This window comes from Haliotis asinina, chromosome 13, assembly GCF_037392515.1.
Source record: "Haliotis asinina isolate JCU_RB_2024 chromosome 13, JCU_Hal_asi_v2, whole genome shotgun sequence".
In the NCBI taxonomy this organism is placed as follows: domain Eukaryota; kingdom Metazoa; phylum Mollusca; class Gastropoda; order Lepetellida; family Haliotidae; genus Haliotis; species Haliotis asinina.
This window is the reverse complement of record NC_090292.1, coordinates 7087619-7231797: the sequence shown is the minus strand read 5'-3', so window position 1 is coordinate 7231797 and position 144179 is coordinate 7087619. Positions and strand designations below refer to the sequence as shown.

Below are 144179 nucleotides of genomic sequence, written 5' to 3'. Positions count from 1 at the left end.
TGTCATGAGAGAGTTACGGTCAAGCATATACTGCTTGACTGTGTTGAATTCTCCATCACAAGGGAGAAATAGTTAACTGTTAAAGATCTTTTTAACAGAGTTAGTTCTCATTTAATTATTGCATTTTTAAAGGAAATTGATTTATTAGTTGAATTCTGAACAATATGCTCTGTAGATAGATGTATTTTAATGTTTGGTAGCTAGACTAGGAAGTTGAGCTGTTTGTGGGTGTACCCTCGAAGGGGGTTGAAGTATTGTAAAATTATTGTCCTCCTGAGAGGGTACGTAAGTCCCACATCGTTCAAAGCCAGTGTAAACGTACCAGGAGTTTTAAATGTAGTATTCTTGTTCTTTTAATTTTGGCTAAAATTTCCTACAATCGCCATCAGCTGAAGGGATGATGTAAATCCAACTAGGGTCCACGCAGGTAGCAAAGGTACTGTAAGTCCCCTTGGTCTCTAGTGTGGTGATCTACCTTCCGTTGTTGGCGATCTATAGCCTATTTTTATATTGTGTTATCCCCTATCGCTAAATATTTTAGAATTCATTTCTAGTTTTACTTGTATATCTGTGATATTCTAGTGATTTTACTGTCCTTTGTTGACAGGATTATATAATCAATCTTTCATTATTGTTACTCTATATATTGTTTTAGTCACGATGTGGCTGAAATATTGCCAAAGTGACTTTAAATTTTAACTCACTCACTCACTGTTTATTCAGAAGTAAACAAGTCAACTCCATTAATCAGTTCCTAACACTTTGGAACTTGATGTTAAATTTCGTCCGGTATTTTTGGTATGATGTTAGGCTGCTTTTAGCACAACAATATTCCAGCAATATCACGGCTAGAGAAAGGGTTCCACACATTGTAGCCTTGCTGGGATTCAAACATAGGTTTTCAACATGACGAGCGAATGCTGTAACCATTAGGCTACCCCACTGCCTCCATTATTATGTTGGGGTTATCAAAGATTCACAGAGCTACCGAGCAAAGTTCAACTTAACTAGACTGACATCTTTTGTCAAACATCACAATTATCTTATTTTGGGTTGTCTTTTTAGAAGTGATGGCAAAAGTTACTCTTTGCTGACTTGGGTGAGAACAAACTGCTAGTATAATCACTAAGAACATGGTATATTACTGAAATGGTTTTGTCCGGGGTTAAAATAAAAAAAGAATTCGACAGACGATGAAATTTGGAGAAAGCAGTGTTTACATTCTGTCAACATGTCAGAGTATATTTTATTCGGTACTTACAGCAATGTTTGATGTTTTCTGAGTGCATTTAACGGCAATTTCCCGCAAATTCCTAATAGCGAATGTGATTTTCAGTTTATTCCGTTTATAACATAATATTATGTTTTTGACTTACGCATGCCATTAGCTTCTTTGTCACATAAAGTATAAAAGGTCTTGCCTGAAACCCTAGTTTCACTTACTTTTTACACTTATCTGTAGATATGTAAATGAGAAGATTATCTTATACACAGTAAAAGTGAACAAGCCAGGTCACATGCCATATGGATGTTTCACCATACTGTTGCAGACAGTTGATCACTGGATCGTCTGTTTCACATTACAGACCTCCGCCATTTAACTGGAATTATTTATGAGTGCAGTGTTGATCAACCAATACATTTAAAATGAAGTTTTCCTCAAAATTGAAAAAAGGCAGCATAAAGACAACCTGTTTATGTCCCAGGTGTAAACAACACTGCACTAAAGCCTTACAAACCCATAACAATATGAATATTTACGTGTTGTATGTCAGGGATGCACTGATTGGTGCACTCACACTGGCACCTGTGGCTGTGGCTGAAGCGACCTATGGCTGTGGCTGTTTTTAGTGATCAGGTCGGGCTTGCTGTTCTTACAGCTGAAGGTAGTTTAAAACTGGTGAAAATAGGGGTCGCCATTGCAGTAGTCACTACCGCCGACAACGATCCCGTCTATGTCCAGCGAGTACACAGACACGATCACATGTGGCCTGCAGATTGAAACAATGTGTTTTGTTGCTCTTATGTGTGTTGTGTTTTAATGTATTACAAAGTAATATATATGGAACGGTAATGAATACATCTACGTTCGCCTCAGCGACATTACTAACTAATGTATTCAGATGCAGAAAGAAACCCTCATCTTCTTGCACGTACACTTATCCCCGTCCCCAAGATGTCATTTTGAAGCAAATATAACATCAAAGTACACTTGTCTACACCCCTAACCCCAGCCACCACAAAAACAGATTTTTTTTTTCAATTTTGAGGGTCAAAAACTATTTTTTGTCAGCTTAGTATCCTGTTTTCGTGATCAGCACCCTTTAGATGGAGGGAGTAGCCTGGGTACTAAATCGTACTAAAAACGCCACATATTCTTTTATTTGAGCCTTTCTCCAGGCCTGAGGATCATGAAAGTGCCTTAAGTCTGAAAATTGCTTGGCACGAAATTTATCTTAAGTTTAGTAGTCTTTGCTTAACTAAGACTGGATCATGAAACGGTCTCGGCAAAATCTTAAGTGAGGCTAAGCTTAAGTCTGTCACCATGGCAATGCACGCTCTTCTGAGAATGCTATCAGCATGTCCAGGAGTTCTTTAGTGAAAGTTGACCACCGGGCACCTGCACGCACATGTCAATCCACGTTAACTAAATATAAAAAAATTGTGTAACATTTTTCTTTTTATTTTATTCATTCAACTCAGTAGACAGTTACACAAATAAATGATGCAACAGCACAAGTACACAATAAGACAAACGTTCATATGGATAAAAGTTATAGATACTGGATATATGGCAGCAGTGGTGACCATTTTCTGTCAAATGGTAACATTTTATTATTCTTAGTAGCAACAAACTTTTCAGTTTAGAAAAAATCACCCAGTATTTTTAGAAATGTGTCCAGTGATAACTTGGTGTTTTTAATACTTGATACATGAATGTATTTTTTACCAGCAAGAAGTATATGGTTCGTTTAGTCAGTATTATTTCCGCCAATTAAGGGTGAATTTTTTGTTGTTGTTTTATTGTCAATATATTATTTCAGTTTCAATCAGAATGTTTTCACACTCCAAATATATATGTATCATGGCATTACCGTGTCAAAGAGTTGTTGCCATTTTTCACATGTAGAAGGGAAATTTTCAGTACTTACAAGCTTAACGTAGAAATATCTTCACCTCTTTGGTGCTGCAAGTAAACATATCAGTGATGTGCTGAGATAGTGATTATGAACAGTCAATGAGTTATTTCTAATAGTATCTTTCCATTTTCTTGGAATATTTGAAAGAGCCTGGTAGTAATCAAGAACTGTGTCTTTGATTTTGTAAGTTTTCTTAAGTTCATTAAATGACAAAATACCTTGATCATTACACAAGTCTCTTATAGAGTGAATACCCTTAAAATACCAATGTCTTATAATAAAATTACTATTTTGGAATTGATGGTTGAACCAAAGGGGTTCAGATAAGATTTGATCAATATCTGTAACATCGGTTTTATGTGTTCTATAAAATATTCCCATGCTGCCAACACATCTTTCCAATAGGGATTCATTATTTTCACATAATTTTCAATGTTGCTCCAAGCAGAAATATATCCTTGAATGGAAAGGTACTAGGGCTAGTGTTTTCATTTCGGAGATATTTATTTAATACTGACAGTTTTAATGAGTTCAAGAATACCTCTACATTAACCATTCTGAGTCTCCCTTCTTCATATTTTCTAATAAGTGTTGTTCGCTTTATCTTATCGCGCTTATCATTCCAGATGAATATATCATTTAATTTATCAATGAATTCCTTTGGAGGATTTGGGAGTGAAGTGAATATATGCACTAATGATGAGAGTGCTAAAGTTTTAACAACCGCTATTTTCCCAATTAATGTCAAATTTCTTTTCCTCCAATTCCCTAGAGTTCTATTAATAATTTCTAGTCTTTTTCTTGTATTAATTACCCAGAGGTTACTCAAGTTAGGATTAAGATTTATTCCTAGTACATCAAAACCCCCACTGTGCCAATCAATTTTAAGATCCTGACATAACACCATGTTACTACATTACATTGAGTCTATCCATTATTGCTTTAGCCTTCTCTACGTTTATTCTTAAACCAGACATTTTGTAGAAATTATTTAGGGTGTCAATTGCTATGCTTAAGCTTTCTTCACATCCATCAAGAAATAATTCAGCATCATCTGCATATTGTCCAATTTTATGTTCAGTATCATTCAACATAATTCCTTTTATTGCACTGTTGTTGCGGATCATTATTCCTAAAATTTCTGCCACTGAAAGGAATATGTAGAGAGAGACTGGGTCACCTTGTCTACAGCCCCTTTCATTGTGAAAAAATTGAGATGAATGACCATTTTGTATAACACAAGATGTAGCATTATTGATTAATATTTTGATCCGTTTTTCCATATTAAGTCCAAAGCCAAATTTTCCTATTGTTAGAATTATAAATTCTTTAGAGACCGTGTCAAAAGCTTTTTCAAAGTCAGTAAGTAACAACCCTGTAATTTTGCTTCAAACATAATATCATATAACAGTCTAATGTTCTCACTAATACATCTTCCAGGGATAAACCCTGTCTGAGTTTCATGAATTGATGTATTCAAATTTTTTTTAAAAATGCTATTGGCTATACATGTACTGAACATTTTATACACAGAATTTAGTAAGGAAATTGGGAACCAGTTGTTTAACAACTCTATATTTGTTAGCTTTTGGAATGCACGTGATGACACCTCTTTTCATTGTTGTACGTAACATATTTTGCCTGAATGTTTCTGATATATATCTACAAACCCAAATATGGAGATCTTTCAAGAAAAAATTAAAGAATTCTATTGGGAAACCAGCTATTCCTGGGCTTTTGTTTTTTTCATTGATTTGACAGCCTGTGTTATTTCATCTATTTTAATGTCACCCTCAAGAGTTTCAGCTTCAACATTTGTTAGTTTTGGTGTAATAAAACTCATTAAAATATCTCAATGTATTTACTTGCTATTGTACCACCTGGTGTGTATAAATTTTCATAAAATTTTCTCTGGTCATATAAAATAGCCTTACCATCTGATATTACTTCTCCTTTATCATTAATGACACTATTCATAAGCTTACTGGTATAATTTCTGTTTTCGAGATGACAGAAATATTTGGTTGTTTTTTCTCCTTCCTCGTACCACTGAATTCTATTTCTTATTTGTATACCTCTTATTTCAGCTTCTTTTAATTTTTCAAATTCTAGTTTACATTTTGATAGTTCAACAAGTTTAGTTTTACACACTGTTTGGAAATTTTGTCTGATTTCTTCCACTGCAGAAATTGTTTTCTCTATTTTTTTTATTTTTTCAGTTTCGATTGTTTTAGGTAGGAACAGAATATGATGTTTTTTCCCCATCACTTTCATCAAAAATGTTTCTAACAACAATGTGTCACTTATTTCAAGTTGTAAGTTTGAGTCCTGGGTATGTATGGTAAGCGCGGAACTCTACAGCAAACGGAGACGCGAAAATTCAGTTGTTTGTAAACACACAGCGCCTTGCGATCACAGCTCGTGCCGATGAAAGCTCGTCTGCCTCAGGAAGTATGGACGGAACAAGTAAACGAAAAGTGAACTGGACAAGGGAAGAGGAGGTAATCCTAGCTGAAGAGGTAAATAAGAGGGAGGGTCTCCTCTTCGGCCGCTTAGACGGAAACCAGAGGAGCAGTATGAATACAAAGGAAGCCTGGGAAGAAATCACCAGCCTCATCAACTCGTAAGAATAAGCAAACCAGTTGGACTAAAGGTTTATAAATGCTCCCTTACCACAATGTGTTTTTGACATACATGGAAACCTAAACTTTTATGTGTTTATTTGTGCACGTATCATTTAGCAGTGTTGGCCATGATTTCTTATGAATACAGAGTGGATTAATATTTCTCACAAATGACTGTCATTAATCGAACATGGCTCATGAAACAGGTCTGTGAATATTGTATCATATAAACTAATTGCATAGATCAGAGAGAATAGGCTGAAAGAAGTTTGTAGGAGAAGGGATCGATCTGGAAAAAATATCAAAATATCAGACACGTGCAGTTTCACGAAACGCCGTATACATCATACGTTCACGTCCATACATAAAGGTCTATAAACATAACGTCAAGTACCGAGAATCATTTGAGCCATAATTACTCTACATTCTTAGATTCATACTTAAACAAAAACACTAATTATACGCATCATTGTTTGATGGAGGAAGGGTCGTATATTAACACTTAACTTAGGGCTAGCATATCGCTAGAGGGGAGGGACATTATAGACGTTAGGGCAGGACGTCTACCCGATATTTAATAAAGTCAACAGAAATAATACGGCCCTTCCCCATACAAGCGACAGAAGTCTTCCTAACATGTCGCATATTAGATACCTTGGCAGTTTTCGAATAACTTTCCGTAAATATGTATCAAACATGTGTAAATGGAACACATTTTAATAGGTCACTAATAGGGCGTGTGTACCTTACGTATTCGAGTGAGTGAGTGATAGAGGTCCGTTTTACTCCCCGGTGTTCAGCATATTCCAGGACTATCGAGACGGGCGGCACAAGAAATGGACATTACAAACTGGAATTCGAACCCTGATTTTCACCACCGATTTTATCCCTAGGCTTCGAACGTTATAGGAACTTCAGTCTCTATCCATGAAAATGTCGTGTCTGAAAGAAAACAACAAAACACAACTTTCCCATTTGGATAATAAGAACACAAAAAACACACAATGCACACCTATCCAACATCTAGAAATGAAGTTGTAGGTCTCATGGCATCTCAGAACCTGAAATGTACCGACCACAAACAATAATACTTACTACTACGGGTTTGTTTCCCCTCTCGCCTACTGCAGAGCGTCATAGTCAGTCTTTATGGATTCCGCTTTTTAGGCAACTTCTCATTTACATATCCACAATGGCCGACAGTCAAGGGGGGTATATGTTTCTAAACTTGTCAGAAATAAAATGAGTGTATTTTATTGGAGGTAAATCTTCCCCTTTAACGACGAATGTTTGGTTTACCAAAACGTGAAAATAAATCAGTCGATAGGCAGAGTTTACAGTCTTGATTTTGCCTTAAACTGTTCCGCTCAAATTTCTTGCGGAAAGGTGCGTCAAAGAAAATGCACTCGCCGTATAAACTCGATGTAGGCCTTGCTGGAATACGGGTTAATTCATATGAACTATGCAATGGCACGCTGATGGTCTGAAGATGTTGTCGTTTTTAAATTGTCAGTTCCAATCGACATTGCACTTCGAAGTTTCATTTTTCTGCATAACTCACAAAATATTACGTTCTTGTCATCATCATACTTAAGCCACTCACCAAATTTAGTATGCCAGGTGTTTTGAAATTTCAGTTTTGTAACTGTACTAGCATCACCACTGTCCCTTTCCGGGCATTCAGCTTGGTCAGTGTCAGTTATTTTATCGTGTTCACTTGTCTTTGAAAATTTTAGTATGGAATGAGACGGTTTGCCTAGCAGACGATTTTTTGGCAGCATGATGCAGACAAGAACTTCCGAAAGCGTACTCTGTGGAGCGTCGCACAGTGCATAACCAACACATGCCTGCGAGGTTCAGAGCTTATCACACTCCTTGCAACGCAGGCGTAAACTACATAGTACTGCGAAGTTCAGAGCCCACCATTCTCCTTGCAGCGCACCTCGTGTGTTTTTACAGCACTATATACCGATGTTCGAAGTTCCATACCGGAAGTTTTGTTGCGAAGATTGAAAAAGATACAAAGCGATGGGAATAACTTTGACAGAACAAAATAACGATAAAACCTTTCTCAGTCAAACAGATTTAAACACTTTATTATTTCTAATCGTACAGGTGAGCAGGATGCGATTTTAAATCGCTGCAGATCCATTTGCGAGCGATTTTACAGACATTTAATGAGACGATTTAAATGACACTTGATTTATTTCAATGTGGATTGGCACCATATTTTCTAATTAAATAAATAAATACTTTAACCGACTTGTTGAAAGTTTGGACCATATTAAGTGAAATTAGTGTATTATATTTTTTGTCTATGTTTCTGTATTGTTATAATCTGAGAACTGTCCCGTTGTTCTATGGGCATCTACAGTGTAACAAGTATTTTTCAGAACTTTGATACTTACTATTTTCAAAATTATGACAAAGCTTACTCTCTCTGAATATGCGTGCATCATGGCATGATCCAGGCCAGTTGGCCACGCAGTTGGTGATTTGAAACTTGGGGTCACAAACCATCTGAAGAAATTGCATTCTTTGTTTTGAAAAATATTTGGTCCTCTAAACAGGATTGATATATTTGAGGGGACTATACTGAGATAGAGATATTGCTCAATGTACTAAGTTTGTGCAAAATTATAGAATTGATAAAAACATGCACATACATTATATGCTCTAGTGAGTTTATAAATATATAAGCGTCCTTATCGTGAATTATGTTTGTTAAAATGATGATAATATTAATGCTTAGTTCTGACTGCTGGACGTAATACTTACCGGCAATTGCATGGAAAGCACGTTTCACGTCAAGAGATCTTTGGACAGTTGGATATGCGATGACTCGGGATGCGAGTCTAGAGAGTGAATCTGCCACTCTTCGGACACACCTCCCGGCTGTTGCCTTGCTTATAGAAAATGACTGGGTAACCAAAAGGTGAAAAGCACCAGTCGCAACAAACTGAAGGAATATCAGTAGTTCAATGATGAGAGACTGAGAGAACGCTGAGTGGGATGTGCAAGTTCATCGCCGATTAAATCAACAATGAAAACAATGGTAGAACGACGAAATCTGTATGGTTCCAATAGTTGATCGTCGTTGTACAATTCCACGGGGTAGAAACGATCCCTGAATGTCCTTTGAAAGTGTAGTCTCTTTCTCTTAGAACGAGGTCGGCGAACAAGTCGAATCACTTCAATCATATTTTTTGCTACAAATATTGTCGTAATTCTACTCAGGGGCAGTCTTAGGAGTTATGATCAAATTTGGTCTTAGACTTGAGATTTTCTTAAAGATTGAACTATGTGACCTACGATTTAAGACACAAATGAGGCTTCAGTCTAAATTTTACGAGTTAATAAAAAATATGGCCAAGTTTACACTTAATGTGTGCAGACGTGTTTTCAGGTACAGAGGCTGTGACGTCAGCATAGCCACATATGATGTCACGTCGGCGAGCCGCCCAAGGTGGCTGCGAGGTGACGTTTCGTCTGAAGTCCTGCATGGTGGGTTGGGCGTGATATAGCACGTATCTTTGTATGTTGATGTTCAGGCATTACGTCAGTGTAGACATCATGTCTCATGGCCATAACGGTCTGAAAATGTTTTGTTTATATGAAAAGTACAGCTGTGTCGTTTTAGAAAGCTTATATTTGTAACCAAACAGTCATAACGTCATGCCTGGATGGTTAAATTTTGTAAAATCTCTCTGGAACGACACGAAATCACCTGAATATGTTCAGAACAAAGTTGTGTATCTTCAAATGTTTTGGGTATGTTGTTTTTAAACATTTCAGGTATAGCGGCGTCCCATTCATTGTGTTGCTTTGAGTCCCTCTTCAGCAGAACTCTTCTTTTTCGGGAAAATGTCTTGGATAGGACTCAACCATACCTGCTGATGTTTGGAATCAAATGTTTAATCTTCAGCACCGTCACTGCATAAAATAAACCCTATTCTTTCTGATCTGTTAGGGTGGGGTTTGCCTGTAGGGGTCACCTCATCACAATATGAGATAGGGTACAGTTTGGTTAAACTAATTTTAATGTGTGTTAGTATGGGGAGGTGTCTGTGGTTCTAGTAAGGCTGGAGTCGGGCGACAGTTATGGCACTTATAGTGACGTTCCGTGGATTGGGGGCGACGTTCAACCACCACCCTGCCTCGTACATGTAGGGGAAAGAGTGAATGGTTGAACTTCATAACTCTTAGGGGTTGGATTTCTTTTTCAGACGCAAGGCAGCTCTTTGGCGGTAAACAACCAACCCTAATTCTGAACAATACAACCCAAAGAAGGTTTAGCCTCGCTTAAATCACTCACAATGTGCAATGTTCATATACATATATGGTTACATCGAAAATGAATTTCTCCACTAACTTGGGGAAACCAACTGCACGCTTTATGCAGATGAATTACGTGAGGATCATGCATCAAACTGCTAAAGAGCATGTGCAAATATCATAATGGCAGGGCAGGGCAGGGCAAATCGAACAGAGCTTGTATTTGATGGTGTCACTACAACCGCCATATCCTGGACGTCGCCCTCCGCCCACTCTTCACTTGATCCCAGGTCAGCGCCACGCCCTGTACAGCTCCCGTCACAGCCTACCCTCAGAATACCTCCTGTAAACAACCTGCATGGACGCAGTAGCATGTGTGAGTGAGGGAGGGGGGAAGATTTTACCTTAATTCCACCCCACCGTGATGAGGGTCGATAGGGGGCTGGGTTCTAGATCGTTGAATAGAGAGTGTAAATCTAATGCCTCCAGAAATGATGCATAAAACCCATCTCATTTTATATTATAAAACATGACATGGCCACGCCACGCCACGCCACGCCACGCCACGCCACGCCACGCCACGCCACGCCACGCCACAGGGGTAAATGCACAAATCCACTCTGGGAAATCAACGTTATGTTGTGCTACAACGTACGTTGTTTTCAAAACGTCGGCTGACAAAAACGGTGGTGATATGATCAATAACTGATCTGCTCTCTTCCTAAAAGGACACCTTCTGTAAATACATAAGTCTTGATACGACGGCAAGTATCTGCCGCTTTTGTAGCAAGACTAACCCTATCACCCTCTTACCAACTGGCATATTAATGCTATGCCTATTCGCTCAGCACATTACTGTTAGTATTAGAGCTTTTGTATAGTAAATCACTGCACATGTATTTCTGTAGCACTCTCCCTACCCAGACCTCCGTGCGGCCAGCCAGTATAGTTTTGCTAAGTCATAGTTGCACCGGAGTATGGAGGATGAACACACAGTGAGTGTAACACTAAATGTTACAGAGGCCATGACGTCAGCGCGAGCAGCTATGACGTCACATCGCCAACAGAGGCAATCTTGCCACTGTGTCAGATGGGAGAGAGGCGTTTCTCTTGGTGGCCTGCACTACCGAACGACGGGCATTGTATCTTGTAGCGTTTTGGGGGCATGTTTGTAGTTTGGTATCACTGGACTAAGATTATTTTGTCACAATGTTAGCCGAACGCTTTGATTTATGTTGCCTAAGGGAAACCATTTTATAACGTCATTTAAATGTTTGAACACACAATTGAAGAGAGAGAGAGTATGCTACAGTATATACAACGTCGTAAACAGATTGTATCGGGTTTGTCAGTAGGCCTGGCTGCCATATACATTTATCTGGAATATTGCGGCGTAAAATTAAACACACTCGGAGGCCTGGAAGCCTAGCAGACGAACGGGAGGACGGCAGTTGTGCATCCACTTCTGTTCTGATCTCCATCCATTGAATGAATGTGCAGATATTCTGCAGTAATATAGGTGAATAGAATGTGCAGATATTTAGCAGTGACACATAGAAATATAGGACTAAATCAGGGACATCCGCGCAGTGTCCAGCTGACGAACCTTAGAAAACACGTACCAGCTGACGGAGCTTAAGAACCGGGTGTTGTGTATTGTTATCTGTATCCACCAAGACACCTACAGTAGAAACATTGTGTATCTGTATCCACCATGACACCTAAAGTAGAGAAAGTGTGTGTATCTGTATCCACCATGACACATACAGTAGACACAGTGTATGTATTTATATCCGCCATGACACCCAAAGTAGAGACAGTGTATGTATCTGTATCCACCATGACACATAGAGTAGGGAAAGTGTGTGTATTTGTATCCACCATGACACCCAGGGTAGAGACAGTGTGTGTATCTGTATCCACCATGACACCTAAAGTAGAGACGGTGTATGTATCTGTATACATCATGACACCTAAAGTATAGACAGTGTATGTATCTGTATCCACCATGACACCCAAAGTATAGGCAGTGTATGTATCTGTATCCACCATGACACCTAAAGTGTAGACCGTGTACGTATCTGTGTCCACCATGACATAAAGAGTTGGGAAAGTGTGTGTATTTGTATCCACCATGACACTGAGGGTATAGACAGTGTATGTATCTCTATCCACCATGACACCCAGGGTATAGACAGTGTATGTATCTGTATCCACCATGACACCTAAACTATAGACAGTGTATGTATCTGTGTCCACCATGACACAAAGAGTAGGGAAAGTGTGTGTATTTGTATCCAACATGACACCGAGGGTATAGACAGTGTATGTATCTGTATCCACATGACACCTAAAGTATAGACAGTGTATGTATCTGTATCCACCATGACACCCAAAGTAGGGACAGTGTATGTATCTGTATCCAACATGGCACCCAAAGTAGGGACAGTGTATGTATCTGTATCCACCATGACACAAAGAGTAGGGAAAGTGTGTATTTATATCCACCATGACACCCATGGTATAGACAGTATATGTGTCTCTATCCACCATGACACCTAGGCTTTAGACAGTGTATGTATCTGTATCCACCATGACACCCAGGGTATAGACAGTGTATGTATCTGTATCCACCATGACACCCAAAGCAGAGACAGTGTATGTATCTGTATCCACCATGACACCCAGGCATGTACAGTGTATGTATCTGTATCCACCATGACACCTTAAGTAGAGACAGTGTATGTATCTGTATCCACCATGACACCTAAAGTAAAGACAGTGTGTGTATCTGTATCCACCATGACACATACAGTAGACACAGTGTATGTATCTGTATCCTCCATGACACCTAAAGTAGAGACAGTGTATGTATCTGTATCCACCATGACACCAAAAGTGGAGACTGTGTATGTATCTGTATCCACCATGACACCCAAAGTAGGGACAGTGTATGTGTCTGTATCCACCATGACACCGAGGGTATAGACAGTGTATGTATTTGTATCCACCATGACACCTAAAGTATAGACAGTGTATGTATCTGTGTCGACGATGACACAAAGAGTTGGGAAAGTGTATGTATTTGTATCCACCATGACACCCAGGGTATAGACAGTGTATGTATCTGTATCCACCATGACACCTAAAGTATAGACAGTGTATGTATCTGTGTCCACCATGGCACAAAGAGTAGGGAAAGTATGTGTATTTGTATCCACCATGACACCCAGGGTATAGACAGTGTATGTATCTGTATCCACCATGACACCCAGGCTTTAGACAGTGTATGTATCTGTATCCACCATGACACCTAAAGTATAGACAGTGTATGTATCTGTGTCCACCATGACACAAAGAGTAGGGAAAGTATGTGTATTTGTATCCACCATGTCACCCAGGGTATAGACAGTGTATGTATATGTATGCAAGATGACACCCAGGGTATAGACAATGTATGTATCTGTATCCACCATCACACCAAAAGTAGAGACAGTGTATGTATCTGTGTCCACGATGACACCCAGGGTATAGACAGTGTATGTATCTGTGTCCACCATGACACCCAGGGTATAGACAATGTATGTATCTGTATCCACCATGACACCTAAAGTAGAGACAGTGTATGTATCTGTATCCACCATGACACTTAGAGTAGGGAAAGTGTGTGTATTTGTATCCACCATGACACCCAGGGTATAGACAGTGTATGTATCTGTATCCACCATGACACCCAGGCTTTAGACAGTGTATGTATCTGTATCCACCATGACACCTAAAGTATAGACAGTGTATGTATCTGTATCCACCATGACACCCAGGGTATAGACAGTGTATGTATCTGTATCCACCATGGCAGATACAGTAGGGACACTGTGTGTATCTGTATCCACCATGACACATAGAGTAGGGAAAGTGTGTTTATTTGGATCCACCATGACACCCAGGGTAGAGATAGTGTATGTGTCTGTATCCACCGTGACACCTAAAGTAGAGACAGTGTATGTATCGATATCCACCATGACATCCATAGTAATGACAGTGTATATATCTGTATCCACTATCCACTATCCACGGTGTCACGCCCGTCCGCTGGGTGGGTGGGTGGGTGAGTGGTTGGCTGGCTGGCTGTTCAATGGGGTTGTTGTAGTCATAGGTACTACAGATATATACCCCGGGTACGTTTCTGTATGTGGGAATGTAAACTTGGTCATACCCGTGTCGACTTCAGTCCAAGCATGTAACTTAATTCACACACGATTATGCGACGTGAAGGTTGCAGGAGAGCATGGTGTTTTATTGTACAACAATTTCGAACTATTGTACGCACAACTTAGTGGATGTAATGTACATACACGTACGTTTACTTTAGCGAGTTTCCTCTAATCTTTTCAGGTACAGAAACACACCTGTGTTCTTGTGCGTACACTTATTCCCGTCCCCAAGTATAGAGTCGCGTGCAAAATACAGCCATACTCTCGATCGACGTCATTGCGATACAGTAGACTCACTTACTTGTAGCGTCAGTGAATTTTCTGAAGTAAGTTAAGAGATCCAGGATCTTTATCACATTTGAAATCATCTCTGTTCTGTGCACATAATTTTAGTTCAATTTTCCAGCCATTATTTAACTAGTGACACCACATTTATCAACTTAGGCATTGTTCAAAACTGTGCAAAATCCCATTGGCCGCCATGTTAACCCCCTGGATGCCGAGTTTTAAAAGATTTCCCGGCACTGAGCATATGTTAAATAACGCGTTGTCATTCGATAAATAAGCAACAGAAAAATAATCAGAAATTCTGTGATTGTATTTCACATGATGACTCAAAAATACGCAAAATTCCAATTACGTCTTACGGAAATTAAACTCATGAAAATGATTTATGCTACAGTACCATGGTGTAACGTGTTTTGGGGTTAATGACGCAGAATATGATTACATTATTGCGTATCAGTACATTATAAAAACTGTGATTCCGTAAATAAATATCACCTCACCTTTCATGAATTTATTGTTAGAATGTTCCGTCGTCCGCTGGTTTCCAATGCAACGTACATTTCGTGTCTCGCAAGCACGAACGCTAGAAGTGACGTACCATGTTTTCTGGTTACTCGTTATTGCGCGGGGTCACGCCCTTGTATTGGAAGCGCATGTGATGCATTCTTCTCCGCAGAAATCAACAAATAAAACGTATCATTATAATTAAAAAACAAGCAAACTGGTCATTATTTTCTCGATTATTTTAACGTTTTTTTGTTCTTGTTTTTTGTGAAATTTGTTAAAAATAAACATATTTACAGGTAATTGTTTTAATCATTTGCACATTCATTCTTCGTGTCTGCATGGCCCGCCATGGCAGGGACAATAAAACGTGTCATGTCATGTCATGTCATGTCATGTCATGTCTGTGCAGTATAGTATCATCGCAGTAGTATTTTAAATGAACACAGAGGTCACATGACTGGTAAGAATTCTGCACAAGAAAAAAATATATGTAAGAGATGACAACTTTATTTTATTACGTTGGCAACATTCCATTCGAGTCGCGTGCGCGTGATATTTATGTTTGGCTTTTCCCTCGAGCAGCCGATGTTCCGCTTCACAAGTTTCGAGCGTTGTTTCAAAAGTTATGATCACATTTACGAATGTTCCCAAAGTGCATTCCATTCTAGGGTAGAATTTTAGTACTTTAACAGAAATTAGTCCACAACTTCCGTGAAAGATGAACATTTCAAACATTTTGTGTTCCGAGTGCCACGGAAGTTTCTGCACACGAGACGGTGTTTACAGGTGGCACTGTCATCTCACTGTACGCAAGAAAATACGGGGAAAAGAAATACCCCGAAAACATGGTACGGCACGGTAAATTAAGATGTAAAAGTGTCAAAATAATTTTGTACGACTCAGTATATCTCTTTCAAGCCGAAGTAACAATAATATCCAGTTACAGACAGCTGTGCACAGTTGGAACTACACCAACCTCCCCTCTCTGCCTACCCCACCACCTGACATATTGCACCTTATTCTGGCTTACTGGCGCTGAGCTAACCGCACGGCGTCATGGCGAGGGTCACGTCACGTCACATAAAGAAGTGTTATTCAGAGAAGTACTGCAGTTTTTAGTAAAGTAAATCCTTCGGAATATTTCGGTGGCAGTATGCTCACACCGTCAAATACAGTAGACAATACTTGGTGTGCGGAAACTGGATGTCTGACGGACATCCCCTTTTCAGATGGGTAGCTTTTCCGAGCTCTTGTTTGTCAACATGAGATGTTACTTGTTGTCCACAAGCAACACTTACTGTGTGCAGACGTGGTGTTCTGGTACAAAGGTTATGACGTCAGCATCGCCGGGCGTGACGTCACCGGCCTGACCAACGTAGAGGTTAGGTGGCGGTGAGAGGTGATGTTTTGTTACTGACGGAATCCTGCGCTGGGGGTTGATCGTGGCATGACGCTCTTTGGATGTTGATATCCAGTCATCTGTCAATATCTCGTTATGATGTTTCCTGGTCACAACGGTCTGAAAATTATATTTTGTATAGATGACAAAACGCTAACAAAATATATGACAGAACGCTACTGAAATATGTTAAGTAGAAAGGTGAGGAAACATCATCAACATGTGTTGTCGCCATGTTATTAGAATATTTCGAGATCGTTTCTTAAGACGCCATAATAACATTCTGAAAAGATTTGCAAAAAAGATTCACGCCTATTCTATACCACCATGGAACCATATCAATTCACGTGAAAAAGTTGTAGAAGAAAACAACGTTTCGCGCAATGTTCAGTGCATGGTTATCTTTCAAAAACAGATGTCCGTTATAGCTGCTCCCCATTTCAGACGGAATTTCTTTAGGTCAAACTTGTATTGGACAGAATGTATTGGGCAGTATTTAACATGGCGGCCCGACATGGCTTGTTATCATTGTGAAAAAAACATGTTTGATATCAAATCTCAACTTCAGTTTCATCGTCACCAACGAATCGGATTCTTTCTTCTTCTGAATTTGCGTGTTTCTAGTATTTTGCCGCCTGTAAACGAAGTGCACATAGTTACAACATGAGATATGACGCAAGTTAGTCCAATTCAATTTAATGTGTGTAAAAAATCATGAGGTGAGGTGAGGTGAGGTGAGGTGAGGTGAGGTGAGGGGAAGGTGTATGTGGTGGTGGGGCAGGTACATGAGTGGTGGGGCAGGTACATGAGTGGTGGGTGGATGAGAATGAATGAATGAATGAATGAATGAGCGAGGTGGGTGGATGAGTAGGTGAGTGAGTAAGTTGTTTTGTGTACGGGTTGGTGGTGAGTGGGTTTGGTGGGTGGATGAGTGAGTTGAGTTGAGTTGAATGAGTGATGGATAGTATGAGAAGGTGTGAGATTGAATGAATGAATGAATGAGTGATTGAATGGATGGGTGGTTGATGGTTAGTTGATGGATGTGATGAGTGGGCGGATGATTGAATGAGTCATTAAATGGACGGGTGAGTGAGTTTGTGGAGGGATGGGTTGGTGGGAGGGAGGGTGGGTAAGTGATTGAACTGGAGGGTGGGTTGATGGGTGTAATGAGTGGATGAGGGATTGCGTTGTGGATGGAAGGGTGATTGAGTGAGTTGTTTGGTGGGCGAATGAGTGATTGATTGATTGAGTCTTTGGGTGGGTGGGTGGGTGGGTGAGTGAGTGATTGGAAGGTGAGTAAGTGAGTGAATGAGTGAGTGGCTATCACTCTATTATGTGAGAAAAGATGGTTGCCAATTACCACTGCATGGCTGGCCACTGAATCTTGGAACTGAGGGTAATATGACAGTAGTTAATGCCTCAGAAAGTGACACATGTATGTGAATAAACCCACCTGCTACGAATACCCCAAGCCCTCATAAAATTATTCTTATATATTGTATAACATGTCATATCACACGCTTATAGAGGGATGCGCGTAGAACACAAGTAGGGAAATATCAGGGTTGTGATAAGCAGAGCAATATTGTCAACACAACACAACACAACACAACACAGGCTCAGTTGACAATGGTGGAACAAGCGGGTCTGATCTCATCCAGCAATGTACGTCACCTTATAAATATACGTACTCCACCTTATAGATATAAGGACCCCATCAATATCCTAAAACGTGAAACACTATAGGATTTGCGCAGCCATTCTTTATTTATGGCGGCTCCACGTGCAGTCATGGAAGCCTTATGGAGAGCCAACGTTGCAGCCGGTTTGGAATATAAATATGTATTGTCATAAACTTTATTGTCGCAGTTGCAGAGGAATACTGGTGTAACGATGTAAATCACAACGAAAACCTCGCGGACTCGCGTCTCTTCTTATTTGTGAATGTGCGCGTTTGTTTACAAACAAGAGAAACGTCGGTTTTACGTGATATGCAAATGTGCGATCTTTTTGTTGCGTGGGGCGATAACTCTCCTTTTAAAATGATATAAGCGACGGTCCAACTTCTCGCTTCCGGTCTGGTTCCCGACTCAATGTGCGCTGCGACAATTTGTTACATGTAAAGACAGAACCCAGCTTACGCGTCGCCGTGTTCACATTCACCGAAAGAAACTATCGTTTACGACGAAAAGTCATTAACTGACACATGTTTTGCTTTGATATTTAGTTTAGATTAGATTAGCATCGTTGTAATTTCCAAGTGCAATACGAACTGACACGATATAAATAAAGAGGGAAAACGCAATGATAAAACAGTATATTTCCACGGCATTTTCTAGGACAGAACACGAGGCCGTGCAAGTCTTGGGTGTCGTAGCATCTGTGAAAATTCTTTTTACATGTTATCAACCCCTATGTTATTTCCATTGTTAATTCTTCAACTATATATTGGATATTGTTCCCATGATCGCAATGTGAAAAATCGGACATACACCTCCAACCAAATATCATTCCACGGAAGGTCTTTATCGCCAGTTTGTCATTCTTACACATGCCTGAAAATTGAAGAAAGTCTGTATAGAATGTAACACTTAGTTAGGAATATAGTAATTACGTTTTGAGCAGCAGCTCCTCATTCAATCAGTATGAACATATGTATTTTTTAAGTTATGTAATGAAAAAAAAAGAGAAATTTATTTTAAAAAGAAACCTTGTTAATTTATCCCTCTAATTCAGGATAATTAAAATGCAGTTGAAATTTGCATTTATCCACACAGTGATTTTATATTTCATGCATCACAAACCGTTACAGACATGAAAAAGTAGATTTTAGTTATGCCCACGTTTATCGTATTTCAACATTGCATGGTCACACGTAGCTGATGACTGACATAATTCGTCCGTTACTGTTATTTTACAATTACTTGACCATTGTTTCTCACCTCTCTGTGTACCTGCTAAATATTTGTGTTGTCAAAAATCTCAGTCCCATCTTGTATGCCCCGATGAAATTTACGTTGAGAAGACATTCAGTGTTTCACATTTCGCGCACAACACCAGCTCCTCGCCGCAGAGAAGTTCATGGATGCAGACAAATCGACCATAATAATTAAGCGATTTGAGTACATACACAATGAAAATACGCTGCAGTTTTAAATGTGTAGTATTTAGACAAAACGTCAACAAAACGACAAAACATGACAAACACGACAAAAACGATCTGTTGATTCGAAGTGCTAATTCTCGGTTCATTTGACATATAAGTAGTCATGACTATGGCGCACATCGCGCATACGACATGTCACTTTAAGGCTGGACCGTCCGGATCAGCGCATTTAACGGATTAGTGAAGTGAAGATAAATTCAAACAGATCGCCCATATTAGTCTAAGTCATTGCTGCGTTCGTCCGAAGAAGTAAAGAAGCTTTAGCACGTACACACAGACCATCGAAGCTGAATTACTGCTCACTCATGCTGCACAAATAGTATCAGAAAAATACACGCATTTCATGAAACGTAGTAGGTTCCATTCTGGGGCAGGGGGGGGGGGTGTCGGTAGGGAACAGTGTTCGTAACTATGACTGTTACTGTGACACTAACTGTGACTGTGACAGTGAAGGTAACTGTGACTGTGACTGTGACTGTGACTGTGATTGTCACTGAGATTGTCACTGAGACTATGATTGTGACTGTGCATGTGACTATGATTGTGCATGTGCATGTGACTGTGACTACTGAGACCACTGCTTAATTTGAATAGCGTGGCTATTGTGGCTACCATGACGACTGAGACTACAGTGGCTACTGTGGTTACTGAGGCTACTGTGATTATTGTGGTCGCCGTGACTACTGAGACTATTGTGGCTACTGTGGCTATTCTCACTGCTGTGGCTACTATGGCTACCATGACGACTGAGGCTACTGAGAGTACTGTGGCTACCATGACGACTAGGGCGACTGTGGCTACTGAGACTACTGTGGCTACCATGACGACTGGGGCGACTGGGGCTACTGAGACTACTGTGGCTACTGAGACTATTGAGACTATTGTGACTATTGTGACTACTGTGGCTACTAAGACTACTGTGACTATTGTGACTACTGTGACTACTGTGACTACTGAGACTACTGTCGCTACTGAGAATATTCTGACTACTGAGACTACTGTGCCTACTGTGAGTATTGTGACTACTGTGACGACTCAGACTACTGTGCCTACTGTGACTACTGAGACTACTGTGACAACTATGACTACTGTGACTACTGTGACTATTGTGACTATTGCGACAACTGTGACTACTGTGACTACTGAGACTACTGAGACTACTGTGACGACTCAGACTACTGTGCCTACTGTGACTACTGAGACTACTGTGACTACTATGACTACTATGACTACTGTGACTACTGTGACTATTGTGACTATTGCGACAACTGTGACTACTGTGACTACTGAGACTACTGAGACAACTGTGACTACTGTGACTACTGAGACAACTGTGACTACTGAGACAACTGTGACTACTGTGACTACTGTGACTACTGAGACAACTGTGACTACTGTGACTACTGAGACTACTGTGACTACTGAGACTATTGTGACTATTGCGACAACTGTGACTACTGAGACTACTGTGACTACTGTGACTACTGTGACTACTGTCACTATTGCGACAACTGTGACTACTGTGACTACTGTCACTATTGCGACAACTGTGACTACTGTGACTACTGTGACTACTGGGACTACTGAGACTACTGTGACTCCTGTGACTACTGTGACTACTGTGACTACTGTGACAACTGTGACTACTGTGACTACTGAGACTACTGTGACTACTGTGACTAATGTGACTACTGTGACCATTGCGACAACTGTGACTACTGTGACTATTGCGACAACTGTGACTACTGTGACTACTGTGGCTACTGAGACTACTGTGACTACTGTGACTACTGAGACTACTGTGACTACTGAGACTACTGTGACTACTGTGACTACTGTGACTACTGAGACTACTGAGACTACTGTGACTACTGTGACTACTGAGACTACTGTGACTACTGTGACTACTGTGACTACTGTGACTATTGCGACAACTGTGACTACTGAGACTACTGTGACTACTGACACTACTGTGACTACTGTGACTACTAAGACTACTGTGACTACTGTGACTACTGAGACAACTGTGACAACTGTGACTACTGTGACTACTGAGACAACTGTGACTACTGTGACTACTGTGACTATTGCAATAATGTGACTACTGTGGCTACTGTGACTACTGAGACTATTGTGACTACTGTGACTACTGTGACTACTGTGACTACTGAGACTACTGTGACTACTGTGACTACTGTGACTATTGCAACAACTGTGACTACTGTGGCTACTGTGACTACTGAGACTATTGTGACTACTGTGACTACTGTGACAACTGTGACTACTGAGACTACTGTGACTACTGTGACTAATGTGACTACTGTGGCTACTGGGACTACTGGGACTACTGAGACTACTGTGACTCCTGTGACTACTGTGGCTACTGTGACTACTGTGACTACTGAGACTACTGAGACAACTGTGACAACTGTGACTACTGAGACTACTGTGACTACTGTGACTACTGTGACTATTGCGACAACTGTGACTACTGTGACTACTGTCACTATTGCGACAACTGTGACTACTGTGACTACTGGGACTACTGGGACTACTGAGACTACTGTGACTCCTGTGACTACTGTGACTACTGTGACTACTGTGACTACTGAGACTATTGTGACTACTGTGACTACTGTGACAACTGTGACTACTGTGACTACTGAGACTACTGTGACTACTGTGACTAAGGTGACTACTGTGACCATTGCGACAACTGTGACTACTGTGACTACTGTGACTATTGCGACAACTGTGACTACTGTGACTACTGTGGCTACTGAGACTACTGTGACTACTGTGACTACTGAGACTACTGTGACTACTGAGACTACTGTGACTACTGTGACTACTGTGACTACTGACACTACTGTGACTACTGACACTACCGTGGCTACTGTGACTATTGTGACTACTGTGGGTACGTTGAATACCGTGGCTACTTTGGCTACTTCAGCTGTTGTGGTCACTCTGACTACTGGGACTATTGTGACTACAGTGATTGTGACTACTGTAATTATTGGTGTACTGTGGCTACTCTGACCTCTATGGGTATTAAGGCTACTGTGACCTCTATGGTTACCGTGACTACTGTAAACCGGGCTACCATGGTTAATGTGGCTACTGTGACTATTGTGATTATGACTACTGTGGCTACTTTGACGTCTGTGGCTACTCTGCCGACTGTGACTGTGATTGCGACTTTGATTGTCACTGTGACTGTGGGGTGTTGAGAAGTAATTTATGTTTTGTCGCTTTGGCCCTTATTGAGGTTGAGTATTTTGGATAGGTTTAAGTTCAGTGAGGCTTGGGTTGGGACTAGGGCTAGAGCAAGACTAGTGGTTATTGTTTTGGGGGGTTAAGGTTAACCTTATTGTTTAAGGGGTTTTGAGGCAGGGGTTATTTATTAGGGTTAAGGTTAGGGCTTACTGGTTATTGGTTTTTAGTTGTGTGATTGTTAGGATTATTGCTGGTGTTAATGGTTAAGAATAGGGTGATTGATAATGCGGTAGGATTTAACGGTTATCTGTTAGGGGATACTGATTACTGGTTACATGAGGGTTAGGGATATTGGTTAGGGTTAGAGTTGGTGATACATGTTTTTGGTTCGGGTTTTGGTTCAGGTTTTTGGTTAGAGATAAGGATTTGTTTGTTAGGGGATTGTATATGGTTAATATTTAGGATTACAATTAGGGTTAGGTGTTATGTTGAAGGTTATCGGTTAGTATTGGCGATAGGGTGAGGGTTAAGGCTTATTTGCTAGGGCTAGGGCTAGGGCTAGGGCTAGGGCTAGGGCTAGGGCTAGGGCTAGGGCTAGGGCTAGGGCTAGGGCTAGCTAGGGGGTTAGAGGTTTTAGTTATGTGCTATTTTTAGTGGGTATTGGTTAGGGATTAGGGGTAGGGGTAGGGGTAGGGGTAGGTAAACTCTGACCCCATAACCAATAACACCTAACCCTAACCCTAACTCTGTCTAAAAATATGTAAGCAATAACCACAATCCATACACTAACATAAACCTAACATATCGCTAACCCGATCTGATATCCCCTAACCCCTAATTCTAACCAATAAGCATATCTAGTATCCTGTGATCAATAACCGGTACCTATGACACCAACATAACCTAACATATCGCTAACCCTATCTGATATCCCCTAACCCCAAATTCTAACCAATAACCATATCTAGTATCCTGTGACCAATAACCGGTACCTATGACACCAACATAACCTAGCATAATGCTCACCTTATGTGATAACCCATATCCAATAACCCTCTAAGCATTAACCCCTAAACTCAACAAAGAGTGGTTAGGGGTTGGAGGGGGTATTGATATATGGCGGTCGAGGTGGAGGCAGAGGTCGAGATCTAGTTCTTGTTCTACAGTTAGGTCTGCGTCTAGAGTCTGGTCTAAGGTTAAGCCTTGGGGGTAAGGTCTAGGTGTAGGTCTTAGTTTAGGGTTCGGGTTGGGCGTAGGTCTAGGGTCTTGTGTCAAGGTTTAACTATATGGGTCGGTGTAGGTTTAAGGTTAGCCCCAAGGTTAGGACTAGGTTAGGGTTGGTGGTTAGGTCTAGGTTTACGTCTAAGTTTAGGTCTTGTGTTAGGTCTAGGTCTAGGTTTAGGGTTTAGTCTTGGTTCTAGGTTTAACTTTAACGGTTGATCTAGGTTTAGGGTAAGTGTTAGGTGTAGTGTTAGGTTTAGTTTTAGGGTTAGGTGTAGGGTTAGATGTAGGGTTAGGGTTAGGTTTAGTTTTAGGGTTAGGTGTAGGGTTAGATGTAGGTTTAGGTGTATTTTTAGGGTTAGGTGTAGGGTTAGGTATAGTTTTAGGGTTAGGTGTAGGGTTAGATGTAGGGTTAGATGTAGGGTTAGGGTTAGGTGTAGTTTTAGGGTTAGGGTTAGGTGTAGGTTTAGGTGGAGCTGCAGGTGCAGGTGCAGGTGCAGGTGCAGGTTGAGGTTTAGGTTTAGGTGTAGGACCCAGTCTAGGGTTACGGTTTAGGTCAGGGTTAGGGTTAGGGGGGTTAGGTTTAATTTGGATTAGGGTTTAGGTCTAGAATTAGGTTTAGGCTTAGGGCTGAGGGCTTAGGGTTTAGGGTAAAGGTCTAGGGTTAGGTTAGGGTTAGGTCTAGGGTTAGGTTAGGTTAGGTTAGGTTAGGTTAGGTTAGGTTAGGTTAGGTTAGGTTAGGTTAGGTTAGGTTAGGTTAGGTTAGGTTAGGGTTTAGGGTTAGGTTAGGGTTTAGGGTTAGGTGCAACATTTAGACAGATGGGATAGCTTAAAGCTGTACGGGCGGGGGGCGGCATTTATATCTACTGGTCAGCTGACAAGATGAGTAAAACTAGCTGATCTGGAGCATAGTAGGAGATTAGGAAACTTCTTGAAGCCATGAAATCCAACATTTACCCCACCATGAATCCTTATCAAGTGTATTTCCTATTCCTCGGCTTGTAAGCGCTTAATGAACTGCAAATACCAGTAGTACACCCTAACCTCGCTTGTCTCTCTTGGCTTCGACGCTATTTGTGCATTGTAATGAAAAGCAGTCACTGTGTACATCAACCTCTTCTGCTCAAATCAATGTACACCACCCTTGTCAGTGCGCAGCTAGTCGTATATATTCTCGTCGTTTCAACTCTTTGTATTACTTACTTGGTTCCCGCACTGGCACGCCACACGCATTGCAATAACGGCGTTGACTACTGATAGAACTTGCATAGCTTACTTTATCTTTACAACTGATACCTGTTCGGTGCGGCGTTTATCCACCCGACAGAGTTCATATTCTTTCTGCTTCCAGTGTCGCTGTCCAGAATTCGCCTCTCCTCGCTCGTGAAACTCAGTTCAGTCTGCCTCTCCATCTATCTGAAAATGTACTTTTCACTTTCCACAAAACGCATGGTAGTTCGTGCCAGTCATAGATGGCACCTTGTAGTTCATTGAGAGATATGGAATATTATTTACATAGTCCAATGGCATTACGTTTCCGTAGCACCAATACATCTTCTAAGAAATCTGTATTTGTTTCCAAATTCCAGCTGTATAAATTCCACCATAATCAGTTCACCACAGCTGCAGTAGCATCTCAAGCTGTAACTATATGTATAGCACGCCTTGTACCAGGCCAGTCAAAAGACACGATCCTTGTACGTTAATCCCGATCACAGTCCCAATGGGTGTCAGGAGGTACGTCAGAAACTCTAGTGGTGCCAGCTCACAGAACCAGCAGAAGAGCTGCTGTGCCGCTGTGTCGTTGTGCCGTTGTGCCGCTGTGAGGCGCTGGCTGACGGAGCTTAGAGAACGGATGTCATTCATTCATTCATTCATTCATTCATTCATTCATTCATTCAGGCAGACTAGACGTACTGTATGGCTGATGTGCCGGCAGAAGCACCTTACTGTCCGGGAAGTGTTTATTCACATTTGAGAAAGCATCCTTAATTACAGCTATGCCCTGTCACTTCATGGTATGCCCGCCAAAGCGTTTACCTGTATTCTGCTTTTGCCATGTCATGTTATGGTATGTCCACCAAACAAACAAATACACCAAGGTATACATTAAAGAGGGAGCGCAATTAAAACTCAAATATGGATAAAAATATCGCTCGCTCACACGCTCGCACGAACGCTCGCACGCACGCACGCACGCACGCACGCACGCACGCACGCACGCACGCACGCACGCACGCACGCACGCACGCACGCACGCACGCACGCACCTTTTTCTCCAAAAACATTAGCATAAATTCTAAGTATCCAGTTGTCGTATTTTCCCATATGGGATTTTTGACAAATCGACCATGCTAACGCGACTCGGACGTGTCTTGCTGTCACACTACTTTTAGCCCGCCGTACATATCATAAAGTCTCCAAATGCTTGTCGCAAGAGGTCACTGACGGGATCGGGTCATCAGCTCAGGTCAGGTGACCCATGTCATGGTGTCCCAATACATGAATGCCCCTGCAGTTGATCACTGCATTGTCTTTTCAAGACTCCACGATTGACAGTCTGCCGCCCTCGGACTACTGAAGTATAGCTGTAATGTTGCTTCTGAGGGCGGCGTTAGGAGTAATCATTGTAGAATGGGAGAGTTGCCCAGGTTGACTCTGAAAACTCCTTTCCCATACATTATGGCCATAGGGTGTCTGCAATTGTGACAGGCATCATATCTTGGCACACCAACTGATGCTAAGTTATCTATCTGAAATATCGTATTCAATGGTAACCTTTGTATCTTTTCATATTTCATATTGGTGTTTTGACAAAAACCTGATCACCGAAGGCACGTCCATGCGGCATTTGTTTAAGACCTTAGTCATGCTATACTGTGTATGATAAAGCTGTATTCACGCTTGTTACATGTATTGTCTGACATGAATCCATTTTACCGAAACATATAATGAAAACAAGAACACAAAGCCACCCAAATGCCCGCAACGGCAAAATACTCTTCATGAATATGTCTGCTAAGTATGATAACAGGGTGTCAATGTTTCGGGGTGGGTGCATATAGCAGAGAGGGAATGGAGCATTGTAAGGTTTCACAGTTCTGCTCGGGAAAAGAGCACTACTGCCAATTTCAATGAAACTAAAAAACAGAATTCACACACTCATGTAACTCCCAAAGGGCACATCTATCGATCACAATGAATGTGTACCAAGCTTCATTTCACAATGACTGTGTACCAAGCTTGATTAAGTTAAAGTTTGACAAATCTGCGACATCCTGAAAAGTCATAGACTACCTAAGCCATATTTCCATACAAACTGCAAAAATAGGTAAAGCCATATCTGGGTCTAACTCCCATCCCAAAAGGCACATCTTGGGAGGGATCATGCTTTACGTGTGTACCACGTTTGGTTAGATTATCACGAATAGTTTAGGAGATATGCTTGAAGCCTTTGCACAAAGTATGACGAACGGACGGACGCATGGACGTACAGACCCCGTTTCTAAACATCCAAAACACATTCTACTTTCAGGAAACAGCAGTACTTTTCACTTGCCATGCATTTCAGGCTTGCAATGGCAGTTGGGTATAATTGTGGCTGTCAAAAAGCTGTGGGCACCTGGTGGTGTAAGAGATCACGTGGCACAAGGACTTTCTTCTTAGGGGCCCACACGTGTTTTGGCCAGTGTTCGTAAAGTGCTATTGACAAGTAGAGGCCATGTCTATGAGATCTGTACTCGTGCTTAATAAAAACAAAACTACATTCAACTTAAAACGGTTTGCTTCATTTAACTAATTCACACACACTAAGCATTTTAAATTACAGATACGTAACATTGACCGTAATTTTAAGCCACATGAATTGCAATACATGTGCCATTATTGTGGTTTTCTCTCCTTTGATTTAAGTTGGTAGCATTTGCGCTTCAGACATACTCCTTGTTCATACGTAAGTGCGACGCAGATGTAGGTGACATCAGTTTCTCTCTTTGGCTGCTGAAACCCTTACTTCCCTCATTGTTATCATAGCACACTGCGAGTATAGGTTATGATTCGAAACACCCTCCTACCATCGTGCGCATTCGGATCAAAACTCAACTCTATTTTCACAAAAAAATAGTTTATGCAATTTGACTACTTAATATGTGTACATGTGAAATTTTAACTACATGTAAGCGAATTGCTTCGCCTTTTTCACTGATACTAATCTCAATATGTGTGCCATTATTGTGGTTCATGTCAACGTCTTGCACAGTCATGCTTATGTCATTCGCAACTGAAGGTATATAGAGAATGACCAAAGAAACAGATACGTCGTTTACACCTGCCTGTTGGTGGAAGGCCGCTGTGAACCAAGGAAACAACTGGAATGGCACATTTTTATTGCACTGAATCATATTTTGTGCGAAAAAAGACCAAAAACATTACAATGTGTTACTCAATTCTATATCTATCCACCACAGTGAGAGTGATTCATTCATTCATTCATTCATTCATCAAATTCACCCGGAAGCAGTCCTGTTTACCATCGATGCCATCGGGTGACTGCGCTTTCCCCTACCATATGTATGGCTAAAAAAAATTCCATAACCCGAAATCCTGGCCCAAACTCTTGGACGTAGCGCCAAATTGGCATCCACGAATTCAACCGTCCACCCTCGTCGCAGAGGGTGTCCAAACGGGTGCCATTTCGGGTGTTCTTGAAGGAACTCTCCCACCCCGATGCACACACACCCTTTCTTCTCGCCCTAGCTGGTCCTCAACCCACCAATCAAAACAAACCCATCCATCGCCTGAACCCAAACCTTGCGCAGCCTTTTCGCACAACACCATCTTCCAATTCTCTAGTCTTCCCATCCATCCATCCATCCACCCACCATAAACAACAACTATGTATATAGGTACCAATCGCACAAGGCTTCAAATTAAGCTTACGCAAATTCAAAAAAAAAGGTACCAAAAAAATCCGTGCTGGCCGGGGGTACTGTGCGGCTTTAATTCGTCTCCCATATATGGTCACGTACTTACTATCTACACCTCCATGCATGGACTCGCCAGCAACACTTGCTTTTACAACCTGTGCTTTAACAACCTTCGCTAACTAACTACAAACCAAACCTCTACGGGCAGGCATGTTTACATACACATATCTGCACAGGAGAATACTTGCATTTCCGTCTTTTATTAAAACCAGCTCTTTCTAGTCCTCTAGGGAGCTGGCTCACTTTCCCTCTCAGTGCTGGTGCTCAGTGAGAATAACAAGTGTATACACTCGATCGCTCCTCTGCCACGCCGGCCATTCTTACAAAACAAAACAAACGCCATCAGCCACAGTGCTGATTTCGTCTTTGCTCATTATTTACGCGCCTTATCGCGCCACCCTCATTCTTTTCACCAAACTGGATAGGGAGGGAGCTGTTTCGCTCGGGGACCGCAGTACCGACAGCTTTCCTTCCGGGTCACGTGGGCCCGCCATGCAGGTTGTGCTTTCAAACAGCGCGTGTGTGTTTTCGAGGATCGCGCGGACAGGTATGTCACCAAACTGTCTTGTATTTTACGTTTTAAAGCGCAAAGTACTCCAGCAAACCTTTCGCCGTTTGCTTGTGCAGCTGACACTGCCGTCCGACTCAGGCAATGCTTTGTTGACGTGGAGCTGGGAGACTGCCATTGTCTGCCTGTCATCGCAGCTTTCGCGGACAACCTTCCACCCAACAATGGCTCACGGTGCCTCCCCGCCCTGCAGTATTTTCTGGCTACACGTACGTGTGCGTCGTGTCGGGAGGGGAAGGGGAATGCACATGTCTACGGCCAAGATCACCTTCAGTGTTAGCCACATCGGATGGAACACTTGCACTTCGCCCATGGCCAGATATGAGCACAACTGCTCCATTTTACAATGCTTGGAAACACATCGGCTACTTTTTATCGTCAGAAAATGTAATGACGTGCCATTCACTACTTCGGCACTTCATGCAAGCCCACAAACATTTCGTTTTACGTACTTATTTATTTGTCGTTTTTGCCAGTGCAATTTAAGCTCTTGCTCCATACTTTGGGGTCACACTACTACTTGGGTGCTATGGATAATTAATGGCGAGGGTGTGTTTGTGGGGGAAGGGTGTGTATTCTTTTTTTCGGAAGTATCTGCAATGTGAGTGGGAATCCACACCCATCCAGGTCAAGCACCCTTTGTCATCTTTACAGTTTCTTGTCAGCCTCTATGGGGAAGCTCAGTGTTTTGACAAATTTAATCAGGGTCATTTAAGCAAACTCCATCATTACAAAGTTTCAGGCTACACCCAGAAAATTGTTTATATGTAGGGGCATATCTGTGTGTATAATTGGCGACTTAGGAAACAATGGGTTATTATTTATGGTATCACCAATCTTGCCTTGCTCGGGAGATGGCAGATCATATTGACTCATTCCGCCTCAACCTGCTTTACACTGCCAAAACCACTTCATTCGATCCATCCATCCATCCCTCCCTGCCTGCCTGCCTGCCTGCCTGACTGACTGTAACTTAGTGTAACGCTGTTGCAGATACCCAGTATGCACTCGGTCAAGTGCAGTACTCTGTTTTGGTATGTCAATGCCTTCAGCTGGGTGTGAATGTACATCATTTACTGTCTGCCATACATGGTATACTTTTCAAGTGTTGTTTTTTTTTTTTAATATATATTTGCTGGAGTTGCCGCACGTTTGAGTGTCTCCTTGTCAGAAGAAACTTTGTACAAGTAAATTTCCATTTTTACCATGTCACATGTTCAGTTAATCAAAGAAATTTGTTTTCTTCATTCCATTGATGCAGTTCAGGGACTACTTGAGCTGATGGTGATTCAGTTTCCCCTGCCTGCCACGGTCTGTCACAAGGTCTTACTGCTGATCACTTGGCCCCCATCCTACCCTCTACTCTTGATTGTTGCATTTGGTTGGCACATCCTGGCTGCTCGGGAATAAGTTTACTGTATCGTCAACATTTCATTGTCCTGTATTCCCCCCCCCCCCTCTGTTGTTTTCTTTCATAACGTAAATCTATTACCATGTTCTTACATGTCTTAATTATATGTTCTTCAAATTAAAGTCATATCATTTGTAAGCACTAACCCCTTTCAGTATCACAATAATGTTCTTTTAAGTGTTACATTCAGCCCCTTGTACTATCAGCCAAATCTTGTGCACTTATTAAACAGCCATTGTTGCAGTTTTCACAACCATCATGGCTGGAGCTAGACTACTCCAAAGTGTGGAGCCAAGCTCCGTCACCAGTGGCTCCAATATCATCCTTGAGGACACTCATGACTGATGGCAGGCTGATAAGACAGGTAAGTTTGTTTCAGTGAATACACACCTGCAGTCTGTGTCACACGTTCCCGCCGAGAGGATGCTTTTACGTCTCTGCTTACAGTTACAGCTTCCTGTCACCATGGAATTTGTCAGAAGGGTTTATGATGTTATTATGGTTAGGTAGGACTGTATCAATGTCAGGGCCTGGCAGGGACTCCGAAGGCTTTCAGTGTTGTCCCAGTGAATGTTTACATCATATTATGACTGTCACAGGCAGCTGTAATCCTTTGCAGATGGGATATCTCCTTATCACTAAAGCTCGTATAGATTTTGGTAGAAATGAACCAAATTAATTCCTGTTTGACATAAATCTACTCCCTTGTTGGAAATTGGAGTGAAAGCTTCTCAATATTTTGTGGTGAATATTGACTTTGCTCGAGAATGTAAGGGCTTGATGACGTTCTCAAAGCCACAATTTGGCTGTCAATTTTACTGATGCGTTCCTCATCTGGTTTCTCCAGTTTATTCCGTTTGTTCCAGGCTGACTGAGAATAGGGGAAATCATGTCCTGGCTTCCGCCTTTTCCCCAAGTGGACACTTTGCTGTCTGTGACAAACAGAAACAGCTCCATCTGTACGAGAGACAGTGGACAGGAGTTAATGCTGGTCAGTACAAGGTGAGGCAGTATAATATATGTTTGTGTTTACAGAGGAATTCTGCTGCAAGGAATTTCTGCTGTATGAGGATAAGAAAAATTAGACTCACTCACTTACTCAACAGCACATAGTATGTCTGTGTGGTGATCACTGAGGACACAGGTGATGACTGGTAATCAGGGGTGTAACAACTAATGTGTTTTGATCGATGCATGTGCAGTTTCAGTCCCGCTTAAAATTAATAAAGAAAAATATACACATCTGCTTTGTCTTTCACATAGATTTTCTGTCAGAAGTTTTATAAAAAAAAGGTTAACTTGCTATGCATTTTTGTACTTTGAATTTTCAAAATTTTCAGTATTTTTTTCTTAAGGAATCTCATTACTTTTTTGGAAAACTTATTTTAAAAGCAATGCTTTTGAAAAAAATGTGGTTATCCTAATTACCTATCAATGTCAAGTGTGTGATACAGTTCTCCAGTACGGGATAGAAAGGCGATATAAAACATTCACAGTTGACGTTGAGAGATAGATAAGAAAATTCACTCTTTTCTTTCAAGAAAAGGGAAATTACATTATAGGTGTGTTAGGCTCTCTTAGCAATTGAATTTAGGTAACACACTTACAAAGGGTAGTGTGTCAAAACGATTACAAGTACACATTAGCATTGGTCCCTTGAGAGCCAGTTCACCAGTTTCCACATCCGCGAAAGGAGAGAGTAGAAAAGCTGAACAGTTTACAGATGTTCAGGTGATGAAAGTTCACTGTAATCAAAATAATTTTCCAAAGATATTTATCTTTTTGATTGTTCGACAGTACAGAAGTTTCATAAAACAATACCTACTCACTCAAGTTGAAACTTCAGTTTGGTTTGGTTGGACCTGCCAGGTGGATATATTTTGTTTTTAATTTGCAATCTTGGGCTCAATTCCCAATAATGTGTCACTGATAACAGGTTGTGATACTTACATTTGTATGTGATAAGTGCATTTAATATTATGTATAAATTGTCCTTTTCACAGTTGCACTGAAATATTGCCAATGTGACATAAAATTTCAGAGAATTAATGATCATTTGATTGGCTGGTAAGGTAATTTTTCATGAATTTCTTCATGAATCAAACGAAATTTGGGCAATGATAGGCCTGTTGTTTGCTTGGCTTGAGACAGAATGAGCATGGCCTGTGTTGTTCATAATTATACTAAATGTTGTCAGTGGCTCACTGTTGACTGCACAGAATAAGTTGTCATGATAATAGTACTGCCACTGAGCATTCAGTTCTTCAAATTAGTCAGTGTGGATGTGATACGGCTGATTACCATGTTTTATTGGGTAACACAACTTGAAAACTAAAACATAAGCCACCGCGTTAGAGGTTTGTTTGGATGTTGACTGGATATTGATGATGACTGGGTAACACAACTTGAAAACTAAAACATAAGCCACCGCATCAGAGGTGTGTTTGGATGATGACTGGGTATTGATGATGACTGGGTAACGCAACTTCAAAACTAAAACATAAGCCACCGCGTTAGAGGTATGTTTGGACGATGACTGGATATCGACCATTGGAATCTCTTATCTTAAAATTTACAATTGTGGACGACTAATTTGTTTGGACTTGCCTTGCTTCTGTCATTACTGTGACTGTATGTAATCCTTGGCCAGACTTGGTAATGATGTTCATGATACAGGACTAGTAAGCATTGTCATAATAATCTTCATCCATTTTGTCAAGGAAATTTGCAGACGTACCATCAGTCATCACATCAGAGAAAAACATGCTATGAAATCATCTTTTATCTGAAATTAAATCCAAAAAAAATAACTCTGTAATCATGACATGCAGTAGTTGTTTCAAGATTCTTGTGTTTGAAATCTCAGGAAAAGATATCAAGTCAAACTTTGATCAACATGAAAGCTGAAATTTCTACACATCAAATATTTCAACTTTTCAAAATGAAATGATTATCCATCTGTCAGAAATCCTATATTTCCAATCTGTAGATTAAGAAAATTATTTTTGTCTGTAATGTAAAAAAATCCTGATTTTTTTCCCACTGATTTCACATTATTTGAGAGTGAAAGAATTCTACAAACTCTAATAACTGTCATTAAACTGTTTCCCTGGTAACCAGAGGTAGTCTCTGCGCCATTACGGTCTCTCGTCTTTATTCAATAAAATTTCGATCCCTCTGTTGCAGTGATTCAATTAGCTTTTCTTGACTGCAGGTTGATTTTGTGTAAGTCTAAAATGCCCTGCTCTAAGCTTTGTGATCAGAGTTTAAAGTGTCACTTGTTTTATATAAATAACAATCTCAAAAGTGTAAGTTTGTTGTTTTTTTTTTGTAATTTTGTTTTTGGTGAAAGAAATGTGTTGACTTCCTGTCTGTAGGCTCCTGTAACTGTGGCAGTGCATTTTAATGCCTTGTTGTGCCGCGACTATGATTATGATATTAATCAACATCTGGCAATGCTCAAGTTTTTCATCAGGATGATTTACTACTAAGTCTTGTTGTGTTGATTAGATGGACAAAAGGGCTGAAGAAAATCAATAATTAATCCAAATCCCCAATGGAATTTTGACTTTGCTGTCATAGTAATGTGGGCTCCCATTACATCTCCATTCCAGAAAACCAGACCTGTGTTCACATTTCAAAATTTATTTCCACAATAAAAGAAGCAAAATAGGTTTGTGCTTCGACACCACCCTTGAAATGAAGGTTTTGGGGTTCAATGTCTCCATGCTGTTTTGTATTGTTTGTCAACTCCATCTTGCCACATCCAGATTATTTCAATCTTCCTTGATATATTATCTGACAATCACAAGCTTATTATATTTATTATTACTCTTCGATAAGCTTCTATTTCCAGTTTTCATAATTTCACTTCAACTGGCCTTTTCCCAAGAACTGGACATGAGAGATATCAGCTAATTTGCTGTGTATGGATAGACAATATTGGTTTCAGATGGAATGACAGTCAAACATGTTTAGACTGACAAAATAGTTTTTTTCACTCTTTGAGTTTTTGTAATTTGTGTCCGCATTTTCATGTGACTGATGAAAACTATTTTCCTATGAACTGTTTGCCAGTTTTCACTTGGGTGACAAATCTGTCCGGAAATGGTTTTACAAAATCAAAAGAATATTTGTGTATATTCATCTTTGAGTGTCATTTGGAAGGGATTTCATCTCATGGTTCACATCTTTGTAATATCTAAATCAGAACGTAGCAATCAACTGATGGCCTATCAGATGTTACATTCTAAATCTCGATGTGTTTTCTGGGTAAAAAGCGACAAACGTGCATGAAGGATGGGACTTAAGTTGTAAATGTTGAAGCAAGGCCATATTTTCCTTTTGTTCAGGATGAAAGAATTGTCAAATGGAAAAAGTTGGTGCTTGGGTTTAAGTCCAAATTGCGCCACGGTCGTGTCTGGTTCGTGTCACGTCAAGAGCAATCACTCTAGTGATTACCTGGGTGTTTCTGTGCCTGCAGGTGTGTGTCTTGATTGACAGCTTGTCTACCTGTGTGACTGAAGGTCTCCATGGACATTGATTACTCTGTGTTTCTCATTGATGGAGTAATGAGCAGTCTTGTAGGAGCTATGGAACTACTCCATTAACTTGGCCAGGGACTGAGGACAGGCTTTTACCGTGTTTAAAATCAATCTCTCTTGGAATTGAACTTCATCAAAAGATTAAGAGGAACAGTTTACTTGTTTCCCCTTGGACTGCTTTGTCGGTGCGGAGGTTGACGTTGATGTGGATGTGGAATCAAAGTTTCCGACGAGAGATGGTTACAATCAAAGTTTGATAAGACGAGTAATAGGCTGACTGTGTTGTCGAGATTACCTTCACGGAGTCGGTGAAGTTTGTTGATTGCGCTGTTTACCTCTGGTTTTGTTCTGTAAATGATTCCATGTAGTTGCAAACTGAGAAAGATATGGGCAACATCAGTGTATTGCTCGTGGGTATGACTGTAGTGTGTTGAGTTGTCATATACTATATGCAAGCTGCAGTGCAGAGTTGGCTCCCTTTAGCATGCCAGAAGTGTGGAATTAGATAGATTGCTCAAAGCAGCCATAAACCTCACTGCTTCTCGCTCGCTCGCTCACTCACTCACTCACTCACTCACTCACTCGGGTTAAGATGGACAAATGGCTGTCATCAGCATAATCTGTGTACACATTAAAAGATCACTTTTTGAAAATGTATTGGTGCACTGTTTGTACCTCTTACGATTTGGAAACAGAAATATGGAACCCAGCATTTCCCAGAGGCCGCCTTACCTATGATGTTTAGTTTTTTAGAGATTATTAGGCATCCAATATATGTAAGTTTGGACTTTGCAACATCTGAATTCATCAAAGCATCAAGTTTGATTGATCTCAACTTTACATCAACATTCTCATCAAGTTCCAAATTAATTGCTCCAGCACAAACTTTCATGGTGTATCTGAACGTACAGCATCATCGTAATGGATGCTCCCCCAGTCTCAAGAATCGGTTACTGGCTTGTTTATCCAAAAAGCTTTCTGGGAAACAAAGGGCTCTTTTGTTGATCAAGTCTAACAAGTATCTCCTCTGATAACACATATGTGATGGATGTTCTCATGGCATGAGGACAGGTCGAGCTGGTTTGCAAATGACATTCTTGTGTAAGCTGTGTAGGGCATGACTGGCTCGATGGTTACAACAGCTTTGATAGTGATTTTTTACAATGAATTTTTTTTCCTGGTAGTTTGGATTTATCGGTATTTGCTTTATGTTCAGCATTCTGATATCGCAGGAGTAATGACTGACTTTAACTTGTTTGAGTAGCATTTTAGAAGTTGAGACGTACAATATATGACAAACTTCATGCATAATAACCTATTTATTTCCTGAATGCAACATTTTTATACAGATTCTTGTACCATTGTGAAGCTTGGGAATGGTACAAGAATCTGTATTGAAACATCTCACTTGCAAAAGATAAAGTTGTCATCCATAAAGTTTGTTCTATATCATCATCTCTCGGTTGATGGTGGCCTTGAATGTACATTTTTATGATGATGGTGATGATGATGGTGGTGACGAATGTGATGGTTCTGTGACTATGACAGAAAACTGAGGACAAATTTGACCAAAACAGTGATAATGACCTTTGTTGGTGGTGATGATGTTGATAATAAACGTCACATAATAATGTCATATGACAACGTCGCATAACAACAATTGTGGACGAAACGAGTAAATGAACATGACTGCAATGCTGTTGAAAAAAAGCAAGATAATAACAAAAGGAAACGTTATGACCGTAGCCTGATGGCAACGCTTATTATTTAAAACATTTCACATAGACATGGTTTCAACATGGACAACAGCGTCAGTGAAAGATGAGGCTGGGAGATTCCACCAGTGTTCTGTAGACGTATCAACAGACTCTACGTAATGACCTTTGCAGCGTCTGTCACAGTGTGGATGCCGTGTCCTGAGTCAGGGGACAAGGAAGATGTTGTTGCCTTATAAGACAAACACTTGACTGGTTTCACGTCACCTCACCTTAGGCAACATGTTGGAATGATGATTGTCACGAAAAACGTATTTCCAAACCTGTGCTACAAGTTATAAAGTTGAAGTGAAGTAAATACCTGGGGATCTTGAGATTCGTACAAAGGCTTCACTGTGACAGCGGGGAGGGAGTACTATTTGACAAATATGTCAGTCAGATAGTCATCCTTCATCATTCTTCAGGAATGGTTGGATGGTGGGGATGGTGGTCTTTGGGGGAGGGGTGGTGGGGTAGCCCAGTGGTTAAGCATTTCCTCGTCACGCCAATGACCAAGATAGGATTCCCCACACTGGTACAATGTATGAAACCCATTTCAGGTGTCCACCACTGTGATGTGACTGGAATGTTGATAAAGGCAGCATGAAACTGATCTCACTGAGTCGATCTTCTCTGTCTCTGCCACTCTTTACAGTTATCAGAGATTTAAACATTGTTTATTTTTCTGACATCATCTGTATCGATATACATTTCTTTATATGTAGCTGCTGGTTGAAGGTACCATATTCTATTTCATAATCTGATAGCCAACTGGTAGAAACAGTGCAGCATGTATTTCCATCACTGGAAATAAGAAGCTTGGTGACCCAAAGGCCGGTCTATTGACAAACACTGCATGTTTTGTTTGCCCAATCCATCACCGCCATCCCATCTGACGGCATGCCTCGCTAACTATATGGCACATATATGCAACAGCACTTAGCAGAACCAGCAATGACGACATCAATGTCACAGATGCAGTTTTAATAAAATTTTTGTGAAAATTTAATAATAAGACATGTGCTGCCTTGCGGTCGAGGAAGCACTGTGTGCCGTGTCGATGAAATATGTTGTCCTTGTCATCACCAATATGTGGGAAGTCATGCAAAACCATTATTCAGTCATCCAGGATGTAATTTGACTTGGGAACACAAAGGATAGACTAATGCTTGTTATCTGAAAATATATAATTTTGTGAGAGAACACTCCATTTAATGGACCGTCTGGAAGGTGGGTGATTCAGAATCTTTGAAAAATCTAGACTTGCTACATCTGGGGCTTTAGCATTGCAGAAAGTGATGGGTGGAAGGACAAAAATATGGTTCTGGGTCTGAGAGATGGCACCCATTGCTAGACAAGGGTGACAGTGTTTGTGTCACTGTCGGATAATGGATTTGGTCGACAAATACTTCCTGATGGACTTGATATGTGTGAAGCTCTTAATTTATGGGAAGTTGTTTGCTAAAAAAGTGGATTCTCTTCCACTGGAGTCCAGACCAATATTTTTTCTTTCCTTTTACCGAATTCTTTGATTGTGATTTAAAATTTATTGCTTTGATTCAAACTGGTTCGTTATACCTATAAAATATTTACATTGATAATTACAATTACGTGAACCACAAAGTCATTTTAACTTCACATTTAACAGTAATAATCAGCATTTGTCAAACACCTAATCCTACATGCATCCTGTGACGAGTTGGCTTACAATCACAATATCATTTGCAGAGACAGTCAGCAAACATGTAGATTTATGATCATGTAACATACTGATGCATGCCATCCGTCATAGCGCCAAGTGAAGGCCCTGTCTGCCAACACAGGAATTTTAACCCTGTAAGGAGTTGTGAACAGAATGAGACTCTATCTGAGTTTAATCAAACACAGTTATTGCTTGACAAACTGTATTTTCTATACATCACATCAGGGGGAAAGATCAAATATAAAATTCTGTCCTTTGGCCGTTAGTCTTGAACATCAAGGCCTGTATTGTGAACGGTAAACTGGAAATGCATTCCCTGGCTGGGGTTGTGCAAACACTGGGCCTGTTTTGCCGCAAGTCTGGTGTTGTTTGGAGGGAGCATTGTTTGGTTTGAGTTAAGAGAAGAAGTAAGAGCTAGCGATGTAAAATGGTTACATGTTTTCTGCAAATGGAGGTTGAGCTTACTTCATTGGTACTGAAACAACCTATCATAAGGAGTGGTGCAGTTGTGTTGTGTGAGGGAGAGTTTTGCACAGGTTGTGTGGCACAACATAGTGGGAGACGTTTACTGTGTAGGGAACCTCGATGGTGAATACTCGCGTCTTATTGATCACAGAATGTCAATACTACGCGACATGGTTTTGTCTTGATCTTTTGAGAGCAAGTTATAGATTGAAACTTAATCGAAAGTCAGCAAAAACTACCTTAGTGCCTCCAATAATTCACCTGGGACGTTACGGCTATATCGGCCAGGCTGAAGTTCATAGTTCCTGAAATATTTTTCTTGCTTGATCAGCATTTTTTACTTTTTATCAAGAAGTGACCCAATAGCCGGTGTGCAGTGACTCCAGTGGTGTTTGACACATGCCAGGACACATGGTCTGGTGTTCATTCTATCAGCCTCCCTGTGTCTGAGTAAGCCTTGAACATGGATCGTTGTTCATGTTATTGACCATCAGGTGTCTGAGTGTGCCTTTCACTCTCACTCTCTCTTTGTCTTTCTCTCTCTCACACATGTGCACTCACTCGCATACACAGACGTGAACTTACTCACATACACACACATGAACTCATTCTTGCTGTTCATGCTTTCACCCATTAGTCCGCCTCTATGTCACTCAACGTTTTACAGGTTCACATATTTCTGAATGTGAAAACACATGCTTTCTCAAATAAGTGACAAATTAGAATCTCGCTGATTTTACTGAGGTTCAGTTAATTTGGAAAACAAACCCCAAAACAGTGATGTTCCCAGCACAATGCATGGCTGTGTTATGACGGGTATACTTCAGAAACCAAAACAACAGCAGTGTCTATAGTTTGTTTGTGTATTTGCTCCGATCGGCAGTGATACCTGGGTGGCTTGGGTCACGTGATTGCTACCTATGGACCAATTATTTCCATTTTGCCTTTGTATGACAACATGGGTCATACATCAGCATAGAGAGGAGGCCTGGCCAAAATGAAGGTTTGTTGACAAAAGTCTGGAACAACAAGATAAATACACGTCCTGTTGTTCCACATGTTGAATTAGTGGGCACAAAAGAGTTGTCTGTCCGTTAGACTTTGAGATAGGGGTACTATTTTGGGAAGATTTACAGTCCTCTGTCGTGGAGTGACAGTACACAATCACAATCCCTGGGAGGGGCACACGGACCCCCAACATACAATATTTGCACTGTTTTGTTCAGTCTGTGTCCCCAGTTCTCTGAAAATAGACCGGGTGCTTTGCTTGTCAGGTAAATTGACAAAATGTCTGTATAGATATTGATTATAGAAAGCGGCTTTCATTATTGCAGTAGGGACTGCCTAGTGGTTAAAGTGTTCTCTTGGCATGCCGAAGTTCTGGGTTCAATTTCCCCAAGTTTCTGGCATTCCCCAGCATGATGTTACTAGAATATTGCTAAAAGTGGCATAAAACTAATCTCACTCACTGTTATGGAGTGAGAAAAGTTAACCTACTCATGTATTTTTAATCTTTTTAATAGTTATAAATTTAAGTTTTTACATTAATTAGCAAATTAAATGAAAGAAATTGATAAATAGAACTTATCAGTTGCTAGAAAGTAATAAAGTCACCTGTCAAGTCTGTTTGAATATTTGACTTGTGTCGTATACATTTTAACGATTTTGATGAGTCAAGATGACTCAGTTTGTTGGTTGTCATATGGCGGCAGCCTATGTACATGTATTGAAGAAAGCGGTGTTTGTATTTGCATAGCTTGAAGATAGAATGATGTTGTACATGTCATGTGTTATGTCCGACAGTCGACGATACTGAGAGGAGACCTTTGGGTGCGAGCAAATATATTTTAATTTGATTAAGTGTTGCTGAAAATCAAATTCATCTACAGTAATAATTTTATATTATGCCCTCGACCTAAATTGTGAAAGGCTGGAAATGAGCTATGATGACTCAGCAGGTTTTTTTTAACCATGTGGGTATGGTTTGTATTCTGAAGTTGAAAATAAAGTGGGGTTGAACTCAGATTGTCTTAACAGAATGGAAAGTTGACAACATGGACAATTTGAAAAGTGTTGAAATGCAGAAGATATCAATGATACATATTCAGTTTGATACATCAACCCTTGTCATTTAAGACAACACCTTCAATAATCAATAATTACTTTCACTGTGGAGAGAATGTAAGTTGGTATTCTGTTCGTGTGAAGCAGTTGAAGCATTTTGCATGTCCAAACAGGACATGGAATTCGATCATTGTTGGTGCCAAACATGAGAGACAAGGTAATTTCATCATGCTGGAAACCAGAACCTGTTGTGATATAGAGAAACTACAATGCCGAGTGATAAACACAGGTTATGATCCATTGTGTCGCTGAACACAATTGTTGTGTTACAACACAAATGCAGCATTGTGTGGACATATTGCTTTTGGCCTTTTGAACAATTGCAAGACTGAAGTGACTCTATTGCTATCATTAAGTAAAATTGCCAAGTTTGTGACCTTTAGAAAGGTCAGAGGTTGTGGGTTAAATCTGAAACATAATATAACAGTTTTGTGTCAACAGTGTTTGTAGCCATTCAATCAAATCCACAGGACATTACCATAATTATTTCATGTTGACTATGCCCGCATATTCGGCATATAAATGACGTCAACGTCATTGGGTAAATTAGGGGGAACCCAGTCCGATACTGACGATACTGACCCACATTTGTCGTGGAATGCTGTGGGTTTGATATAAATGTTTAGTAAAAGGAATTGATTTGTTTACATTGATTTTGCTCTGTGTTCCCTGGACTGGTATATCTCGTTTATTCCGATATTGACGACCCTGGTCATTGTACATTGTGACATTAGCATGCGTGTGTGGCTTCTGAGTACATTGGAGTCTACAGAGGATTAGTGGAATGTACGCGGGCTTTAAGCTGGATGACTCAAATGGACGAAATGTCCAGTCAATTAGTAATGTGTGGAGCGTGAGATGTAGGTACAGGATCAGCAACTCTGAAAAAAAACCATGTAGACGTTTATTTTGGAGTCTCTTATGTTTTAGAACCATATTGACCCTTCTTTTTGTGGGCCATACAGACCTTCTTTTTGTGGGCCATACAGACCCTTCTTTTTGTGGGCCATACAGACCCTTCTTTTGGAAACCAATGTAGACTCTCTTTTGGAAGGCAGTTTAGACCCTTCTTTTAGAGACCCCTGTCAAGACTCCATGTAAAACTCTTCTTTTGAACACCCATATAGCTCATCTTTTGAAGACCCTTCTAGACCCATATCGAGACTCCATGCAACCTCTTCTCTTAGTCACCCGTGTAGCTCATCTTTTGAAGACCCTGGCCTGTCTGGGCTGGTGTAGCATCAGACCTGTGGCATGTTCATAGTCGGCTGGTTCTCTAGCTCCAGGATTAGCTGACATCAGAAATATTGCTGATTCATCATATCGGCCCATCAGTCAGTTGTGTATTAAGTATTCATGTCACAAGTGTTTTCCATTTAACAGTTACGGTGAAATAGCTCCACTTCCAGGCAACAAGTCCCCCATGCCACAGCCTTAATATACCATATTATAGCTCAAGTGGTGGGAATTGAGAACGTGGAGTTGTTGCCATTCCTGTAATCTGCTATCTCCGGCTGTAGGCAGATGACTGGTGGACAGTATCTAGTGTCATGTAAACAATCGTGTTTTCTGCTTGGTGTTGTTTTTATTTCATTGTTAGTACATATTTTCACAAGGGATATTTCATTGCAGTGATCAGAAATGTTTATAGCTAGTGAAAGTGTTTTGAGTTCCAGTTTCTCTTTGTCAAGATATTCTCAAGGGTTTAAATCTCTACAGAATTTATGGTACTTACATTATGGTGCCCCCCTTTTACCTGTGCCCCCAGCCATTCAAACTGTATGTTTTTGCGGGAACTGACCACAATGGGGACTACTGGATGGTTCAGATCATTATATTTTATCTTCTGGTGATCATGGACTCGTGTGACCAAATCACATGACCACATCCACACAGCACTATATGTAATGAAAACTATCAAAATATAACTAAAAGGTTTATGTAGAAATGATGTGGCAAGCGATGGTGATGTTACTGGGTATGTTACTATGAAATTAATAAAACAGGAAAATAACAGCTCTGTCAGAAAAATTTATAAATTTGTGAAGTTGGATGATGACGACAGAGATCACAATAATTTTTATGATGATATTGAAGATGACAATGTTGATGCCAATGATGGTGGCGATAATGACGATGCTGATTACACCATGATGATTATTATGACGATGATGATGTGTCACACAGTTGTACTTGTTCTGTTCAAGTGAGTGAGTGAGTGCGCTTGGTTTATGCCCCTTTCAGCAATATTCCAGCAATATCACAATTGGGGACACGAGAAATTCTCTCTGACACATGCTCACACTCACTCACTCACTGTGACACACTGACTCACTTTGTAGATAATGACGTCCTGGCACGTGAGGATGTAAACACACTGATCAGTGCTGCGATCCTAATAAATGGCCTGTGACTGGAACCCTGCAGCACATTTAGTTGATTACAGTATACGAATAACCACAGAGAAACTACATTTTTGTAGCACTGAAACTAAAGCTACAAGTCGACAGAATACAAGCCAGCTCAGACAATGAAGGGACAGCTCAGAGCTGACAGCTCCAATTTCAGACAGTTGTCTTTTGACATCCAAACCCCTGCTATCAACAAATGTCAATTGACAATGAACGACAGATGAAATAGCAAAGAACAGCGAGTCAAAGGGAAAGCACAACATTTGGTTTGCCTTGTGAGAGAGGTATCACCTTCAACGACTCCCCTCCTGTAGCCTCTGAAAGGGGCCAGGGAAGTTAATACTCGCAACACGTAAAGGTCATCGCTGGGGTCACCTTAGGCGACAAGGCCTCGGCACAAAGATAACTGTCGCACATTTCTTGTTATCAGTGACAAACTCATGTACTGACAGGTGTAATCAACAAATTGTCTCCTCGGTGGTTGTAAATTTAAGTTTTTCATACTTCCACATACGTTTATGAGTTCTGCGACTGGGGAAGGAGATGTTTTAATGACAGGGCTTTTACAGACAAGGCTTTGATGTACTTGCTAGGGGAAGAAAGCAAGGATCTTCTGTGATGATGCAATGAATCGCTTCATATGGAATATATTTTACATTAGGATGTAGATACTATCTACCAGATAATAATAAAACTAATAATCACCACATTTTGTTGCTGAAAATTTAGTTTCACCTTTCTGCACAATTTCTCACTTGTAGAACTTTCAGGGAACCAACAAATATAGCATTGAAAGACTCTAGATAGTAATAATAAAACTAATAATCATGATGGTGGGTTCCTGAAAGTTTAGTTCCACCTTTTCTGTGTAATTTCTCGAGTGTAAAACTTTCCAGGACATGAGGGAGTTTCTGACAAGATTAGATGTACCTCGAGATAGTATTGAGAAATGAGCCTGGAAAGGGAAGTTGAGCGTTAATGAGACTAATTAGTGGAGGCTGGTCTTGGCTCCCATCTTGTCCGTCTCTCTCTGTGTCGCATCTCGGCGGTATCGGAGCATCCATGTTTGATACTGGAATATCAATATTGGTGCACAACCAGAGATATAACGCTCATTAACGATGACAGGAATGATTAATTCTGCTCCTGTTTCATATACTCTGGTGATAAATCTCATGTTACTTTGATCAGATTCATCTGAGGTCTAGACTAGAATTCACTTCAGTATCATTAGTTCTGAGGAAGATATGACATATGGATTTGTAAGGGATATTGAGTGTCTCAATATCTTCTTCCTACCTGTGCTTGTTTTTGGAGCATCTTTACATAGTGAATAATGATCAGTAGCACTTAATCATAACATCACCATTAAACATTACTGCACGTGATGCTTATGAAAGAAAACATTGACATTTTGGTGTTATGATTATCTTCCAGGAGTGTCAATTTAACATATAAAAATAAACTTTCCGAATTTGACCATGACATGCTCTCCTCTAATAAGTGTCCAAATTCAAGACCAATCTTTTGGCCTTAGTAAATTTTATTGCACTCATATTTTTCAGGTTTTCCACAAATATTTTGCAGAAAGTTACACACAACAGTTTTATATTTTTTATAGGAAATTTAAATTTTCATTGGCTTTTGATAACAAATACTCATATGATTAATTCTAGACACACCTCTTTTTCAGTTTTCTTTACACCTTGTAAATGCAGTCATTTAAGCAGATTATGTTTGATCCCAGTCTCCAGAAGTGTTGGCTGTTGTCCAATGGTTTGTGCAGTAGGTTGTGTTACCAAGGATTGAGGTTGAATCCTGGCAAATTTTGTATTACATCTCATGGTAGATAGCTTAATGTTTGAATCCCATATAGGTTGGTTCGGGTTTTGATTCCCATATTGATTTTGAAGGGTTTGAATCCCATCGTGTTTGGTTCAGGGTTTCACTCCCATATTGGTAGGTTCAGGGTTTGAATCCTATTTTGGTTGGTTCAGGGTTTCACTCCTATATTGGTAGGTTCAGGGTTTGAATCCTATTTTGGTTGGTTCAGAGTTTTAATCCCATATTCGCTAGGTAAGGGTTTGAATCACATATTGTTTGATTTATTGTTTTAATCCCATATTCATCGGTTAAGGGTTTGAATCCCATATTGTTTGGTTTCAGGGTTTGAATCCCAATATAGTTGATGTGTGTGTAAAGCCAAAATGTTTTCCTTCACAGTTGGAATTCCTTGTATTGGGCAGCAGACAATGGCATAATGAGAAAACATAATGTCATTGTTTCAAAACATCACCTCCATTACCAATACCCCGTGACAACACTAAATACATGAATCCAGAGATGAATGTATGTCCTACAAATACATGTGAAAAACACATGGAAAATGATAGAGAACTTGAACAAGCTTTTGGACAGAATCATTCATGAAATAAACATGATGATTTAGAAATTGAAAAGGGTATGATCAATCTCCTCAGACGGGAAGGGTCACAGAGGCTGACTGATATTGAAACAGTATTCACTGAGTTTGAAGATGGGTCCCTAGCTGATGGTTCTAGGAACAGAAGTTGATTGTCTTTTATTTCCGTGGCAACGGCAGGGACCATGGCATGACATTGAGTTACGGACAATATTGATAGCTAGGATAAAACATGTATCAAATAAAATATTGTGTTATTGATTGTGTTTTTCTTCTCGTTGGTATTTAATAATTTGAAAGGGACCCATAACATTTTTGTGAGGGTTATGTGTTTCCGTTAAATGTATTGCCCAGTGTATGAGTCACTTATGGAGATTGTTGAACAGTGCCATCTGACGCAATATTTACCATCTTGTTCTTTGTTTCAGGTAAGTGTCTAATGCATATGGATAATACATGGTGAAGTGGGAGTGGTACGTGCTGGTAAGGTAGGGAACTCATGTGGAATCATCAGAGTCAAATATCGTCACCAACAAACTGAAGCATCTTTAACCATCTGGTAGCTTTCTTGTCCCTCATTTTTTATCCATCCATACATCTGTACATCCATAGGTTAAGTGCAGCTCTCACTCCTTTCTTCATCCAGTTCAAAGTTTTATTGAGATGTATTTATCTTCTTCCTCCCATCCATCTATCCATCCACCCATCTGTTAATCCATCCTTCAACCCATGCTCGGTTCTCACCCAGTCCCTTCTTTGAAACATCCTTCCCACTTTCCCAGTCAAGAACCAAGCAATCCGTGGCCGTTAAAGTTTGACCTGAAAACGCTGTCAACCATTCCCAGAGACCTGGCCATGTTTGGTATAGTGAAGAGTCGTCCAATGTGAGGTAACGAACTGATGGGGAACTGAGGCGACCATGTTGCCATGTGATTGTCTAAGATCCTGAATCAATAGTGAAATGTGATCCAGCAGAAGAACATGACCTGCTGTGCCCTGGAGGACATCAGATGACCTGATTGTACTACAGCTGTCGACCCAACAATTAAACCCAGATACATCATGTAGTACTATTTCGAGGGATTTCACAAAGCAGTCTTAATATAGACACTGGCATAATCCTATGCCTTTTCATTAAAATCGGAACTACATCAGCCTTAGAGGTATGATTGCTGGTTGTGCAAGTCAACCGCTTTGGACAAGATAGACAGTTCATATGCCATGTTGCATTTCACTGCAGATCCCTCAGTGGCCAAGACATTACTCAGATGGGCTGTCCTCAGAAAACACTTTCACTGTCCGACTTTTCAATGTCGTCAACTTACTCAATCTACACACATTTAGAAGTGATGACAGCAACATGTGACCTTCACATCGCCCAACAACATTTGACCTTCACATCGCCCAGCAACATTTAACATTTACAGTGGCCATCAAAACTCAACCCTTATCTTACCCTGCTCGTAGAGACCTTGACCTTACATTGCAAGTAGTGACCATTGCCATCCCATGATGGCTTTAGCTTCTGCTGCTGTTTGTTGGTGGACTGTCAAGAGAGAGCAGTTGGGGAGTTACGAAAAGTATTAGCCAGCTAATGTTATTGACAGTTTTCCTCATATTCTCGTGGTGAATAACTGGAAATATGGCAGAATCATTCAGGCATGGAAATTGTTTACCCAGTGTGTTTCACTTGGGTGTGCAATAAAACGATCAGCCACAACTTTTCCACTTTGTTATTCGTGGGAAATATGGAGTTGCAATTTAATTTGTCATTTCATTGTAAATGGTTTGAAGTAAGTTGAAAAGATGCATGGAAACACCTTTTCCCTTCAATTTATCAATATTAATATTTCACTGTACCAAGGAACAGATGGATGAAGGTCAGAGGTCAGATCCGAATCTTATCTATCACTGTGCAGTGCATGGAAAAACAATCAGGAACAATAAGATGCTTTAAAAAAAGAAATTGTTTCAGGAAATGAATTTCGAAAAAATTTGCAAGATTTGGATCTCAGAGAGTTTTTCTGGCTTGGAATTATTGCACTAACATTCTATACCTGTTACAAATAAAAAAAATCAAATTTCATTTTACCAGGAAAATTCGATATATTTTCTGCTTCTAACAAGAGTTGGATGGACATGAATTATTTGTTTAGAAAAGGCTTGTTCACTACACATTTAAGACAGACAAGGAACTTGGCAGCCATTGTACAGCATGAACGATTAAGGGATCTGGCCACGTGTGATAAGGCCGTGGATCCTCTGTATTAAGTCTGCTAATAGTATCAGATTCTCTTTACATGAAAGAAGAAATCAAGTGGAAAATCTCCTTGTTTCGAGCATCTATTACGACCACTGGACACTGTTAGGCAGCCCGAGTCTCTCGGTGACACGCTTAATTATTGTCTTTGATCGATGGATCATGAGAAGAGACAGGCTTGCGACTTATGATTACACTGCCATAATCCAATTTATGATGCAGCTTGATAGATCTAAATCCTCACAGTGCATGACTCTCTCCTTAAGTGGCCATCTCTGTCTGCAGTGTGACCTCTTCATTACCACAACTGCACTCGGTCTTTTTATGTAAAACTGTACTTTCCTCAAATAATTTAATCAATGGCCTATTATGTGTGGCTATTCTCTTGAAAGGTATTTTTTGCTCTTTAAGATGAATATACATTTGCAGGAATTTTGGAAAAGAAGTTATTGGGAAATGTTTTCTAATGTAATTTTCCCCAGTCATGATGAATGATTGTCTGTTCACCATTTTTATCACACAGCGACTAAGAATTGTCTTCTTTTTCTATAAGAAACATGTCCCAAAATATTGAAATTTCTGACGATAGAATCAAGAGCTTTCAGTTGTATCAAGTCAGGGCTGCTGATGTAGATTCGCGACTGAAACTGTGCAATAGTGAATAGTTCCAACTGTCTCCAATTCACAACAATCTATCTGAGTTGAATTTGGACAAAGACAACATAGCAGGTCTTCAGGTAAATACAGGAGACAAAACAGATGAATGGATTCAGAAGATGGGCCTAATAATTGATGATCATCAAGCACCTGCCATGGTTCATGGTGAAACCTACAGATGTCTGCTCCCTCTGTGCACAGGCTGGACATTGTGGTCTCTAGATGCTGACCAAATCAATTTGGTCATTCATGGGCCCACTTTTCCAGTGCTATTTACCTAACGTGTTTGAAGCAGAAGAGATGTAGATTTCATTTGCAGAAAGGTTTCTGTGTTGCAGGGCCAATCGATGTTGCGGTACTTTGTAAGTGAGACTGCAGGATTATGATAGAGCAGAGTTAGGTATTGATTCGGCTCAACTTTAATGTGGGTTGTTTCGTTTGAACAATGATAAACACTACAATATCTAAATTAGTGAATTTTTTTATGATTCAAAGTGAATGTATGCAATGATGGAAATTACAGTTTCTGAATGCCTGAAAATAACTTTACGATGACAAGATTATAACATATGTCATATTTGGGATGAAGCTTTCTTAGTAAAGTACAAATTCTAGTACTTTTTGGTTGAGTCCCATCTGGGATTCGAGCCCGCACTCACAGAGTCAGGGACCTAATGGCCAGCACACAAAGACAGACACCTAACCTGCTCAGCCACCGTGACTTCCACGATAATGGACGAGACTGCGAACTTTGTGTACCCCTCTCATAAGTGTAAATCAGAGGTGTGAGTTGGAACTCAACCTATTGTGTAATCCTGGTAAGATTAGTACAGAAAAGAGAGCTATATCACACAATAGCATGCTTCTAGCTGAACTGATGTTGGCTATATATACACTGGGTAAATGGTATGTTTATAAAAGTCACGACAATGATGATTATGGTAGCAAGATTACTGATGACAATGGAGAAATATGATTCAATAGCTCCCCATGTCCCTGAAGTAGCATAAAATTTATACACCAGTCAAAGGAATTTTCCATATTGAAAATGACAATGATAATAACGAGAATGGTGATGCTTGCGACATAATGATGACAGCTGACAATCATAAAGACAGTAAGTATGACAATGATAATTATTATTCCAATAAAATTTACCACTTTCTGTCCAGTTGTAATCCTGGTGTTGAAGAGGTGATACAGAAAGTTCTTAACTTTGAAAAACACGACTTTAATGTCTTGCCAGTTTATTTCAAGTGAGCTTCAAGTTATAATCCATATTTGTCAAGATGAAGTTGCCAAAATTTGGAAAAAAAAACAGTTCCGACTTTTAAGAAGAGAAAAAAACCAACTCAAGGGGAGACTAAAGTTTTTGAAGGCGTTAAACATTGAATAATGGATTGGTTGCCATGCCGGACATGTTACTTTCAGTCCTCTCCAGTTTTGTCGGCCAAGTAGAAAGTATTCTCGTGGCTTAGCCTGCAACACGGAAACTTGAAGCTAGGAAGAATTAACCACTATTAATTCAGGCCAGAAAATCGCCCTCAAATTACGAATTATTTACCCGAGCTACATCAAGCTCTATTGACTCTGCAGCTATAGAAGGACACTTTCCTCTTTGTACGGTCGCAAAATTACCCATCATGCATGTTTGGTCTTAGGAACACATAATACATGGCCAAACATTCTCAGAGTGCGGCAATTTCTCTAAATGGAGAGAAGCGTATTGCTGTGGTGCAGGGCGTCGAGCGGATTATACGACTCATGTTAGATAGGTGGAGAAATGCCTTGCAACGGTTTCTAATTGTGCAGAATGAAGAATTGATCGCACAAGTAGCCCCAGAGCAGGGCTTTCCCGTGGCTTTGCATTTTGTTCCCTACTTTACCATCCCAAGACCATTTCACAACTACACAGATATTCCTGTCCATGTCCGATGAGAGAGATCAGAGGCTCCACACAGGGTCAGTGCTGGCTCCACTCTGGCTCCACACCACTTTGCGGAAGTTGGATGCAGCTGGTGACGAACTGGGTCATTTCAGGCGACCTCATCGTCAGACGTCCATGTAAACGTTGTTAGTGTTCATCCAAAGACAAACATTCAATCCAATGGAATTCATTCATGTTGTGTTTTAGATAGCTGACAATATCCCGATTATCCGTGAAATGAATTCCAAGAGCAACTTGAAAGACACTAGCGCTAATTCAAGATAAAAGGTCTGAAATTCGCAATTCAAGTGCTTTAAGACGTGTAGCATGTCTGTCGCTAGGCAATGATAAAGTTATCATATGATACAGTTATCATTTAGATGATGTAGATCGTTGGTATATCTTTCAGTGTCTGGTGTACAGGCATGATGTACAATGAATAGTCATAAGACCCTCAGTCTTTGCTCACTGTTCATTTCTTTTAGAGTATGTCTTGTGATGGTGACATAAGTATACTGGCTACAACAAAGGTGATCCTTCTTGGCGACATGTGATCCTTCCTGTGGAGCTCTAGGAGATTCACATCAAGATAAGGGAATTACAAAACTGGTATAAACGTTTATCCTCGTGATTCTTCCTCCTTTTTTGTCTTGGGTTACTCAAGTCTGATCATAAGATAATCTTCCTCAGGGCAGATGTCTTTCTGATCACACAGTGTATAAATATATATGAAGTAGAGAATGATACACTTGGAAACCTATCACCAGTCTACATCATCAGCATTTATCTGAAATTGAAAAAGTTTTCTGTGCTGTCTGCAGACCTGGTTTATGAGACTGACTTAATAAGGAAATGAATCGAGTCGCTGAAAGGGAAAATGTAACTGTTTGGAGATAATTAAATATGGAGATGTAAAAACCTGAGTTTGTTGGCTGCCATTGATGAAATTGTGCCTCCGGAGACCAACGCCCCCTTCTTTGCGTTTGCTCTCCTCGATATAAAACACATTACATACTGCTGGGGTTTGCTGACTTGTCGACATGGTGGTTTGGTCAGTCTCATGCCACAGCTAACGTGTTTACTGGTGTTTATCTCCGGCATTGCTCATCCCGTGAGAGACACGGCCATGCTGTCACTCTTGATCTGCTGTTTTCTCTGCAAACTGCCCAACAACGAGAGACAGACAGAGGTCCAGTATTATCTCCGATGCTTATTGGCTTTGAGCACTTTCCCATTGGAACCAGCCATTTTATTGTATTGGGATCTGTTCACTGTTGTGTGATCAGATCTCTGGTGCCCATGGTGATATTGGGGTGATCATGGCTGCAGTCTACACCAGTATATCCTCAGTCCAGGAGTCGGTTTGCATCCCTCGATGAGAAAGTGAGGTTGAGGTCATCCTGAAGGTGTGTTGGGGTTGTATTGAAGTTGTACGGGATTGCATTGAGATTGTATTGCGGTTGTGATACTGTGATGGGGCTATATTGAAAGTTTATGGAGGCTTGATGAGAGATTGTCTCTCCTTGAGGTTGTATTGGAGTAGTTATGGGAGCATAGTGGTTTTAGTGAGGTTCCATTGAGATTAGATGGTTGTTTTCAGGTTGTGATGCTTGTAGTGAGGTTTTATTGTTGCACTGCGATTTCATGTCTGTAGTAAGTTTATACTGAGGTTTTATTCAGATTTAACATTTTTGCTGAATTTTTATGATTGTCTTAAGTTTGTGTGGAGGTTTAATGGTTGTATTGAGATTTTATCGAGTTAAATGTTTTTATTAGAGTTGTTTGAGGTTTAATGTTTATATTGAGATTTTATCGAGCTAAATTATTTTATTGGGGTTGTTTGAGGTTTAATGGTTGTATTGGGAATTTAGTGGGTTAAATTATTTTATTGGGGTTATTTGAGGTTTAATGGTTTTACTGGGGTTTAAATGGTTCTTTTGGTCTTTGGTTATACTGAAGTTTCTTACAATGGTATGAATAATTTCTCCGACTGTCACTATCTGCTTGTCTTGACCCATATTGCTGAAAGTGATGTATAAGTAAACTCGCTCACTCATTAACTATCCTGACCCAAGTAATATTCACAGTCAGTGTGGAAATGTGCTGATTTGGGCACAAAGCAACATTCACATTCTGAAATTTGTGATATCCTGCAAGTGATATATGTGTATGTGTTCAAAATTAGTTGTCATGCCATGATGTTCCAAGCAGGAAATTAATGACTTTAGATTATTGTGAGTGAAAATTTAATCCTTGAATCAGGAAGTGTCACAAAAAGTTTGTATGAATATAAACCCCCCAATCCAGTGTGAGATGGTAAGATCTTTCTAAGCCCTGTGAGTTGTTGTAGAAAGTTATGGAATATTCTCAAAGGTTAACTAAACGCTAAAGATGTACCGATTATTATCATCACGTCTACAGTTGATGCAGGAGACTCTTGTTGTGGTCATCTTGTGATGGCTGCCACACTCTGGTCAAAAGGTTTCATCAGATGAACTTTGTGGCTAAATAACTGGTCAGCTTCTTCAGTCAGATTGTCAGACCATGGTTTGTCAGAGCGCCTTTTCTACAGTGAAATGTTTACAGAGAGATTCCCATTCAAGAGAAGACTCTCCTGGCCGGTTGTCTATTCCCTCGGCAAGATGGGGCGCGTCATTAGACACAGCACTGGTAGACCAGAGAAGGACGTGAAATCCCCAGCGCTATCTTAATGCCAGTTCTAACGGCAATATGGAGCGGATTTTGATTAGACTAGCCCGGTGACAAGGGGAAAATTGAATATTTGCTGTGAAGAAAAAATGTCCACTTCTGAAATGAAAATGTTGCCATTCTTGACCCCAATATGAATTGTTGTTAGGAGAACGTTATCAGAATTTCCCCTAGACAGGAGTAGTTGTTTGGAAAGGGTTATGCTAATTTAGCAGGCATACAGAGCAGATAACAGTCTTCATGTGATGCTTTGCTCTGTTATTTTATGTTGTCAGTGGCTAAATGATAAGTGAAAGGTTTATTCTTTTTGTTGCTAATGTCACTATTTGTGGGTGTTATGTGTGCCAACATTTGTTTTGTAAGATAAGATATATTTTTTCAATCTAATAACTGAGGTTTTGGTTCACCATAATGGAATTTGGTATCTCTCATTTTTTTTTTTCAACAGAAATAAAAAAATCAAAATGATACATTTCTTGATAAATTTTCCTAACACCTACTCACTCACTCTTTACAATTAATCATGTTTCAGATGAACTAGTGAATACATTTATCCTAGAAATTGTCACTTTGAAATATGAGGCAGTTTTTTGTATATATATAGAGAGAGATCAAATTCAACAACCACCATTGAATTTGAAGACAAATGACTGATGACAGGAAACTCCTGGCATGGACAGCAAGCCATATGGTGAATTGAAGTTTACACACTGCCTACCCCTCGCCATGTTGGCTGTTGTATGTTATGGCAATCAGTGGCAGGTGTATACACAGCGTATACCACATGTAAACAAGAGCCATACATTCTTATACACTGGTGTTACATGCCAGGTTGAGGGTGGAGCATATTTGCATTATCCACTAGCAGCAGACGGTCCTCTTGGTGAGTGGATAGTTGATGGTTGAGTGAGACAGGTTATAGTTGTTTTTGTCTGGGGTTTGCTTCTCTTAGGTTTTGTTACTTTGTCGTTATGTTTTAGTAATTAAGCGAGAGTAGGGTAGCTTAGTGGGCACCTCGAAGAAACATGGGTACAAAGTGTAAAACTGCATCCTTGTGTGCCTTGACAAGATAGTACAGCAATATTGCTGATGAGGTCCTGGGTTTGATTCCGTATATAGTACTGGGCTGTGGGGTGGCTTAGTTTCTAAAGCACTAGCTGATGACTCTGAAGGCCTGGTTCAGTTCCCCAAATGGGTACCCACAATTCGTGAAGCCCATTTCTAGTGTTCCTAAACATAACTGACATTGCTAAAACAGCATAACATAGTCACTGATTACAATGACAAAAATTTCATTGTCATGAATGAAAGTAAAACAATTAACCAATATGCTGAAATGACTCGTATCAATTTCTGTAGATGAGATTTAAGATTCAAATGTGTTTTATCAAAGGATTTGTTTATTGTGTAATTATATGTAAGTGCTCAAGTGCACCTCAGGAATTTGAAATCAATAATTAAAATTTTGAAATAACACCTCAGATCAATTTCTGTCTTCTCTGGAAGAGCGCTGCCTCATCATGCAGAAGGCCCGGGTTCAATTTCCCATATGGGTACAATGTGTGAAGCCCATTTCTGGTGTCCCTTCCATGATACTGCTTGAATAGTCCTTTAAGGGGCGTAAAACCATGCTCACTCAATTCCCTGAAGGGATGCTTTGGTATTTACCTGTGGTATTGGATTGCAAGATTGTGTTGCATGTTTTGTTGATGTTTTCACCATCTATCATATATGCTTTAAGCTGATGATGTGTAGAGAGTATTGAGTGAGTATGACTGGGTGGAGAAAAATAAAGTTATCTTTTTCAAAAACGAAATGAAAACAAAAATCCAAATAGACTCCACAACAATACTAAATTTCAGGCTAATGGTAGTGTAGGTTGCCAAATGTTCTAGACTTGAGTGGAACTCTTATTTAGTTTATGCTGTAGCGAGTGGGAGACAGTGTAGATATACAGTCTTAATGGTGGAGATCTGGCTGCAGAAAATATTAACTTAATCATCAGATGTTACAGCTTTGTTTACTTTCATTGTTTATTGTGCGGCAGATGGCCTTTCTTAATGGCTCATGTAGAACATTTATGTACCTATCTGGAGAACTATCGCACCCATTTTTGTTACCTAAGTGTGTTTCTTTTTTCAGTTTGTTTCACATTGTATATAAAAATTGTATTCTTATTTTGGGAAAATTCTATGACTGAGTTATTGTATTGAAATGCCGGGATCGCCATCTGTCGCTAATGATGTCATGGGGTTGATCCCTCCAATGGTCACTAGGCTGTGGGGTAGCCTAGTGGTTCAAGTGTTTACTTATCACACCAAAGGCCCAGCTAGGTTCTGTACCCCACATGGGTAGAATGAGTGACGCTTATTTCTGTTGTCCCCTACCCTGAAGTTGCTCCCCTTCTGTAGAACCATACTCACTGACTTCGCATGGACAAATTGTGATAAGACCATTCCTGACATAATATGCTGAGGGAAACAAATAAGGTGTCACATGTAAGTGCAAGTGTTCCCTTATTTCTCACCAGGTTCCTTCACCAACTAAGTGTCGCACATCTTGCAAAGAAACCTGAAAAAAAAAATAAAGGGACACTTGCGTTTTCATCTGATCTCTTGTTTGCTTCTCTCAGTATAAGTCCAAGTTCATACCAAGTGGTGTGAAGTAAAATAAAAGTATCATCAAAAAACTAGTTATGGTTGTCCTGAAATTATTTCTATCCATTTCTTCCTTTCCATTTGTAAGGTGGGACAGAGAGGGTGATTAGATTGTCTCTGGGAATTTCTAGAACAGCATGGACAACTGGAGACCTGCAGCAATCATCATGTTTCCACACATGCAGAACTTTTCCAAAGACACCAGAATATAAATTGTCAGGGGTTTGTGTTTGTTCCCAAAACTCTACCTTTTTTCTGAAAACTTTTCAACCTGGTGAAAACTTTCAAAACCTTTTACTTGAAACTTTGCCAACACGGAAGACACATTTTCCGCGTTACTAGGGCCATTGTTTATGGAGGGAACATATTCCACCCCATCATGTCGGCGCTTGTTATAACACAGAAGAGATTGACTAAGGGAGCGAAACACGGGCATTGCACAAACAATGGCTAACTTGCCCCGGCAGATAATACAAATACAAATGTTTCTGCAAGCGCACTTCAAATTCTTCAGAAATGTGGTTCCAATCCCAATATATTTTCCAAACTCTCCACAGACCCAAGAGGCTGAAAAAGCTGGATCCATACCGGCCTCGTCCTTGCTCAAACCTCTTTCTACCGGTCTCTCGTGTTTGTCCTTTTTTGACAAATGTTTATAAACACAAGGGCACTGTCAGAAAATTTTGCGATTGATTATCGTACTCCCTGCCGGCAATTTTACGGCCATAATTCATAAACGCTGTTTCCTAACGAGCAGATGGCGTTCGCAACCTAGGGAGGTCTTCCCAAATTCCAATACTCTGTATTGATTGATTCATCATTATTGCGTACTTGGATGGCCATTGGAGTGCATAAACACGGAATGGTTATTATCTGTGGCAAATAATCAAGGGAACGAATGCTACCGCTAAGCCTGTCGAAATCAGCGGGGTTAATTCATAAGCAGATTGCACCTAATTACGTGAAGAAAGACACCATGTTATCATTATAATTAGGTAATTTCTGTTGATATTTCCAATATGCTGTGTAATCAATTTGTGTTTACCTTCTGATCTAGTGACTAAGTTAGTTCAGCTAAAATATTTGCTCAGTTCATTGTACACTGTAGTCACTTTTTCTGTCACTATTTTCAAACTCATTGTGACAAGTGTTGCGCCGAGCATATGTGAAAAAAAAGCTTCCCGAAACCTGATTTAGATTGACATTTTGTTCGTGTATTTTTATTTTGGTTGAGAATTGGTTCAAGCCAGCTTTTGTACTGTCCATGATTATTTTCGCCTTTGGCCCAGTGCAGAAAGACTTTTCAGTTTCTTCAGGAGAATATCTCGCACCCAACTTCCTGTGTCAAGAGAAGTGCATTTTGGTAAAAATATCTCAGCTTTTACTCATGATGCTTTTATCCATATCCAAGTCATTTTAAGCATGTACATTTTGACCTTACGATTGATTTGCATGATCAAAGACAAGACTCAAATGGAAGCGTTTCTATCAAAGTGGCGAAAACTGCCAGAAGGGCATTGCATGCTTGTATCTGCAGGTCACATGACCGAGGTTAGGCCCAGGCGATGAACACAGAAGATGGCTCTGTTCTGCTCAGCTCCTAAGACTTTACGGGGACAGTTGATTTATTTCAATTCTAAATAATGAATGAAGGAAAAGAAACATGTTATTTCTTTCAAGTGTCTGTTTGTGTAGCGAGGCTGGTAGTTTTTAGGGTTGTATTTGTTCAGAGACTGGTGTAATCTTTGGCCGCTGAGGAAGACATAATGAAAGGAAACATATTTCTTTTGATTTTGTGTTTCAAAAAGGAATAGAAAATGTGTTGGAACGTCTAGGGTGGCATGAATTTAACTGGGAGAGTGTGTCAGGGCAACATGGTGATGTGTGAGAGAGGGATCTATTGGGATAGATTCCCCATGGTGTGTGGTGGCAAGTTAACTGTGTCTTACTGTCCAGATGTGATTATTGAAACAGCTTAAAGAACACCACATGGGTCATGCGTTAGATTCCCTTACACACATTTCTCGCCTTGGCAGTTCCTTGTATTTAACCTGCTACAATATATAAATGGCTTTTCTCCATTGGCAGTCTTAGATCAGGGCAATCTTACATCAAGACACCCTCATTGGCAATGTTAGATCAGGACACCCGCAGTGGCAGGCTCCCATCAGGATGCCATCACTGGCAATCTTACATCATCATACCATCACGGGCAATTTTACATCATGACGCAGTTACTGACAAGCTATAGCTGGCATTCTCCCACAGGGTTTGTCATCACATCCTATCTCCCCTCAGGGCTAACCATAGCTTGCAATCCCCCTATAGTGCTGGTCATCACACACAATCCTTTCTCAGATCCGGCCATGGCTTGCAATCCTTCCTCAGGGCATAGCTAGCAATCCAACATCACTCTGCAGGCTTCACCGAGTCCCCACTGACTGGCCCCGTCAAGCTTACACACATCATTACCACAACACAAATGGAAGCTTTTCCTTTTCAACCCTTCAACTCTCCACAACAAACAGTTGTGCATGACTGGTTGGAAGCCCCTATGTCACCGGGCGTCTTGTTCTGTCGACTTCCCCTGCTGTGTGCGTGTAGCCTGGTGTCTTACAAGAGAAAAAGATCAATACGGAATCAATCAGCATCATTGATCGTCAGCATTCACTAATGGTGATGTAGTGGTGATCGAGGTCAATATCACCTCTCTTCCACACAGGGGGGACAGGTCCTTGGAGGCAATGATAGAGACGGTACATGCAGTGTGAGGAGCTCCTGTGGTCCAGTCAGACAATCCTGTTGCCGTGTACCTTTTGACACAAGGGGACACTGTCACTTTAACTGAACTGTCATGGTTGTGATGTAGTTGTTCTTGAGGTCACTTAGGTACAACTACAGGAGCTTAATGAATATCAGATGGACCCTTTGGAGTCATCAGTTGGCACCCATTTTGACCACTTATTGTATAATTTGTGTGTAAAGCATGGGGTAGCCTCGTTGTTAAACAGTTTGCTTGTGATGCCAAAGGCAGGGGCTCAATTCTCCACATAGGAACAAAGTTTAAGCCCCTTTTAGGTCTCCTCATTTGCAGTTGGGTAGCCCAGTGGTTAAAACTTCGCTCGTCATGCCAAACATCTGGGTTTGATTCCCATCATGGGTACGAGGTGCGAGGTCGAATTTTGGTGTCCCTTTTGGTGATATTGCTGAAATATTGTTGAAAGTAGCATAAAACCTCACTCTCACTCACTCACTCACTCAGGCGTCCCAGCAGTGATATTACTTAATTACTGGCTCATAATAAACCCATACTAGTGATTAGCAAAACTGGAAAATTGTCAACTGCATAAAACTCCCTTCACTCACTTGTCTATTGGTATGGTTAGACCTGCATTTACACGTTCAACGGGAACGTCTGTGGTTCTACGTCATCCCATCAGAGCTTCCATCCTGATTGATTTTGTTCCCATCAATATCTGCCATTCATGTGATTTCCCCCTTGTGTCAACACTGCTGATGATGCTGGATGTAGGTGTTGCCCTGTCTGTTCAGCACCGAAATTTCTAAAGACAGCCCATCAATATATCAAAGATAGAGAACTTATTTCACTGTCTGTACTATTTGACTGTCGGAATTCCAGGGTGATCTTCATGATTGGGTGTAGCAGGATCATGATATAAAATTAGCTGGCTGACTTGGCAAAGTATGTTGTATCTGCGGGGCTTGTTTACCCTGTTAAAGGAAGCGTCCGTTGTGAGACACTGCCCCCTCGTGTTATTTCTCAAGCATGAAATATATTGGCCTTATGATGTGCAAGTACCTGTGGCCTGAAAATGGATGATTTCTAAGCCTATGTATAAAACAGCATGACTGAATAACTTTAGTTTGTGTCGATGTGGAATGTTTGGCGGTGCGTTGTCCAATGAACTCGTTGGGAACCTCAGACAATCTCGAAGCATGTTAGCTTGGTAACGACTGCCTACTCCTCCTATGTTGGAAGAGCTCGCTAGGCCGTTTGCTCGAGCTTACATGTCAGCCTGCAAGCGATACATCACATTTTCATCAAATTGATTTCTAAAATGGCTGTCTGTTGCCATTGAGGACTACCATTATACCATCTTTCTGATGGGTGATGGATTCGCAGACCGACAGACCACGGTCTAAACCAGTTATCAGCTCCCAGTCCGTGCTTGGCAGTGGGTGTGCACGAGATGGGGCCATTAGAACCCCTGTATGGGTCCTGCAACATGGCCATGCATGTGTGAGAGTGTGTGTGCATTCTCTGCAGCCATGTTGGAGCATTAATCAAACTGTCATCGTCATACCATAACAGGCACTCTCCAGACTCAATGTAATTATGAGGCACCGGAATTATTTTTTCAAGATTACGAGACTAAAAATTTGCTTCTTCAGAACACCAATAATCGTTAGTCCCAATTACATACATTTGGAGCCTGGTCTTTTTAGATAATCAGTGACCCTAAATAATGGGTACACCTGTGTTATTTGTACACATATAGATAGTACACCTCACTAACAAGTACATTGAATCTCATCCATGAGTGTGAAGTGATGCACAGAAAGGAGGACAGTCAACTTATTTTTGATAAGGAACATGTTTCAAAGATTTATCAGGTTATGTTTTGGTATGTCCTTACTCCTTCACCAGGAGCCATATACTTTAGTTCTTTATAAAAAGGATCATGAAATCTATAAGTACTCTCTTTAAAATATCAGCCAGTATAATATGCGACACTCATCCATCGTAAGTTGAGTAAGCTTGTAATGTAAGGAAAAACAATGTAAGTGCATGCCATGCCTTGTTTAAGTCATTCTTGCCACAGATCGGTGACTCCACTGATATAAGGTAGCAGTGGTATCGATATAGACATTGTTATGCTACCAGTATTCAGTAACACACTGGCATTCAGTATTAAAGCCTCTTTTTGTGTTGAAGTATTCAACACGACCTAGTCTTTCAGAATAAATGGCTCCATCAGTGCATTAACCCTCCAAATGATCACAGGGATGTAATAAACACAAACAGTCTTGACAACGCTGACCTTGGCAGAACATTGTAAACATTGCCAGATCAGCTGGTGCAGACTGGAAGTTGTAGTCAGCTGGTGATGCCATCACACCTCAGTATGAAGAATGTGTTTACTTATCGGAATGTATTAATGTTCACGTGATTGTTCGTCAATACTTCTGTCAACTTCTGGACAGCTGAAGATGGTGGTGTTGTGATTTGTGAAATGTGTTCTAGTCTCAGGGGAAGTTTTGAACCTGCTACTGATTTGAGTGAAAATGTAGGAATGTATATTTTTATCGTTGGACAGTCTGAACACTTGCTGTGATAATCATTTAAGAATGTTTTTGTACTTGTTCCAGATAGGAAGCCTCATTCAGTTTGTTTGGAAAGTGTTTAATACATGATGCTCAGCTTGTGTTTGTAAAATGTTTATGTATGGATACTTACCCATCTCTTGCTGCAACAGATGCCTAGTGAGTCAGTCAGTTGAAGTTTTGGTGTCTTTGAAAAAAAACTTCTGCCTGTATGGCAACGTTACGATTGGTTCAGTTGTTTGTCATCATTGGTGCAAGGAATTCCCATGAAGAATGAAATCGTACTCTCTGTCAAGGCATTATCAACCTGGAAATAGGTCAGTTCTAGGCAATCAAAATTAGCCTTTTGACGGTACAGTTATTTTACATCAGTTTTAATCTGATCTTGTATACATTCTGACCAGCTGCGTCAGGAATGGTATTTCGAAAATGGACGCATGTGAAGTGAGTGAGTGATTTTATGCTGCTTTTAGCAGTAATCGTACAGTATCACAAAAATGACGCCAATATGAGCTTCTCACATGGGAATCAATCTGGACCTTTGGCATGACGAACAAACACTTTAACCATCTGGCTACCCTTCTGCTGCTGTTAAACAGCAGATCACCCAATGACTGACACCTCTTACTGATATAATGGAGAATATATATAAGTGAGTTGTAACACGAGAAATGTTTCTTCATTTTTATATCCACGAGTTTAATGAAGGGACGATAAGGGAAGGTGAAATATAAGTTGTTCAGTTCCCTACTTGTGTGTATAAAATAAATAAAATAATAATAATAAATAAAAATAACTTATCAGCATGTTTAGGGATTATCACCGTTTCTGTGTTTTAATTCATGAATATTCATGATGCTTTCCTTCTTTTACAGGTAAGTGAGCCGAGTTCCAGGTGTCAGTTGTTGCTGTGTGGAATTGGTCATGCTGATGTGATGTCAACAGTCTGGTAATCTGTATGTGAAAGGGTACCCGGTGGGATGAGATGGGGATTGTATTGGTTTGTCAGGACATGTTTGGGGGAGATATTTGATGTATTGAAAGAATACAATTATGGTCAGGCTGCCAGATTTGTTTATGTAATCCATACGCTATAATCAGCCTTATAATCTAGTTCAATCTGGCAATAATTGGCTATCGTCAATAAGAGAAACCTTCCCCGTATCACACTGGGCAGCTATTAGACTGTCTGGTCTGTGACTGGATGTGCAGCAGACCATGGCAGCGGGGTTGAGGATGACGCTGCTAATTGTAGTTAATGATCAGGGTCTCTGTAGAGGTTGTAATGGGTTAGCTGAAGGTATCTGGATGTTGTGTTATCCTCAACTTATGGCACACTATGGGTGCAGTTCAATATTGCAGGTGCTTCTTTATGTTTTGTAGTTCAGTACATTCTTCACACATGCCGCAGGTCCCCTCCTGGCAGTATATGTACAGTTCTGTTCTGGTCCTATGCTTTTCATGCCAAAGACTTGGGTATGATTCCACACACTGGTACAATGTGTGAAACCCATTTCTAGTGGCCCCTTCAGTGATATTGCTGGAGAATTGCTAAACTTGGTGCTTAACTAAATTCACTCAGTGTGACTTGTAGATATGTAGTGGTGGTAGTAATTGTAGTATGTTTTTGTTCATCACGCCATGATTTGTGTTCAACACAGTGTAGCCTTTGTCCAAGCCCTGCAGTATTTATCAGGGGACATTTAGTCTAACCAGTCACCAATTACCAGTGAAGGAATTCAGGAAAGCAGGGTTGAAACGCACATCTGTTTGTCAAATCAATGGACGTCCCTTTGTATAATACTGTATCACTCTTCTAAAGGACAAATAGTGTGCCTACTTTTTTTTCACAGTGATAAAGAAAACAGTAACGTAGCTCTTCTGGGCAGAGAAATAAAAATGTTGACACACAGGTCCTGTGGGAGAAATGAGAAAGGAAAATTTGACAAACTGACGATTCTGTGTGAGTGAAAAGAAGGCGCCCTGGTGGCGAGGGTAGAGTTGTGATTGAATTAATACGCCCATGTCGAGCAAGAAAAACACAGGTCTAATCCATCTAATGCATTTTTAATGATGAGAGTAATGGAAGATCACGGAGACACTTAGTATCACACAAATTGCAAAGCAGACGCGTTTTGGAGTCTGTCATTATTTTAACTGTGAGTAAAGATGTCTAGCATTCATAGGAGAGAGCATATGCTGTGCACTTGCAGAAAAGAAAGACAACTTTAAAGTTTTTGAATTCTTTGACTTTTGTGTTGTAGACTTTTAAAAAATTCAAATTTTGGGCTGGAAATGATTTTTATTTCATTGATTAGAGTAATATTTAAATGAGTCCACTGAAATTTATGTCAGCAGTAAATCTGATAAATGCTTGATACCTGGGATGGGTGTCATGATATGATAGTTTCTGCAACTGTGGATGGAGTAAGTCTAGCAGAAGTTTATTGTCAGTAGCTAAGGATGGTGGACGTCTGTGACAACAGTTTATTGTCAGTAGCTAAGGATGGTGGACATCTGTGCCAACAGTTTATTGTCAGTAGCTAAGGATGGTGGACGTCTATGCCAACAGTTTATTGTCAGTAGCTAAGGATGGTGGACGTCTATGCCAACAGTTTATTGTCAGTAGCTAAGGATGGTGGACATCTATGCCAACAGTTTATTGTCAGTAGCTAAGGATGGTGGACGTCTATGCCAACAGTTTATTGTCAGTAGCTAGGGATGGTGGACGTCTATGCCAACAGTTTATTGTCAGTAGCTAAGGATGGTGGACATCTATGCCAACAGTTTATTGTCAGTAGCTAAGGATGGTGGACGTCTATGCCAACAGTTTATTGTCAGTAGCTAAGGATGGTGGACATCTGTGCCAACAGTTTATTGTCAGTAGCTAGGGATGGCGGATGTCTATGCCAACAGTTTATTGTCAGTAGCTAGGGATGGCGGATGTGTGTGCCAACAGTTTATTGTCAGTAGCTGAGGATGGTGGACGTCTATGCCAACAGTTTATTGACAGTAGCTGTGGATGCCTGCTTGCTCATTCAAATAGTTTTGTAAACAACTGACTTTATTTCCACAACATAACTTAACCCATTGGTGCTAAAATATGACTCAAATTGATTTCCCTTATTTAAAAAACTGATATTTTTTCCAAAGCAGAAATCTGTCAATCAATTTCAACAGAAGCTCAACAAAAGGAATAGTCTATACTGAACTGTGTTTATGCTGGTTAAACTACCATGTTATACACAGGTCAATACTCCGCAACACGTTGCCCATGAACACTAGAGATTAATGCCCACATGTTACAAGTTTGAAATGGGCCTATTTCAATCATTAAAAACATAGGTGAAAGAGAGTGCTTAAACCCCACTGTTTGGCAACCATTCCGGTACATGAAATCATAACCTCGACATCTTCCCACATCGAAGCAGCTGTTGTCCTCATCTGCATCACCGTCCAAACTTGTCCGACAGGAAGATGATCAAGCACGGCAAGACGTCCGAACAAGGACCCATTTGCAATGCATACAAGTTATATTGAAAATCGGTTGGTCTATCGTTAATCAAACCCCCTTTTATCGCTATAAGGAGATCATTAAAGGGCAATATTTCAGTGCAGCAGCTGTTCTGGGAGATGGGAGTCCATGCACCAGCTTGCTGGGGTAATGGCTGTTTAGTTATTCAGCTGTGCATAGTCTAGATGGCGTATATCTCGTCATGATGACTTTGGTGTTAACTAGCACTGGTTGTTGCTGATCTTCACACAGATACAGCAAGTGTTGGTGTAAAACATCCGCGATGGTGACATTTGTGTTTCCTGATAAGTTCAATGATACTGTGAGTGCAGGATTTAGTGCAAACAATTAAATGAAATTAATCAGAGGAAATTAATTCATTTCTGTATCTATGTAGACAGTGGGTGGGGAATGTAGAATCTTGTCCAGTGTTTTCATTCACACCTTCCCCCTTGGCAAAGCAAACACTTACACCAGCCATCTTGATTTGGTTGAGTTGAACTGGTCCTGCTGACACAGCGTTGGCCTGGAGACCTGATGGTTGTAGGTTTGATCCCACTGAACCTATCTTACCAAACACTTACACCAGCCATCTTGCTTTGGTAGAGTCTTATTGGTCATAGTGACACAGCATTGACCTGGAGACCTGATAGTTCTGTGTTAATAATAGTAAAGTATGGTACTGGTTCTGGGCTTTAAGGGAATAAAGCAAGGAGTGTTGCTCATTCTATCAACCTCTGCGGCACTGTACCGCCACTGGTGCTGACCAATCAAGATCAATATAGAATAAGTGTGAGCATCCCATGCTTGTTGTTCCAGGCATCTCCATGTAGATGGGGAACAGGGTTGGTGGTCAGGCTGTTGGCATAAGTGTATCAGAATTCAGAGGTTGAGGCTCATGTCAATCACTTGATTGGTTGGTCTACTCTTGATTGTCAACAGGCCGCCTCAATATTACTGGAACATTGATGAATGCAGCATCACGTGTTGCTCACAGCATCAGTCATGGCTGATGTGTCACACATATTGTCATCACCATCTATTGGTTGTGTAAATTTGTGGGGCACCCGTCTCTCACATTGGGACTGTTGTGTGTCACACACCATCTACTGGTTGTGTGAGTTTGTGGGAGCACCTGTCTTTAACATGGGAGGATACTGATGCTGATGTAGGTAATAGGATTATTGGGGACAGGCTACATAATCTGCCTGATGCCCCGCAGACATGAGCAATAATCAATAGTCTTACATAACTCTACATCAGGAGGCACCATTTGATCACCTCCACCCACCATTCTCCACCATGTCCACACTTTAAACGGTGCTGTCATATGGCTGGAATAATGGAATATTGAGTGACAACAGACTCGACCACTCCTTTCTTACTGATTCACCCCTCTCCTACACATCATTCCCTTTGTCCTACATGTCCCACACACCCCCATACCTCGTCAGCATAACCCTCACCCACCCACCCTTGCCACCCTCCTAACCAGGCCACGAGAGACCCCTGCCATCTCGTACCTGGGCCAAGCCTAAACCCTGCCACCCTACTAACTGAGTCACGACGAAACCCTGCTACCCTTCAACCCCTGCCACCCTCAGAACCAGGCCATGATAAAACCCTGCCACCCTCCAAACCCAGCCATGACGAAACCCTAACCCCCTCCAACCTCTGTTGCCTGCATTCAAACACACTAACCGATCAGTTAATTATGCTAGCTTACTTTACAAACTCCTCAATGACGGTGCTCACACCTACTGCGTTACTCAGCGTTGAAGTCTGGGGTTTTCAGCAAACGTTTTTATCAGCTATGGAAGGTTAATAATATCTTGATAAAGTAATCTGCCAGGTAAAACAAACACGGTGTTGACAGTCTGTTTGCCTCCCTTGTAAAGCTGTCAGCATAAGCTGGTACTGATACATCATGCTTAGAAACAAATTCTCTCAGTGATGGAATGTGTACAAGATCATTGATGAATTGGTCATTACCTTGATAACTGTAAAAATAAAAATAAAAAGTAAAAAATGTAAAAACTATAAGATGAAGACACTGATGCATGATATGTCATTTAAAAACTTGAGCTGTACCAAATGATTTACTGTGTGTTAGTTTTTTAAAGGAATTTCAGGATGTTTTTGCTTAAAAGATATTAATATGGTTTAGCATTTTTATGAGAAACATGTGCCCTTTAAAATGAATTGCCCCATGGCAGATTTTTGTATATTTAAAAAGTCATTTAATATTTTAAATAACCCAAACATATTAAGTGTCATGTTGAAGAGAATTACTTGACTTTACCCAACAGGTGTTGATATATTTTGTTAGCTACAAGAAAAGCAAGCCAAAAGTGCTAGTTATGACTTTCAGAGATTAATCACCAACTATAATTTCTTCAGCTTAACGGACATGAATGGAAGCGTAATTGTGATGGGGCATCTGTCTGTTATTGATGATCATGGGTTTTGCAGCCAATTTTGCTTGTAATCATTTCTTGATATTTGAGATAATCCTTACAGTTTAACATCCCCAATTCTTTTTGAACTAATTTTCTGTCCTTTTACCCAAACGTTCCTTCAAGGACTTGGTTGACACATGTCATTGTATACTAGATTAATGCTCAGGTTGTTGATCAGTGGATTGTCTGGTCCAGTCTTTTTAACGCATGTGGCAGTGTTTAGGCGTGAAGGGTTGTCTGTAGATAACACATATTTTTAATGCATATGGTTATGTTTAGGCGTGAAGGGTTGTCTGTTGATAACACATATTTTTAACGCATATGGCAATGTTTAGGTGTGAAGGGTACTGTTAATAAACACAATCTTGTATAACTGACAGTCTTGTGTAACCAACACAATCTTATATAACTGGCAGTCTTGTGTAACCACAACAATCTCGTATAACCGACACATTCTTGTATTTCCGACACATTCTTGTGTGTCCAACATGTTCTTGTATAACTGACACAATCTTGCATAACTGACATGCTTTCATTTAATCAAGACAAGTGTAACATAACTGTAACATTGAGGTGCAAACTCAACTCATTCGCTCACAAATGACTTCACTGTAGATGAAACCTTAATATGTTTATATGCTTTGAGAGGCATTGTTTAGAAGTTGGGGAGCAATGTAAGGACAAGCTTTATGAATTAATAAAGAAGTTGTTAATCCACAAAACTTGTCCTTATACACAAGGACGTACTGTACATGAGAGAGAAAATAATTATTGAGGCTTTCAAATGAAACATTAAGTCAGGTGATTGTATCTTGTGATGCTCAGAACTCCAATATTAATTACTGGATTAAATCTACGTATCAAATAATTCTCATTCCATAACCTTTACAGTACAATCTTTTAAGATCATTAAAGCTACTCTGAGTTCTACAATAAAGAAAGAGTGTACATGGCAACAGTTATAAGGTGATATTTTTTGTGGTTTTTTTTGTTTTTTGTTTTTTTTCATCAATTGAATTTCAACCAGGCTGGTGAAAGAAAGAAACTTTACATTTGATGTCGATGAAATAAAATTGATGATGCAATCAGCCTCTTGCTAATCGAAAGATGCAAGACATTTTGCAAACGGTAATCCGGTGTGCATTTGGTGAGCTCACTGCATCATAAATCAGAGAGATTTATCTCAAGATAGATGGAGCTCTTAGCAAGACCGCTTGAGACAAAATTTGTAAGCTGTCAACTTGAGTGAAACTTGGCTTTGGGTTTGTGATCATTCACTGAATCGTGAGGGTGCATGCTAAGAGAAATATTTCTCTTTTGGAGTGAGATTGTGTCTGGTTTGACAGTAGTGGGTAAATCATTCCTGTGTAGGTGTGTGTGCCTTGATGGTTTACGAGGAAGAAGGAATGGACTCCCTCCATCTTCAGTTCACTATAGTAACATTTGCAACTGAAGTATTATTTTGAAAAGGGTAGCTGTATATACTTCGCTGTGAATTTGATAAAATGTCTTTTGCTTTTATTTCTTTGTATATATTTTCATAACTTTTTATATAATTCTTTGAAATTTTTGTCTGTAATTTTCCAATTGAACGTAGTGTAGAAGTGGGGTTGCCCAGTGGTTAGTTTGTTCACTCGTCACGATGAAGGTTTCCTTGATGGGTTCCGTGTGTGTCTTTCTCTGTAATTTTACTCTAGCATTGCTGAAAGTGCAGTAAAACAATACCTACTCACTCAAGTTGAAACTTCAGTTTGGTTTGGTTGGACCTGCCAGGTGGATATACTTTGTTTTTAATTTGCAATCTTGGGCTCAATTCCCAATAATGTGTCACTGATAACAGGTTGTGATACTTACATTTGTATGTGATAAGTGCATTTAATATTATGTATAAATTGTCCTTTTCACAGTTACACTGAAATATTGCCAATGTGACATAAAGTATTAAGTGGTTCAGTTATATGTTGTGTCCTGTTGTGTTATAGAAACTTCTTTCAATTCTTTTGCCATTTGCAATGTCAAGGTAACCAGGGGACATAACTCTGTTTATGTACTCTAGAAGCATTGTGGGACATTCACTCTACCCACTATTTTCATTTGGCCCTTTATTGAAAGAGGCAATAACGGATTTTGAAATCTTTTAGAATTTGGGTTTGCAGGTTTACTTGATAGTAACATCAGTAGATGTGGATATTGTGTGTTAAATACAAGGAAATCTTCCTAGTTATTGGCTGAAAATAGACTGCTGAGAATAATATTTCTCAATGACCTTGATCCAGATTGACAGATCATTACAACCCATTGATAAGTGCTGGTGTGCTCAAATATTTTTGTTTCATTTTGACCATTTGGTAATGAACACATCTGGAAATGATATGCGATCTGTTTACGCAGTTTGAACGGCAAATGAAACTTTGACAGAGTATGAAAGATGAAATGGAGTTTCTACTTGTCAAATTGTTTGTGTAATTAACTTGTATCGATTGAGTTGCCCTTTGTAAAAAGTATCTTGATGTGTGAAGGAAATAGATTATGGTCTTGTGTCAAAAATTCTTGAAAATAACTCAATCCCTGGTACCTGGACTGAAAGCTTTTCCACACTTCTGAAATACTGGATTAAACGAAGATAGGTACATACACATGAAGGTGAGTATGACTGATTTTATGTTGAAACTTACAACAACCAATTAGAATTATTTTTAAGCAATTGTGGCATTATAGAATTTTCAGAACTCTGGTGAAGATCGATTTTATACGAGAATTAGTTAAACCTCTTGTAGTTAATTTAGGGACTAATGTTTTATATTTCTATTTTCCTCTGGAACAAGGTGGTTGTAACCAGTGGCTTCTGCTGGTCAAATTCTCTGCAAGGAGGATCGATTGAAAACAAATTAAATTAAAGTTGCATCCATTTGCCTAAATGGATTTTGTACAGCATCGAAATATTTGGATTTTAGGTGGGAGCTCCATAATTGTCTTGAACTGTTTTCCACACAACTGTTATTTGTTAACCTGATGCATAATTTGTGTGGCAGTCGGCTCAGTATGCTTCATTAAGTCAGCATATTTAGAATAGTTATCAGTTAGATATTGTAATGACCTTTCATTGATCAAAGACTACCCTCCGTTTGAAGGAAAAAGCCCTTTATGTTGTCTTAACCACATGATCGATTAATGATTTTGATTTCTGGACCTTAAACTTCTTTGTTAACTCATATGGACGACATTATAATTAAGATTTAATTCAGCACAAAAACTAGGGTGTTTTTTGGTCACTTAAAGACATTTGCTTGTACCACGTCATCAAGAACACAGGTCATAAAATGTACGGAAAACTCCTCCATACTGGCTCCATCTCCAAGCTGCCACAGCCAAAATGATTTAGTCGGTTGTCGTGAAGGAGTACAATAAATCTTGGCTAAACTCTGGTGTAACAGTGTTAGAATGCACATCATCTCCTTGTCGTGTCAGGAGTAACAGACTGTCTTCCTGAATACTATCTCCAGCAGATATGTACACTTGCTTCAGGAACAGACGTTTTAGACGTGTAATATATATACATAGAACGTCAAGCACATCAGCCGTGACTGATTTTGGTGTTTGCTTAAGGGGACATCAAGACGTTTTGATAAAAACCAATGGCATTCGAGGCTTTGGCTCGGCACCTTTCCTTCAATATTGCTATTGATTCAGCAATTCTGGCCCAAATTGAACAAGAACCCCTGCACGCATTCAGGCAACTCCTGTGGAAATTTGGCTGGGTACACGGAGGGTGCCTGCCTGTCCCTGATTGCTATAAGCCATGATGGAGGAATATGAAGGATTAACTGGGGGGTTTGTCAGCGGGCAGTGTGAGCCCTCCAGGCCTAATTTCCGTTTTCGCTAACCGACCATATTTGACAGGATAAAATCCAGGGAACTTCGGAGTCAAATGTGGATGCTTGGTCCAAATCCTGACATTGTCGTCTCAAGTCGTATTCTGTTTGAGTTTTCTGCAATTATATCCCACAATGCACTTTGTTTGGTGTTGGCAGTTTGGCAGTGTGAGGTGTATTAATACTCCCTCCAAGGACACTGTGGCGGAGTGGGTTTAATGAAATTATTACAGATGAGAAGGAATGCGATTGTCAATGTAACTTGCAATCTGGTTGGCTGTTTAATATCGCATAGTGCTGTTTGGATAGGTGTGGTGTGTGGTCGCTTGAGACTGGTTAATTATGTTCGAACTTGGCTGATTTGGAAGACTCAGTCTGGATTAACAGGCTTCCGGGTAATTATCCAGAATAATAAGGATGATATTATTGACAACTATGGTGATGGTGGTGGTGATGAAGATGAAGAAAAGAAAACATAATACTGAATATTTTGTAGGTGAGGTGCCTGTTGTTACCCGATTTCATCCAGTTTGTCATTGAGAACATTCAGGAAGTACTGAAATGATATTTGTTGGAGTGAACAGTTTACATTCTTGCAACTCAACAGCCATTAATATGTTCATTTCTTATCTCACTGATATATACAACTATCAGGTTCATTTCAGGAGTAACTTAAATACACCTGTTTCGAAATCAGGTCAACATGGGTGTAATTCACAGGTCAGGGCTCTTTGTTTTTCTTGTCATTAGTCTACAAAAATAAGAAAGAAAACTGTGAAGGAATGGTTTCGAGGGAAATCAAAGGTTTACAAAAACTTATTCACATCATAGACTTATTCATTAGTAATATGCAATAATATCTGCAGTAACGCAGTGCGGTTAGTCTTGAGAGTATGCCCTTGACGAGTCTGCAACACAAACTTTGTGTTTCCACCAGTTTGAAAGAGACCTGTTGCCTTGACGATGATTGACAGGTGAAATTGATTCAACCGTCGTCAATGCTTCCTTCTTCCTTCAGTATATAGACATGCTACATACATTAACCCTCTACCCGCCAACTCATTGGGGAGAATATTTTCCAAGTAATCCCGGTTTTTGCTACGCTGTGGGGGGGTATGCATCAGAATTATGTGTGACATTTGCCAAAAAGTTCTTAAGGCAATGAAGAAAGTTCAAACCTTGTCACCATGCTGAGAATGTCTTTGCTGTTTATATCTTAAAGGGTTAAGAAAAGGATGAGCTGAAATCAATTTGGTTTTGGAATCACGACACTCATTATGCCTTTGTCCTGTTCTCGTCACTTGCGAACGGCAATTTGAATAAAATTGACGACTTTTTCTCATTAAAACCTCCAATGTGGAACTGAATGACATTCGGGTTTTTGGGGACATGGTTGTAAAAGCTTTTAAGTTTCTGTTGATTGTTGAGTTGACTGCTTGCAAATATAAAACTAATGATGTCTTGTTTCAACTCCTGTCAATGTATGGGGAGATTTCATATTCTGAACATCACCAGTGTGTGGATACTTTACCTTAACATAACCAGTGTATAGGTATTTTACCTTAACATCACCAGTTGGTAGATTCTTTACTTTAACATCATCAGAAGGCAGTATGGATATAATGCATTATAAACATCACCAGAAAGCTTTGAGTTGATATGTGAAATATGTTGATTTGTTTCAGGTATTCTTAAAACTTTGCTCAAGGTTACTTCTCTGATATTAACATTTGTCAAAGCTGTTTATCTTGATGGTACAGGCGTCGCTCACTCACTCACTCATTCACTCACTCCTGTTGGGGTATAGCAGCAGGGCGGTTCAGTCAGATCGACATGTGCAGAGCACAGCTCTACAGGACATGAATTGAGGAATAAAAACAGTTTGCAGTATGCAATCATTATGAACGTTACAAGGACCTTTTCGTGTCCATTAAAACTCCTCCTTGTCAGAGTAGAGTCCATTTTCAAAGATTTCTCATATTTTTCAGTTCGCTGATGGTGTATTCCTGTTGCAACACTGGTTTAATCATAGATTCTTTCATGTGGTTCTGGGGTCTTTGATTCATTGGAGCCTTATAATCGGTCTTTGTAAATTTACCAAGCCCCAATTATTACCACCTGTGTGTAACTGGCCGACCACGAGCACTTCATCTTGTCGTTATAACGATCATCGATGTCTCATTTCCGTCCAAAATGATCCTTCGCTCCTCATATTGTCCTTTTTGGGATGACAAAATATTCCCCTTCGATTAAGTTGTCAAATTATGAAATTTTGATGGATATCTGTTGGCCTTCAAGCCACACAGAATGAATGTAATCACTTTGAACTGTGCTCCCTCACAGCTCGTACTAATAAAAAATTCAAAGATCTTTCCTTCTTAACAGTTTGAACTTTTTGGTTTGAAGACATAGAAAGTTTTTTTTTTAACTTTGATCAGTTCTAATTGACTATTGCAATTTGACAAAGAGCACGTTTACTGAAAGTGTATACAGTAATTGTTAATTGTTCAGGGGAATTAACATTGAAAGTATTCTTCTTAGATTTCAATAATATGTCTCTGCACATTTCTCAGTGTAAAGCTGTGTCACCCTCAGATATCTCTCAACTTTCCCCACCACATTGTGTGTGTGATGAATGTGCAGTTAATGCATTTTTTGTCAGGAATTTTCACTCATTGAAAGGTATATTTTTTCAAGTTTCAAATTTTGAAGTGAAATTAAGAACAATTGAACTAATTTTCAAAAGACATTTGTCTCTCACTTGATAGGTTATAAAGACTGTGATCATTTTTCCCCACAATACAAATGGTAGCTCACCCGACAGGAGATTAGATGCAGCATTGAATTAGATTAGAAAAAATCTCTTTATACCTTCGCTCAGATTTTTCCACTCTGAAAATTCCTGTATAGTGTGATAATTAGATGGTGCAGGATTGTTCTTTGGAAATAATTAACATTACCAGGTTCTGATAGACCTTGCCGTGTCTAACTATATTCCGATTCCTTCACAGCAGGGTGTAAATTGATTATCGTAACTTCGGCGGTTGACATCGGCAGTGTTTTCTGTCAGCCTCAACGTCCCTGCCAGTGTTGATGCTGCGCCAGGCTCTCTATAGTAAATTGCAGCCATAACTCCAGAAAGTCCTGTCTAACTGGTGAGGCCATGTTTTGATGACTCGACCATACTGAGGCACGTGCTTCTTGGAACTGGGACCAGCTGCCCGCCGGGAGTAAAATTGAGATTTTATTGGTGATAGCAATTTCCAGCCACCTCATGCAGCCATTGTTTCTATTTTAAGTTGATCTGGTCAAGATACTTTGTTTAGACAATTTCCGTTTATTGCCAAGTCTGGTGGAGTTTTGGCAGGAGGCTCATCTGAAGGGGTCTGCTCGATGTTTATTCCTGTATAAACTCCCTGCACAGAATGGAGCAGTTTGGAGCCCGGGGAAACAATCTGTGCTGTGTTAGTGAGAGATATAAGAGTCAGCTTGGGGATGTATAAGTCATTAGCCAATGTCCATTCTCAGGGATTGTAATCTTCTTTTTAAATGAAAACTAGGGTTTTAGTCTCTGGTGTAATTGTAAGCATCACAGGGGATGGCTGGACTATGCCTGACATGATCAGCCTGTAGGGACAGCAGACAGTGTCTGTGACACAAAAGATATGTATTTTGTATGTCATGAAAGGTAGTATGTTGGTGTCATGTGTGTCATAAGAGCTGGTGACACAGACAGAATGTGTTTTGTATGTCATGTGAGGTAGTATTGTTGGACAGTGTCGTGTCCATCAGGAGCTTGTCATGCAAACAGAATGTGTCTGGTATGTCATGAGAGGTCGTACTGGGTATGTCAGACAGTGTCGTCTGAGTCGTAACAGCTTGTCATGGAAACAGAATGTTTTGTATGTCATGAGAGGTAGTATGTCAAATAGTGTTGCCTGAGTCATAACAGCTTGTCATGCAGACAGAATGTGTTTTCAGTGATTATAAGTAATTGGTAGTGCCACCGTTCATATGTCACTGCTAAGATTGAAATGACACAGTTTTTTTTTTCTGCTTGCCCTTATGGCACACTTGATTTGTTTGCAAAAGTGATGTTATGAATAATGACTAATCATCAATGTCTTTTCAAAGTTTGAGGTCAGTGAATAAACAAAAATACGTACATAGCACTGTTTTATTACTCATTATGACATTAATGTTATAATTACAACTTTGACATTCACTTCAAGTCATGAATGTTTTGAAGTTCATTTTAATAGACCATGAAATTATGGCGCACCTGAAAAAGGAAATGGCACATTTCCCATGAGGCACACTTGAAAACAAAAAGAATTTCGATCCCTGGCCTTGTATGTCACAAAAATAACTAACAGTACTGATACAATGAATTGTTTCCTAGTTTCAGGAACCTCCTGTACATGTAACAAACTTTGGATAGTTTGAACTGAAATTTGTGGTTAGCTGATTATAAAATAAACTGATTTGTATCTATGAAACTTATATATCTTTCTGTATGTTTACATTTGTTTTGTTTCTCCATGACATGAGGTGAGGTTTCTTGCAACACGTGTTTTAACAGAGACTTTTTGTATCTGCAGGTGCGGACACTCTTCGTCAGTGGACTACCCATGGATGCAAAACCAAGAGAGCTGTATTTGTTGTTCAGGGCATATAAGGTAACTATAGCAATGTATGACGATGACACTGGGTTATGTCCTGTGTCAAAGATATCCTAGCCCCATGAAGACCAGCACTAGAACTGGTCTTTAGCAAACCATGCTTGTCGTAAAAGGCATTGGAGAGGATTGGGTGGTCAAGCTTGATTTGGTTGACACATTTCATGATGTCCCAGTCGTGAAGATCCATGCTCATGCTGTTGATCACAGGATTGTCTGGTCCAGACTTGATTATTAACAGACTGCCACCATATAGTGGGAAAGTTACTAAGACGACACGCAAACTGGTTCAGACAATCCTGTGATTGACAAAGCAAGAATCAATCAACACATGTTCTAAAATTACCTTGTTGTGATAAGTGAACCATATCTTTGTGTTCAAGTGTCAACACATGCCCGGAATATTGGCATAAAATAACATTTTACAGAGATCCAGTCTGAAAACACCTCAGTGATTATTTGCTGTAATCTGATTTCCAAGTGTATATCAGATTTGATATATCATTGTACAGCCTCTGCTGCATCGATACTTTTGTTATTTGATAGATGACACATTGGTCTTGGATTTGGCGCCATCTCTTATGGTCGGCGCCGTATTGTCGTCTTTGACAATTCTGTCATTTATGATTGTTGGACATGAAGGATATCACATTCTGACATTTATGCAGAAGCGTATAATGAGTTGGATGTGTCAGCGTTACTGCTGCTACCTACGAGGAAATTGTTGAAATAAGACAATGATCAGATAGAACACACTGAAGAGAAACCTCCACTGTAAATACAGCAATTTGACAAATTAACAGGTACTTTTTTTCTGCGAGGACATTTCTTTGTCCAGTTCTACTCGTGTTTAATGTTTGATATCTTTGTGTTTCATTATTATTGGTGAAATTCTGTTTTATAGTATATTCATTGATCTTGTTGTCATGGCGATGATCTATCTGCTGCCGTTTCCTACTTTGATGGACACCATAGTGGAGGCTATTACCTGTTTTGTGTGAACCATTGAGATGTTTCCACGAAAAGGTTTTACCTTCAGGCATGGATTTCAGCAACATCTGTGAAAAACAGCAGTGCCATTGTTGGCAATGATTCACCCATGTCTTGATCAGAGGACATTTTGACAGCTGACTTTCCCAAAGACTGCAACATGTCAGCCCTTTCACAGATCTCTGGTCCTGTGTTGACATTCATGCTGTCGATCACTTATTTGTCTGGGTAGATGTTTCAGCCACAAATGACCAAACAGTCTTATGTTATGCTGGCCATCTATGGATGTTTTGTTCAGGGGTACCTAAGACTGAAGCTGTTTCTTGTAACCATGTGTCTTGTAACCAGTGTCTTTGTGACATCTACTCTTTCATAGACCAGTGTTGACATGTTCTCGACCGCTAGTATGACTGTATTGACTTTCATTTCTTCATACATCTGGAACGGAGGGCTGTAAAACAACATTGAATCACTCGAACCACTTTGCTGAACTGACGTGTTTCGATCAGAGGTCACTTGTTGCAATCCTTCCAAAACATGCAAGACCTCTTTTTCAAAAGGTGAACCATTACAGCCTGATGCGGGGCCTTTCACAACCTCCCACTGATGAAATATGCCGGTGACTTCGAGGTTCCTTCCAAAAGTATTGATCTTGAGGACGTGTTTCTATCTGGGACTTGAGCCGCTTGATCACAAATTGCTAATACAATGAGAAAAAATGTGACACAATTTAACGCCTGTTCCACAGGGCCATCCTGAACCAGACCAGCAATTTTCATTTTGTTTTCACAAAATGTAATTCTTTTTAAGTGGTTGTCATTGTTAACACAGTTACCATGACGACCTTTGATAGACAGATGAAGATGAAATGCTGTGTTCCTGAGGAACTATTGTGAAGGTTGAGAATCTCCTTCCGGTGAGGCCGTGCAGCATGTCTTGCTCTAAACAGATTCTGCACCTACTGGATGGACTGTGAATTAAACTGTGCCTGTACTCTGAACGTTGAATTGTTGAAGTTGTCCACGGGAATTTACGTGGAATATTTTTATGTTAGTTGGTTTCATGATAACCAACATGAGGATAAACTCACTCTCGTTGAAGGCCGTAGGCCAATCTATATTCAAATACAGTCATGGCACATCAACGTTCAAATATAGGCATAGACACATATACCTTCAAAGATGGCCACTGGCACATCTGTGTTCAAAGATGGCCACTGGCACATCTGTGTTCAAAGATGGCCACTGGCACATCTGTGTTCAAAGATGGCCACTGTCACATCTGTGTTCAAAGATGGCCATTGGCACATCTGTATCCAAAGATGGTCATAGGCACATCAGCATTCAAATATAGTCATGGACACATCTACATTTAAAGATTGACATAGGCACTTCTACAATCAAATATAGGCATGGACACATCTACATTCAAAGATGGACATGTGGGCTGAGGTGTTTGCAAACACTTTTGGTGTTTGTTGAACATACACTTCCAGTGTTGAAAGATGGGCATTTGCATGCAGATTCTGGGACATGCTTGATATTTGACAAACAGACGCCCATCATTTTCAGTCACGAAGTTGTCATTAATAGGTCACGTCAACTGTTAAAGATGAAGAAAACCAGGAGCATATAATAATTGGTCTCTAACTTCTCGTCGCCTGTCCTGCTACCAATTATATTTCTATGCTGACATCCGTGTGCTTAAATATGTCTAGACCAATTTCCGAGTTTATATTTCTTGAAGCATTATTTGACGTCATGATTGTTCATCAAGACTCTGTTCTAAACTGCTATAGAGCTGATCACGAGCTTGAAATGTTTGCTGGCCGACGTCCCATGTTAAATGAGTCTTTTCAGAAGAATTATTTTGAATATTTGTGTGTGTGAGTTTGGTGCTGTTGGAGAGTGGTCGACTGACTATCTTCATGTATTGGAATTGATTCAGTCGTATGCCCATGAGACAATTACAATTTGCATGACAGCCTTCTCCTGATTTAGTTTTGAGACATTTGAGATTGCTGCTCGCTCATGTGTGTTGCCATGGTGACCATCTTTTTATTGGAATGTTGAAGAGAAAATTCACAATTACAGACTTTGAGTGGATTTCAAGCTTTGATAATAAAAGGTCATTGGGTTACAAATTAATTCAGGTCTCAAAACACTGACAGCTAGTTATTGTTGGTTCTGACAACTTTTGAAGAAACATTAATTATATTTATGTTTGTTTGTGTAGAGAAAAGAACATTCTGTTTTGTTGGTTGCACAAGGTGAGCCTGTGGTATTTTGGAGTGTTTACCTTTAATCTATGCACAAAACTACACCTTGAAGGAAGTGAGGAGTTATGGAGTTGTCTCCCTTTGTTAAGGAATATTTCAAGAGGCTGTAGTGGAAGAAAATGTTAGTTTTCCTTGTTTCACAACAAGGACATTTGCATTAATGGAATTTCCATTATTGATTATTTGCTCCAAAATAATATATACTCAAGTGTATTGCGAATAAATGTCATTGTAAGTTGACTTGAAAAGTTGTTACGTGAAAGTGCACGTCAGGCTTAAAATTATCACCGCACTTTACAGTAATGAGATTCCACCATTTGAAATACTTTTCAGTTTTGTATCGAATACAAATTACACAGGAGAGGAAATGGAAGGTGGAAAATTGAAATCTGGAATGAAAAACTCAGCACTGACAAGGCGTTAAAACGAGATCGGACATACGGTTGAAGAAGGGATTAAGTCACATCGTCCCCTGGAGTGCCATTACAGAAACAACGACTATTGATCACATAGCAATAACAACTGGATGGCAATTTTCATATACAATACCCGACAATCAGTGGATTTACGTCTTCCCTCATACATGTTTATGTGGGATCTTCGATTTTAAATATACTCATGGAAACAAATAAGGGTACACATTAAAGTACAGGTGTTCCTATATTTAATTCCTGATTTTCATCCATAGTGCAAATCATACCTTGTGGCGAAACCTGGAAAAGAATAAAGGAACACTTGTACATTCATGTGGTCCTTTATTTGTTTCCATGAGCGTATATGTCACGACATGTTCCACAAAGACATTTCTCATTGTTGGAGACTGGAGAGTCATGAAGAGGACAAACACAGATACCAGGGTCCGCTAATCCAGGATTCATCCCATCACACAGTCCAGTACAGCTCATATGTTTCATGACATCAAGATAAAGCTACAACTTTCAATGCCTTGGTCCCCATCTGCATCAAACCAACATGTTGGGATTCATTTAGAGGCAGCAAACCTGACACACTCACTCATTCAAAATATCCTTTGGACGAATGAGATTGGGAGGTCGAGACCCCAACTCCATGGTGCACTCAAGCTGTCAGCTCTCTCTTTCATTATTTTTTTATTCAACGCTGCACTCAGCAAAATTCAAATTAAATGGCAGCGGTGTGAAAACAATTGAGTCTGGACCAGAGAGTACAGTGATCAACAGCATGAGCATTGATCTACACAAATGGGATAACTCAGGGAGTCTGACCACATGATCCTGTTAGTTGAGTCTCATGACAAGCATGGATTCCTGAAGACCTATTCTAAACCCAGGAAGATGACAAGCATGGGTTGCTGAAGACCAGTTCTAGCCTGGATCCTCATGGGTTTGTCTTCCTTGTTGACAAGAAGTCAGTGTGATTCATCTTTTGTCATTAATACAGCGGTGTGTATGGCCCACTGACAGTCAGGATCAGCTTTGGGAGATGGCTCATTCTACAGAATGTTGGTTCCAGTTTTCACAGTTTTGTGCCAAGCATTGAGTAGTTTTCATCTTGGCAGAGCTGGACAAACTACAGCTGGGATAAAAGTCCCTCTGGGGTGCACCCCTCTATCCTGGCTCACCTGGAGCCAGGATGTTCCTAGTAATGGCTGCACGGCCAGGAGGACCAGACTTCTTCCCGGCCAGCCAGATAACTATTGAGGTGTGAACTCTGCACTCCACACGTAACTTCCCTGTGCTTCAAGCATATGCATGAATACTCGACATAGAGGGTCTTTTTCCATGCCATTGATTTTTGCAGTGCAAATTTGCCCCGCGGGACTGGAGCATGGCAATTGTGAGATGCATGGAGCTAAGATAGTGTCTAAGACCTTCGATAATTATTGATTTGTCCCTCCATCTTCCACAAAAACCATCCCCCCTTGCTACAATGAATGTTGAAGTTGGCCTGCTCGATGGACGGACGATCATGTGTATTTTTAATGAGTCAAAGTGGAGCTACATTATTCTGGTAGTTCATGGCTCGAAGTGCTCTCCAGCAAAGTGTTAGTTTTGTTAAACGAGCAAAACCTTTGAGAAAAACTTCCATATCTACTACAACCTGTGTCCCCAGCTGGGAAGACGGGAATGGTGATGAGGTACAACCAATGTTTACTTAATATTTTGAAGGTTTTTTTCCTGATTCCCAGTCGTTTGGTGATGGCGGCTCTTCCAGATTCATGTCAACATCCATTTTGTTGCTGTACATCGATGCAATATCACCTTGCTTGTCTTAGTTTTTAATGTCATTGTAAAGTTTTTCAAATGTGAAATGTCAAATATTAAATACACAAACACCCTGAATAATAATCATTACAGAAATGAAAAATGAATCTGTGATATTAAATTTGTCTGTGAGCAGATTTTTCTGATACAGAATGGAAATGGCAGCTTCATCTCCACCTGGTGCTGCCATGTTTGATTCTATGGAACTAGTTCATGTGGTAAATAAATGGCAGTCATTGTCAGGGTCGTTTTACACTTTGTGAGATTTCCTGCTGTTTGATTCTGGGTACAGTGTATACCCCATTTCCTGTGACCATTAAATGTTTGACACAAGTACGAGACCCTGTGAAATCAAATCTCAAACCTTGTGATTGTCATATGTTGCTGTCATTTTCAGGGATTTGAAAATGGTTTATTAAAGGTTATGGGGAAGCCTGGCAAAAATAACTGTGTGAGTATATGAGAAATTCTGTGGATGCACACGTACCTGGTCACATGACATGTCACATGACCTGTCAAATGATCACCCAGCTACCAAAGTATTCACTTTCACAGTCGGCTTTCAACACCCCACAAGTCACGCCTGTGATACATTCTCACATCACATGATATGTATTACTAGCCATGTAATGATGTCATTTATATGTTGTCTCAAACATTCAAATAATCATGACATTTCTAAAATAAGACTGAAACTCAAACTGTCTCCAGTAAGTCAATTATACATCAGTGTTTCATGATGCGCAATCAAATTTTATGTAAATTGTTCTCATCAATTGTAAATCAGTGGGGTTTTTTTGTATACTGTTTTAGAACTAAAAAAATATACTTTTCTATGAATTAGATTGTTAATGTGCATTGTAGTAATGTCATTTCATGAAACAAGTTGAAAATTGGAGACTTGTACATCACACTAACAGAATGTCTAGCAATGCATGAGAATCTAAAATATTCAAGTCGTGAAAACGTCAAGACTGTAACGTCCGGGAGTACACATGAGCTTCGAAGACCGCGATTCTCTTGCGTTTTCACTGACTCATGGGGAGCACCATCACATGACAAGATAAAACTCACATGCTAGCAACACCGCATGTAGATATACCAACTGCTGTTGGTACACCACCTTACAATCAAGCAAGCGCAATTAACACGTTGATTGCATCAGCCGACTTGCAGTAGCATCACATTGCACGTTTCTATTCTTGCAGGGATATGAAGGGTCACTTCTCAAGGTCACCAACAAAAATGGCAAAAACACATCAGTAAGTATTCACTGTCACTGAGAGTTACCTCCCCTTTAATGCAGACTTTTGAACTGTTCAGAAGGAAGTCTTTGAATGTCATTTAGAAGTGAAAATACATAAGAATGAAGATTTTTATGGATATCAACTTCTTTATGAGAGAACACAACGTTTCGGAGTTATCTCCGAAACGTTGTGTTCTCTCATAAAGAAGTTGATATCCATAAAAATCTTCATTCTTATGTTCAGAAGGAAAATGTAAAATTGGTATTTTGCCTGCGTATGAAGTTTGAAAGGTCTAGCAAAGAAAGGGAGATCACTCAGGAAGGCTAAATACAAGCAAAGGTTCACTTGTCAACCTGTTCTGTAAATAAGCAGGAAACTTTGTGATGTATTTGTTCTTCCACGATTTCACCCATATACTAGTGTAAACTGATAAGGGAGCGCTTCACCATAAAGAAGCAAGTGTCAAACCAACAAGGCAACTTTTGTCACCTCCAGGTGACACATACCTTGCTGAACATAGCTGTTCCCTTATTACTTTCCATGAGTATATCTGCTCTCTATGAACATTTTGTGTTGGATGTTTGTTGTTAATGTCGTCTCCATCTGTCAGCCTTTCTTCAAGATGTCCTTGTTTGAATGTCGAATTTCAATCTGTACATCTTTTGACAAGTGCTTGAAGATTTCTCATCAAAATGTTCATATATCAGTGTGTGCATGTGGGTGTTGGGGTTGGATGAAGCTGCCTACAATCACTGCATCAAGGCCCATGCATGGCATGCTAGGGGACTCATTGATGCATCACTCTTAAATGCAGTCATTGTCGATGAGCTTAACTGTATAACCTGTTTATGCACATTCAATTCCATCTGTAAACTGATTCTCATCAACGATCGGGTCTTTGTAAGGAAATTTGCCTTTCAATAGAGATCGTGCATTGTGTTTCAGTTTGAGATCAAAACATGACAGGAGATATGATATTTTCCTGGAAAGAGTCTTCATACAGTTGTAACTAGTATGTAGTGATACAGGTTGTACAGTTGGATGGGCATTGTGTTACAGTACAATTTGCAAACAAAACATTTGGGTATTATGTTCATTATAACGAGCCTCAGCGCGGCTGTGCCAGGTGAATGTTGACAGAGGGTTTACTGGGAAAACAATATGGTGGCAAAGGAGACATTGATTAATATCAATAGATGAAGTATGTTCGTACTCCTTAAGAACCTGATGAAGGAGTAAATATCTCAAACTTTGTATTTCTTATAAACAGAAGCAGACATCTATGAACTCTCTTTCTTACTTGTAACTTGAATGCCATTCCAAGGCAACAAGACAAGATGGTGGCGTAGTTCGCCATGGAATGGATGCTTGTTTCAGCCTTGTAGAGAACTGTTATGTGCAATAGTGGTGTACTGCTCTGTCCTGGTGTCTTACTGTTTTGTTCAGCTGTTAAGTATTGTTTAGTATGCATATTTCATGTCTTGTCTTCAGCTTCTTACTGTGCTACTGTTATCTTTAACTTTCCTTTTGACGCAGTCAATCTGTGAATGAAGATAGTGTGTGTTGGTAGACAGTCTGATGATTTTTGTGGTAAAATCAGTATGTTTGTTAAAGGAACATATCACCTTGAATTGCTTCATATTTGTTGGATAAGACAAAAACCTTAACCGCCAATCTTAACCCCAAATTCCATCCCATGTGCTCCAAACCTTAGACCCAAGCATCCATCCTCCAAACCTTAGACCCCAGCATCCATCCTCCAAACCTTAGACCCCAGCATCCATCCTCCAAACCTTAGACCCCAGCATCCATCCTCCAACCCTTAGACCCCAGCATCTATCCTCCAATCCTAACCCAAACCTCCATCCTCCAAACCTTAGACCCCAGCATCCATCCTCCAAACCTTAGACCCCAGCATCCATCCTCCAAACCTTAGACCCCTGCATCCATCCTCCAACCCTAACCCAAACCTCCATCCTCCAGGCCTAACCCAACCTCCAACCAATATCCTCCAGTTTCTTTCCTGCAGGCTTCAGCCTCCAACATGCATCTCTAACCCTAACCCCAACCCCTTAACCCCACAATCCTAAAACCCTAACCCCAACCCCAGTCAGAAGTAAACTGCTGGATAATAATGAAATCGATGAAATAACCTTGAACTAGATTTTTTGTTACTTAAATTTCTTGTCAATATCGAAATCCTTATTACAATAAAACTGTCATACTGAAAAATTCTAGTGAGAGGCCGAACTTTGATCAAATCCCTTTGATCTTAACAATGTATAGCTAATTACAGTCTCTAACATTTATCAACAGTAAATGACAAAAATAAAAGAGTTTTGATGGTCTTTAGAGTGTCTGCTACCAACTTGTATACAGACAGTCTTCATATGGTCATTTGAAATAAGACTTTGAATCCTTGCGATTGTCTGATGGTAAATTTTAATAATTTTTATCTATGAAACTCTAGTTAGATTTAGTTATATGTGACCTTTAGCAATATCACAGCAGTGTGACCAAGAACTGAGGCTTTCAGTGAACTGGCGGCTAATCTTATCAAAGGGAGTTTATGGGATAGCTTCGAAAAAGAACATTTTGACCAATGAAAGCCTGTTCCAAAATGGAAGTTGTTGTTCATCATGCAGGTCAATTTCAGGATGTGCTAATGCTTCTGTTTCTGGGCAAACGTCATCGTAGCAAGAGGAGAAATATGACAAACATGAAAAGAACAATCCCTACGAGTTCATGTTTTTTAAAAGAAATGTTGAAATAATTGTTGAAAGAAATATGTTATCTTATTAATTTGGCAAAGTGTTACTGGAGACTAAGTGAACGGAGATAAGGGACTAACATCTTGGAGATGATAGCTCACATCCTCTCAACTGCCTTAGCAGAATGACATTTTATAAGTTCTCCAAATAGTTCAAAATCGTATTATTGGAAGACAAATGTCACTGTTAATATCAGTGGGCCATTGGAGTAGCCTAGTAGTTAAAGCATTCCCACTTCACATCAAAGACCCTGGTTCAGTTCCCCACATTGGTTCAGTGTGTGAAGCCCATTTCTAGAGTCCTGTGCAGTGATTTTGCTGGAACATTCCTAAAAGTGGCGTAAAACCAAACTCACTGTCAGAATGTCAAGTAGCAGATGTTAAGTCATAATAATTGTTTCAAAATACTCTAAACATATCTTTCGTAAGTCATTACATATGCAGCATCTTTGTCCAGGTATTCATCACTGTGTGTAGCAGAAGCTGTAGCTCATTCAATAGAATACAAGACTACCTGGTGTTTGGTTCCTTGTGGCGGTGTTGATGTAGCTGTAGTCTCCGTGGTGTAGTGAATGTTGGTGTGTCTTTAACATTATGTTATACACCTTTAATGTAATTTGCAAAGTTTGTGGGCAAGGTAATTCAGAAATATTATTCTTACGTTACAATGCTAAAACCTCTTTTTCAACATTGGTCCTATTTTGTTTATGAAGTCTGTGTTCAGGATGATTTCTGTGTCTTTGTTCATGTAGTCTTGGACCTTAAAGCGCGTTAATTACTGTAAATACGTTTAAATTTTCAGCCGGTGGGATTTGTCACGTTCATATCCAGAGTGGCTGCTGAGTCTGCCAAACAGGACCTTCAGGTGAGACCTCATGACCTTGAGCTGAAATGGTGCAGTTCATTTTCAAATATAAAACCTGTGATGAACTGACGTATGTGCAGGCACTTCAATCAAAATATTGTTTCTGGATAACCTGTGAACCTCGGGGAAGTGACCTCCAGCTTGTCGTAAGCAGCGAGTGACAGGATGAAGTTGTGAGGTTCTCTCACTAGGTTGACCTGTGTCATTGTATCCAGGTTGTGTAGATTGATGTTGCATAATCAGGGCCACAGGGAAGGGGTATACAGGGGTAATGTATGCCTAAGGGCTCAGTCAAGTGCACCATAAGATTTCAAGCTTATGCACCTAAATACCTTTGTATGTCTAACATTTATGAAGTTTAATAGCTGAAAAGTTGTTTAATATTACAAAAATATGTCAGCACTCCTTTAGAATCCTCAGTACACCTCCACTTGCAGGATGAGTGTCAGTAGCCTAACCCCCCACAAAGCTTTTAGGAATCCTGCATGATGTTGATTACTGTATTGTCAGGACCAGAATGTTGACAGACTGCCATGATTGGGCTTTTACCATGATCATTATTAGGATGTTTTTCTTTCAGGGTGTAAGATTCGACCCAGACCTCCCCCAGACTTTGAGATTGGAGTTCGCCAAGAGCAACACAAAAGTGACAAAGCCTAAACAACAGTCTCCACAGCTGGCTGCCACCCACCCGACCATCATCCACCCCCTAACAGGACGTAAGTACACAACTGTCTTGCCTACATGTGCCTAGACACATCTACGCCAACCTCTCCCTGCAAGTTCACAAAAGCATCATTACATCTTGGGAATATCTGTGAGGGATGGAACCCAGTACCTACCCCCGAGACCACAGACATATCAACACAAACCTCTCCCTAGGAGTCCAGAAAGGCAACATTGCACCAGGGCAATACCTGCATGGGATAGAACCCAGAACCTCATACTTGTCTTCGTGTGGGGAATATTTTGATAGTTAAAACTGTGTGTCTTGGCTGCACAAATTCCCAATACGCTTGCAATAACAGTTACCTAGAACAGTTTCTTGTGCTTGTCTGGCTGTGTACAGAATTGCTGAAACACCCAGCATCCTGTGCTTGTCTGGCTGTGTACAGAATTGCTGAAACACCCAGTACCCCATGCTTGTCTGGCTGTGTACAGAATTGCTGAAACACCCAGCACCCTGTGTTTGTCTGGCTGTGTACAGAATTGCTGAAACACCCAGCACCCTGTGTTTGTCTGGCTGTGTACAGAATTGCTGAAACACCCAGTACCCTGTCCTTGTCTGGCTGTTTACAGAATTGCTGAAACACCCAGTACCCTGTCCTTGTCTGGCTGTTCACAGAATTGCTGAAACACCCAGCACCCTGTGTTTGGCTGGCTGTGTACAGAATTGCTGAAACACCCAGCACCCTGTCCTTGTCTGGCTTGGACTTACAGGGATGCTAAAACATCCAGTACACTGTGCTTGTTGAGCTGTGGGAAACATCCATTACCTCTGCTTGTCTCCCCTTCCTGATTGTGAGTTTGTGCCACATGACTTGGTGCTCGTGCTATCAGAGACCTCCAAACCTCTGTTCCCCCAGTTGATAATGGCGATTACTCCACTGAACCTGAAGACATTTACTCGCATGATCCAGCACACACACATAACAGTAACACCATTCTGTTTTCCTTAAGTATGACCCACTACTCTGTGGGGATTACAGGGTTGCCGAAACATCCAGTACTCCATGCTTGTCTGGCTGTGGGGATTAAATATGACAGTGTTGAGGTCAACACAGGCTGTTGTCAAGACACACGTGTCAAAGTTCAGTGACTCCGAACAGCAGAAAACCTCAAGGTCTCCATGGAAACATATCTTATATTCTTACGAGGATGACACTTTGATGTAAAATATGAATTTGTCGTTAAGGTTACCTTGAGTCAGTAGGTTTTAGCTTAATTTCCCTGCACTTACCTGGTTTTGTTTTTCATCATTTTGAGTTATATTTTTCATTTTGTCAACTGCTTTAGTCTCGGAGACTTGAAAGAGTAAATATGATGTTATATTTGTATTATGCTTTACTTTATTTATTAATACAAGAGCCAAATAAGGATTTTCTGTTGGGGGAATATGTTGCACACTGCTGGAACAGAGAAACTTTGTTTCCAGCTCCAGGAATATGTGCAACATTTGGCCTGATGCCTGTCACATCGCTGAAATATTGCTGATGTGGACTGAATGTGGTTTCATATATACCCAACATCCAGACACATGCCCACTGTCAGGCTAAAATATTGCAACAGTTGATGTCAGTTTGCTTCTCTATGCACACAGTGTACTTTGTTGCTAGATGTGGCTGTAATATTGCTGAAAAGGACTGTATTTGTTCTTCATCTATACTCCTCCATCCAGTGTGATTCTTGCCAACTCTGTTGCTGAAATATTGCAAGAAGGACTACATCTGTCCTTCAGATAAAACATCAACATTTAGTAGGACTCCATGCTCGTATGGCTGAAGTATGGCTGAAGAGAGACATCTGCATCTTCTTTACACCCTGACTTCTAGCGTGACATCCCATCTTGTATATTTGTGAATGTTCAGCACTTCATAAATCCATATAACATTGCTTTGCACGGACGTGCTTTACGTGTTCCTGCACAGTCTAAGTCTACTGATGGTCTCGCTGCTACTTACAGAACAACCTGTTTCATCTAAAGTGATGTTAAACGAAACACAAAAAGAATTGTCAAATCAAAAATATTGTGTTGTTACAATACAGTGAAACCCTGTTATCTTGGACCTATGCAAGGAATGATCATGGTTTGGAAAGGGACATTCATGTGGGTCCAGATTCAAATACAAACATTTCTCCATCAATCTACATACAAAGGGAGATTACTCTATAAATGTGTAAACAAAGGGACATTACTCTGCAGATCTATGTATAATGGGGAAACAACTCGTTTCATTCAAATAGACGTCAGTCTGTGTACAAAGGGACATGGCTTCAGGCCATGATTTGTATGTGGAGATTTCACAGGGAATGGCAGTGTGTGGAGTAGAGGGTTTCGCTGTACTGTGATCAAATTCTCATCAAGAACTCTTTTGGTACATTTTTGAAGAGTTTGACTTTGCCTTTGAATGAAACAGGTTCTGTCAGTAGGTTGATTTGATGCTACAAGGTTTGGTCAAACAGGGAGAGGCTGAATGTGCATGCTGCTCTTGGAGGCATACTGGTTTCTACTGTGAGTCCCAGGGCTCTGTTGAATGTGTGTTGAACATGTGTTGAATCTGTTGATGTATGGTATGATGTCCAGTCTCTCTATATAAGCACCAAATATAGTCTTGAATAGGCACTTTTGAACTACTTTGAGGCACTTAATAACAATAAGCACTTAGAAACTAAAACAGTTAATGTGGTAACAGTTAATTAGGGCCACAATATGAAGACTGCTCTTCTCTTTGACTGTTTCTGTCAAATACGGTCATTATTAGGTCCAGAGGGGCATTTTACTTACATGACTTTGGTTACTGCAGTGTATGAATGGTCAAATAGATGGCACCAACTTGCAAACTGATATTCACATTTAAAACTTACAACCTTTATGTTATTTGATTTTAAGGAAGGGATTTAACAAACTTGACATATGTCATATGTTGGCCTATTATTTAGCATTCTATGCATAAGATTTGCATGCAATAAGAAAACAATTTAAATACTTAAATACTGAATACTTACTGCAAATATATATAGTGTCAACCAACTTCATAGCTTAAAGTGACTCTAGGACAGAATTTGTGGTATTATTTAAGGCATCTGTTGTGATTGTCACAAATAAATTCACTTTGATCACCATCCAGTTAGGTGATCTGTTTTAACTTGCTGTTTAGTCAGGAAGTGAAAGTCCTTTTGTTTCTAAAATGACTTAAACATCTGACACAGGTTGAATCAAGATTTCACTTGGTCAAAATTGGTCATGAGATTTACTTAAATACTGAATACTGAATGCTTACTGAATACTGAATACTTACTTAATACTGGATACTTACTGAATACTTACTGAATACTGAATACTTACTGGATACTGAATACTGTTGACATGACTAGCATTTACCCTGGGACACTGAAATGTAGAACAAGCACTTTATGAATGAAATCTATTTTTGGAGCTATATGAAAAACTGTCTTTCTCATATATTGTGAATCAAATTCATGTTTTAGTTGAAATAGTCATATATGTATTGATCCGACTATCTGTGCTTATTACATCTGAATCTTACATAGCCTGTTTCAGTCATCCTTTGTGTATATTTACAAGTGGATCAGTGTCATTCAGTCTTTTGATAGATTAAAAATAAACATGTATAATATATTTGAACTGTATCTCATGTATTTTTACTAAAGGGCAGAACTTGAATAAACCATCGAATGGTGTAGAAGAAAAAATTAATAATTTATTTAAAAGCCCCAAGTGTCCATCAACAAGTGTTCGTTCACTGATGTTATGACACAGTTAATATCAAATACATTTAAAAGACAAAATAATAATGACGTACGTTTTAACAGTTTTTAGTGTTTTACAAGTTGATTAAATGTAGTTAAATCAATAAATAGTTTGAAAAGAAAAAATAATTATAAGTTTAGATGTTTTGGTTTTATTCTTCTTTCATCTAATTTGACATAAAACACATTCAGTCATTAAGTTGTGTTAATCCTGAGATCTGGGCAGCTTATACGAGAGAGATGTTACCAGTGTGTTTGCAAATGACCTCCTGTATTTCACTCACCCTACTAGCAATTCACGTGTGCGTGTCTTTTTTACCTTCACTTGCAGAAGAGTTAGGTGCCGCCTTTTTCCCGGGCTGCCCCGAAGCGTGGGCCCCTCACCCTCTTGCTCCGTACCCCGAACTGGCACCGACAGCGGCAGCGCTACACCACACTGCACTTATTCAACACCCAGCTCTAGCACAGGTACCGGTGCGGGTTAGTGTCTCCTGTCCTTCATTTATTGCACAGTGCAAAGAAACGAGTGGCGAAGGAGGCCGTTCGGTCGTCGGTCAGACGGTCGGTCGGACGTCAGTCGTAGTTGTTACTCTGTGATCTGTGTGACACTATAGATGGGGTTCTCACATTTTCCACCATGTACTGCACCTTAACATGTTGTCGAAACACTGTGACAGTCGTTTACATGTTTACATATCTTGTCAAGGTAGTTTGTGTTGGAGAGATGTTTAACAGAATGGAAGAATCCTGTATTTTAATACACGTAAGTTGACAGAAAGTGTTATGGTGTAATGTCAAAAGCTGAAAATCATTTCTCATATTTCAAAAAGACCAAGCCTGATCCTTAACTTGACCTCACAGTGTTTAAATAGATAAGTATAAACTTGCTAGGAAAGTGACGGCACTAGAATCGCTTCACTAACTTATTCAAGGGAAATACTTTTGGTATATTGTGGACCAGTCAAGCAGTCATGTTTGAATGCATAATTGTAGTCTGAATATGAAATTTGGGAAACAAATTGGTGTGTGAGGGGGATACACTTTAGGTGATGTAATATTACGGGGGCACTAAGCTGAATTCCAAATGAGCCCACATGAAACTACCCAAATTATTTCTGTTTGATGTAACTCTTTTAAGCACATTTAAAAGTATCAAATAGCCTAATGTTTGTAACTGAAAAGAGTTTGTTATGGTGATCATGTTTCCGATTATTTCAAATTACCCAATCAGTCCCTATTTATCTGTTTTTGTCAGATACTACTTCCCAAACACCTTGTCATAGTCACAGCTGTCACATACTGTTACCCGAACACCCAGCCATTTTCTAAAGGTGCCATGTACTACTTTCCTAACTCCTTGTCAAAGTGTTATAATCTGTCACATACTACTTTCCTAGCAACTGTATATTAGGCTGGTATGTTTCATGTGTTATATGCATGTTTCAGGTTGAAAACCATCAAGTTCTAGAAAGGTATACATAAGCACACCTCCCATATTTGACAATTCAGCTTAAGTTCAACTTAAGTTCACCATTTCCAAATTCCAGAACATGCTTTGGCAACACTTCCAAGCATGATGACAGTCCACTTCAAGTCCACCATAAGTCCACTCCAAGTCCACTTTTACTAAGCCACTGTGAATGCTCTGTGGCAACTTGAATACACGTGCAAATCTCACCTACTAAGACCACCTAGGCCCTGACACTGAAATGCTAACTCGAAGCACAGGCTCGCATGGTTTATATGGCAAACATCTTGAGTTATCTCCCTTGAATGGAAGGGCATTTCAATCATCTTTCATAACTAACTCCGTTTTTGGTTGCGATGTCTGATGAAGTGAATTATTTCTCTTTGTTTGCCCTTTTTTCAGTAAACACTTGTCAAGAGACACGTTCAGTACACATTCTGAAACTAATTCAGCCAATGGTCACATATATTAGCATGGCACTCAAGCAATTAAATGTAACTGCCTTCCATTACGGGTTCTTTTGGTGTAATAAACTTCCAAATATCGACTGTAAGTGCAGCAATGCAATTTGTTCCAAAATGTGAATTTTCTTTGTTTAATTGTTTTCGTTTACAGGTGTCAGTCATTAAGCTACAAGCTTCCATCTTTTGATGAATTCCCTTTCCCAGATTTTGTCCTGCAAGATAAACACAAAATTCCAAATGGTCCTTGTTCATTGTTGTATTCTTCTTGTGTGTAAAATGAGATTCTGTGTGACTTTAACAATAAGTAGCAAGACGAATGTTGTTCTTTGTTTATTCAGATTAATTCATGGTTACAGTTATGTCCGATAGATTTTGTTATAAAAAGCCCCCCAAAACAGGAGGTTTTAGTACATGGTAGTGATTTTGAGAAAGTATTAAATCAGTCTCCTGGTTTTAACATTTGTGTGATACTTCACAGTTCCATATTGTTTGCTTTGTCCTGTTGTACAATGTCCTTAACATGGGTTAAGTACCAGTTTGGCCTGGAAGGGTTCATCTCATGATGAACGCTGCACAAACATTCCTGGAAATGTTGAGAAAGAGCAAGGCAATGGTTGTTTAAATAATCTGCACACCGTTCAACCAGCTCATCTAACTCACCCTGAACATTCTGTAATGTTTCGCACAGTGCAATAAATGAAGAAATGGTATGCACACCTGTTAACCTTAAGTTAAACATGGACTGATCAATAAATAAGACCAGTCCATTTGAAGTTTTGGGGTCCAATTTAGAAAAATATAAACCGAAAATGTAACATTTTTACATTTTAAGGTGTGCATACCAAACATGTATTTCTTGTTTGTTTGACCATGTTTGTTTTTATGCAATGACTTTAACATCCTTGAAAGATGCACAGAGTTCAAGAAAATAACCTTTTTGGTTGTCATACCTGAAAAATGAGATTCCTTATCTCATTTGAAGAGGTTTGGCAAACCTTTTTGGACGGACAACACCAAACATTATTGGTTTCTTACCGGAGCACGTTTAATGAAGGTGACATCATGGATTTGTCAGTCAGGATGTAAAAGAATTAATCGTTAATTTATGAATGTTTATTTGTCTCTTAAACATCAAGAGGCATGAGTCTCTCACACTTTCTGTGTTATTTCAGAGGGACATAAGCAGCAAGGATGCATGGTCTAAGATAATGAAGTATCTAACCAGAATATAAGCGTTTATGGGATGTTTGGGACACGCGATAATATGTTATATATCACCCTGTTATGTTATATATGGGTCTGCATCACTCTGTTATGTTATATATGGGTCTGCATCACTCTGTTATGTTATATATGGGTTTGTATCACTTCATTATGCATTGTGTCATATCAGTATGGTATGTATAGGTTAATATTGTTCTCTCTTAAAGAGGGATGTATCAGTCCATTATATTATAAGTTGTCCACTGGTCATGAGGGGGCCGTGGGCTCATGTACCCTCAAGGTTTCTTTATGTAGCTCGAGCCCACAGGGAGTTATCTCCCTTTCCATCAATTTTTCCATCGCAAAACATCGGCAGTTTCCGTGCTTCATGCATGATTCAATGTTATTCGAGATAAAGAAGTACTGCCATGAAGCACCAGAAGAGTTCGAAATTCCCAGCGGTATACATTGAAAATAATACATCGCCTGTAAGCCACAAGAAGTCAGGAATATGCTTTTTGTAGTACTGCAATGACACAGAAAGTTGAGGTGTTGCCACACCTTGTGGCTTTTGAAAACAGATAGATAACAGCTGTATAATTCAAGCCTATGATTGGTTTCCTGGCTGACAAACACAAAGATCACACCTTTATTGAAATCTAAAGAAGCTGAATATTCCAATTTGCCGATTATTTACAAGCAATTTGTCTACTATATCAGATTCAGAAAGCACCACCGCCCTGTGCAACATCTCCTGGCTCTGTATGGCAATACCAGGTTGGTTCAATCTCACACGCCCAAGTGGAGCGGGAGCAATGCACCCTCTCTAGCAGCTATTCCTTAGCCATAAACAAACATTTCAGGTCTTTTCTTTTTTACATCAAAGTCAGATTCAAAATTTTACTTTAAAAATTATCAGGGCTTTTCCAGAACTGTTCAGAGATTACTGGCTCAAGATGTTTTGGCCATAATTCTTATGTTTCATAAATCTAGATGATTTCGTTGATTCTGATGGAATAACAGAATCTGTTTAAGGAATATTTAGAACATGTTTCCCTATTTTAAAACAATTTTATATTTTCTCAAATGTAATGATTTCAACTTAATCCACTATATTCAGTGTCTGGACTGAAACCAGACCTACTGAAATTGTGATTAGATTTTTAGAATCATCACAAGAAGTTATGCCATTTCAAGTGTTCAAATTATCTTACTTTGGGCTACCTGGAAATTCTAAATTGTATGAAAAAATGAATTATTAAATACCTGAATTTAGAATTATATCAGTAAGATGTTATGGAAAATGAAAAACCTGATTTTTTTGAAGAAAAGAATTTTGCAGTATGAAAAAGTAAACAAAAAAACATGTTTAGATCAGAACTTGTCGCGACTCAATGTCCCTGGATTGAAATTCAGCATTGATTGTTTCAAATAATGAATTGTCTGTTGGTATAAGTTCTTGCACTCTGTACAACTACAATATATAACTGAAGACTATGACTGTTTTGGTTTTTTTTGTTTGCTTATATTGGTACTTGCTTTGTTTTATCATGTGGCTCTAGTTTATATAGTGCTAAAGAAACTGATTTAACTGAGAAGTTTTTGTAGTTGTGAAATGATTGTGTGTTGCTTACTTTGAACCATAGGCCCATAAATTGCTTATAGAGATGAACAAGTACCTGGCATAGCTCCCAGTTTGTAAACCGTTACATATCTGTGTACAGTGTTAGTATCATATGCAGGAAATGTTTGGAAAGACATTTGTAATTTTACTGTGCCAGATATTTGTTGTTGATCTGATATTATGATGGTTAATCATGGCATTGTATTGATTTTCAGAAACACCACCACCACCTGTTCTCTCAAAACTCTTTTCCCCCAGTCCCAACTCCTAACTCCCCAGACCATAGATAGCCCAATGCCAACCTACTCCACCCCCCCACCCCCCAATCCCAACCCCCACCCCTATCCTTGAACATATCTCTGTATAGGATAGGTCTCAACACATATTGTATGGAGCCACTGTCCACCAAACCATGTTATTTTGTTCCCAGCTCCTGCACTTGTCCTCACAATTGCTGCCCCAACCCCAGGCCTCTGTTCAACCTTCACAATGAACAACCATCCACTGACCATAGCCTCTGTTCAACCTTCACAATGAACAACCATCCACTGACCATAGCCTCTGCTCAACCTTCACAATGAACAAACATCCACTGACCATAGCCTGTGTTCACACTTCACAATGAACAACCATCCACTGACCATAGCCTCTGTTCAACCTTCACAATGAACAACCATCCACTGACCATAGCCTGTGTTCACACTTCACAATGAACAACCATCCACTGACCATAGCCTCTGTTCAACCTTCACAATGAACAACCATCCCCTGACCAAAGCCTCTGTTCCACCTTCACAATGAACAAGCATCCATTCTCACCTGCTTCCAAAGGTAAAGTTGGAACAACCTTGTGGGTCTGTCTTACCTCCCAACCGACACCAGCTCGAGCTTGTGTGTGGTCTCCTCCACCACAACACAATAGCTAGTGCAACCTTCTAACATCATTCAGGCTCTTTCTCTCTCTCTCTCTCCTCTCTCTCTCTCTCTCACACACACACTTTCCCCTACTTTATGCTGACAACCCACACAACATCACTCCCATCTGTTGTGTTTATAGAAGTGGATATGAAAACACCTGATTTAGAACTAACACCCCAGCACTTATCCCCTGCTTGTATGTAAAACCAACATTAGATTGCCCAGGGGAATTATTAGTAATACATTGCTGCATTCTCAGCCTGTCCCTCAAATGTATTAATCTCATCGACTGAAATAGATTTATTTACCTGTGTGTGAATTGGAAGTGACAAAATCTGAGGGGATTGTTTTGTCGGAGATGAGTTGAAGCAAGCAGTAATCTTGTCACTGTATCAAATTGGCAGTGCTTCTGTGTCAGCTAGTTCTAAGATGCTTGTTAGCTTCACGCCTTGCACTTTGTGTAAATTACCTAGGGAGACCGATAAGCGAATGTAGTTAATGCTACTTTGTGGAAAACTGTTTATCTTAATTCGTGAGCCTCAGGCGAACATTGAGCTTTGTTGCTCTGGTAATGGGGGCTCGATCAACCAGCCATTGCCACAAATTGTCCAGGCCGGACCAAAAACTGTTTTTCGTTCACACCTTCCAACAATCCATTTATCTTTTCACGGAGGCCCAGTTGAGATAACTTAATTTCGTATGGTGCTGTCTCCACTGCCAGTTCTTATTACAAAGAATCAATTCCCATGATTCTAAAGGAAGGAGCTATTGGCATTACTAGTAGGCAGCTAGTGAGTAACACAACACCATGTATAGCAGCTGGTCAGAAGGCTTCGATATTGGAGGCCTTCTCTTTTACCCCCCAACCTAAGGACCATGTAATAACCGCCCATAACACATATATCAAACTACCATCCATCCTTACATCTTCCAGCCACCTACCATCAACCAACCATACACCTTCCACCCATCCATCCACCTCCCACCTATCCATGAAACCACCTACCCATCCATATACCCACATCCACCCACTTACCATCCATGCAACCACCTACCACCACACATCTATCACCCCTGTTCCAGTACGTCCACCAGACCCATGAAGGTCCCAGGGTAGAATAGGACTTCAGCAACCCATGCTAGCCATAAAAGGCGCCTTGCCATAAGAGGCGACTAACGAGATTGGGTGGTCAGGCTTGCTGACTTGGTTTACACATGTCATCAGTTTCCAATTGTGCAGATTGATGCTCATGTTGATGGTCAGTGGATTATTTATTGACCGCCCCCATATAGCTGGAATATTGCTGAGTGCGGTGTAAAGCTAAACTCACTCACACTCACTCAGTACGTCCACCAAAGGAGACATCGCCATCAGACCTGTAAGAACCATCCAACCAGGTGTGAACTGGCTGCCAACCCACCACCCATGTATAACTCATCGATGACTCCCCTACAGCTCACCTACAGCTCACCTACAACTCACCTACAACTCACCTACAACTCACCTACAACTCATCACCCTCCATCCAGCACATCGATGAAAGGAGACATCCCAACTGAGACCTCCAGCTTTCAGGTGGACGCACCTCTCCATCCCTGCCTGTGATACTTTATTCATAAATATTTATCACATTCAGTTTGTGTTTCAGGCTGTCAGTTGTTTCTGTTCCTGGATCTCTTGACTTTTCATTTGACTGCAAGCTCATTTTCAGAGTGCCCTTTGTCTGTAGGCCAGTACTACCGAAGTACTACCCTCTGTCTATCTCACTGCATCCAACCTGAGTATCATATTATCTCCCTATTCCATGTGCTGGTACAACCCACCTGATACAGCCCATCCAGGTAAACCAATCCTGGTACAACCCACCCAGGTATAATCTTCCCAGGTACAACCCACTCTGGTACAATCAGTTCTGTTACAACCCATCCAGGTACCCTTTTCCATATTCCAATCCAAGTCTTCCCCATTCCAGCATTACCCATCCCAGTGTTTCCTATTTCCCATCCCAAAGTTGACCGTCTCAAGTCCCAGTGTTGCCCCATCCCTCGTCCCAGTGTTGCCTATTTCCCGTCCCAGTGTTGCCCATCTCCCATCCCAAGTAGAACATCAGGACACACTGACCACGCCCTTATGACATTTTTGTTTCAGTTCGAGGGAGAACCTCCACCTCTTCCTCCTCTGACCCCCTCCCCCACCAAACACCATGTTGACCACAGTCTGTGTTTTCTTCCAGGCGGGTATGTTCACAGAACAGCTGAACTCTGTTTTCCCACAAGTTCAGCCTACCACGCTGATAGCCCCGCAAGCTACCGTGACGGCCGTGCCACACCCCTCAATGGCGTCTACGCCCGTCCTCGCTAGTCCGGTGTCGCAGGTGAATACCACCACCACCTCCGCACAGCAGAATGCCCCCTGTTCCACGTTGTTTGTAGCTAATTTGGGACAGTTTAGCTCAGAGCAGGAACTCAAAGACTTGTTTAACAGGTGAGGCCACACTATTTGTAAGATGGATTTGGAACTCAGGCCAAAATTACTAAAAAAGGGAAGAATGGTTAGAAACAATGTTAGCTGTAGGTACAGGAGTGCGACCATTTTCAACAGGTCTTTGGAGTCATGGGAATGAGGTTGAGATCATTTTTGTGAGAAAAATGAAGCGTAAAGTTTACAAATAATCCAATCTAACTGCAAAGGCTATAACAACTTCATTGATTGTGGGGAAACCGTGGAATGCTTGTGGTTTATAACAATGGCCACTGGAAATGTACAATAAGTTGTTCAACAGCTCTTTGAGAAGGTCTTTTTGAGGGGTAATGTCCAGCAAGATGTGAGCATTAGACGGCATGGGGACTACATCACACTGAAAGTGGTTGCGGGATCTTGATCAGTCACGAGACCACGCGAATGTCTCTCTGCATTCACCTTCATGTAGAACATAGATGCACAACTTAGATGAAGAAGTTGGTTGAGGGTCATTAGATGAAACAAGCAGTATGCTAGGTGGTTAGGAAACCAGCATGTTTGAACTTGACAACACGCTCTGTGCATCAACACCCAATCATCTGCTGATGTACATGTATCAGTGTTTCATGACAACTAGTTACAAACCTCAAGTTTCCAACCTGCCCTGAAATTGTGGACCAGTTGGCAGCATTTCAGGAAATCTTTTGAACATGTTTGCATACTATATCATAAATCATGTGGTTGAATTTTGATAAATGACATGTGAAGTGACTTTTATGTGTACAATTTGGATCCATATTGAGAAAAATAGAAAATATAACTTTGAAGCAAAATTGTTTTGGGAAGAACTAGCACCAATGCTGGAGGTAACTTGTTGTTTGTGAATTGGTCGTGATGTGTGGAAACTTGTGCTAGTTTTGTGTTGCGTACTGTACAGTCTTCGTACCACATTCATACCATTGAATTGTCTGTACAGAACCACTTATTATTTTGAACGTGATTTTTTTATTCCATTGCAATGGACTGACTTGTACTCTTGTGTTCCGACCATGTGTATCACCAGTGAGCACGTGGACATGCATCTCACAGTGTGTTCTATGATTGACTATTTCCTGACAGCAGCATTTCATCCCCTGCCTTGTAATCATCTCAGTTTTAGTTTTACACCACTGTAACAACAAAAATATATTTCATTCTACAATATTGAAACATTTTGGTTTTGAAACCATCATTCATTTGACTATTTTTCTTGAACTCAACGTGTTCGAGTTTTTGTAAACACTGCCAAACCTGTGATCCATAAATTCATTTTTTTATTGTACGTGTGGTGTATATCTAAACAAGTAAGTTTCATGCACTGATAGACAAATTATGTCCCTTGATGCACAACTTTAGGAGAGTTACCTCCCTTCTTTCTTGCTTTGCTAACCACACTCTTTGCATTTATATCAAGTAATTGATTTTGGTATAAATTTGTCAATTTTATATGATAGATATCAGTAAATATGGTCACAATTGATCAACATTGTGTACACAAAGTTTGAAGGTAAGAACTTCAGTAACTATATTGTAAATCTATTCAAAGTTAAAATTGGATGCATTTCTTTAGACTATCTTTTTTCCAATGACATCCATTGATATTTATGAAGAACAATATCAGTAATCAATCTATACATCTATACATCTATACATCTATACATCAGAAAAATTAGTAACTTCTCAATACAAAACATACAACTTTATGGACGACAACTTCTTATTTATTGCATATGGTGAGTTTGGATGTAGGTTTTTACACATCGCTCTAGACAATAAATAAGATGTCATCCCTAAACTAGCACGTTTCCTTTTTAAGTCAACAACTTCTAGAATGCAGATTGAACAGTCAGCATATTAACGAATTGCTCCAGAACTGCAATCCAAGGGAAGCAACTCTCCTAACCAAGGTGTCCACAGTTACCCCCCTTGAAGTGTTTTGCTCTCTCCTGCTGACATTATTTTGCTTTTCTTCTGTTTCAGTTTTGCAGGATTTAGCCGACTGCGTATGCACAATAAAGGAGGATCACCTGTAGCTTTTGTAGAATATCAGGTGTGTTTTATGTTCTGGTTCTACCTGGGGCCATCCGTCCATCCGTCCGTCCTTCCAGTGTACACATCTCCTCAGTTTTGCATGTTAAGACTGCATGTGTGTCTCGAAAAACGTACATGGCCCATCGTTGTTAACCCCTCAGTGTTCATTTGATCTTTCAGAACGAAATTCTCTGTAATTCGTGCAAGGTGGAAATGTTTCCTGTTAGGTACTGGTAGATAGGAGGGGAGGTTGCTAGTTGTCAACCCTGGAAGATAATGTTTTCCAATTTCAGAAACTGCCTTTGATATTTTGAGGTGAAAAGTGTATATTCCCTTTCACATGATGCGCCATATCAATGTCCTTGAATATCATTCTGAGCCTGGAAATAATCATTTGTGTTTTCAGAAAGAATTTATTGATATATCTAGGATTGAGGTAGCCCTGTGGTGGAGGCATTGTTTTGTCTCACCGAAGAGTGGGTTCGATTCTCACACAATGTCACATAATGTGACTGAAAAATCTTAAAAGTGACTGAAAACCTCGCTCACCCTGGGGGGTGTCCTCTCACAGAGTCAAGTCCGGATGTAGTAAAGTACACACCACGCAGACCAAATTATGTTGAATCAGGTCATTTCAGTAACAGACTTGTCTTTGAGCCACTCTTCAAGATGGAAATGTTAATCATTATTAGATGGAGACAGCATTAATTTCACACAGCATCAATTACTATGTCTAGACTTTGGCTGACATTATTAAACAGCATTCACTCTATATGGTGTTTCTATATTCTGGGTTCATGTGTCTCATACCTTCAGCTTGTGGTAAGTCAGAGACTAGATCTGAATTCACACACAGAGTAAACTGTAGTCATAACAAATATAAAGGCAGGACTGATTTAGTTCATCCAGCAGGTCATTATTGGTATGTTCTCTACAAACCTAGGTACTGTAGGTTCACTGGTTTACTTATGATGGTTCACAGGTAAGTCAGAGGAGAATCAGAACAGTAATACTGAGTCTGATTATTGAAGTTTGACTTGTACAAGGACACACAAAGAGCCAGCTGATGCAACGTAACCACTCTGTGCAGTAAATCTGGTTTTTGGACTGCCCCTTCATGGCTGAAATATTGAGAAGTGCTGCATTAAACAGCCAAAACAATTCACTTTACACATGCCAGGAATCTGTCATTTGGAGTTTAAATCCTGGTTGCCCGAGCATGTTTCAGAGTTTGTGAAGTCATTCATGCTTGCTTGTTTGTTTCAACATCCTAGGGAACATTTGGGGCTTTAGCTGTGATCTAACTGGAATACTGTTTGAGACAGTGTCAAGTACAAGTCACTCCCTCACTGACTTTAAAGGATCACACATTGGTGTCACTGTTGAGAGAGGGAATTGCATGAATGTGTGTACTGTTTGTGAAGTACTGATTCATATACCCCAACTTTTGGGGAGATACTGATGCATATACCACAGCTCTTGGTGAAGTACTGATGCATTTACCCCAACTGTTGGGGAGGTACTGATGCATATACCCCAGCTTTTGGGGAGATACTGATGCATATACCACAGCTCTTGGTGAAGTACTGATGCATTTACCCCAACTGTTGGGGAGGTACTGATGCATATACCCCAGCTTTTGGGGAGATACTGATGCATATACCACAGCTCTTGGTGAAGTACTGATGCATATACCCGAGCTCTTGGTGAAGTACTGATGCATTTACCCCAACTGTTGGGGAGGTACTGATGCATATACCCCAGCTTTTGGGGAGATACTGATGCATATACCACAGCTCTTGGTGAAGTACTGATGCATATACCCGAGCTCTTGGTGAAGTACTGATGCATATACCTGAGCTCTTGGTGAAGTACTGATGCATATACCCAAGCTGTTGGTGAAGTACTGATGCATATATCCCAACTCTTGGTGAAGTACTGATGCATATACCCAAGCTGTTGGTGAAGTACTGATGCATATACCCGAGCTGTTGGTGAAGTACTGATGCATATACCCCAACTCTTGGTGAAGTACTGATGCATATACCCAAGCTGTTGGTGAAGTACTGATGCATATACCCCAACTCTTGGTGAAGTACTGATGCATATACCCAAGCTGTTGGTGAAGTACTGATGCATATACCCAAGCTGTTGGTGAAGTACTGATGCATATACCCCAACTCTTGGTGAAGTACTGATGCATATACCCAAGCTGTTGGTGAAGTACTGATGCATATATCCCAACTCTTGGTGAAGTACTGATGCATATACCCAAGCTGTTGGTGAAGTACTGATGCATATACCCGAGCTGTTGGTGAAGTACTGATGCATATATCCCAACTCTTGGTGAAGTACTGATGCATATACCTGAGCTCTTGGTGAAGTACTGATGCATATACCCAAGCTGTTGGTGAAGTACTGATGCATATACCCCAACTCTTGGTGAAGTACTGATGCATATACCCAAGCTGTTGGTGAAGTACTGATGCATATACCCCAACTCTTGGTGAGGTACTGAAGTGTATAACCCAGCTGTTGGTGAAGTACTGATATATATACGCCAGCTGTTGGTGACATACTGGTGACCAATACCCATGTGTCGCCATTGAGAGTCTGCCATCTGTGGAGACTATATGGGAGCAGGTAGTCACTGGAATAACCCAGGACATTGACCAGTATACCATTCAACAAATGCTAAGGATGCATCTTGGACTTAGAGAACGAATAAATGTACAGTTTTTGTACTCTTTTAACCTTTACATATGAAAGACTAATGGTTAGTCTTAAGTGGAACACCAAATTCATTCTTAAAAGACATTAATACTGAGCAATTAAAAGTTGCCATCAATTTATCTGCTTCACTCTCACCTGAAAATGAAACCACAGACAGGTTACGTAACTCTGTCGCCAGATCCCTGCAGTGACGTCATGTGATGAATGATTTTCAGTTACTTGTGTATAAAATGTGTAACAAGTTCATGCTGATTTCCTGAAAGACAAGCTGAACCTTTGTGTTACCGTCAAAGACTCCCAGGTGGCAGGTGATGGTGTTACCATCCACAGATTTCCTCCAGACCACTCACTTCGGGCTAAATGTGTTGTTTGTGAGTGCAAAGCGAGCGTTTTAGAAGCCTGTTCATAACAAATCCTGTGGTTCAATGCCAACCTCGCTTCAAAGATAGAAGATGCTATTTAGATCTGTTTTCAATGAGTTAAAAAAAAAAAAAAATCTTCTTACTAGTTGTAGTGAATGATTGATGACTAGAAGGATTTTGCATGACACAACCTGTAACATAACGATTTATTCCTCAGATGCGAGGTTGTGGTCAAAGTGACAGCAATATTGACATCCACCTCGCTTCCAAGAGTTCAATTGTTGTGTTATAAAGCAATGTCATGCGAAATCCATCAATCAAATGCATATTTTACTACCAGTACAAAATAGTTTAAATTTTGTAACTTGGTGAAAACAATGCTATACAATCAGTTTTCATCAACTTCCTACTCATAGTTACCTAAATATGTTTTTGAATCATGGCCAACAAGATTTTGCGTGACACCATTTGTAACAGAACTAATAGAACGATTGTAAACATTCTACCAACAAGCGATTTTGACAAAATCATCTATGAAAACAAGTTGTATCTTGGAAAATAAGTATATAGCAAAGCAGGTGACAAGACTAAATGCAGTAGATGTGAAAACATGGAGCTTTCATTTTTCAAAACAATTGTTGTGTTTTTTTATAGACAAACCTATAAACAAGACAATCTACCCTCTTAAATGTAGATGAGTACTATCAGTACATTGTTTGTGCAGCCCACATAGGTATACTGCATATTACATCACAGAGGCGGGCGCACCCTCTGATTGGTTGAAATTTCATTCACAGGAGAGAATTGTGCACTGTTGTCAAAAAGGTTGGCTTAAGGTAATTAATTGTCGAAATAAGTAGTTTTAATGACAGGGTTTCATTTATAATGATGTCAATAAATGATTTATGTATTTGTTAGGCCTCTTGAGTATATATGATCTGTAAGACTTTTTGGTCCTAATCAGTGTTTATCAATGCCAGTGTTTCAGTATATATTCCACTGAAAGGTAAAAATTATAGGCGAGATGTCATGGCCACCAGTAAAAGTGTTCATCTCCTTTCTTTGCAGTGCTGGAGGATATATAATTACTGTAAACATTTCAGCTGACATTGTTAGGGACTATATCAAGACTTATCAAATGGCTTGGATGTTCCCTTCCGACATACACAGTTGAACTTTGAGTTAGCAAGTGGAGAAATCCACAGATTCATTATGTTGTAAAGTTTCAAATGGCAGGGATAACATGTTGGATGTGAGCGGATGGTAAGGGTGATAAAGTCAAAGGGAGATAATTTGATGGGGGAGATAATTCAAAGGGGAGACAACTAATGTATTGTTTTGTTTCAGGATGTTGCTCAGGCCTCAATGGCAATGAATCGCCTTCAAGGCTTTGTTTTGCTCTCTTCTGACCGAGGAGGACTTCGTATTGAATATGCAAAGAACAAAATGGGGGAAGTGGTGAGTGGAGTTTAGTCCTTGATCCAACAAGTAAGGATAATTACATTATTCTCCTTCAGGGCCCCGTCTGCTTAGTCACCAGCCCTGCACCAGCATGGCCAAGCTTTCAGATAGTTGCCGAGTCTGTGGTTTACTGTAAAGTACAGCTTTATGGCCTTGTGTATGTCATACAGGCCTTCACCCTGCATGGTAAAATATCAGCTAGATTGAAATGTAAATCTGTATTTTGTGATGCATATATGTCGATGGATTAATGCTATTTCTAACACATCAAGACAAATAATTATTAAAAGTGTCCATACCAGTGATCATTTTAGTCTCATCAAGTCACATATTCGGTAAATATCGTTCAAATTTGTGTGTTTCACATACATAGTCTCATGCTTAAAGATGTAAGCTCTGGACACGTGTCACTTCACTTCTGCTTTGGCACCAGAGTCACAGCAACAGCAGCATCGGTAGAATTTCTCACAACACTGACCACAGCACAGGACTGTGAGGTCACAAGCAGGGCCAAAGTTCTGTGGACAAGTCAAAAGTTGTTGACAATCTATTTTTGTCCTGAAATTCAATCTTTGAGTTACAAATATTATCGCCATGTTTGAGTTTGCGGGATTTGTGTCCACAGATCTGCTTGGTTCAAAAGTGCCTTGATCACAAACTATTCTCCACACTACTGACACAATTCTATTTTTTTCTTGTTTCAAAGGGTTCAGAAATTTGAGGACTTGACAGAGTAAGACAACAGGTTGTTGTTACAAATCAAGAGCTTATAACCAATTTCCTCTAACACAAGTTTGCAGTTCCTTTCATCCAGTTTGACCTAGTGCTGACTAGTTTTCGGGAAATCAGTTTTCCTACCCTTTTAAAGCTAAAGTTTGCTGGAATGGTGTATATTAACCTGTGTGGTTGATTTCAAGTTAATGGAATAACTAACCCCGAGATCTACGATCAAACAGTTCCTCGATGTGTTGTTCTTGAAGTATATTCACAAACAGTGTTAACGTGTAGGTTGTAAACTGTGGCAAGAGGGTGGTGTTGAAGCTAGAAAATGTCAGTTGTGTTGAGGCAGTGAGTTCTGTGCTCCAATGAAAGGGGGCACTGGTTATTTCTGTTTAGGCAGTGAGTTCAGTGTTGTGATGATAGGGTTGTGTTTAGATGGGGGCTTGGGCACTGGGCGTTTCTGTTTAGGCAGTGAGTTCTGTGTTGTGATGATAGGGTTGTGTTTAGATGGGGGTTAGGGCACTGGGCGTTTCTGTTTAGGCAGTGAGTTCTGTGTTGTGATGATAGGGTTGTGTTTAGATGGGAGTTAGGGCACTGGGCGTTTCTGTTTAGGCAGTGAGTTCTGTGTTGTGATGATAGGGTTGTGTTTAGATGGGGGTTAGGGCACTGGGCGTTTCTGTTTAGGCAGTGAGTTCTGTGTTGTGATGATAGGGTTGTGTTTAGATGGGAGTTAGGGCACTGGGCGTTTCTGTTTAGGCAGCGAGTACTGTGTTGTGATGAGAGGGTTGTGTTTAGATGGGTGGGGGGTGTTTGGGGATTGTGTGTTTCTGTTGAGGTAAAGAGGGGTTTCGTTGAGCCAAGGGAGAGGTTTGTTTGACCAGAATTGGTTGCTTTAATGGAAGGGGAGATTGGCATAGACATTTGTTACATTGAAGACATGTTTGTGAATATGCTTATCTGAAATTCCTGTTCATAATTTCCTGTACCACAGCACCCTTGATGTTTTTAGTAATATCCCTCTTTTGTGGAACCAGTTTATTATTTGACTGCTTCAAACAAACATTAGGGCTAGAAATATTCCATTAAGTACCCACATTCTCTGTCATGGAATGACATGGATGGAGACCTGTCAGTGGAAGTGTGAGTTCAGCTCCCACACGGGTCAATGTGACAAGAACGTTCCTCAGTTCTCAGCCACAGTATTGGTTGAAAATTGCTGATGGTGGTGTTCAATGTGTCCGATGCTTGTCATGACAGATGTTTATGTTTTTTCAGCTTATAGTTCCACCAGTCATAGTATAGTTTTCTTGTTCCTAGTGTATAGTTTGACTGGAAATAGTGTTTGAATTAACTGCTAAGGGCAGGAATGCTGAAGGTTCTAGTCAATGCTTCTGGGTTGTTCATACACAAGGGGAAGTATGGCTGAGCTTTTTTGCAGATTCTGAAGAAGAACTTTCCGTTTAGCTTCAAGGCTATATCTGTTTGATTACCTATATAATATTATCAAAACTGTCAGATTTCCGGCTAATCTGTACAACTTTGATAAAAAATTATTGCAGTTTGAAAAAAAGCAAGAAAAGTTAATACATTCTGAGAATTTCATATCAATATTATTCATCAAAAGTTGTTTTAAAGAGTAATTCTGTTAATTAATAAAACTGTTCATCTGTGAATAGAAATTATGATTGTGTGTTTAATGAAATGTTTTCTTCTTTTTCAGGGTAAAAAGGATGACTTCAACATTCTACAGTCCCCAGTTTCCATGGCGACAGCATTTTGAAGCACTATAGTTACCATGGTTACTGGAGTCGACTGTGTTTTGTGATATCAACCAATCATAACTTTTTAATCATGGTATCCTAGGCAACAAAATTTCTGCAGATGATTGTGTTTTGTGAGCTCTGATGCAAATGAGTGACAGTATAGTGTAGGAAGTTGTATTTCTGATTTGTATAATCTGACCAATGTGTTTTTTGAAATCCAGTTACTGTTTTGTTTCTTTTTTGTAAAGTTAAAATGAAACGATGGATGTTTCCTCATTGTTTCCTGTTTCCGTGTGTGTTGTCCATGTTTGTTGATGCTAGATAGTAGATTGTTTCATAGGCACCACTGGCGCCATTGCCACCATTTTACCTGCTGGTAAACAATATTCTTGGGAAAATAGTATAATTTGTCGACCCATTGAGCTGTGTGTTATTTATTTGTGTAACATATAAAAAAATACAAATAGATAAATATATTTTGAAATATTTGATAATCTGATCCAATAATTGTCTTAATGCAGCTGAAAAATCACAGCAAAATGTGAAATATGGTTGATCTGGGTAAAATAGTCAAAATGATTGTTTTGATTGGTCATGAAAGCCTTAAAGATATTTCCAGGAACCCAGCAGGGAATGGCGCCAGACAAGTGTCCAATATATGTGCATGTGCATTGTCGGCTGGGTTTAGGATCGTTCAACTCGACTAAGTCTCCGTCCAAATTCCCTTGTACATATCTACTTGGATGTTATCATTATGCCAACATCGAGAAAAATAAACTAATGGCCACTCTTTCTTCACGCCGGCCCTGTCTTTCCCTCGATACCGACAGCCACTTCAGCAGGATGGAAATGACCATCTTTCCCGACCTTAAAGTGTGGTACTGTCATCTGTGCATGAATGCTGCCGAAAAAAAAAAACCTCGATGTCCCTTGTCCTTGTTTTGTCGACGTGCCTATTGTTTAGGTGTGGTGAATACGCGCGAGCATTAAATGCCGGAGGTGAATTTGTCATCGACTTTGCATTATGGGTAATGTGTATTGGACGTCTGAGAGTTCAACTGCCCTTTGACCTTTGACCTTTCATGGTGCGCATACTCAGGGCAGACAATTATGTGTGCTTGTTCCGACTTTTGATGCATAAATGTGAATGATATATACATATATATATATATATATATTGTGTAGATAAAGGACCAATGTGGGAGACATCCTTTCCTGTGGTTCCACGATAACATTTTCCACAAAACAGATCATACAGACGTTTTTATACTGTTACCATGTATGCATGCGAAGAAATTGAGTAAATTAGTCCGTAGAGGGTAGTGACAACTTTAACATGTTCGTAACTCTGGCTACTAAATCAACCTAACTTGTGCCCGGGGGTCATTGAACAGTCACAAGACGAAGGTCGTCAGGGATGAGGGTGTATGGTATGCGGTTCCATGGAAGAACTGTAGAGTTCAGGTTAGCTTGTTCTGACTTCTATGGTGACTGTTCAGGGCTTTGCCTTAGCGGAAAATATCAGTATCTCAGAAATTTCATAATCTGAAATATTGTTCATAGAAAGATACATCAAACATGAATATCAAAAGTGTATCACTGTGATATTCTACACAAATCAGTGTGATAAAAATGTTTTAATTTCTCAAACCAGAACAGAAGATTGAATGCTATCTGCCGATCTCATTGTGCAAACTAGATACAATGGTTATTGTTCATTATTAATGCACAAATGTGTGTTTCAGATGTTTATTGTCATTTCTGCTCAGAGTTACTTGTCACATGTTTACTGATAATTCATTTAGTCACCGATTATCAACCTCTGTAGTCTACACTTCTATCTTGCATGAGATAAAGTTCAGCTGTTGGAATGACTCCTGTGTTTGTGAAATAATATGGAAATACATGGGAGTCGAGGAATATCACAAGTCATGCTAGGAACTCGTACAGTAGTCATGGCAACGGTGAGATATTGTCCCGGGCTCTGGTTACATTGATTTGGATATTGTTTTCTCTAACAACGATTGGTCCTTTTTCTATGTCCTTGAGTGATCTTATTTTGCAATTCCCTTTCTAAATGATCAAATTTGTTACGTAGCAGGCCAATAGTTGGCCAATAAGTATGGCCGTCATTCCATGTCTCTGTATCATGGCGTTATATGTGGTGTCTAGAAATCCTGTGAACAAATCAAAATATTACCAAATAAGGACCTAACGATACAATGATACAACATTTACCCGCTGATACAAAGGTCTTGTGATACATAGGCATTGACCCGTTGTTGTTCATTCTAAACATGGCATTACGTTTCGTGGAAATTGATAACTTGAGTGAAACCTGAAGGAACTTTGCCGTTGTATCACAATACATTGTGTATTGCAACCATGATACTTGTTTTGTATCCTATGTATCATTGTATTGTGAAATAGTCATCACAGAAATCCAGAATGTATTTACGACAAATCCGTATGAAATATGACCTGTGTTGCCAGGAGGTGTTCAAGGCCTTGAGAATATTAATCCAATGTTTCTCATACATCTGTTCTTATCAGTTATGCTACACTTGTTTGGGTATTTGAGTGGAGAAAACATTTTCTTCTTCTCTACAACAGAATCATACTCCACAAAGTTCATTGTTTTTATTTATTGTACATTTGTACACTGGTTAATTTTCACACTTTTCACTCTCTAAAACACAAAGAAGTCAAAATATGGGATACTTGGGTAATGGAATTTTCTGATTTCAAGTTTCTTTAAGAAGGTGACTTTGATCAATTGTAGTTTTCCTAAAGTGTCGTGTCTTTGACGAGAAACATTTCGTTGATACTCAACAGCCTTTGCAAACTGTTTGGTCTATTTATTGCAATACTGTGTTTGTGAATGCAGAAAATCCATCAAATATACAAACTATGTATTTATTGATATTTTATACCCCTAACTTATTGTTAGTTTGAGCTGGTTTGTTGATGTGGTGGCTCTAGCAGCTAGTATGCCTTACTGTGGACTAGTAAGCATGATGCCATAGCTGCCGAGATTAACTGTGTATAGAGAATATTGGCCATGCTTTCCTTGTTGATAATGCTGGTTTAGTGTGGAAATCATTGAGTTACCAAGCATGAGGACATGGCTTTTGGTGGTGAAAATTTTTTCTGATATTTTCTTATTGGGAGGGAATTTCGTAAGAATCTGTTCTGTAAACAAACACCAATCAACTTCATTTCTGTGAAATAACTGAAAAACATTTCTTATGTAAAACAGACAAAGGTATGTAGCACTATATCTCAAACGTAAGACTTTTCTTGAAATGTTGTTATGAAGTTTCATAAATGTTGGTAATGCCTGTTCTCTCTAAAACAATGAAAAAACAAAAACAAAGCACAAATTCTATTATCTTCACAACTGATGGTTTCAGCTGTGACATACAGAAACAAGGTGGCCATGTTTTCGTGCTGGAGACTGTCTCAGTGTTTACTAACACTAGTTGTCCTACATATAGTGTCTCTATACTGCCCGGGAATCCAGGGTATACGGGCGGTGGAATGGAAATATAGTCGTCAGTCAGTCCTTCATATGTATTTCATTGTACATTGGACTTAAAGTCATCATACCAGTAAATTATCCTCACTCAGAAAAAAACAAACTCATCATTTCTATGGTTTGCGATAGTGTGCTTTGTTGGTAGTATGTGATGAATTCCGCGGTTCATTTATATATTGTTGATTTTTCTCGTACAGTGTATTTATCATGTTTGATTATTTATCTATTTATATCTAGGGGTATATAAATAGACCATCTGTGCTCATGTAGAATGTAGACTTTGTAATCTTTGTTAACCCCTTCTGTTGCGTTTCCACGGAGATGTGATACAAAGGGTTAATTACATGGAACAAACAAGATATTGACGTCGCTTGCAGTATGATATTGTTTCTATTAAGCCTTTTAAAGGAGTTATTACGAGCCTATGAAATTCTATTCCTTGTTTGACATTGTGTGATAAGCCTATCAACGGAAAGCCTCGATGATCTTGCAGATAGTTACTGTGTATAGGTCATTGTTTGTTTATCTGTCATGTTCTGTAAACAATGATTTGTATATTTGCATGTGAATGTTAAAGAAAATCTTTGTGAGGGTTTCACTTACCAACGAGTGTACAGTACGTAACATTCCAGCCAATCAGAGAACGGCATTTTGTAGGTCAAGGGCGTAGGGGCCGTCTTGCCCATCTACATGCTCTATCAAGTTGTAGTGATGTGCCCCAATGTAGCTGCCATATAATGAGGGACTACATGGTGTAGCTGCCTTATATTGAGGGTTCACATGGTGTAGCTGCCTTATATTGAGGGGTTATATGGTGTATCTGCCTTATGTCCATGAGATATATAGTGTAGCTATCTTACATGACGAGATACATGCGTATAGCTGCAATACATGGAGGGCTACATTGCATGTCTGTATTTTATGACTTGCACAAGTATAGCTGCCTTTTACAGAGGCCTGCATTAGTGTAGTCACTTTATATCGAGGAGCTACACAAATGTAGATGTCTTGTATTAAGGAACTACATGAATGGAGCTGCCTTATATTGAGGAGCTACACAAATGTAGTTGTCTTATATTGAGGAGGTACATTGTTGGCACACAACATAGATAATCATACCAGTGGTGAACATGCAATGATGTAACTACAGCTATATCTCAGCTTGTGATGTTACAACGTTATATACAACAATATTTTGGTTCAGAAAATTAAATGGTGAAGTGCCTGACCAGACTTGCTTGTTGCAACTTGGGGTGTCATGATACACTAGTGTAGTGTAATTGTATTTCGTATTGATGTGAGCTGATAAACTGATTTATCTGTTTGCTCCCCTTTGAATGCCCCACCCGTGATGTTGTCAGTCAAATAGTTTATGATGTTTTTTTTCAAGTTTATTACTAGAAATAGCCATTACTGACATGTTCTACAGCTGACTTTTCATTTTGAAATTGTTATTGTCAAAAGTTTCCATTTTGATTTCACATAAACGGGCATATCAGTTTAACTTAAGTATGCATATCGATTTGGCGTAACTATGTGTATCAATTTAGCGTAAATATGTGCACCGCGATATTGATCTTTGTGTTCTGATACAGACCCTGATGTATCATTTCACCCCAATTTCACAAAGACGTCCACAGATTCCACAGTTATTTGGGTAACGAAAGACAACCAGTCCAGTCATTGTCTGTTCACCACTAACCAAGTCCTCGCCAAGGCTGTGTGCTTTAGATGTGGGACTGTATGGTCTTCAAGTAATTCATGTTTAATCAACTGTTTGCATGACAATGACTTCAATAATAATCAAAATACGGTTTACATGTACAACTTAGACAGGGATCCTAGTTGACTTTGTGTAGATAGATATGTTAATTACCATCCAAACTTTTGCCTTCATTCTCCCATGTCATGTTTGCTTCAACCTTTACCAGAACATCATGTCCTGTCTCTGTTTTTTATTCTCCTTGTGATCAAAGGTAGATGTGCTCTTACTGTATCACCAGACTTGTAAGCTGACCATCAAAATTATCTCGAATCAAACTGACTTTGAACTCAAAAGTTCAGCTTTCAAAGATGGACAGAACTGTTTCAAAATTAATTTCAAATGAGTTGAAGTAGACATAAATCTAAAACGTATTTGGAATTATCAGTGTTCAGCTGTAGAGATTGAATTTATTACAGAAGATGTTGTCTGTGTGATTAGACATTTTCCATAAACAATGTTTTTGGGGAGATTTGTGTAAATTGTGTCAAGTTTTGTTTATTGGTATCAAGCATAAAAGTGCATGAGTTGTTCCCCTTGATTTGACTAATTCTCCATGTTTTTTCAAAATATGAAATTGTTCTATGTCCATGTTAAATGTATGATCCGGATGAGAGATACAAATTTTGTCATTTATTGAAATAAATTGTATTTTTCCATGTAAAGAATCTTGGTTGAGAACTCCAATGCATTTCATAACGAAATCAACAAACGGTTGTGACATTTAAATACTCATTTACCTCGAGGTTAGAAACCTGCAAGTGCATGCGTACCCGTTTGAGTTTCAGTTACCTGTCAAATTTGATTTCAAGTGGAAATATACCCAATTTCCTCTGCTTCTTCGAATGCCTGATTTCAAAGCTAAAATCAAATGCAAATTAATTTTTGTCAAAAAATTCCAATCCGATTTGACCTTTGGTAGACATGTTTCTGTTATATTACTGGTGGAGCAATTCTGTACATGACTGTCGCTCCCAAACCAACTATTTTGTTGTGCAATGGACATGTTTTTGCTCAAACCTCAGAGTTCATTAGGGATCATGTGACTGTGTCGCCATGGAGATACTTTGCATAATATTACTATGTTACTTCAGTTCCACTGTAAATAGTTCCGTATAGTTCCCACCTGAAAGCCAGTATTTATTTTCTTGCTGTTAGTTTTCATTCTTTAGTTCATGACAGTTTAGTGTGATACATTTATTATTATTTATCTTTTGTTTCCATTTTTTTGCAATTTGTTAATTTGAACACTGCAGTGGGGATGCAATCGCTGCATTTTCATCTTTCTCTCACAATGTACATAGACAGCACAAGTTAATATTTGGGGGGAACCAACCATCGAAAGGCATCTTCTCTAAAGTTCATCAGATATTTGTCTGCTCTCTCTTACCAGCATCTCCAAAGGACACTAAAGATTGTTTACAAATATATGTATCAGAACATTTGTTGGTTTTCCAGGGTAAATCATTTAGTAAACATTAAAAATTTCGTTGGTGTCTGATCTCAAAGGAATATCCAGATTTGATGATTTGATGTCTGGGATGTTTGAGGTGAGAGCTGGCCGGTCATGGTTGATGACTTTCCCGGCCTGATGAACATTGGAGATAGAGCCGACAGCTACAACCTGTGATGTATATAGTTGGCAGAAATGGGATGACACAGTCACATGATTGCTGTAGATTTTGGTTTTTAAGAATAGCTAGTTTGGTGGACTATTTTTATCCTGAAGTTATCGTTCTATACATTGAATAAAGGTGAATTCCTGAAATATTACTTGTGAATTTGTTATTTGTGTTTTGTCCAACTTGGCAGTCATTGTGGTCATTCAATACACATTCACACCAGTCAGCATTATTTCAACCATGCTGTTGATTGGTTCCATATATTTTCACAGAGCATTTAAAAGTGTGGTTGGTTACCTAGACTCGCAGAGTGACTGAAACATGTGATATCCAGAGTCAGCATTATTTCAACCATGTTGCTGATCGGTTACCATGGAGCGAGTGAAAGGTGTGCTATCCACAGTAAGCAAACTTCTACTATATGACAGAAAACTTAGATATGACTGCCCCAATTAATGGACTAATGTATATCATACATGTTTCCCAGCCAGCCATGTTCTACATTTGACCAGGGAATGTTGAGTACAAAAATCTGTTATGAGGCGAAACAACAAAAAGCAGTTTCATGCTCTGTCTTTACGGACAGATCCGCAAGACATCTGTGTCTTTACAGACAAATCCCCAAGTCTACAGCCCCGTTTGTATGATACACATCTGTGTCTGTGTCTTTCCGGACAGATCCCCAAGTCTACAATGCCCTAGGTTTCCTAAGAAATCACATAGAAATCTCAAATTGCTTTGATATATTTTATTACAAAGAATGACTGCTACAAAGAAATCCATCAGGATCATTTAATGAGAGTAGTGAACACTTCCAGCTTTCATGAAATGTGCACAACTTATTTCATTTTGCTTGCAAAATACTAAAAAAGATCATTGTCATCAAAATCTGATTTTCACTTCCTTTTTGAATTTTGCTCCTTTTTGAGATTTTGTTGGTCCCTAACACGTTGAGTTAAAGGACAAATAAATGAGAAACCAACTGCTTACAAACATCCTTGATAAGCGCCATGACGATAAATATCTACTATACCTTGGCTCACTCTGATGGTTTTATTGGATGGCTTCTCATTCATCATGTGCATATGCTGGGGAATTGACCAATCACAACTCACTTTCACTTCTGACATTACCTAACCGACTAAACCTGGCAACATAAATGACATACTCTTAAAGAGGTAAAGGAGTTGAAGCATATAAGTGTCAATTTGTCTGCATATTTTCCGAGTTGCACTGTGAACAACCCTTCACGACTGAGACCGCTATTTTTGTTGACACCGGCAAGCTTGGTTGTAATGGTGGCTTGGTTCATTGGCTACTGTGAGAATGCAGAGCCAGCCAAGGGAGGTAATAAAATATTCAGGATGTATTCATAGATGTGTTCAGGGTATAGTGGAGATTTATCACAACATATCGGTATACTCTAGAGATTATCAAGGATGGCTATAAAGGTGAGTGAGTGAGGGAGGGAGTTATGTTTTACGCCACCCTCAACAATATTCCAGCTATATGGCGGCGGTCTGTAAATAATCGAGTCTGGACCCGACAATCCAGTAATCAACAACATGAGCATTGATCTGCACAATTGGGAACCGATGACATGTGTCAACCAAGTCATCGAGCCTGACCACCTGATCCCGTTAGTTGCCTCTTATGACAAGCACAGTTGCCTTTTATGGCAAGAATGGGTTACTGAAGGCCTATTCTACCCTGGGATCTTCACAGGTCTGGCTATAAAGGACTCATGCTGACAGTTAAATAATCAAGAAACAAGACAAAACAGGAAAAATAAACCAGTATCTGACTCTTGAACTCTGGCTTTCCGAAGGGCACCACATTTCACACTTATGTTCTGACACATCTCACGGCGAGTCTCTCAACAAACAATACAATGAGTAGTATACCAGGGGTCATCAAGACACAATGTTCAAAGTATGATGTCTGAATCATGACGACACAATGTTCAAAGTATGATGTCTGAATCATGACGACACAATGTTCAAAGTATGATGTCTGAATCATGATGACACAATGTTCAAAGTATGATCTCTGAATCATGACGACACAATGTTCAAAGTATGATGTCTGAATCATGACGACACAATGTTCAAAGTATGATGTCTGAATCATGACGACACAATGTTCAAAGTATGATGTCTGAATCATGACGACACAATGTTCAAAGTATGATGTCTGAATCATGATGACACAATGTTCAAAGTATGATGTCTGAATCATGACGACACAATGTTCAAAGTATGATGTCTGAATCATGATGACACAATGTTCAAAGTATGATGTCATGACGACACAATGCAACTTATAAAGTGACCGAATGTAACACGTTTATTTGGGCTTACACTTTCTTAGTAAAGACAAGACTTCTGTCATGTTGAGTCCCATCCTGGATTCGAAACCGCACCCTCAGAGTCACCAGCACCTAATTGTCAGCACACCAAGTCAGCCGCTTAACCCACTCAACCATTGTGACTTCAGTCACAACAACACAAACTTCAAGATGTCAGGCCGACACTATGTCCTGTGACAACACAAAGCTTGCGAGATGAATGCAAACACTGAACTGAATATGCGATGATACAATAAGGATAAAAAAAGAAAATCAAACGATGGTTGAACAGATGTTGCACATCATACGATTCACGCCAGTTCCATGGACAGATTCAAGTACTTTAAGATCTTATTATTCATAGTCTGATTCCTATGAACATCATAGCGTCATACCATGCAGACATTAGTTAATCTCATATGTATATGTTATAACCATGGTGACAATTCTTGTCTGGTTGAGGTGGTTGTAAACAACCAAGTCTGGAACAGGCAACCAATTCACCGAACAGGACAATCAGTCAAGGGAACTTGAAAACTAATAAACATATAATACCCAATGAAATGAGGACCATAATCAAAACATCAGTTGGACTGCTATGTTTTTGTAGAATTTATGTCTAAAGAAACAAAAATGAGTGTTATCAGGGGGGAGTACAAAGAAAGGGACAGCCAGGAGTTCCGTAAGCACATGTACCTGTGCCCACAAAGGTATTGATTCATGAACCTGTGCTGTGCTGTCCCCAACCCTTGTTGCACAAATGGCTGTCTTTTGCAATAAACTCACAGAGTTGGTATGATGTTCTGATTATTATCAGCGTTTCATTGAGCATTATATGTTTATTAGTTTTCAAATCCGACTACAATTCATCAGTCCCCTTCTGAGCCAGACTGACTGTAGTTCGGGCTTGTGACCCAGCGGCTGCTACAATACACCAGAACAGCCGAAAGTAATATCAATAACAATTGACCTTGACATTACACTATGACCGGAAGTTTCTCCAAAATAGTAGATCTTCACATGTACAATGAGAACAAAATATCACAAAATACACTTTCATTTAGAATGATGCTTAGTCTCTGTAAATATATTTTGACAGAAAGAAATAATTTGGTTCAAGGACTGAGACTCAGGAATGAGAGGTCTCCAGTCAGTTTCATTCAAACTGTTGTCCTTCCAGATATGAGAATGAATTATGTCCTTGTCCACTATGTGACCTCCTCTGGTCAAGGTGACCTCAGGGTCACGTCTTCTTGTTAGCTATGCCATGGGTGTAGTCTTCCAGGACATTGTCAAGATGGTCGTTGTGCTTCTTGAATTGTTTCCCTTTCCGACTTCCTCCCTTCTTCCGCTTGACAGCCATCTGGAAGCATTTTCACATGAATGAGTGAGGGAAGGAGGGAAGAAGGGAGGAGGGATGAAAGGAGTGAGTGAGTGAGTGAGTGAGTGAGTGAGTGAGTGAGTGAGAAAGGGAGGGAGTATGGATCAAAGTACTGATGGACAACATTTGACTCCAGTTAGTCATGGGTGTATAGAATCAAACTACTGACAGGCAGCATTTGACCAGTTGACCATTGTACCAGTTAGTCATGTGTTTAAGTGGGGGAGAACCAGCATGGATTAAACTACTGATGGACAACATTTGACTCCAGTTAGTCATGGGTGTATAGAATCAAACTACTGACAGGCAGCATTTGACCAGTTGACCATTGTACCAGTTAGTCATGTGTTTAAGTGGGGGAGAACCAGCATGGATTAAACTACTGATGGACAACATTTGACTCCAGTTAGTCATGGGTGTATAGAATCAAACTACTGACAGGCAGCATTTGACCAGTTGACCATTGTACCAGTTAGTCATGTGTTTAAGTGGGGGAGAACCAGCATGGATTAAACTACTGATGGACAACATTTGACTCCAGTTAGTCATGGGTGTATAGAATCAAACTACTGACAGGCAGCATTTGACCAGTTGACCATTGTACCAGTTAGTCATGTGTTTAAGTGGGGGAGAACCAGCATGGATTAAACTACTGATGGACATTTGACTCCAGTTAGTCACAGGTGTAAGTGAGGGTGAGACTGCATGTATCAAACTACTTATGGATGGACAGCATTAAATCCAGTTAATCATGGGTGTAAGTGAGCATATCAGAGTGACCACATAAATAATTAATTAAATGCAGGAAAATCAGTCTGCAATATTCCACCCATATCACAGCCTCTGCAAAAAAACAATTGTGCTCCAGTACACAAGAGGTATGGTACAAACCATGTCATTAGTGTATCATTCTACCAGAGTACCAAGTATCTGGTGCGGGGTGTGCCTGGGGTACCAGCTCCTTGGTATATCTTATCAGGGTACCAAGCCACTGGGCACCAAGTAACTGAGATAAGATGTCACTGGGGTACCAACTCATTTGGGTACCTTCTTACCAGGGTACCAATCCACGGCATTTCCAAGTAAATGGGACAAAATGTCACTCGGTTACCAATTCCGTTGGGGATAATGTTACCAGGGTACCAATCCACTGCATTGCCAGGAAAGTGGGACAAAATGTCACTGGGGTACCAATTCATTTGGGTACAATCTTACCAGGGTACCAATCCACAGGAGTGCCATAACCAAGCCACTGCCGTCATTTGACCAGCATTTTGCACCTTCCTTTGAATCTTATTCAAAGATGGGGATACCTTGGGGACACTTTCCGATCAGACTGCACAGATTGTTCAACTTGATCCTAACATTGTCATAAAAGAGAAGGATTTGTACATACAACTGGTTTGGGTCCGAGGTCTTGCATGGAGGTGATGCCGTGCTTGTCTAGGTATTCCTCTATCTTCTTCTCATCCAGACCGTCCACTGCAACACTCCGCCACATCTTCTGGAATTCTGCATCAATCATATAATTATTGAGCATGTTTCCCTATATTTTCTTTAATTTTTTTTTTCAAATTTATTAAAATCTACATATTTTAGATATTTAAATACTTACCTTACCATAAGTCGTATGCATATTACCTCAAGCTTCGCTTAAAAGAGATCAGACAGTCATTGATGCCCCATTCCCTCAAATGGTTACCTCATGTATCGGCGAGTCTATAGGTGAGTGAGTGAGTGAGTTTACTTTTACGCCGCACTCAACAATATTCCAGCTATATGGCGGCGGTCTGTAAATAATCGAGTCTGGACCAGACAATCCAGTGATCAACAACATGAGCATCGATCTGCGCAAATGGGAACCGATGACATGTGTCAACCAAGTCAGCGAGTCGGACCACCCGATCCCGTTAGTCACCTCTTACGAACAAGTCTGTAGGTATGGAAGTGGCGTGATCTCCTCACCTGCGCAAGCACGGATCATTCAAAAATCACTTTTACTGGAAAGCAGGTCTGAAGAGCCCAGAGTGGGGAGGAGCGTCCAGCGTTGGGAGGGAGTTACCGCCCTATGGTAAGGTAAGTATTTAATTATTTAAAATATTTAGATTTTAATAAATTTTTAACTTACCTTACCATAAGTCTTATGCATATGGCTTCGACAGTAGGAAGGTGGTGTCGGGCCCCAGGAGACCAATCCAACTACCAAAGCACATGCAACTAGGACCCGAGAAACTAACTGTAGTCAGGATCAGGAAGCCCTGAAGCAGGAAAACAGATAGTAAGTCAAGGAACTCAATGGAAACCAACACATTCAACAACATGAAGGTAAACCATGAGACCAAATGGTAAGCATAAGTGGGCACCTATTCGGCAACAGGCCGAGTGAGCTGCTCTGCAACCACAAGTGGCCAAAAGAGATCAGACCCTCCATGTCCTCGGCCAAATCTTGCAAGTGATGGCTGGCGAAGAGTGCCGAAGACTGCCGATGACTTCCTGGAGTACCCGTCCATGCACACTGGGATGGTGCAGTTCCTATGAAGAGCCAAGGTAGACGCCACGTTCGATGAGGGTTCCTTAAAGCAGTCGACCAATGCTGTAGTATGTTGATTACAACTTCCATCTCTAGGTAGTTGACATGCAAAGTTTGTGCGTTGCTTGCCCAAATCCCCCTTGCAACCTCGTTGTCCGGGTGGGCACGACAACCTTGTAGCAACGTATCTACATAGAGATGACTGTTACTGTCCATATCTGTCAAATATGTCTCAGTAACGTCGCTTTGGTCGTGGATAAAATCTTATCCGACAGGTCAAATGCTGAGGTGTGTAGGCCGAGAGGACACTGCCACTGTCGTAACAGTAACGGAGAGAGCAGAGCTTGCGGTATCATGGCTTGAAACTATGTTGTGTCAGATACAACTCTGACTTCATGTAACTACCACAAATGCGATACAGTGCTATGTACACCATAAACGTTGCTGCAGGAAACACAATGAAGCTGAATATTCATAGAGAGGCAAAAGAACAGGTACACACCTTCTCTATAATGAAGGCGTTAGTGCCTGAAACACTTTGTCATCAGATCGTCAGCATGGTAAGATGTGAGCAAGCTGCCCTTCATGTGAAGTCTACTTACAGCTGACTGGCTGTCGCGGTAGAAATTGTCATAATTATGTTGCTGTCAACGCCCAGAAACACATACAACACTGAATCAGCTGTAGAAGACCTCTTCGGCTCGGGGAGACAATCAAATGCCGCTTCAGACAGCATTTATCAATCAGTTTTATCTGTACTTCATTACTGTTCAGCTTGTCCCGGAAAAACACGAGTGAGAATGAGAATAGAAGACTTCAGGTCGTTGTATTAGTGATCTTCCACAGAAGATAACACCATGGTCATCTAATACAGGAGCTGTGAAGCAAATGCTCCACTTCCCAACGTTGATACACATTGACTGTAGTGCACGGGCTCAATGAAGTGTCATAAATAATGTTGTTGAATTCTTTGCTGCCTGTGCATGGCGACATAATGTTAGTGCTGTATGCTTGTTTGTAAGGAGGAACCAGTCGTGGTTGTTCATATCTTCCACAGCCTTATTCAGGACGCTTCCCCCTACCCATGCCGGACGTCAAGAAGGGAACCCGAGAATGATCCTGTTGACGGTGCTAACCATCGGAGTCTGACTTGGCACAGCCACGGCCTCTGGTGATACACTCGTCGATACATGAGGTAGCCATTCGAGGGAATGGTGCATCAACGACTGTCTGATCTCTTTTAGGCGAAGCTTGAGGTAATATGCATAAGACCTATGGTAAGGTAAGTTGAAAATTGATATTTTTTGCATAAATTTCTTATCTCCTGCCATGATACATTTGCAAGTCACCATTTGTTGCTGAGGTCCAATTCAAACACAACGATTTTCTGAAAAACAATTAATCTGAAAATAGGTTGGGTTTCCAAACAAACAGTGCCAGACATCACCTTCATTAGACTAGTGGGTGGTGACATAAATACTAGTACTAACGGAATTGCAATATGGACTTGTGAGTAGAGTTCCAGTTTTCACGCTACATCTATACAAACATTCATGAAATCACAGCAGACCCTGCACAAAACTGAAGTGTTATGGCAGATTTGTCTCCCCTGACTTTCAGAAACTTTCTACTATTTCAAATGAGAATCAGTTGTTTCATCTGAAGTTTTCACAGAGAAGAGTAAATGAAGATCGAGAAAGGTCAGAATTAGTTTGAGGGTTTACCTTCATCTATCTTAAACTGGCAATACTTGTCATTGTAATACAGGACCTTCTTCTTGTCCATGGGCCTCGTCACATAGATGATATGTTCACCGAGCTGCTGCAAACACAAGTACAAGAAACAGGTCAGTAGCCACAGAACCGTGACTTTCAGTTGATAGTTTCACACACAGTAGGACCCAGTATTTCTTTCAGTAGCAGCTGGGAGCATACCAGACATGGGTCAGTGCCATGACTTTCAGTCGACACTTTCACACACAGTAGGACCCAGTATTTCTTTCAGTAGCAGCTGGGAGCATACCAGACACGGGTCAGTGCCATGACTTTCAGTCGACACTTTCACACACAGTAGGACATAGTGCATTATTAGCCCGATTAGCCCTGACTACCTGTGAGGCACTAGAAAGTTAACAGTCACATGATCTATCCCACCGGGTACCCATTCACTGCTGGGTGAACAGACGTAATTGTTTAAACAAACTGATGAGATGAGTTGAATTCAGTACAGTATTTACATGTGATTCTGACCTCAGCTAAAAATGTAATGACTAGGAATTATCTAAGGTAATATTCTCTCTAAAACGGATTTTGAAAACTGAACATGGAACATCTCTCTGCTAAATGACACTGTCACTGCACTTGTCTATCTTCACAAGTTAATATCAAACTCATTCATAGCATCACTCATTCATGGACCACTTATTGGCATATCATGAACATATATAGAGTATGGCAGAAAACATATTTACATATTATTCTGACGTATGCCAGCGTGTGCATATTCGCCCCTTACTTTGAAAACTTTGGCTGCGTCTGGCAACGACTCCTCAATGTCTTCCATCAGAATCCCACCTCGCCCATGCAGGTCATAGCTCTTCAACAGCTTTATCAGGCTTTTTCGGTCCCTCACCTCATACTTCGGTTTGAACAGGAACTTCTTTATGTTTCTTTCTTCAACAACGATGATCTTCGGATTGTTTATGAGTGCCTGAAATATATAGATTTAAGACATAAAACGCCATAATTATGAGCAATTGCCCTTGGCCCCTTGGATTCTGTCTCTGTTTTATTCAGATGTTTACTTGTACTTGGTTAGACTCGTAACTAGGCTACACTTTGTAATATTGGGTTGCACCAGTGCAAGTTGCACAGCACTAAATCGAGCCCTGAAGTGTAATACCCCAGTTCACCTCTGTGGTGAGCCAGTGTTACCATGGCAACATGCAACCCCCATTCACCCTCTGCACGTTACCACGGTAAGGCAATGCCCCGGTTCACCTCTGTGGTGAGCCAGTGTTACCATGGCAACATGCAACCCCCATTTACCCCCTGCATGTTAGCATGGTAATGCAATGCCCCAGTTCACCTCTGTGTTCAGCCAGTGTCTCATCCTGCTGCCGATGTCCAGCTGGTTTGTCTCATCCAGTATTTCTTCGATGTCCAGCGGCTCGGGCTCACCATTCTGATGTCGAATCTTGAATAAGATCATTTCAATGAACTTTGCTGTTTGAACAACAGTAACAACGGTTATATAACTGCTGGAGTGAGTGAGTGAGTGAGTGAGTGAGTGAGTGAGTGAGTGAGTGAGTTTAATTTCATGCAAATTTTAGCAATATTCCCACATCATGGCAGGGGACACCATAAATGCTTTACACATTATACCTATGTGGGGAACTGAACCTGGGCCTTTGGCATAGCCAGCGAACACTTTACCACTTGGCTACCCCACCATCCCCCGAAGAGAGTAGGATACAGTGGATGGAGAGATGGATGTACAGGTGGAAGTGAGTGTGGAAATCATGAGAAGGAACTTTTTTACATATTCTTATTGGTTCTAACAGAACATGTCTAAAAAGAAATATTCTCCCATCTCCCTGTGCTGGAGTGGACATGTGTCCCAGTAACCTACTGCTAGGCACATATCAGATGATCCTGCGCACTAAACGCATTCGTGACAAGAAAGGCGGTACAATGAATTGGGCGACTACACTTGGCTGCTACAGGTACCTTGACGATTATGCAATTACAATACATGCTAACCGTGACATGAAATCAACACCGCATATTCCTTCGAATGATAAGACTGCAATTTCAGGCATAAGATACTGATATTCCACGCTAACCTTTAGCTAAGACGAAGACAAATATATGATTGGGGCATTGACAAGCATTTTAGATATTCAACAGTTTTGTTAAAAAGAAACCCCAGGAAAATGTCATTTGCTTCGTGAAATGGATCGGTGGTCCTCAACATATTTGCTCAGTATATTGTGTTGATTCAATTCGTTGGGATTGTACCTGTTCCCAAATCGAGTGTACTATAACAATTCATGCGTGAAACGCACGAGGAAAATAAACCTCTCGATATTTATCAGACAACCTGTCTCCCTCTTGTTTCAAGTGGATTGTTCTGTGTGGCGTTCCCAAGTATGCAAATTGGGGTCATTTGTCAGATCGTGGATCATCTTATATGTGTTTACCAGTAGGTGTCCCAGGATTTGCTACGAAGTTGGACTTGTTAACAAGAACCCATTAGTATAGTGAGTGAATTTAGTTTTACACCACTTTTAACAATTCTTTAGCAATAACCATAAATGTGCTCCACAGATTGTTCTCATTTGGTTAATCGAACCAGGGCATGATGAGTGCGCGCTTTAACTCGGCTACCTCACCACCCCTGAAGGCATTAAGAGATGCAGTTCTATGAGGTCTTTTGCAGGTGGCAAGAAAAACATGCATGTTGGCATCATTGTGAGTGGGGAAACTGTTGTACAGCTGTTAGTAGCTGATGTAGCACATTTACAGTGTCACTATTATGATTTTGCTATGGAATTTGTTAGTGATATATTTTCATATGCACGTATGATATATGTATTAAATTTCATAAGAGAGTAAGTTGTAGAAAAGGTTCATTTTAAGCAAAAATTGGTTGAGCTACCTCCATCCTGTTGTTATGCATGCATGTGATTACTTTGCAATTACTCTGGATTATTTCACAAAGTGACTTAATAATGTGATGACAGGTTTTCTTTAACACAAGGACATTTTGTGAACCATATCATCCGATCCTCCTGTTCACCCTTTAAGACAAGCATGGGCTACTGCAGATCAATTCTGACCCAGATCTTCCTGGGAATAATACACACTGAATGCGCGTGTATACAGGGCTCCAGATAATTTTTCAACATGAGGAGTATGTAAGCCTTAATTTTTCGATATACTGGGAAAAGTTAGAGTACTGAATGGAATTTAATGGCGTGTAAGTAATCTCGTGTTCCGTTTCATATATGCGCCACAACATTGCTACTGTTGTGTAAACAGGTCAATAAACAATATGTAATTTTCTGAATAAAATTGATATTTTATACTTATCCTGACTCATGCTTAACTGCTTATCTCCTCCTCCTGGTGAAGGTTGTGGAACACCTGAAATCCCTTGAAGTTCCCTTCTAAAAGAAGCAGACATAAAAATATACTCATCCATGAGCCCTTTACCCACGCACATGGTCAGCTGATGATGATTGTCAGTCTCTCCTTACTAATCGCCTGACACGAGAATCATAGGAATTATAGGCGTGTCTGTGAGGGGGCGGCTAGGAGGGCTTTCATCATGAGTCAGGATAAGTATAAAATATCAATTTTATTCAGAAAATTACATACAGTCAGGCCTTGTTAATCCGGACACTTCTGTTTTTCATCAAAAACATTCGGATAGTGAAACGTACGGACTACTGAAACGAACTTTTATGAACACAACTACAGTAGAGTTACTTCCCTTAGACATTGCAATACAAAAACATACGAATGTATACAAGTTTCAAAAGACTTTATTACAGTTTGTAGACATAACAACTTGAATATTCATATGACAACCAATCAATACATACAATCATGTCTGGATAGATTATACATAACTAACAAAACTCACCTGTGAAAGAAATCGAAGTGCTTCTCAGAGATTAAGCGTTTGTGGCCGGCCATCTTCAGCACACTGGATGAAATGCATCCATTGGCTGAATGTGAGATGTGGTGTCAAGAAATGAACTTTCACGTTGGTCAGTTTGATATTGGCACACTGGCATTGTCACAAAGTAAGATCACGTGTCAACCATGTGATCGCATCTGTCTGTCAAATAATATCTTAGCCAATCACAAAACATGGCTTTAGGGTTTTCAATTTGTATCTTTGATGTACCGCCAGATTAATGAAGCAAAACTGTGGGTAATTAGCTAATCTGTTACCGCTAATTAACGTCCAGACACGGAGAGTAAAGCACCGGATTAATGAATCAATAGGTAATGACTTTACATAGTAAACAAAACAAGATTGATTACAGCTAGTTATTTTTGGGATATCGCGGGAATCGGATTGCCGGAGTCTGGACTAACGCGGCCTGACTGGATTTTAACTTATCCCAACACATGCTTAATTACTTACAGAATCTGACGGAAACGGTGGTGGGTCAGGATATGCTGGATTCAGCTGGCTGTCAAAATTACATCCAATAATTTTCCCCCAAACGGGAAGTTGTAATTCAGTCCTGTCCTTCTAATATTCATTGTAGATTCTGGGGGGGATCACATCCAGTTGAACTTGTCTTTCGTAGAAGGCATTGTTGACTGGTACATGATGACATCAAAAGTAACTAGCATCCTGGTAGTTTCTGATGCAACTAAATGTCAATATACAGCAATCGAGACTAGTTGTGACCCCTCTTCATGTACAAGTAAGTATCTTCATTCCGAGTACAGTCTCATGATCACTCATGCTAGTCTGTTCAAGACGTGCACATGGACTTTCCACCATTATACTCCGCAGAGCATCTGGCTTCCACAAGTCACGTGATAAATCGGGTGAGTGAAGTCAGCGTCTTCGGGGAACTGTTAGTTTCTGAGCAACGACGAGAGGCCCAAATTGATGAATGCCAGTGACGTCCTCCGTGGCTATGTCTCGTAGGTAGTGGTTGGCAAACACCCTGTTTGACTTTGAAAAGCAACCCTCCATTATAGTTGATAGCGAGCAATTCCCATGTAGTGCTAGTGTCAAGGCTAGCTCTGTGACTTCATGCGGGTTGGAGGCTCGCGGAGGTTCCAATCCTGCTGCTTTATATGCTCTAAGTATAACAGCTCTGATCCACACTAAGAAAGTGTTGTGGGATACTTCCTTAGGTGTCTCAGTAGATATAGGGATAAACAGGCGCTTGAACCGTTGTCTTCTAGACTTGGTACATGCAATGTATATTTTCAATGCTCTGACTGGATATAATGATAAGTGTTGGGTATCATGAGGTCCCAGGATTGAAGACAAGGCTGGTATGCAGAACTGTGTCGAGTTGACCTGGCAGCTGATTCTTGGCAATGAAATCCCCTCGAAGACCCAAGTGAGCTGTTTTTTTGGTGATGTGCATCAAATTTTGTTTGATAAAAGTCTAGAGCACGAATTTCTGATATTCTTGCAGTTGTAGCCAAGGTAAGTAAAAATAGCATCTTTTGAGTCAGCATTTCAATTGAGGTCTGATTGAGTGGCTCATACGCATCACTTGTGAGGTGTTGGAGGACCACATTCTAGGATGCTGAGAGCGTCTGTAGGTCAGACTAATGGATCTGGTACCGATGACACAAAGGTTGCTGTCTGTTTGTTGAACCTGGTTGCAAATAAGTCTATTTGCAGCAATCCGCAGACATTCGACTGGTGCGTCCCCATTGCGCGTGTGGTCTCAAGTGTTGGGAGTCTGCATCCAAATGTAGATGACTTTCTGATACTGGAACAGTAACACCACATTCTGCATAGGGCGTTGTCTCTCAAGGACCAATCTGACTGCAGATGTGACGTCACCGGTGCAGCAGTCAACTGATCATGATGAAATCTTTTTCAGACCGTGATACCCTTTGCCAGCATTCTGGTTTGCCGAGTACGTGTCTAGATGAGTAAAAGCGTGCGAAAAAACTCAAGACGCATAAAGCTGATGTAGACAGACTGTCTTCTAGGTAGAAGTGTAGGAATTTTTCCACCGAATTTTTCCTCCAAAGATAATAACGTCATCTCTTGTGATCGGAGGTGTAGTTTGCAGTGGTATCTTGTAGTCGTGTAAAAGAATCTTCATGACGAATTCGTTGAGAATTCCCCAATTCTTCCAGTAGAGTTGAAGATGGGAACGGCTGGTGGTAGAAGACCAAATACCGCATACAACATAAACTTAGTTAAAGGACTGAAATAGCTGAAAAACTTATCGCTGTAATCGGGACACCAGGTGCCTCCAACCGTCCTCGTCGAGCGAAGAGGAGAAAATGACAATCATGGCCGATCAACTGACAATGTGCGTGGGTAAAGGGAGGCTACTCGTGGGTGAGTGTATTTTTACGTCTGCTTCTTTTAGAAGGGAACTTCAGGTGTTCCACTGCCTTCATCAGGAAGAGAAGATAAGCAGCTCAGTTGGAGTCAGGATAAGGAAAACTAAATGATTCTAAGATCACACATCATTGCTGTGGTGCGTATCCGCTATGTTTTCTAATTTTTTCCTACCGCACTGAGCATATTTTTTAGCCGTACATACACCGATATGCCCTTATCTGGAGCCCTGTGTAGAGATATCCTGACCTCTGGAATCTGAATCTGCAGTTCAGTGTTAGAATATATGCCAGTGCTCCGTTGTTCAAAACAACTTATCTCTTAAGGTCAACCTTATCTCTAAGATTACAATCTTAGACCTTCACTAAAGATAGCCTCCCGTTGCACAAAACAACCTTAACTAAGGATAACCTTACATTAAGATTGATAACTAAGGTTGGCCCGACCCAACCTTAGCGTCTCTAAGATTGGGAAGGGAATTTGGCGGCTGCTTTTATTTTATACGAGATTGAGGGAAGATTGAGGAAGCAGGGAGTGTACAGAGATAGAACGTGTCAACTGGACATGCTGAATTCACATGGTAACTAGGGATGCTTCCATTACTCCTGCGCTGAAGAGTTCAGCCTTAGTTAAGGTTACGGCTGAGTTAAGGTTGCCCTGAGGTTGTTTTGTGCAACAGGCGTATCTTTTTCTTAAGGTGATCGTAACGCTACACTTAGTGTCTAAGGTTGATCTTAGCTAAGGTTGTTTAGTCGATCAAGCCGTCTGAGTTTGTGGCATTACCTTCATGTGTTTCACTATTTTAGCCAGAACACCAAACTTGAACTGTGAACTGCCTTGTGCTGTCTTGTAGTCCAGGGGAGCTGCCTCTGCGTAGAGGAACGTCAATATTAAATAAGGCAGCAATGCCTTCTGCAGCAAGGTTTACATGACACAGAAATGTGCTCCAATGTACAGAATAGAAGCTGAAAAATACAAACACTGTGTCACCTTCGACACAATAATAATCAGTGTTCAAAACTTGTTACATCAGAATTAAAGTTCTTGCAACTAATGTCTTCACTAAACCATCATTACAGTCTGCAACATCATTTCATCATGCTATAGGACCCTTGTGTTTCACAGAAGTTAGTAACTGGGGATTCTGTGGACACCTGATTTTGTACTTTAGGTCAGTTGTTTTCGTTGTTTAATGACAAGTTCAGCAATATTCCAGCTACATGGTGTTGGTCTGTAAGTAATCAAACCTGGGCCAGACAATCCAGTGATCAACATCATGAGCACTGACCTACACAAATGGCATATGATGACGTGCCAACCAAGTCAGCTAGCCTGGCCACTCATTAACTACCGGTAAACTCTCTCACTCACACATGTTCAACCAAGTCAGTGAGTCAGGGCTCCATTCCTCAAAGTGATCGTAGCCTTAAGTTGATCATAACTCTCATACTTTAACATAAACTACGACAGTCGTAGCGCTAAGTTGATCGTAACTCTCATACTTTAACATTGACTATTGTAGCCCTATTGATTGCTTTGAGGAACGGGGCCCTGATCAAAAGAAAAATGTAGTTTAATATTATGACAAGCACAGACTGCTGCTGACTTTACATGGAACCTCCAGATGCTAATATGCTTCATGTATTTAAAACTTTTTGACTTGACAGTTAGACTTGAGGTATTATTTAACATGTTTAGTTATGGTTTTGAAAACTAAAGGCTATTGATTTTGGAACTATTTGTTTGCTTTTGCTTCTTGAAATTTCATTTCCCTTGTAGTGAAAAGGTTTTTGCTTGTGCTTTGAAAAGTGCTGTCAGGGTATGTCTCATGGACACAGAAGAAAATCAAAACTTATGTTTGGCTGAGTGAGTGAGTTTGGTTTTATACTTTTAGCAATATTCCAGTAAAACCATGCAGGGGACACCAGAAATGGACTTCAAACACTGTACCCATCCTGTAAATCAAGCTCAGGTCTTCAGCATGACGAGCAAATGCTTTAACCACTGGGCTACCTCACCGCCCCTACTTGTTAATAATGTATAATCTGCTAAGCTGGTCCCTCACAGGGGAAACAGGTAAATACAAGGACAAATGTGGAGTCAGTCAGCGGAACAGGATGTGGTAGAATGTAACTTAAGGGAAGAACAAAGAAGGCAGTGAATTAACACCACTTACGTTTGGGTTTGGGTGTTGATGATTTGATCTTCTGCTTTTTAGACTTGTGTTCATTTTCATCACCCTTGTGTTTTCTTTTCTCTACTGATGGTTGTGCCTTGGCTCGCTGGAGAAACTTGTTCCTTCCCTTGAGCAGCTCAGGATCCATGGCTCGGGTCTGATGTAGCTGTAAGCATGGCAACCCATCAAGAATCGGTTAGAAAGGGAAAAACAAAAGTTTGTCGTATGTTGATTAACCCCACAGTCAACAATATTCCAGTAGCATGAATGTATTCTCTTAATTATTGTTACAGGATATTTATATAGTGCACATATCCAACTAGTGATTGCTCAAGGTGCTGGTACTTTTTGATCACTGGATGTCAATCTCAACAGCACGTCATATTATTAATCTCAACTCCCTGGGGAGTATACAACTCTTGGTGCACCTCTAGGCACACCAAGTTTCTTGTGACTTTTTCATCCTAACGGGGTACCTATTCACAGCTGGGTGGACTGGGACGCATAGTCACGGTACTTAGTCCAAGTACAGCAACTTGACATTTCTGTACCCGCAACTAGATGTTTGCATGTACCACCATCTGGTCATACAGATTAGTGGGTTCTGCACAGGGTAGTAATACTAGTATGCTGCACACTAGGGGTTGTGACAACACCGAAAGAGTCTGCACACAAAGTTGAATCCAAGGTTTTCACACCTGATCACAGGTGGGCTCGATCCCAATACCTCAAGCTCACTGGATCACTAGACTGGTCCTTCAGTCAACTCAAACACTGCACTCCCTACTACCTGATTCAGCTGAAGACACGCATCTTGTGCTACCACTGTTATGTGTCCATATCAAAAAATAGGATTATCTCAAGGACCTTAGTGCTAAGATAGCTGTGTGTATCAACATCTGTGTCATCGGCTTTTAGCTTAGGGGACCTTAGAGCTTAGGGGATCTTAACTCCCATGATTTAACCAGGGCTCGGTTTAAGAAATGTCAACCTACTTGCAACCTAAGGTAGAAAAACTAGTTGCTTCAGCCAAATTCCAGTTGCACTGCTTTTATTGCAATATGCAATGAAAGAAATGCACTGTTGAACTGTTCAGATGTTTTCAAACACATAATATTGCAAATAATGCAAAAGTTTTCCATTCCTCATTAAATTTGTAATTTTGATATTTTTGGGCATTACTTCTGGCTGGATTTATAAATGTCTCTAATTTATGATTCAACTGATCATCTGTAGTTATATCACCCAGCCTCAAAATGCCACATGCATCAGCAATGTCAATGGAATCACTCTCAGTTACCATGGTGCCACTTGTGTCAGCCACTTGATTTGATTTCTTCAGGAAAAAGTTGTATTACTTGCTTTTTTCTATCCATTGCTATCTTCATTCATGGTATTGATATTTAAAACTGACTGAATAATCAACATGAAGAACATTAGTGGTGCTCCTCTGACTGAAAATAATTGAAAATAATCAAAAATTGATCAAAAGGAGGATTAAAAATTATCGATACAAAAACATATTTTCAATAAATCAGAATTTGTTGTTTCAGCACAACACACCTGACTGTTGTGAAGTAACCATTAAGTCTAACGATTATCGACAAAGAAACGTGCCGACAACAGTATAAGCTATACACCTTGTAACATTTTAACCACTAATTAAGTTCAGTTACATTTCCATTTCTTACAATCATACATTTCACTACATTGCAGTATTAGTTATAAAAAAACATTAATTAGAAACAAAACCTGGAGAAAATCCTTAAAAACTGGTGATTACATTGAAAATGTATATGTTTTGATCATAATAAAAAATCTGATTATCAATCGTTTACCACAAGTCCTCTGATAATCACTAGTTGATTAATTTCTGATTCCCAACACTAACAAACATGGGGTTAGCTCTCTGTATACACACTTGTATATAATTTATTACCTACGAGGACGAACATATTAGGGTTCATATTTTTCACATGATGCCCTAAGGCAAAATATCACTTTGTCATGGTAACATGACATGATGAACAATGCCATGACATCACGGTTCTTCAGTGACGTTGTGTTCTACATGTGGCGACAGCATGTAGTCAACTTTGTTTGAAAATAGAGTTGGGTTTACTTTCCTCAATTTAACGACTTCGGTAATAAACAGAATATTATATTCATGCCCATGACATACTATGTTTGCGACACTCATGCCTAAATATCAGAATATCCCTCGCTCTCGTGCAGGAAATACCGACATGTTAGGCAACTGTGTTGTAAACTTAGAATGATATGGGCACACATATAATATCCTCTCTCACTATATATAGAGCATTTTGGTATAGATGCTAACACCATTATCAAGTGATTAACTTATCACACACTTGATAAAGGAATTTTAATGTACACTGACATATCACATACATTGGAATAATAAAGTTGCATATCGACAGAACTATCCCCTTGTTCAATACACCAACTTACAATGCTGTTGAAGGGATTGCTGTTGGCACAGGTACTACAGATATGCTTAAAGAGGAACTAAGGCGGAGCGAATAATGTTTCTCGCCAACGGTCTAATTACGAAATCAAACTGCAAATTGGTCAGCGCCCACTCCCTCGCGCATGACAGACAAAGGGACTGGGCTCCGATCCACCTTAGCAGAATTCCTTCACCTAAACAGTCAAGAGGCCGGATGCCCATCATACACCATTATTTAAAAATATCCTTGTAATCCTTGTCTGATCGTAACAAAATATCCCTGCAGTGTAGTTTTTTTCGGATGCTTGGATGGTATAGTGACTGATCCAATTTGATCCTATTTCTATGGTTTTTCACCTTGATATTAAATCATTTTATGTGAAAATATGGTGCCTACAAGCACGTAGCAAGCCATTAGTTTCGGTCCGAAAGATTGCAAAGCTTTATGTTCAGATAGTTTTGAGTGTTGGCCCAGCTGTGACAGCAAATATCATACGTAACTTTTAGTAGCTATGGTAGCTACCCTGGTTTATTATCTATGATAATAAAAACAGACACAGTTGATTTATTTGAATTCATAAACTAAAAACAATGACTTTGCCATTGGTAGAGAAATCTGAAAATTTTCTTACCTAAAAAAAACTGATTACACCTATTTACCCAAGTACACAGCAAATGCCAAATTTATAACAGGTATAATTAGTGGTAACACCACACAAGTTACTCATACAAAGTTCCCATTTGGCATTTCTCCTGTCTGGAGTAAATACTCAACATTATAAATTAAGGTCTGTCGTAGCAAACGTATAGTATGTTATGTAATATGTGCATGTAAGTGATGCAAGAGGGTTTACAAGCTGAGTTACAAAAACAAACATCGATAAAAGGATTAACCGATAACACACTGATTGATTAATTACTGTTTTATCTTCTACATCGGATTTGTGAAAAGGCAGTGCGTGTAGATGTATTAATCTATACTGACTACACCCTGTCGCAAAGTGAGAGTGTAAAAACAACATCCTCCCTTCAGGTTTATCAGGTTTCCAACGATGTGTTACTTTTTCGCAAATTAGACTTTTCTAAGAAACACGACATTGTGCAGGATTATTTACCAGCTAGGAATATCATTCTTTTATGTGGATATTGATGGATACATTCCTGAACAAGGCAGTAGCCTGTCATTGTTGCTATAAAATTAGTCTGTTTTACATTCATTATTTGCATTTTGTTTTAATTTATTTGTTGTAGCATTCAGCAGAATCTGTATGACAGAAAACACACACTAGATCGCGTATGTGTGTGAAATAGCACAAAACAGCACAAAAGTTCGATATGGATAAACACGAGGGTAAGCAAGTAAACGTCTTCACATAAGTACGAGAACCTATAATAGGGTGTAACCGATAGCAGCGATGGTGGTATACAGTATTGACTTTTCCATAATAAACTAAAAAAACACACGTGAAATACAGTTTAAAAATCTCAAGAAAATACGAGGGGTAATCGACCACTAGAATCTGAATAGGATTTAAGGTGATGTTCCCGACCACGATGCAGGGTCATGTCTTGACTGTGTAGTACTGTATCGCGGCTCTCGGTTATTAGTAGTTCTAACAGGTGTTGCGTGAGCAAATGAACACATTGAGTTCTCAATAAAACATTGATACAAACCACATACCTACCAGATATGAGAAACAAAAAATATAGTGAATCCCCGAGCCCTGTACCGGAAGTGTATACAGAGTTACTTCCCTTCGTTACGGTACTACTTCCTCATTGTCGCCACTCACATGTTTCTGTAACATACAAGACGGCCAGCGATATGATTTGATGGTTTTGTGATGGGGTACATTGGGATGCTACTGGCGCTCTGATTCGAAGAGTGAAACGGAAGAAGAAATGGATAACTTCACGTACGCATCCCGAGGATTCCATTCAGGAATGATTATGGAGTGCGAATATCTCACTGTCAAAACGCCCCAGCAAATTTGGTCACATAGCTTCAGCCATGTTGGAAATTTATACTAATTTTATGAATAATACATATAACTCAATTTATATAATTATCAATTAAAACTGCTTCTATTGTTTTACTTTTGTTATTTCAAAAACATTTTGCACCTTTTTATAGACAATTATGTAGTAAAGGCAGATGGAAACAGATTAGAAAAAAGCCATACCTGAGAAAGTGAAAATGATGGTTCCTGCTCAACAACAGTTAGTGGAGTGAAGAGGAAAACGGGTGGCCAAAGGAAGTAAGGTCAGAGGACACAATAGCCAATACGGAAAAAGGTAACACACCAAAGGAAGTCTTTGATGTGTCCTATAAATAGAGAAGGGAAAATCCCAAAGAATGGGTTGTCTGGCTAAGAATAGAGAGGAAGTTAAGGGAAATCCTTGTTGACAAGGTTCCAACAAGCAGAAGGAAAAGGTGAAGATGTATAGAGGTGGCATTCAACGACAAGACTATGACAACATAGGACAAATGAACACTTAACATACAATGATGTGTATGTGTTACTTTTGTGAATGACTTGATTTGAAATTTGCACAATAAATAAAAACACTGCTACATATGCAATAAATGTATATGTTTGTAAACTTCCATATTATATTCATCATATAATACTATATAGTAATACTTCTGATTAATTTTCTATTACTACACTGAAATGAGAGCTAAAAGTAATATTTGTGTATGTACAACACTGTAACGACAGTTATTCGCCTATTATTAATGCTGTCGTACGTAATTACAAGAATAAAATTAAATGTTTGTAGAAAATGTTGACTGACCCTAAATAAATTGTTATTGTCAGCAAGTATAATACTTATCAATACAATCTAGAACTTTTGTTAATTAACCTGCTGGTAAGGTGAGGTCGTAAATACGTAGCCTTTTGATACGGACAAACTTTGTGGATGAAAAAGTTCTTTATCTACGTGAAGCGACGTTTCGATACAGATTCTTGTATCGTTGTCAACAAAGTATAAGACAGGGTGATGTACAACAAACACGCACACACACTCACATGAACATTAATTAAGAACCACCCATTTGCATGCTATAAGGTTGTGTTTAACACAACACACCGGTCATTCATGATACGGAAACCAAACACATGGTTATAATTTCGTTAACTGAACCATCTCAAGTGCCAATCCATCGACTACCAACACTGCTGCTGCTTTCGACAGTAATTTATTGACGGTCATGCGGGGGCACTAAAACGTTATCAACAATCATGTCCCAAACTATGGTCACACAGGCAATGTCTGCTGTCCAACGTACATAAAGTTCTCAAAAAAACGTTCACCGTTCAATCCTACGCCCACAGTAACGGTGACATCAGTATTTGGTGTATCCTCCCCTCGCACGGATAACTCCTCCTCGAAACGCCGAATGCGCATCATTCATTGGAATCCTCTGCCATTCCTCCTGAGAGAGACGCAGAGAGAGAATGAATGAATGAAATAACGGGTTGTTGCATCCATAAAGTTTGTCCTTATCGGATTTACCACTAATTGACATTCAATAATGCATTTAGTGAAGGCGAGTGGTACTAAGTGTAGAGCTCAAGTCACAAAGCAGTGGAAGTTAAGCACCGCGGAGCTCGGGAAGTCATTGGATGGGTGACAGTGTTTAGGCAGTTTGGCTCCTGAGGGTTTCTAGGACTTAAGTCCTGCCCAACAACGAAACACTTGTGGTACATGTGGTCTCACCTTAGGCAAGAGAGTTTTTTATTAAAGAAAAAAGAAAGAAAAAGAAAAGGCCTCTGTTCACCCAGCAGAAAATGGGTATCCGGTGAGATAAAGTCATATGACCATAACTTCTAGCAGATGCTCATTGGAATATCCTGATTAATAATAATCAGATTATAATTACAGCGTACAGTGAACAACTAGTCAGGTGGATACTAGTAGCTATGTAAGTGAATTATTATTATTAAAGGAAATGTTGAGACTCTGCGGAACTGCATGAGTTGGGGCAGCCACATTGTGAACCCCTGTGAATTATTGATAAAAGTATAAAATATTTGCTATTTTACCCTTTATGCTGTGTCGTAAATATATTAATGTCCTGCATTATCCTATTTTACGGTAACAAAGCCTCCAAGTTTTAACCATATTGATTTTCTTCTTCAAATGAAGATTTGCTTAATATCACTTCAACCGCTTTGCCTTGTGTCTGGAGTTAAAATACTAATTTCGCTACTTAGTGCGGTTTTCCATGTATTTCGTCATCCTGTGGACTTCCGAAATGTGGAAGTAGTCAGTTTACATACATTTGCACTGTTTCCAGAACACAGTCTCGTATGGAATACTGTCAGGGACATTCTCGTGATCTCGCATTGTCGTTGGCTTTATAGGCTTGTTTCCAGAGGTCGAGATCGGGATAATGTCCCTTACAGTATTCCATAGTCTCGAGTATGATTGCTGTTCATACACGAAAAAAGTCATGACCGGTCACGTGACCAGCCTCTCGTGTGCTATGGAAAAGCTGTTTATCGTATACCTTCATACTAAAACTTTTTAAGAAATCCAAGTGAACACGTGATGCAGTGAGTTACTTTAGTTTTACAACGCCTTCAGCAATATTTGAGTAATATATACTCCGCTGCGGTCTTGTGGTACTCTTTACCCTTTGACCTCAAGCTCGCACCAGTTCTGCATCGATCCTTTGAAAGGAACACCCAACGTCGCCAGTTTACGGGCGGTGCGTGTGTGCACGCGCACGTGCGTGCAAGCTTTCGTGGTAAGAAATAAAGTAAGGTTTACGAGGGACTGATAAAACCCCGTATTTCCCGAGACACGATGTGATAACGCATTTATCTAGCTGAATGTTTTCACTAAATCAAAACAAAACAACACGCATCGAATCGACTTGCTGTCATGTTGACACCAGCTGATAGTTTGACCTCAATGCACTGCACGTTACTAAAGGCTTGTCGATGCACGCTTTTCTTACTTTGCGTCGTCACCGAGACGTATCGGGGTGATATGACTTTCGCAGCGGGAGTATACGACTTTTATACTCCCGCTGGCGGATCGTGATGGATTTACATGGTATTTTATCAGAGTCATGTGGACCAATCAAAACCCGACATTCTTACACGGGGCTAGATAATGCGAGTTGACGATTTACATTCTCGCTCTCTAAAAGCAAACTGATGAGATACTCTATGGCAAAGTAATTCTGACCACTTCAGAAATCAAACATGTAGGGATTGTTGATGCAGAAAACATGTTTTCATCAATAAATTTATAATTTCACACATTAAAGATAATTGCTGTCAAAGGTTATACTTTTTATGTTGCAAAGTACAAAGTATTAAAATAGTGTGGTAATTGTCAATGTAAAATTTAGTTCAGATGAGGTTCAGAAAGTCTAGCTAGGCAATAACCTTTATTAGTTTTCCTAAAAGTATTAACATGATTGTAAAAACAGATTACTTCCCTTGATTTTTAGTGTCGCTCCTCAAAGCACATGGCTTGTCACTGCCTCCATGTTGTAGCAAGATGGGGTAGTGGGCATGGACACAAATGTGAGTAGCATTGTTTATTATTATAAGACATTTTAATGCATAATATGGAGATAATGTTTGAAGGTTTTGTTAATTGTACATTTTATTGATATATTTTGTAATTGTTAAAGTAATTTACTTAGAATTATCATGTAGTGATGTTAGGAATTATTTACTTGGCAAGTCTTTATTTTTGCTTTGTAGTTTTCTGAACCTCACCAAGCCAAAGGAAAGAAATAATGACAGTGAATATGGAATAAACTTTTGGTGCGAGTTGAGGGTTTTTGTGTCTTCCTTCCACAGGGATCATCCTGGAAGCGTCTACATGGGAGAGAACTCTTGGTGCAATCTCCAAACCAAGGTCCTCATCTACTACTAAAGCATCGAATCCCATAACTAGGTCTAAACTGAGTCTGTTTGCACCTCCAAAGCCCTCTTTGGTTGTGAACTATGGTCGAAACTGTCCTCACACGAACTTACTGCGCAACGGTTTTCTCTAAAACTAGCACAAGGTCTTCCCCGACGAACCAGAACGGACAAAGCTAATTCCCTACTGGGTTGGCTCCCAATAGAAGCCAGCACCAATACAAGAAAATTGTTCTTCCTGGGGCATCTTTGTCAATGCAAACCATTTCCTTCCAAAGAAGCTGCTCTTCACCGATACTGTGGACCTGTGAAGGTCCCGGGGTAGAACAGGCCTTCAGTAACCCATGCTTGACATAAAAGGCAACTGTGCTTGTCGTAATAGGCGACTAACGGGATCGGGTGGTCAGGCTCGCTGATTTTGTTGACACATGTCATCGGTCCCGCAGATCGATGCTCATGTTGTTGATTACTGGATTGTCTGGTCCAGACTCGATTATTTTACAGACCGCCGCCATATAGCTGGAATATTGCTGAGTGCGCCGAAAAACTAAACTCACTCACTCACGCTTGTGTCGGGGGAGGGGGTTATTTGTCATGGGTTGATGTACCCTCAATGTTTGTTTATGTTCCTTGAGCCAGAAGCCCGAAGGGTACGTCAACCCATGGGCCCGAGGGACCAGTGAACAACGTATTTATTTTACCGAACACCTTAACCTCTTCGGCACCACAGGCAAGTATATGTCCGTCCTTTTCAACCTTAGAAGTCCAGTTTGAATAATGCTTCATCGTAAACGTCCCATGACTCAAGAAAATACTGGATTCTGATTGGTTGTTCAGAAAAATCAGACGGCATCAATTTTGGATTGACGCTATCTGATTTTAGGCCGTTTCAGCGCGCATCAACAAGTCTTATTGTGAGAACTACTTCCATTTGACCACAATGATGGCGGGTCATAACAACAACAACAACTTCATGGATTTTGACGCTGACGTATTTAAGGGGTCAACAGACGTATGCTGTTCGAATTTTTTTGTATTGAGCATGCGTCTGATTTCACGACGCTTCACTGCGCATGTACTCTATATACAACATTGACGCACTACTTCAGCTTGACCACCAACATCACTGATATGACCACAACAGACTTGATGGAAATGCGGATAAAAACATTTATTAAAAAAAGAACTAAAAAATACAATTATATGATATTTCGTCTACAATTATATGGGAATTTCACTATCATATTACCCTCTATTATAAAAAATATTCGAGAACATTCAATTACAATACACCGCCCCTAACATAAACAATACCTAACATATAAATCAGAATGCCTTGCCAAAATACATCCCTATCTATACAAAATTGTGCAGCAAAACGTTACTAAACATATACCTACCTGGAATTTGTTATATATTTGTTTCCGTTTAGAATGGGAAATTCGCAAGATAACGGTTCTGGCGAAACACTAACTCTTAATTACTCATACTCCATCATGTCACAATAATATATAAAAAAAGCGAGCTGAATTCGACGTTCTGGTGATTTCGACGATTGCATTGCCAGTGTTATATCGAGGAAGTACGTGCGCGATCGGAGTGCACAAACAGTTTCATCGGTAGGGCGGATGCTCAGTTCCTGTCGTGAGACGTTTTATTGCCGATTGAAATCAAGACATTAAGCAAATAAACAACAGTATTATTTACCCTCGATCGTTAATACCACTTCAGATGCAAAATCAATTGCCTGTATAACAAATGAGCAAAATTCAACAAGATCAGTCGTCTGCTAGTGACAGGTTGTGTATGAAACAGGAAACCACGTGATCAAAACACTCTCTCGCAGTGCGGAGGGAAAAGTATGGCTCACCGTCGAAAACGCATACAAATATACCCGGATGTGACAAGCGACTGCAGTTTCGCCGATACGATGTTATAAACTCTATTTTTGTTGGAAACACATGATACTTTTATGTGAAATAGATGAATATACCTTTATCACTCATGGTTAGCAAAATCAAAACTTAAAATGATATTAAAGATAAAAATCACGTTTTCGTCTTATACCGTCGAAAATCCCTAACGCTGGGATATAGATGTAAAAAATTTGAACCACCGGAGTTCTGCTCTGCCACCCTCCATGCAAGGCAGTCACTGTTATGTTCGCTCACCCCCGAATGACGAAAACAAAGTTTCCAGGAATCCCAAATTAGTCGCATGTACACACATTTTGACAAAAAGACACGGTCACTCTTTTGCCTCATACCGGGGTGGAGGCAAGTACACGAAAGCACAATCGACACTCGCCGAGCGAAATCAACAGTTTTTGATGAGATACAGATCGTAGGTCTATCAGAAAAGGATTTATTCTTCGATTGTGGAGGGTTCTGATCCGACACCCAGTCAAGTATTTTCCAAATTTCACGTCAAATTTAAAACTTTCGCAAAATGTAAACACTGTGTCGTCCGCCATTTCAAACTGTTGCGTAACTCTACTTATTACTAGCCCGTTGAAGATTCAACAGTGTAATATTTTCACTTCAGTATTCTACCATGACTTCAGTAAATACTGGATTGTGATTGGTTAATCAAAGTCATCCAGAGGTATATAATCACGTTATATACCTCTGATTTTCCAACAAGTTAAGTATTTGTTTAAAATCTGAATAACACGGTAATGGTAGAATGGAGATAAACGTATTGTGTTGGAAAATCAGCGGTATATAACAAAATTATAATAGCTACGCGTTCAGTTTTAAATCAAATTTAGAGCTATTATAATTTCTTTTTATACCTCTGATTTCCCAACACAGTACGTTTATCTCCTAATTACACTAGTGTAATACCGCTTGATGTATGACGTCAAAATGGTTCAAAGTTGTGACGTCACAATGCTAATGTTGATGTCGCGATTTTACTAGACCTTGCTTGACTTGAAAGCCGAGAGTCCTCACACTAGGCAATTTCGCCGCAGTTTCTGTTAATTTATGTTGGCGAGTAATAAACAGAATACTAAACTCGCTTCCGTGAAATACCATTTTCATTAAACTCGTTAAAGATTTAGTATCAAACTCGCTTTCGCTCGTCTGATACCAAATCATTAACTCGTTTGATAAAAATGTTACTACACAGAAGGTCGTTTAGTATCCTCTATTTCCATGAAAATAAGTAGGTCCATTAAATTGTATAGCAAAGGGGGCAGAGTATCACGGCAAACAAAACAATAGGCTGGTTTCAGTCGTGTAGATTTGAGATTATAAAAATAAGCTCTTAGGCATTACATTATTGGGCATTCTTGCATTGAAGAAATAGTTGTTTGTTTTCTTCAGACAGATTTTTTTTAATGTTGAAATGTTTAAAAAATACGAAAGGCACCAACCACTCCCTTCACAGACGAGATTAACTCGCCTCTCATCCCTTGCCGAATCACGCAGTATCTTCCGCAGAGCGAGGAAGTTCGATTTCAAATGGGTCATGGTAGAATGGAGATAATGTGAGACATGCTGTACTGATGGCAACTTAATTTCCATTGGAACCGAACGCTCAGCCTCATAAGTAAACTGATAATGTTTATGAAAATGATTTATACACTTTATGAAATGTACACGTACACACATTTGAAGGAATGTTAATGTGGAATTGTTTGAAGCACGGGTACATTATCAGTTGTTCGCTGATCACGACCATCACTTCAGGCTCTGGGAACATGATCAAACATCGAGGGTATCTCAAACCATAG

General features: G+C 40.0%; 3 protein-coding genes across 11 annotated transcripts; 2 read left to right on the top strand and 1 right to left on the bottom strand.

Annotated features, from left to right (window-relative positions):
* The first annotated feature begins 20226 nt into the window (after window positions 1–20226).
* Window positions 20227–21714, top strand: LOC137260396 (uncharacterized). Its single transcript, XM_067798062.1, has one exon. The coding sequence runs from the start codon at window positions 20227–20229 to the stop codon at window positions 21712–21714; it is 1488 nt and encodes a 495-aa protein (XP_067654163.1).
* Window positions 21715–29518: 7804 nt separating this feature from the next.
* Window positions 29519–110041, top strand: LOC137260456 (uncharacterized). Of its 8 annotated transcripts, none has more exons than XM_067798113.1 (14): window positions 29519–29585; window positions 30930–31381; window positions 31884–32019; window positions 76442–76519; window positions 82428–82481; window positions 83239–83292; window positions 86850–86912; window positions 87493–87631; window positions 91735–91871; window positions 95259–95315; window positions 99315–99565; window positions 101561–101630; window positions 106054–106164; window positions 108608–110041. In XM_067798113.1, the coding sequence occupies exons 4-14, from the start codon at window positions 76472–76474 to the stop codon at window positions 108665–108667; spliced, it is 1044 nt and encodes a 347-aa protein (XP_067654214.1). In that variant the 5' UTR covers window positions 29519–29585; window positions 30930–31381; window positions 31884–32019; window positions 76442–76471; the 3' UTR covers window positions 108668–110041. The 8 variants fall into 8 exon arrangements, with proteins under 8 accessions (XP_067654214.1, XP_067654213.1, XP_067654215.1 ...); XM_067798112.1 differs by having other exon boundaries at window positions 91735–91883; XM_067798114.1 differs by having other exon boundaries at window positions 91735–91883; window positions 106054–106194.
* Window positions 110042–116305: 6264 nt separating this feature from the next.
* Window positions 116306–136777, bottom strand: LOC137260021 (general transcription factor IIE subunit 2-like). Of its 2 annotated transcripts, none has more exons than XM_067797705.1 (9): window positions 136730–136777; window positions 136228–136345; window positions 132077–132242; window positions 130684–130769; window positions 124918–125025; window positions 124345–124539; window positions 123555–123651; window positions 120697–120812; window positions 116306–119282 (listed from the first exon to the last, which is right to left on the bottom strand). In XM_067797705.1, the coding sequence occupies exons 3-9, from the start codon at window positions 132222–132224 to the stop codon at window positions 119163–119165; spliced, it is 870 nt and encodes a 289-aa protein (XP_067653806.1). In that variant the 5' UTR covers window positions 132225–132242; window positions 136228–136345; window positions 136730–136777; the 3' UTR covers window positions 116306–119162. The 2 variants fall into 2 exon arrangements, with proteins under 2 accessions (XP_067653806.1, XP_067653805.1); XM_067797704.1 differs by having other exon boundaries at window positions 136232–136345.
* Window positions 136778–144179: the final 7402 nt, after the last annotated feature.

Bases quoted from the DNA above. Each gene is read 5' to 3' on its own strand.
- LOC137260396 (XM_067798062.1), top strand. From the start codon at position 20,227: ATGACGACTGAGACTACAGTGGCTACTGTGGTTACTGAGGCTACTGTG.
- LOC137260456 (XM_067798112.1), top strand. From the start codon at position 76,472: ATGGATGCAAAACCAAGAGAGCTGTATTTGTTGTTCAGGGCATATAAG. The intron at 99,566-101,560 runs GTGAGGCCACAC...CTTCTGTTTCAG, and splicing joins CTCAAAGACTTGTTTAACAG to TTTTGCAGGATTTAGCCGAC. The intron at 101,631-106,053 runs GTGTGTTTTATG...GTTTTGTTTCAG, and splicing joins TAGCTTTTGTAGAATATCAG to GATGTTGCTCAGGCCTCAAT.
- LOC137260021 (XM_067797705.1), bottom strand. From the start codon at position 132,224: ATGGATCCTGAGCTGCTCAAGGGAAGGAACAAGTTTCTCCAGCGAGCC. The intron at 123,652-124,344 runs GTAAGGGGCGAA...TTGTGTTTGCAG, and splicing joins ACGCAGCCAAAGTTTTCAAA to CAGCTCGGTGAACATATCAT. The intron at 119,283-120,696 runs GTATGTACAAAT...AAATGCTTCCAG, and splicing joins ACCTCGGACCCAAACCAGTT to ATGGCTGTCAAGCGGAAGAA.